We start from the raw sequence: 144,179 nt of genomic DNA, 5'->3' as shown, positions 1-144,179 counted from the left end.
AGTGATTTGACTTAAAAATGGGTATCTTAACATGAAAGAAAAAATTTATAGGCTAAAGTCAACTTGACTTTAATAATTCAGAAAAATTCTTTAAATTTAATGAAATTGTCTTTAAATTTGTTGTCTTTTTGCATCTTGACTACAAAGCAAAAAATCGTTTAAATATAGGACATGTTTTTCAAAACTTTATTTTAAAGAAGTTTTTTACTTCAAACATAGAATAATTTCTACTGGAAGTCGAGTCCTAATTTGGAAAATAAAGTTGCCGTTAACTCGTTTTTAAAGGACTTTGATAGCATATGAAGAAAAAAAGCTGAGAAAGCGAAAAATTAAAATTTGCTTCCTAGAAGCAAGTACACAAAACCTAAATTTAAAAGAGAATTGTGTCTTAAAAGTATCCTTAGGTATCCTTACTTGTATTCTCCGCTTCTTTGGCTCGAAATCAATACCAAATTTTTTAAAGTAATGACAAAATCTTTGGAACCGAGTATGCCTTTTTTTCAGTGTAGATATATATTTTGACATTTGCCGTTTTTGAAAACAATTACTAAAAAACACGTTGTGTTTTCCCCAATGTACGTACGTACAAAAATACATATCGTACATTTTAAACGTTTACTCACACTACGCTAAGTACTAGCTAAATTTGAAATTACCTACACAGTGTAATTTCAAAGTTACACATTTCATTCAAGTAATATTTTATTCGGAGCGGAGCGGTTTTTCATTTGGAAACCGCTCCGCTCCCGCTCCGCTCCGGATTTTAGAAATGCCGCTCCCGCTCCGGCAAAAAAAGGGCTTGCTCCGCTCCGCTCCACGCTCCGCTCCGCTCCGGATCCCTGGTTTTGCCTAACCTCCACCGTTGGTTGAGTAAATGTGAAGAAATCTCCGAAAATATTCCACCTAACACCCAATGTCTTGGCAGACGAGTCTTCTGAAAGATCAAGCCAATTTACTGGAAGTAATTTCTCTTTAGGCAATTCTTCAATTATTTTATGATCGTTTGCAGTCCATTTCATAAGATTAAATCCTGCGGACTCCAAAGCCAATATTAATTCCCTGCGCGATGCAATTGCCTCCTCAATTGTGTGCGCTCCAGCCAAAACGTCGTCAACATACAGATTTTCTTGAATAATTTTGGAAGCAATAGGATGTGTGTCTGCCACATCTTCTGCAAGCTACAGAAGTGTGCGTATTGCCAGAAATGGAGCGCAATTAACTCCAAAGGTGACTGTTAGGAGTTCAAAATCCTCCATAGGCTCCGCTGGGGATGTTCGAAAAAGAATACGTTGATACCGAGTTTGATTTGGATCGAGAAGAATTCATCTGTACATTTTCGTGATATCGGCGTTAAAAACGTATTTGAAAAATCTCCACTTCAAAATTTGTAAAACCAGATTTTGTTGCAAAATGGGTCCTGCATACAAAGTGTCATTGAGACTGCTCTTATTTGAAGTGGGATTTGAAGCATTGAACACGACGCGAAGATGCGGCAAATAGTAATTTGGAGTCTTGGTGATCTCTTGCGCTGATATTTTCCGCATATGACCAAGTTCCAAGTATTCTAAAATGCTTTTATCGTATTGTTCCTTGAGATCAGGAATTTTCATTAATTTCCTTTCCATTCGGTAAAATTGAGCTATTGCTATGTTCCGCGAACTTCCTAACTCATTGTTTTTTTTTTTTAAGGAAGACTCACAACATATCTACCACCCGAATTCCGTCTGTTTAAAATTTGATTTACAAAACATGTCCTCTTCTGACCGCAAAATCTTTTTTGGGGTTTCTTCCACCTCCCAAAAACGTGTAAGAACCTGCTCAATTGCCACTGTGTTGTGTAATGAAATTCGGTTATTATTGTATGGGTAATTTGTCATTGGTCCACCAATTATCCACCCGAACACTGTATTTTGTGCTAAAAGTGAGCCGATTGATCTCATAGGAGAACCGATATCAAAAATCAAGGGTCCTATATCCATTCCAATTAATAAATCAACCGGTTGACTAATGTAAAACTTCGGGTCTGCCAAATCAAGGTTGGCCAAATCACCGAGTTGTCTCAAATCCAAGTTTTGTGGTGGTAAATGAGATGGAAGAGCTTTCAAAACTGGGGCCCAAACCTCTAGTTCGAATCTTATGTCTAAACGTGAACTCAAAGTGAAAATACATGATTTTGTAGAAGTTTCTGATAACATTTGACTAACTCCCGTAACGTGTATCAAGTGTCGTTTCGTTGGTAAAGATAATTTATTTTTCAATTTTTCAGATATAAACGTTGACTGCGATTCCGAGTCAATTATAGCATTGAATAATTGTCCACGCGATTCAATCTGAACCAAAACTGTAAAAAAGCAAAGTTCCTCTAGGATGATTCCCACAAGTACGATCATTCTGGAGGGTCAAGGTCATAACGTTATTTCCTATGCTAGGAGTGGACTGTATCTGTGTCGTAAGCGCTGCAGTGCTAGTACTAAATACGAGATGGCTGAGCAGTGCCTGGCCATAGGAACATACCGGGGAACTGCGAAGCAGATATGTTAGCAAGGCCAGGAACTACCTTACATATTCCAGGGGAACTAGAATCTGTTGGTATGCCTCTGGCCACCTGCAAGCTCTTACTGCGTGAGAAGGCTGTTATGATGGCCAATATTCGATGGGAGAATTGCAAGGGTTGTAACGACTCCAAGCAAATATGTCCCCATTTAAACTTAAACCGCACCCTAGATATGCTAGTGTTCTCAAGGCGTCAGATAGCACTCCTGATATCTGCTATAACGGGTCGCTGCCTGATAGGCGAATTTGCAAAAAATATAGGTGCGAAGTATAATGACTATTGTATAAGCTGTCATGATGTGGAGGAAAAGGAATCAATTAAACACCTCTTGTGTGAGTGTCCTGCTTTTTGTGTAAGGCGTAAGCGAATTTTAGGAGCATATAGCTTTAGATTACTGGCGGACCTGGAAAACGTTAACTTAAGCAGTTTGTTAATGTTTTTGGAGCAATCTGGTTGGTTCCACAAAAGTAAATAATAGAGAAGGTTCAGTGGTTAAGACTAGAAGTGCCCATATGTATTAGGTACTTTTAGTTAAATGTGGTATAACAATGGACTGAATAGTCTAAGTGAGCCTGAAATTTAATCGGGCTGCCACTTTAACCTAACCTAACCTAACGAATATAAGTATCTAGGTTTTCTTGTGACCTTCAATCTATCTGCTAACAAACATCTTGATCAGAAACTTATATCTGCTAAGACGGCAATTAACGCTAATTGGTTGAGCTACATCTACAATCCCAAGATAAGCCTTTCAAACAAGTTGAACATTTTTGACCCCGCTGCTAAATCGATCATGTTTTATGGTGCCCAAATTTGGGGGTTCCAATGTTTTGAACAGGTTGAAAGATTGCAACGATTTTTTCTCAAGAAGATGTTATTTCTTAGGCGTGTTCTAATTATATGCTCCATTTGGAAACTGGCTTGCCCTCGCTATATACCAGAACTCTTCGACTACATTTGAATTACATTAATAGAGTTTTTAAACTAGGTATGGAAAGATTGCCAAGATTGTTGGCGGAGGAGACAGTACGTCAGGGTACGTTTTGGTACGCGAAATGGGCTTCTTTATGTAACCAAGCTGATTTCAGTTTAGATTTTGGACAGTGGAGGACAGATCTTCCAGTTTTACATACGAATCTATAGGGGATTTGGAGTATGATAACTTTGTTCGTGATGCCAGAAACTCAATGAATCACGATTTATATTCGACATTACGGTATGACATAACTCCTTACTTTATAGATAGTAATTCAGCACATCTCGTAGGTTCGATTATGAAAGTCAGAGGTTGTTTGTTGGACCTAAACTCTCGTGCTTTTCGATCTGTAAATACTAATACTGTACAATTTGTAACCTTCGTGAAGTGGAAGATACATATCATTTCTTGGGATTATGCCCAATATTTGAGAGATATCGTCTATATTATTTTGGAAAAAGAGTTTTCACAATCGATGAAATTAGAGAATTATAAAACAGCTATACAAATATTTACAAAATTGCATTTAATACAGATCTCTGTTCATTTCTGAATTCGATCAGATTTAACATTTTATTTTTATACTTATATTTTTAAATTTATTTGAGCCAATCAGACACATAACAAATATTTGTTTTGTCTTACTATGATTTATTTATTTATTTATACTATTTTGCTTTAACCATTGTTATTTATCATTTGTAATTTGAATTTACCCAATAACAGATTGTAAACCAGTGTTTAAGAGATAGACGTGTTTGTGCAAGGCTCCAATAGATACCTGATTTTTGCCAGATCCTGTCACGTTCGAACACTCTTTTAGAGGGTACTAGTTGCTACTGATTGCAGACGGTTACTGTACTGTTCTCCACGGAATAAATACGGTGATTATACATAAATAATTAAAAATAAAAAAATCAAAATTTGTGAATTTCACTGGAAAGTCCGAGTTGTTATTTACACTCAATCTGTAGTACACAATATAACTCAGCTGTTCGCTGCCAACAGAATACTGGTTGGATGATAGGAGTGTTGCCATTCAAAACGTATTGATTATCAGCTGCTTAGTGTCAAGTAGCGTTGCCAACCATACAAAACAAATATACAGCATTGCCAGTGGTAATTAATAGTTTAAAATGAGTAATATACCCGTTACAACAGATGCTTTTCAAAATGAGGGTCCACTTAATGTACAAGAAAACTCACAAATCGCCAATGAAAATTTATCACTGAATGAAGAATCATATAAAACGAACAAGAGGGTGGGTTCGTGAAAGCTATCCACTTCGCCTAGCCATAGGAAATATCACTAAGACCCCTCGACTGTCTGATTCACCACTTCGACTGTTGCAAATTGTCGATGAACGCATTGAGAAGGTAACAAGTCGTTTCGAGGAAAAAGTGCTTAATGCCATGGATGAACGATTTGAAAAATTTGCAGCACTTATTGATCAGAAAATTCAGTTAGCCGTACTAAATGAGACTGAGAGAATTAATAGCCAATTTGAAAAGATCTTTCAGACCCACTTAAGAGAATCTGAAAACAGACTTTTAAATGAACTAGATAAAAGATTATGCGACATACGGGTTGAAATGGCTGATTTAGATGAAAGATTGAATAAACTGGAATCTGTTGGACAACAACTCGAGGTTTTTAGATCAGAAATAAAACAACTAAAACTTTCTAATCTTAAACAAGAAAATAGCATAGTTTCGTGTGATTTGCGTATAAATGGCATACCTTACAACGAAAAGGAGAACCTTCAAGAAACCTTTTCAATTATATGCCAGAAACTCAATATTCCACCTCTATCCCTTAAGTCGATTCACAGACTCAAAAATCGCAATAACACCAAAGATCGAAATTCTCCAGATGCTGTTATTATCGCCACACTGATGTCTCAATATGACAAGCACTTTTTTATGAAATGCTTGTCAAAATATAAAAGGACTCATGACAAAATTCTGACTTTGGATATTCTTGGATTCGATTCTGATAGACAGTTTTATATTAATGAAAACCTTTCCAATTCTAACTATAACATCTTCCAATGTGCTATTGGATTGAAGAAGAAAAAAGTCATTCACTCTGCTTTCACTTTTAAAGGCCTTTCTATATTAAACATAAACTGGATGATGACCCAATTTGTATAGAAGATGTTAACATTCTCGAAGGATTTCGTACACTACCAGAAGCCAATAGTTAATAATACACTATACTTCACACAAATTGTAAATTTAATATTTAGCTTACATAATTTGTATTTATATTTTACACAAATTCTAACTTTTATATTTAGTTTATTTAATTTTTATTTTTTTAATATTAGTAACATCAATAACTTTGTGTCTATTCATAACTTCACTTTCCTTTTATATCTCATTTCTGCGCCGCTGGTAGAATTTATTGCATATTTGAACCATGATGAGAGCTAGTGATATATCCTCCAGAGATGTGACAGCGAACATGGTCAAAATACTAGCACGTCAACGGGAGGGACTCAGAGTTTGTCATATAAATGCTCAAAGTCTGAATAACAAGCTAGATGAGCTAAGGTTTACGTTCGAGAATTCTGATATCGACGTCGTTTGTGTTTCGGAGACATGGTATGATGACTTACTTCCCGATGAATTTGTGAAACTTCAAGGTTTTAATGTTTATAGAGCTGATAGGAAACGTCGTGGTGGTGGGACAGCGATTTATATTAGGGACACTCTTAGGTCGAGTCTATGTTATCAGTCGACTAACAACGATGTTATTGAATCGGTATTTATTAACATCACGTCAATGGAAAGCAAATTGTTAATTGGTTGCGTATACAGACCCAATAATAGTATTGACATGACAAATTTTCTCCACACTCTTGAGGATCTACTCATACCCTATACAGACGTCATTATTTGTGGAGATTTCAACTGCAATAAATTGGTTGATCCCTCATTTACTTCTCAGATGTACTCTCTTGGTCTCTTCTGCGCAAATAGTTCACTACCAACACATTTTTCCAACACGACAAGCACACTTCTTGATCTCTTTTTCGTTACCAATTCTCAGAAGATAAGACTTTACGATCAAATATCTGCCCCGTGTTTTTCTAGACATGATCTTATATTCTTATGTTATGAATTTCACTCTCAAAGAACAGATCGGATTTATATGTATAGGGATTTTCGAAATGTAGACCATGAACTTCTAGAGTATGAGATGCGACATATAGAGTGGGAGGCAATTTATAATTTCGAGTCTATTCAGGAACAAGTTGATTTTTTTCAGGATAACATTCTCAGTCTTCAGAATTTGATTGTCCCAATGAGGACTCGTAAGGTTTCTCCTGTATCTAAGCCATGGATCAATAATGGTATTAAGGAGGCTATTAAAGCTAGAGACACAGCTTATAATAGATGGAAACGATACAGAACTTTTGCTCTCAGGCAAGATTTTCGATCGAGTAGGAAACAAGTAAATGACATGATTAGGAAAGCAAAGATTGAATATTACCGACATCGTTTTGGTAACGCTCTGGATTCCAAGCGGACATGGAAAACTATACGTGATATCGGTATTGGAAAGAGGTCAGATAATCGATTTATTGATGTTGATGTTGAGGAACTAAACTCAAAATTTACTAATGCTCCAGTGGTTCCACTTAACACAAATTTTTATCATTTAATGTGGACAGAGCTGACTTACAGGATAGTGAATTTGAGTTTTCATGCGTTGACCAGAGGGAAGTTCTCGAGTGTGCTAGACTTGTCAGATCTAATGCTGTTGCGACTGATAATATAGACCCCAGATTCATGCGTTTGCTATTCCCTTTTTTGTTACCATTCATCACATCCATATAAAGGGTGATTCTTTTGAGGTTAGGATTTTCATGCATTAGTATTTGACAGATCACGTGGGATTTCAGACATGGTGTCAAAGAGAAAGATGCTCAGTATGCTTTGACATTTCATCATGAATAGACTTACTAACGAGCAACGCTTGCAAATCATTGAATTTTATTACCAAAATCAGTGTTCGGTTCGAAATGTGTTTATCGACAAATTTTGTTCAGCGATGAGGCTCATTTCTGGTTGAATGGCTACGTAAATAAGCAAAATTGCCGCATTTGGAGTGAAGAGCAACCAGAAGCCGTTCAAGAACTGCCCATGCATCCCGAAAAAATGCACTGTTTGGTGTGGTTTGTACGCTGGTGGAATCATTGAACCGTATTTTTTCAAAGATGCTGTTGGACGCAACGTTACGGTGAATGGCGATCGCTATCGTTCGATGCTAACAAACTTTTTGTTGCCAAAAATGGAAGAACTGAACTTGGTTGACATGTGGTTTCAACAAGATGGCGCTACATGCCACACAGCTCGCGATTCTATGGCCATTTTGAGGGAAAACTTCGGAGAACAATTCATCTCAAGAAATGGACCGGTAAGTTGGCCACCAAGATCATGCGATTTGACGCCTTTAGACTATTTTTTGTGGGGCTACGTCAAGTCTAAAGTCTACAGAAATAAGCCAGCAACTATTCCAGCTTTGGAAGACAACATTTCCGAAGAAATTCGGGCTATTCCGGCCGAAATGCTCGAAAAAGTTGCCCAAAATTGGACTTTCCGAATGGACCACCTAAGACGCAGCCGCGGTCAACATTTAAATGAAATTATCTTCAAAAAGTAAATGTCATGGACCAATCTAACGTTTCAAATAAAGAACCGATGAGATTTTGCAAATTTCATGCGTTTTTTTTTAAAAAAAAGTTATCAAGCTCTTAACAAATCACCCTTTATAATAGGATAATTACGGAAAGTTCATATCCTGAATCTTGGAAACATTCTAAGGTTATACCCATTCCTAAGTCTCATGGTGAATAATCGTAATAACAACTGTCGTAGAGTGTAGACGTGTTTCGCTTGAGCTCATGTATAATAGTATCTAAAACCTGCTAAAAGACTCACATTGCTAACTTTCATTGTTTTAAATATAAATATATACACCCTGTGTCTGGAAGCTTCTGGAATTAAGCTCTTTTTTGTAAATATCAGTGCTTAAAAGTCCAAAAACTTTTTCTCATATTAATCGGAATTGTGAAGAAAAATACACAAACATAAAAAAGATAACAAAAAAAACAAAGAAAACATATAAGAGAGTGAGAGGAAAATTTTTCAAAAGACTTTCATAAGTGCCAAAAAGTGATAAAGCTTTCATATCTTTGAGTTGCTGCACAACACTTACCCTCATATGGTTGTGGTTTTAGCTAAAGCTAAAACAACATATTGAAAGCTTTTTGCTAGTTGAAAAGCTCTTTCTTTTTTCACGGATCGCCTAAAAGCAGGCCATAGAAATATTTACTAAGACTTTTTCAACTACGTGTTACCCTGTGAACGAGACAAACTACACTATTCAACTACAGATGTCGCTGCTAATAATAAAGGCGCCTAAAGGCTTTTATAAAACCACATATATAGCAATCATGATTGAACAAAACCAACGAGACGTCACTCAGATGGATTTGGTTGAAGATAATGACAATGTTATACGTAACTCTAATGCACCCAAACGTGATAGAGAAAGTTTTTTATTACGTACTTACGGTAATCTTTCCAAAACACCCAGATCATCAGATTCTCCTTTCCGAGTTATGCAGATTCTTGATGAACGTTTTTCAAAACTAAGTGACCGTTTAATTGATCAATTTAAAAATATGTTAAGAGAAGCCGCATTTTAAATGAACTCGACAGAAGACTGTGTGACGTCATTACAGATCTTAAAGAGTTCGACAAAAGATTGTGTGATGTCAAAACAGACGTTAAAGAGCTTAATGATCGTGTTCTTCATTTTGAAAAAGGCTCAGAAGAAATCACAGTATTAAAAGCCGATATTAAGGACCTTAGAATGCAACTACTCACACAAGAAAATGCACATGTCGCCTCGGAAATACGCATTAATGGAATACCATACCAACAAGAAGAGAACTTGAACGAATTGTTTAATAAAATTTGTGATTCCATGAATATATCAACACCCCGATTCAAAAGAATACATCGCCAGCAAAATAGAAATAACACAAAAAATTATAACTCAACAGATGGTGTTATTCTAGTTAAATTCATGTCGCCGTACGACAAAAACTTTTTCCTGAAGTCGGTGTCAGCCTATAAGAAGCAAAACAATAACTGCCTACTCCTTAAATCTATAGGGTTTAGGACAGACGCACAATTTGACCAAAATTTGTCTAACATCAATTACTACTTCCTGCAAAAGGCACTCCAGTTAAAGAAAAAAGGCCAAATAAAGACTGCTTATACTTTTCGTGGCCTGGTTTATATCAAACGTTTGGATTGCAATGAACCGTTATGCGTCTTTCTCCAAAATGTCATTGAAGAGTTTCGTACAAAAGGAGATGAAACCAGATCGAATATATAGTCATCGACATATTTATGCCTTTTACCTTTGTCTATTTATGGCTCACAGTTTTAAAATCATAATTTGTTCTATTATATTATTTTATTCTAACTATGTTAATATGTATCTTCATTTTCTACTCGATCTTTCTTTGACTCTAATCTCTTGTGTTGCTGGTGCTTTAAGAATATTTAATTTTGTACCTGATAACGACAATGGCTAGTTATGGTACTGATTCCAAGGACGTTACTAAAAACCTGATAACAATTTTAACCAAACAAAATAATGGATTAAAGATATGTCATATTAACTCACAGAGCTTGTTAAATAAGATTGATGAATTCAAATACGTATTTGAGGACTCTGGCATGGGCATTATTTGTATTTCGGAAACTGGGCTCTACTCGTCAATTCCTGATGGTTTAGTGAATCTCAATGGATATACAGTTTTTAGATCCGATAGGGAAAGTCGCGGTGGTGGTGTAGCCATATTTGCTAGAAAGTAAATGGGGGGTTATACGGGATATAAGTGTTGGTAAGTCCAGGTATCTTTCTCAGCACTGCGAAGATCTAGATGAACTTAACAAGGCCTTCGTTAATGTTCCGACCATACCAATTGATGTTTCCTTTTATGGTAATAGTAATAGAACAGCGGACGTTTCTGATATTTATGGCTCTTTTGAATTTCGATGTGTCTCATATGATGAGGTGGTTATTAGCTTCTCCAAAGTGAAGTCTAATGCCGTCGGTCTTGATGGTATTGATCCAAAATTTATTAGGATCATACTTCCAACGATTTTGCCTTTTGTTACCCATTTTTTTAATACGATTTTAACCACAAGTATGTACCCCACTATATGGAAACATGCGAAAATCATTCCGGTTCCCAAATCTAATTTGGATTTCCGTCCCATATCTATACTCAGCTACTTGTCTAAGGTTTTCGAGAAGATATTGCACTCTCAGATGTCAGAATATCTTCACCGGGAGTCACTGTTGACTGGTAGGCAGTCTGGGTTTCGCCCGGACCATAGTTGCATCACTGCCCTGGCGGAGGTTTCAGAATCGTTGAGAGGAGATATTGATGACAACAAAGTTGGATTTCTTGTATTTTTGGACCACTCAAAAGCGTTTGATTCTGTTGATCATCAAAATCTGGCCATGAAATTGAGACGTTTCTTTAAATTCTCATCAACCGCATTGGACCTGATTACGTCGTACCTTAAGGACAGGATTCAAACAGTTTATAGTGGAGGCGATAGATCGGGACCTCTACCTGTATATAGGGGTGTACCACAGGGGTCCATTATAGGTCCGTTATTATTCTCACTATATGCCAACGATCTCCCCCTACAATTAGAGCATTGCAAGACTGTCATGTATGCTGATGACGTCCAGGTTTTCCTGAGCGGCAATGTTAGCAGTATCAGGGACACTGTAGAGAGGCTTAACTATGATCTTAACCGTGTATTTAATTGGGCGAAGGCTAACGGATTATTGCTGAACCCTACTAAATCGAAATGCCTTATAATACACAGGAACAAGCATTTCCACCCACATGCGCCGGATATTATTATAAATGGTCAGAAAGTAGATGTTGTCACCAGAGCGAAGAATGTAGGAGTAATTTTCAATAGTTCACTTAGTTGGACAGATCATGTCAATTCTGCTGCAGGCCAGACTTATGCTAGGTTAAGAGCGCTGTGGTTTAGCCATTCCTATACGCCACTGAACATACGAATTCTCTTGGCGAAAACTTTACTAGTACCAAGACTGATTTATGGCTGTGAACTTTTTGCTAATTGTGACTCGGGGAGTCTACGGAGGTTAAATGTTGCCTTCAATAGCATCATCCGTTATGTGTATGGACTGAATAGGCGACAACGGGTCGCACATCTAGCGAATTCTCTGTATGGTTTTAGTTTTCAGACTCTCCTCAATTCAAAGGCTTTGATATTTTTGCAGAAACTTATAGTAAAACGGACACCGCATAACTTGTATTACAAATTGAGATTCGCAAGATCAACCAGAGGAAGAAAAATAATACCATTTAGGCGTCGATGTCTTGTTTCCGAATGGCATTTCTTTATCAGTACAATACGTCTTTGGAACACATTACCGAGCAACATACAAAGCATCAGCAACCCCTTTATTTTTAAAAAGCGAATACTACAATTGTATCGGAATTAATTTACATCTATCTTGTCCTTCATAAACTTCTATTTACATACTATCACGTCTTTGCATTTAAATGTTAAATTTTTCTTCGATATTATTATAAATACTAATAACATATTACTTTTCAAAAATTATTTATTATATAAATTATTAATATTTAAAAGAAATGTTTTTCCTCAATTTTTTTTTATAAAATTTCCCATAATATGAATTATTGTAATCCTAATTAAGATGGATATTATTTCAACTATTGAAATCTGCACTATAATTATAAGACATTGTCTTGCTGTGTAGAAATATACAAATAAATAAATAAATAAAAATATCGTCCTATTACGATTCTTGGATTTCTTGCCAAAGTTCTTGAGAAGATTTTGCACAGGCAAATTACCACCCACTTGCAGGACAACGCTCAATTGACCGATGTGCAGTCAGAATTTCGTCCAAAACACAGTTGTACGACTGCACTTGTAAATGTAACGGAGGATATCAGAAGTAATTTGGACAATAATTTGGAAACTCTTTTAGTTCTATTCGATCACTCGAAAGCTTTCGATACAGTTCATCATTCTGTCCTCTGTTCGAAGTTACGGCATTACTTTAAGTTTTCGTCCTCTGCTGCACGTCTTATTCACAGCTATGTTTCATTCAGGACACAAAGTGTCTACACTAATAATGAAGTGTCTTCCCCTCGGCCTATTTCACGGGGGGTTCCACAGGGATCAATACTAGGACCGCTGCTGTTCACTATGTATACAAACGATCTCCCACTGAATATTAGACACTGTCAGATACACATGTATGCGGACGATGTCCAGCTCTATATTGGCTACAATGCGGGAAATGTTGAGGAGACTATTGTCATGGTAAATGATGATTTGGCTAACGTTTGGACTTGGGCCATGGCCAATGGTCTCTGCTTAAATCCAAACAAAACAAAGTTCCTTAGAATCAGGAAGAGGGCTAATAGGGATACGTCAAATGTGGTCATTAAAATAAATGATCAGCCCATAGATCTTGTGGCACAAGCTAGAAATCTCGGTATGATTTTCAATGACAAGCTTACATGGTCTAACCATATAAACGCCGTTGTTGGCCAAACTTATCAGAAACTGCGAACGTTATGGGCTACGCAATCCTTTACCCCTTTGGATATTCGGTCTCTTCTTGTCAAATCATATATTATCCCGGGGCTGCTTTATGGATGTGAACTGTTCTCGAATTGCGATGCTAATAGTAAGTCTAAATTGAATAGGCTTTTTAATAACATCACACGATATGTTTATGGTTTGCGACGCTATGACTCGGTTTCTGAATATAGGGATGCATTGTTTGGGGTATCGTTGGAGAAACTAATGTCTATTAGAACTCTGATATTTTTACACAAGATTATACACTCAGGACATCCTTCATATTTGAGTCAAAGGCTAGTGTTTGCAAGATCAAACATAGGAAGGAAGATTATACCTTTTAGACATACGAGCTTAGTCTCAGAATGGCATTTTTTCATAAATAGTGTCCGTCTCTGGAATTCACTACCAAATAGTTTGCAACTCACCAGCAGCGCAGTAAATTTCAAATCTTCGTTCTTCGACATCTTTAGTGTTCCACGTTAATGAATAGCCAAAGTTATTTATTATTTATTATTATTATTTTTATTTATTATTATTATTATTATTTTTCTTTTTTTTTAATGTAAATTACGATCAATTGTTTTCTTTTTAATTTTTATTTTCCAATTGTTCTTATTTTTATAATGTTACAGGGTTTTACTTTTAATTTTCCTATGCAATATTTGTTTAAGTTCTAACTTTGTATTATTGAAATTTAAAATCTTTGTTAAAATGTTTATGTTAGTTATAATGTTAATATTGTTATATTTTTCCGTTTTCTCACTTTGTAATACTTCATTATGGATACGTTTCCTGCACTCTAATTATAAGATATTGTTCTTGTTGTGCAGGACATAACAATAATAAATAAATAAATAAATAAAAAAAAAAAAAAAAAAAAAAAACAGGATGAGCGTTTGTCAAATGCAACAACTTTTCAGTTTGAGGGTAAATATAATTTTCAACATAAATTCAACTTGACTTGAAACAGCTCATCTTCAATACATCATCAATTTGTTTGCGAATTACTTCCAATTTGCCAAAATGTTGACGAAATCTTTGAAAAGGTGTTGAAGATAATATGAGAAAACTTTGACAAAACACTACCCTAAAATGCAACGAAAAAACCATTTAGTTTTCAATACTTATTTGTGCAACGAAGTTCGTGGTCAATTGCAAGAAATAAAAAAATGGAAAATTTTAGACAAATAACCAAATAGTTTATAAAAATAGGTAAGTGCAAATAAAAAATGAAATAAAACTTTAAGGAAGTCACTAAATGTATATCTCTTTGCCGAAAACTAAAATTATGGATTCTACGTTCTTGCACCCAGAAAAAAGTGACCCCTTCTTTAAGTTAATATGAACTCATTGTGAAGAAAGTTGAACTTCGTATAGCGCCAAAGACATTTTTATTTGTTTGAACGATGTGATTTTCGTAGAAATTAGGAATAATGCATTCCATATATTAGTTAACATTTTCCTATATTTATATACCACTATACTACAGAATGAAAAAATTTAACTAATTTGAATTCATATATGGAATGATTTTATTGAAAGTTTTTCATTCATTTCGACAAATCTTACACATTTGTGGTAAAACTTTTACTTCATAATTAGAACTGCTTACCTTCGTTTTTAAATACAATTTTATTTATTTCTATAAGCAATTTTATCTTCAATAAAAGACATGTTTTATTAATATATTGAATATATTTATTAAGAATCAACAGCATCGAATCTCTTTGAAATATTAGTTTATTATTCCACTATTTCCAATTTCCGTGTGATATTATCAACTGTAAAACGCACTTTTTCTTCTTCTTGTACTTTTCACTTTTAATAAGTTGCTGCCTAACGACTTTGTCCTCCTTTTACAATTTCAATACCTACAAATATAAAAAATCATAAAACATATTTGTTGCAAAAGGTTAGCGTCACTGAATATTACCTGATAATTGAAGATTCCAAAATGAAGGCAAATGAAAGGGTTGTTATTCTGCTGGTGTTTTCTTTCTTTATACACTATCACGAACATTGATAGATTTATTTAAAAAAACGAAAATTTTTCTCACTAATTTAAAATAACAAATATTTTATATATTTTATTTGTTATTTATTATATTATTTTACCATATTATTTTTTAACAATCTCTCCGAAACAACGCGATTCCAACTAAAAAAACAACCGACGCGCAAATATATCGATTACACCCACGCGCAAACACATCGATTACGATGACAGGTATCGATTACAGGTAGACAATAGAAATTTAGGAAAATTTCCTATATTCTAACAAGTGTGTTTCCTTAAGTTTTGAAAGGATTGCATACTTCTTAGTACGAATGAACTAAAATATTTTTCTATGCCAAGTGTTGTTCGTATGTATGAAAAACTTTCTATTATAAAGGAAGTCGCAATTATCATTTTATAAGAAATTTTACTAATTTTGAGGAAACTTGGTTTTAGTTCGTTTTTTTTTTATTTTTACGTATGCTTTGTTATCAGTGAATAAAATTTTCTTTTTCAGTAGTAAATTCTTATACCCAGCGAAGAAAATAGTATGAGTAAAATTCCATGCCTTATTCTAGTTAATGAACTATTCCTAACTGCTTACAGTTTAGGATTTTTTTACTGAAACGAGTAAATTTTATTATTTTTCACAAAAATTTACCTTAATGGAAATAAAATGGATAAACTATATTGATGAAAATTTTTTCCTTTAGTTTCGAAGGCACTTTTTTCTGGGTGTGAAAACATTAAAAAGCTGACCGATGAAAAAATGGTGGACAATTAACTGGAACTGCTTCAAATAGTTTATAATAATTGGTACGTCAATATGAAAAATTAAATCAACACGTTAGAGAAGTCACTAAATTTAAATCTCTTTGCAGAAAACTAAAATCTTTGGATGCTACATTCTTGCAAACATTAAGAAGCTGACCAATGAAAAATGAGTGGCTTATCGATAAGAAAAAGTTTCCAGAAACATTACAAGTGCAACCAATTAAAATTGTTAATACAACAAATTGTTGAAATCAACAACTTCTGGATGAAAATGTGCATCACATCATCAGTTTAATTCATATGCTATTATCAGTTTAAAATGGATATTTTGTGAATTCCTTCTGCTGGAAATCAATTCTAACACGCGGTCCAGTACGTTCCTAATTTCAAATTGCCCGCATGTTAATAAATTTTAATGCTGTTTTATGACACCAAAAGGAAGGAAATCGAATTATCAATGCAAAAGTGTTTACTAATAATGTTTAAGATATTTAAAGTTTTGTTGTTTGTTTTTTTATTTTTGTTCTTTTTGTTGATATGTTTAATAAGATTATTATTATCAATTGGTATTGTAGTGTATTATGTAGTGTAGTGTATTATTATATATTTTATTTTGATGAAAATGAATAAATTGTACAAAATTCATAGAATTTTGGCATTGACTTTCAATTTGAAGTGGGGATATCATTCATGCAAATTTAAGGCCGGTACTCTGTTTGTTGGAGCAAAAAAAGTTCCCCTCAATCATTGTTTCGCGTTGAAAAATGATAGTGTTGACAATATAATTTGAAGGAAAAACAAGTATATACGGCCGTAAGTTCGGCCAGGCCGAATCTTATGTACCCTCCACCATGGATTGCGTAGAAACTTCTACGAAAGACTGTCATCCACAAATTTCAACTCACATGGTTGTTAAATATCATATCCTACCACCACGTACCAAATTTCAACCAGATCGGATGAATTTTGCTTCTCCAAAAGGCACAGGAGGTCAAATCTGGGGATCGGTTTATATGGGAGCTATATATTATTATGGACTGATAGGAACCAATTCCTGCATGGTTGTTGGATACCCTATACTAACATCACGTACCAAATTTCAACCGAATCGGATGAATTTTGCTCTTCCAAGGTGCTCCGGAGGTCAAATCTGGGGATCGGTTTATATTGGGCCTATATATAATTATGGACCGATATCGACCAATTTTTGCATGGGTGTTTGAGGCCGTATATTAACATCACGTACCAAATTTCAACTGAATCAGATGAATTTTGGTCTTCCAAGAGGCTCCGGAGGTCAAATCTGATGATCGGTTTATATGGGGGCTATATATAATTATGGACCGATATGGACCAATTTTTGCATGGTTGTTAGAGACCATATACTAACACCATGTACCAAATTTCAGCCGGATCGGATGAAATTTGCTTCTCTTAGAGGCTCCGCAAGCCAAATCGGAGGATCGGTTTATATGGGGGCTATATATAATTATGGACCGATGTGAACCAATTTTTGCATGGTTGTTAGAGACCATATACTAACACCATGTACCAAATTTCAGCCGGATCGGATGAAATTTGCTTCTCTTAGAGGCTCCGCAAGCCAAATCGGGGGATCGGTTTATATGGGGGTTATATATAATTATGGACCGATATGGACCAATTTTTGCATGGTTGTTAGAGACCCTATACTAACCCCATGTACCAAATTTCAGCCGTATCGGATGAAATTTGCTTCTCTTAGAGGCTCCGCAAGCCAAATCGGGGGATCAGTTTATATGGGGGCTATATATAATTATGGACCAATATGGACCAATTTTTGCATGGTTGTTAGAGACCATATACTTACACCATGTATCAAATTTCAGCCGGATCGGATGAAATTTGCTTCTCTTAGAAGCCTCGCAAGCCAAATTTGGGGGTCCGTTTATATGGGGGCTATACGTAAAAGTGGACCACTATGGCCCATTTTCAATACCATCCGACCTACATCAATAACAACTACTTGTGCCAAGATTCAAGTCGATAGCTAGTTTCGTTCGGAAGTTAGCGTGATTTCAACAGACGGACGGACGGACATGCTCAGATCGACTCAGAATTTCACCACGACCCAGAATATATATACTTTATGGGGTCTTAGAGCAATATTTCGATGTGTTACAAACGGAATGACAAAGTTAATATACCCCCCATCCTATGGTGGAGGGTATAAAAACAGCCATTTTGGAACTTTTTCGAGTTTATTTCATCGAAATGTATTAACAACATCGCAAAATGTCACGAAATGATTACATATACATAGGCAACTATTGGCTCGATTTACACACACACACACGCATACATAATAATTAAATTGAAAAAGAAGAAGCAGAAGTTATTTTACAAATAACTTTGGATTTAAAAACTCTAATTTTACAATGCTGCATTTTATTTTTTGGAACATAGCAATTAATTCTTGTGATTCCATTCATTGCTACCCCGGTACTATACATGTTGGTTGAAATGCTAATGCTTGTTTTGCAACATCAATTGCTGTGCTCCTTTTGTTAACATTTTGTTTTGTGTTTATTATCCCGATGCCCAGTACAAATGAAACGATTGTAAAATATAACATAATTCACCAAATAAAGCTTTTATTTTGTTAACATTTGTGTTTAAATTTCATGTTTTATACATTATTTATGTTCTACAATATAGTAGCGAGCGGCTAGATGTTGGTCGCTAGTTTATTATGGAAATACAACTCCATGTTATACTTTGTTTTATCAATCGATCAGATTAAATTTTTAAATAATAATCCGATCCACTTTTGCATTATAAATTCACAAAAATCAATTTAATAAATAAATTATTTCTTAATTCACATTGCAAATGGCGCCATGTTATGAAAATACTGACTTATCGATTTACGTCAGTTTTTCAACTCGAAAAAAAAACAAAGTATCACAAATGGAAAAAATTTCGCTAGTTTTTCGCATTTTTTGGTTTTGTATGGAGCTTCAACGCGAAAACAGAACAGAGTACTGGCCTTTAAGGTCGGTACTATGTTCGGTTTCCGCAGCGAAATCCCATACAAAACCAAAAATGCGAAATACATAACATGAAATTTAAAAAAATTAATTATGCATATATCTTGCATTTTATCTATTCAAAACATTGGTTGAATTTTATAACGTGACTGAAATAGTTATAAAATTGTACATTGGGAGAGTATAACAAGAAACATTCTTCAGTAAACCAGCCACTTTGCATCTCAATGTATTAATTTCAGTCAACGAAGAGTTCCTGGTATAGAACACTAACATCCCTTTGTGACGAATTATCTTGCGAAATATAAGTCGGGAACAGTGACTTTTGCTTAGGAACTACCCTTGAACGTGAGTTATAGGCTTATGTTGATTGAACAAAAAGTTTCACTTTGACTATAGCTATTGTATGATGTACGTGTTTTAACTGGTCACCCCATGATGTTGTTCCCCCCGAGGTAACAACATTGGCAAATGAAATGGCGTTACTATCCTTTGTGGGAACCGTGGTGGTGACCACTGGATTTGAAATTGCTAGTGAGGCGGCAACAGCATGGGCATAAGTACACTCTTGTCCGCTGGTATTGCAATGCGATTGTGTAGATATTGTGGACACCAACGAATTAAGTTTGTTGATGAATGAGTCCATTGCTGCGCATGTTGTAAAAGTTAGCATAACACCGGAATTATATGTTTGTTAGATGGACGTTACAAATTGACGGTATCCATTTGGAAAGCTGAAGAAGACGACAATGTACCACATGTCGTTAAAGCTGTTGCCGAATGTGGTAAGACACTAGGAGTAGAGCGGCTGGCGTTTTATTCTTAACAATTATTAGTGTCCAGTGCTGTGTGAGGTTTGGTTGCAAAACAATTTAAAAACTGGTAGAAAAAACTTTTCAAAACAATTATCATGAATGCGTGTGTGTAAACAATCTAATCAGCTGCTGCGTATACATATGTAATAATTTTATGACGTTTGGCGATGTTGTCAATTAAATTTCGGAGAAATAAACGCGAAATATTTCCAAAATGGCTGTTCTCTTCCTTCGAAATCTATTGTCAACATTCTCATTTTTCAACGCGAAAGAATGATTTGGGGACTTTTTTTCGTGCCAATAAACATGGTACCTACCTTTAGGTTGAAAAGTATTTGCAACGATGTTAATTTTGAATTTGACTCGCATCGAAAATTGTTTGACAAATTATTGGGTAGCGATGCATTTCAATTTGAGGATAACACTTGAGATATTATTGCCAATGTGTTGAATTTCACTGTTGAGGGTAATGTCTGTTTTTTGTTGAGAACGCGATTTTCTCAACAATTTCTCAACTTGAATATTACCCTAATCCTTTGAAAAAATGTTTGAAAAATTGTTGACATTTAGCATTTTTCAAACGTTTGTGTTTATTGGGTATATACAATAAATCATAAATACATACATAATTATATCCCATCCTTAAAAATATCCCCAGGGTATGGAACGGATGCGTAAAATACTACGATTGACAAACTCTCAAATAAACGTGTGGCCTCGACCCATAAATCTACCGATTGCTGGGCTCTGGACTCTTATTTTCTTTCCATCCAATCCTAATATATCGTACAAAGAGTTATTCCCAATCACGCATTTTATATGTCTCGGTACCAACTTGGCATTGTATGCCTCACATAGATTATTACGTCTGTATAATATCTGACCTGGCTTGAATGATATTTCTTTACATCGGGTGTTATAAGTCCCTTCTCCCCTTTCATGGGCCTTTGTCAAATTCTCAACTATCCTTTCTTTTATAATTTGATGTTTTTGGGGTAAACCGTCGACACAGAGATGAAGGTCCTTACAGTGTCAAGCTTTCTTAGTACTTTGTATGTGTTGGCGTGTTGAACCATGTGGGTGCCGAAAAGAGCGTAGTAGGGTTCCATCCTTACGGCACTGTGATAGACACTCCTGAGGGCCCAAGCAACATCAGCTATATGGCCATCCCATCTCCGTTGATCTTCCCCAATGAATCACCTTATCATCTGAAGAACAGATCGATTTACCCTCTCTGAAGCGTTTGCCTAAACGCAGTTCTTAAATGTGCCGTCCCATACTTCGACAGGAATTCCTAGAAAGTTGAAGATGATTGAACTGGGGTACATTGTCTGAGTGGACGAACTCCGGTACACCAAATGTGCGAAACACATACCTTTCCAAAAAGGCTATAATATTTACAGCCGTTGAACTACGCATGGGCTCCAGAAAAACATATTTAGTGAAATGATCAAGACAAACAAATAACACATTTCCATTGCGAGACCTTCTCCTCATCACCGGTTTTAACTACGCTTTCTCTTTTTTATTATTATTTATTAAGTCTGTAGAAAAAAATCCTTACAGACTAAAATATACATATATGCAATTATTAAGACAACATTATGTGTTTACCAACATTATAATTTTTCGTTTTAGTGTATCTTTATTTTCCGAAAGAGCACTGACGTGATAGTGTTTATTATATTGTACACATAATCGACGAAGCGGGTCATTATTTGCATAATTAGATTGAAAGTATTCAAATTTTAATATATCGATTCGGGTTGGTCGAATAGGAACATTAAAATGTATGCGGTGTAAAATAGAATCAGATTTTACTTTTCCTTGCAGCATATTTGAAAGAAAGAGGATGTTTAACATTATTCTTCTACTTTTTAGGGTAGGTAGTTTGATTAAACTTAGACTGTATTCATAAGAGGGCAGTGTCACTGGAGTCCAACCATGACTACGTAGGCAAAATAAAAGAAATTGTTTCTGAACAAATTCAATCATGTTTATATAAATATTATAAGATGGGTCCCAAAAATGTATGCGGTGTAAAATAGAATCAGAATTTACTTTTCCTTGCAGCACACTTGAAAGAAAGAGGATGTTAAACATTATTCTTCTACTTTTTAGGGTAGGTAGTTTGATTAAACTTAATCTGTATTCATAAGAGGGCAATGTCACTGTAATCCAACCATGACTACGTAGGCAAAATAAAAGAAATTGTTTCTGAACAAATTCAATCATGTTTATATAAATATTATAAGATGGGTCCCAAACAATAGATCCATATTCTAAGATACCACGGACTAACGATATGTAAAGTTGTTTAGTAATGGAAGGATCATTGAATTCTTTGCTCCATCGTTTCATGAAACCAAGAACACCATAAGCTTTATTAACAGTCATCGAAATGTGTTGCCTGAAATTCAGCCGGCGATCAAGAAAAATTCCTAGATCTAAGATAGACTCAACAGTATGAAGTTCATTCCCATTAATGGCATATTTAGTAATGAAAGAATTACTTCTTGAAAATGTTTTTAGCACACCATTTAACAAAACTGTAAGGATTAGATTGTAATATGCATTGCTTATCTGGGTTATTGAAAGAACGAAATAATTTAACATCATCCGCGTACATTAAACTATGACAATCGTGAATGACTGATGGTAGATCATTTATGAAAAGATTGTAAATGATCGGTCCCAAATGACTACCTTGCGGAACACCAGAGGTAACCACTATCGGATGAGAGCAAACATCACGCAATCTTACCTTTTGAACTCGACCATCCAAATATGAACGAATCCATCGGAGTAATGCTTTGTTGAAACCTATTCTATCAAGTTTATACAATAGTAAGCTATGGTTGACTTTGTCAAAAGCTTTACTAAAGTCGGTATATATTACATCTGTCAGATTACGTTTTCTAAGACCATCATTGACAAGGGTAGTCAGTTCAAGAATATTTGTAACTGTCGAATAGTGTTTTCGAAATCCATGTTGAAATCTGGAGAGAAATGACGAGATTTGGTGTGAAAGGGAATCTGTAATTATTTTTTCGAGTTTGTGTTATCGTTGACCGATTCGGACGTGTCTTTATTGTGCTCCCACAAAACTTAATTTTTTCATTGGTTTTTGTCGATTGATGTCGTATAGGGCATTTTGGTTCATTTTTGTGCTGGCACGCCATCGTTGAAGCATCGAAGAACACTGTGAAAATAACGCAAAAACTGACATATAAATAACAAATATAAAACATCGAAAAAATACCTCACTTGCAACGTAGAAACCGAAAATACCAAAAATATCAACAAACAACAACAACACTAGTAAAGAAATACAACACTAGTAAATGAACCCTTATGATAAACGTTTAATATTGAAAACTGTTGCCGAATATCGACGCAAAAATAAAGATTTTCTGCGGCTGTGCCGTCTAAATATTAACTCAAATGCCCCCTTCTATATTAATGAGAATCTGACTCAATCTAACTACAAAATTCTTAACAAAGCACTGAAAATGAAGAAAACAAAAATATTGAAATCTGTTATTACCCGAAGTGGACTAGTACATGTAATGCGAAATGAGAAAGATGACCCAATTCAAATTCAAAACGTAGGAGATCTGGATCAGTTTTTTCGTGATAATATGGATGATAGAGGCGAAGAGCAATGAAAACAAAAAATCAATTATCTTAGAACTACGTTTTAGCAGTATCTATGTTATTACTATGCTTATATTTTTAATTATGTTTATTATATGTAATTTTACCCATACGATGTATATCTTTGTGACATTTTTTTCAGCTCTGTTAATGTAATCCAACTAAATTTCTTTATAAACAACTTTAATTATTCTATAGATATTTTTAAACGTAAACTAAAGGAGGCAGACAGTATTGGTGTAATCTTCAATTTCATGTTATTTATTTATAATGATGAATTTTGGTAATTTTATACAATCCAGGGACGTAATGATAGATATGGTAAAGGTGCTGGCGAAACAGAAAAGAGGTATGAGGATATGTCACATTAATGCGCAAAGCATTGTAAATAACATAGATGAGTTTCGGTTAGCGTTTGAGGGTTCCGGCGTAGACGTTATATGTGTGTCAGAGACTTGGCTTAGTTGCTACATACTGGATAGTCTGATTCTGCTAGATGGGTATAAGGTATACAGGTCAGATAGTCCAAGGGGGTGGTGTTGCAGTCTACGTTAAGATGGGAATTAGATCTAAATTGTTACATAGAAATAATGCCACCGATGGCATAGACGATGTGTTTATTGAAATTATTCAAAATGAGGAGAAACTCCTTTTAGGGTGTGACCATATGACTATGTATCCTTGAATAATTTGTTGCACTATGTAGAGACTTCAGCGGTCGCTTACCGGGACATTGTAACAGTTGGCGATTTCAATTCGAACCTGCTAGCTGACAGCTCTCTACGGAATGACATGGCCGCTCTCGGACTGGAACTAGGTTAGGTTAGGTTATGTGGCAGCCCGATGTATCAGGCTCACTTAGACTATTCAGTCCATTGTGATACATAGAAATAATGCCACCGATGGCATAGCCGATGTGTTTATTGAAATTATTCAAAATGAGGAGAAACTCCTTTTAGGGTGTGACCATATGACTATGTATCCTTGAATAATTTGTTGCACTATGTAGAGACTTCAGCGGTCGCTTACCGGGACATTGTAACAGTTGGCGATTTCAATTCGAACCTGCTAGCTGACAGCTCTCTACGGAATGACATGGCCGCTCTCGGACTGGAACTAGGTTAGGTTAGGTTATGTGGCAGCCCGATGTATCAGGCTCACTTAGACTATTCAGTCCATTGTGATACCACAGTGGTGAACTTCCCTCTTATCACTGAGTGCTGCCCGATTCCATGTTAAGCTCAATGACAAGGGACCTCCTTTTTATAGCCGAGTCCGAAAGGCGTTACACATTGCAGTGAAACCACATAGAGAAGCTTTGTAACCCTCAGAAATGTCACCAGCATTACTGAGGTGGGATAATCCACCGCCGAAAAACTTTTTGGTGTTCGGTCGTAGCAGGAATCGAACCCACGACCTTGTGTATGCCAGGCGGGCATGCTAACCATTGCACCACGGTGGCTCCCGGACTGGAACTAACAAACGACTCTATTCCGACACACTTTTCGACAAGCACAAATACGTTGCTGGATGTGTTTTTTGTGAGCGATCTAACAAAAGTTATGCTATATGATCAGCTTTCAGCTTCACTGTTTTCTAAACACGACCTGATATTTTTAACCTATGATTTTGGTCTGCCGGTTGAGAATCTGAGATATACTTTTCGTGATTATCGAAGCATAGATTATAACTCTCTCTATGAGAGGATTACACGTATTGACTGGGCCCATACTTTCAGACTGATATCTGTTGACGAGCAAGTATCCTTTATTAATCAAAATATACAGGCTTTGTATAGTGAATGTGTACCACCCAAGACGCGGGTTAAGCGGGGTAGTACTAATACTTGGTTTACTCCCCGAATACGAGATTTGATCCGTGATAGGGACCTGGCATTCGCTAGATGGAAGCGATTCAAAACCCAGATTTTCCATGACGAATTTATTACAGCGAGAAATAAAACGAACTCAGCGATAAAAAGAGCCAAAACTGACTACTTTTCTGATCGTTTCAATATATGTATTATCACACGGGAAAAGTGGAATGCAATCAAGCAGATAGGATTTGGGGGATCCAAAAACCCCCATGATTTTGACAAAACTGCGGATGAAATTAATGAAACGTTCGTTAATATCCCGACAGTACGAGCCAATTCAAATTTTTATGAAGGAGTATTTATGCGCATGGACGAGGAGGAATATGGTTTTGAATTTAGCAGCGTAACCCAAGGTGATGTTTTCTCCACCTGTATGTCAATAAAATCAAATGCCATTGAAAGTGATTGTATTGATTTTTTTAGATTGGTTCTTCCCCATATACTTCCGGTTGTCACGCACTTGCTGAACTCAATATTTATGTCAGGCAGTTATCCAACCTGTTGGTTACATTCATGGATTATACCCGTACCGAAAACAAAAGATGACTAACGTCCAATTTCGATTTTACCATGTTTGTCTAAGGTTGCGGAGAAACTGATGCATAAACAGATTAGCTCTTTTCTTCAAACCCGTAACCTGATAAGTGTGCACCAATCAGATTTCAAGGCAAGTCATAGTTGCACCACAGCCTTGCTAAATGTATGTGAGGATATGAGACAGCATGCAGATGATGGGATGACAGGGTTGTTAGTATTGTTTTATTCAACCGTCGAACTGAACTTTATTCAACCGTCGAACTGAACGGACGTGTTTTCTAATAGCGGAGTATTTCATCGTAATAAGTACTTATTACGAATTTCACGCGTGGTGGTAATAATAAACCACCATGCAGCGAAATTCAAAGTCATCCACTGGGTTGCTAACTTCAGGGCCCAGTGGACGGGTAACGACTGAAGTTATAAATTTGGGCAGCGACCAAGAGTCAGGCCCAATTAGTCGACCTGTAGACGGGTCGACTGGCGGTGACACTTTGGCAAGTCGAACCTTTTCTAAGGTGACGACATCAAAAGGAGGCAATCCCTCTCGAAAGAGATTCAAGGAACGAAGAAATGCTTTGTTTATCCTAAAGAAATTAGGATCAGTCGACCCAAGCACGTTGTCGGTTAGCAAAGCGATTCCTTAAAATGGGCTCAAGGAATTCTTGAAGCTGGAAAAAGGGAACGATCACCGGATGAGCTGCCATCCTCTAAACGGGATCAAAGATCGTTTGCCTCAATTGCAAAAGACAGCCTTGTGATGGCTATTATTAATAAAGGAGCATTGGACGGTATGATTCCAAGGCAAAAATGGGGGGAAATTGAGAACGCGATGTCTGGTGTCTACTCAGAGGTGCGAAAAAAGTTTCCCGGACCAAGTCCTCGACGGCAAGATGCTGGATGGTATCAAGGACGATATAAGTTAATAGCTTTTGCAGACCAGAGGTCTATATTGCTTTAAAGCTGCATTGATGCTAATTGGTGAAGTTTGGGAAGAAGCCGCTTTGGAGTTAGTCGATAAAAAAGACATACCGGCTAAACCTAGAGCACATGCATGGATACCGGCAAACCCTCCTGAGTCAATACTAGAGAGACTAAAAGAATGTAACCCAGATCTTCCAACCGCCGATTGGAAGGTTGGTCGTTTGGATGAGGTGGATGGACCAAGACGACATGCGGTGTTTATATTAAACATAGAGTCGCTGCCACATCTAGCCCAGACCCAAGGACGCGTAAGTTATGGCTTTCATGATATCCATATGAAGGTATACAAAAGCGATCAGCCAAAGGATTCCAAAACGGACAAGCCTCCGGTAGAGTCAGCAGTGAAAAAATCTCCTAGCGAAGCCGAAGGAGACATAAAACCTGCAGACTATGGCGAAAATCATATGCGGGAAGTTTCTACAGGCTCAAGCCTCACCAAAGCTGAACCGCGGATTGTTGCGAGAGTCACCGAGATCTGTGAAGAGGAAGCCCTTGATGACTCAATTGAAGCGGCTGATGTGACGGTGGTTGAAAATGTGGATGGTTCTACGGTTCCTCCAGATAAATCTTCACCATTGTAAGGCCGCTTGTGCTGCCTTAAAAGTTCCCCTGATGAAAGGAGACATAGATATAGTTCTTATTCAAGAACCATACATATATAAGAACAAGATCTGTGAATTAAGCACTCCGGGTTTCAAACTTTTGCATAATACCGGTAACGATATAAATCGAGCATGTATAATTGCTAAAAACGAACTAAACTTGTTTCTGCTTCCTTCCTTGAGTCGCTAATAGAGTTTATTTTGCGTACTAACCTGGTAGTTTGCAATAAGGGAGATGCACCAACCTTCGTCACCAGGAACAGACAAGAGGTTTTGGACGTAACGTTGACCTCTCCGGAACTGAATGATAAGATATCTGAGTGGCAAGTTTTGAGGGAACATAGCTTCTCAGATCATCGCTACATCAGTTTCAGATTGGCTGTTCGTACTTCAAAGACCATATTTCCGCCAAATGTTAGGAAAGCTGATTGGATTAGGTATAGGGAATCATTCAATTCGATGATACCGGAAATGCCGGAGACAAATATGAGCACTGTGCAAGATATCGAACACGCAGTGGAGCGGATTACTAAGGCCTTCAACATTTCACTGAAAGCTGCTTGCCCTAGAGGAAAGCCAAGGGGAAAAAATCGGCCGCCATGGTGGACTACGGAGTTAAGTAATATGAGGAATTCCTGCAGGAAGCTCTTTAACAAAGCAAAGTCCACAAGAGCTCCGGAGGATTGGGACACTTACAAGATGAATCTGAGAGAATATAAACGAGAACTGAGAAGGTCTCAACAAAACTCTTGGGATGATTACTGTAGCAGTATTGAGAATACGTCAGAGCCTTTCAGACTACGGAAGGTACTAGCATCCACTAACACCGCTCCAGGTTTCATTAAAACATCGGAGGGAAATTGGACAACCTCCAGTGAGGAGACGTTGGAGGTACTTTTGGACACATACTTCCCTGGAAATCAGACGGTTGAACCATGTTCCGGCGGTGTAACAGAGGCTCAGCGATCATTTCCTATCGAGGAAATTGTGTCGGAATCTAGAATAAAATGGGCTTTAAATAGCTTTGGACCATTCAAATCCCCAGGACCTGATGGAATTACTCCGGCGGAGTTACAGGCAGTGGCTGAAAGAATTATCCCCTGGTTGACGGTGATATATAAACGATGTGTAAACTTAGCATATATACCAGAGAAGTGGAGGGAAGCAAAAGTCGTCTTCATACCTAAAGCAGGAAAAGCCACTCACTCGAGTGCGAAGGATTTCCGACCCTAGAGAGGATGATAGACATGTATCTTAGAACTAGCGTGGATTCAAGTTTGCTCTCGAAACGACAGCATGCATACTCGAAGGGCAGGTCTACTGAGACCGCATTGCAAGAACTAGTCAGCTTTATTGAAAGCTCACTATCTGTCAAATAATACACAATCGTGGCGTTTCTAGACATCGAAGGGGAGTTCAATAATGTCCATCCGAGCTCGATATTAAATGGACTGACAACTCTGAATGTTGATCCAGGTATACTTAGGTTGTTAGACGAACTTCTAATAAAGAGACGTATTTCAGCCACACTAGGGCACGCAAACATACAAAGGTATGTGAACAGAGGCAATCCCCAAGGAGGAGTTCTATCACCTCTTCTTTGGAATGTTGCTATAAACAACCTTCTGGTTTCCCTAGAAAAATAAAGGATAAAAGTGGTGGCATACGCAGATGATGTGGCGCTAGCAGTCAGGGGAAAATTCCCATCCACAATCAGAGATATTATACAGAGAGCTCTCCAGATGACTGAGAAATGGGCGAAAGATAATGGTCTTGGTGTAAATCCAGCAAAGACAGAACTAGTCATGTACTGCAAATATGGCCCATTTCCTTAGGGGGTACTGAAATTCCCTTTGGTGAGTGTGCAAAATACCTTGGCGTTATTTTGGACAGGAAGCTGAATTTTAGGCTTAATATTGAAGAGAGGGCGAGAAAAGCCACGGTAGCTTTGTACTCGTGCAAAAAGGCAATAGGGAAAAAGTGGGGACTAAGACCAAAAATTGTGCATTGGCTATACACGGCAGTAGTTAGACCTATAATGCTATATGGTGTTGTAGTCTGGTGGCCGGCACTTCAGAAACCGACTTGTTTAGATAAAGTTCAGCGTATGGCGAGCTTATGTATCTCAGGCGCATTTAGTAAGACAGGAACAGACTCCCTTAATGTCATGCTACATCTATTGCCTTTAGACATTTTGGCCAAACAGTCAGCTGCAACAACGGCTGTGCGGTTACGCGAGCTATCGCTGTGGTCGAAAAAAAATGTACGGTCATAGTTCGGTCCTCAAAATAATGCCAGATGTGCCTAACGTAGTGGATTAAACCCTGGCAAAACCACTTTTCGACAAAAAGTTTGAAACTCTAATTCCCAACAGTGAGGCGTGGTGTACACAGACCCCGGGGAATAAAAGATATATAGATTTCTATACTGATGGCTCCAAATTGAATGGACAAGTGGGGCTCGGAGTATATTCTAAAGATCTGGAAATTCGAATAGCGAAAAGATTACCTAATCATTGTAGTGTTTTTCAGGCTGAAATATTGGCAATAAGAGAGGTGGTGAATTGGCTGAGAAGTAATGTTCCAACAAATATTGGCATTAATATATACTCAGACAGTCAACCTGCAATAAAACCCTTGGACTCTGTGTTCCTTAACTCGAAAACGGCCATAGACTGCCGCAAATCTCTCAACGAGATGGCTGAGCAGTACAATAGTCACCTAATATGGGTGCCTGGCCATAGGAACATACCGGGGAACTGCGAAGCAGATGTGTTAGCAAGGCTAGGAACTACCTTACATATTCCAGGGGAACTAGAATCTGTTGGTATGCCTCTGGCCACCTGCAAGCTCTTACTGCGTGAGAAGGCTGTTATGATGGCCAATATTCGATCGGAAAATTGCAAGGGTTGTAACGACACCAAGCAAATATGACCCCATTTAAACTTAAACCGCACACTAGATATGCTAGTGTTCTCAAGGCGTCAGATAGCACTCCTGATATCTGCTATAACGGGTCGCTGCCTGATAGGCGAATTTGCAAAAACTATAGGTGCGAAGTATAATGACTATTGTATAAGCTGTCATGATGTGGAGGAAAAGGAATCAATTAAACACCTCTTGTGTGAGTGTCCTGCTTTTCGTGTAAGGCGTAAGCGAATTTTAGGAGCATATAGCTTTAGATTACTGGCTGACCTGGAAAACGTTAACTTAAGCAGTTTGTTAATGTTTTTGGAGCAATCTGGTTGGTTCCACAAAAGTAAATAATAGAGAAGGTTCAGTGGTTAAGTCTAGAAGTGCCCATATGTAATAGGTACTTTTAGTTAAATGTGGTATAACAATGGACTGAATAGTCTAAGTGAGCCTGAAATTTAATCGGGCTGCCACCGTAACCTAACCTAACCTAGTATTGCTTGACCATTCGAAAGCATTTGATACCGTGGACCATGATATTCTCTATTCAAAGCTCCAATATTTCTATCACTTCTCCAGTTCTGCCATTCGTTTGGTCTACTCTTATCTTAATAACCGAAGTCAATCTGCCTACTTAAGTAATGAAATTTCTAGACCTCTTCCGCTGCACAAAGGCGTTCCACAAGGCTCAGTATTGGGACCACTTTTATTCACGTGCTACAGTGTCAAGCTTTCTTAGTACTTTGTATGTGTTGGCGTGTTGAACCATGTGGGTGCCGAAAAGAGCGTAGTAGGGTTCCATCCTTACGGCACTGTGATAGACACTCCTGAGGGCCCAAGCAACATCAGCTATATGGTCATCCCATCTCCGTTGATCTTCCCCAATGAAGCACCTTATCATCTGAAGAACAGATCGATTTACCCTCTCTGAAGCGTTTGCCTGAGGAGAATAAACGCAGTTCTTAAATGTGCCGTCCCATACTTCGACAGAAATTCCTAGAAAGTTGAAGATATGAACTGAGTGGACGAACTCCGGTACACCAAATGTGCGAAACACATAACTTTCCAAAAAGGCTATAAAATTAACAGCCATTGAACTACGCATGGGCTCCAGAAAAACATATTTAGTGAAATGATCAAGACAAACAAATAACACTTTTCCATTGCGAGACCTTCACCTCATCACCGGTTTTAACTACGCTTTCTCTTTTTTATTATTATTTATTAAGTCTGTAGAAAAAAATCCATACAGACTAAAATATACATATATGCAATTATTAAGACAACATTATGTGTTTACCAACATAATTTTTCGTTTTAGTGTATCTTTATTTTCTGAAAGAGCACTGACGTGATAGTGTTTATTAAATTGTACACATAATCGACGAAGCGGGTTATTATTTGCATAATTAGATTGAAAGTATTCAACTTTTAATATATCGATTCGGGTTGGTCGAATAGGAACATTAAAATGTATGCGGTGTAAAATAGAATCAGATTTTACTTTTCCTTGCAGCATATTTGAAAGAAGGAGGATGTTTAACATTATTCTTCTACTTTTTAGGGTAGGTAGTTTGATTAAACCTAATCTGTATTCATAAGAGGGCAGTGTCACTGGAGTCCAACCATGACTACGTAGGCAAAATAAAAGAAATTGTTTCTGAACAAATTCAATCATGTTTATATAAATATTATAAGATGGGTCCCAAAAATGTATGCGGTGTAAAATAGAATCAGAATTTACTTTTCTTTGCAGCACATTTGAAAGAAAGAGGATGTTAAACATTATTCTTCTACTTTTTAGGGTAGGTAGTTTGATTAAACTTAATCTGTATTCATAAGAGGGCAATGTCACTGTAGTCCAACCATGACTACGTAGGCAAATAAAAGAAATTGTTTCTGAACAAATTCAATCATGTTTATATAAATATTATAAGATGGGTCCCAAACAATAGATCCATATTCTAAGATACCACGGACTAACGATATGTAAAGTTGTTGAGTAATGGAAGGATCATTGAATTCTTTGCTCCATCGTTTCAACCAAGAACACCATAAGCTTTATTAACAGTCATCGAAATGTGTTGCCTGAAATTCAGCCGGCGATCAAGAAAAATTCCTAGATCTAAGATAGACTCAACAGTATGAAGTTCATTCCCATTAATGGCATATTTAGTAATGAAAGAATTACTTCTTGAAAATGTCATATGTTTTTATCACACCATTTAACAAAACTGTTAAGATTAGATTGTAATATACATTGCTTATCTGGGTTATTGAAAGAACGAAATAATTTAACATCATCCGCGTACATTAAAATATGACAATCGTGAATGACTGATGGTAGATCATTTATGAAAAGATTGAAAATGATCGGTCCCAAATGACTACCTTGCGGAACACCAGAGGTAACCACTATCGGATGAGAGCAAACATCACGCAATCTTACCTTTTGAACTCGACCATCCAAATATGTAATGCTTTGTTGAAACCTATTCTATCAAGTTTATACAATAGTAAGCTATGGTTGACTTTGACAAAAGCTTTACTAAAGTCGGTATATATTACATCTGTCAGATTACGTTTTCTAAGACCATCATTGACAAGGGTAGTCAGTTCAAGAATATTTGTAACTGTCGAATGGTGTTTTCGAAATCCATGTTGAAATCTGGAGAGAAATGACGAGATTTGGTGTGAAAGGGAATCTGTAATTATTTTTTCGAGTTTGTGTTATCGTTGACCGATTCGGACGTGTCTTTATTGTGCTCCCACAAAACATAATTTTTTCATTGGTTTTTGTCGATTGATGTCGTATAAGGCATTTTGGTTCATTTTTGTGCTGGCACGCCATCGTTGAAGCATCGAAGAACACTGTGAAAATAACGCAAAAACTGACATATAAATAACAAATATAAAACATCGAAAAAATACCTCACTTGCAAAGTAGAAACCGAAAATACCAAAAATATCAACAAACAACAACAACACTAGTAAAGAAATACAACACTAGTAAATGAACCCTTATGATAAACGTTTAATATTGAAAACTGTTGCCGAATATCGACGCAAAAATAAAGATTTTCTGCGGCTGTGCCGACTAAATATTAACTCAAATGCCCCCTTCTATATTAATGAGAATCTGACTCAATCTAACTACAAAATTCTTAACAAAGCACTGAAAATGAAGAAAACAAAAATATTGAAATCTGTTTTTACCCGAAGTGGACTAGTATATGTAATGCGAAATGAGAAAGATGACCCAATTCAAATTCAAAACGTAGGAGATCTGGATCAGTTTTTTCGTGATAATATGGATGATAGAGGCGAAGAGCAATGAAAACAAAAAATCAATTATCTTAGAACTACGTTTTAGAAGTATCTATGTTATTACTATACTTATATGTTTAATTATGTTTATTATATGTAATTTTACCCATACGATGTATATCTTTGTGACATTTATTTCAGCTCTGTTAATGTAATCCAACTAAATTTCTTTAAAAACAACTTTAATTATTCTATAGATATTTTTAAACGTAAACTAAAGAAGCAGACAGTATTGGTGTAATCTTCAATTTCATGTTATTTATTTATAATGATGAATTTTGGTAATTTTATAAATCCAGGGACGTAATGATAGATATGGTAAAGGCGCTGGCGAAACAGAAAAGAGGTATGAGGATATGTCACATTAATGCGCAAAGCATTGTAAATAAAATAGATGAGTTTCGGTTAGCGTTTGAGGGTTCCGGCGTAGACGTTATATGTGTGTCAGAGACTTGGCTTAGTTGCTATATACCAGATAGTCTGATCCTGCTAGATGGGTATAAGGTATACAGGTCAGATAGTCCAAGGGGGTGGTGTTGCAGTTTACGTTAAGATGGGAATTAGATCTAAATTGTTACATAGAAATAATGCCACCGATGGCATAGACGATGTGTTTATTGAAATTATTCAAAATGAGGAGAAACTCCTTTTAGGGTGTGACCATATGACTATGTATCCTTGAATAATTTGTTGCACTATGTAGAGACTTCAGCGGTCGCTTATCGGGACATTGTAATAGTTGGCGATTTCAATTCGAACCTGCTAGCTGACAGCTCTCTACGGAATGACATGGCCGCTCTCGGACTGGAACTAACAAACGACTCTATTCCGACACACTTTTCGACAAGCACAAATACGTTGCTGGATGTGTTTTTTGTGAGCGATCTAACAAAAGTTATGCTATATGATCAGCTTTCAGCTTCACTGTTTTCTAAACACGACCTGATATTTTTAACCTATGATTTTGGTCTGCCGGTTGAGAATCTGAGATATACTTTTCGTGATTATCGAAGCATCGATTATAACTCTCTCTATGAGAGGATTACACGTATTGACTGGGCCCATACTTTCAGACTGATATCTGTTGACGAGCAAGTATCCTTTATTAATCAAAATATACAGGCTTTGTATAGTGAATGTGTACCACTCAAGACGCGGGTTAAGCGGGGTAGTACTAATACTTGGTTTACTCCCCGAATACGAGATTTGATCCGTGATAGCGAATGCTAGATGGAAGCGATTCAAAACCCAGATTTTCCATGACGAATTTAGGACAGCGAGAAATAAAACGAACTCAGCGATAAAAAGAGCCAAAACTGACTACTTTTCTGATCGTTTCAATAGATGTATTATCACACGGGAAAAGTGGAATGCAATCAAGCAGATAGGATTTGGGGGATCCAAAAACCCCCATGATTTTGACAAAACTGCGGATGAAATTAATGAAACGTTCGTTAATATCCCGACAGTACGAGCCAATTCAAATTTTTATGAAGGAGTATTTATGCGCATGGACGAGGAGGAATATGGTTTTGAATTTAGCAGCGTAACCCAAGGTGATGTTTTCTCCACCTGTATGTCAATAAAATCAAATGCCATTGAAAGTGATTGTATTGATCCACGTTTTTTTTAGATTGGTTCTTCCCCATATACTTCCGGTTGTCACGCACTTGCTGAACTCAATATTTATGTCAGGCAGTTATCCAACCTGTTGGTTACATTCATGGATTATACCCGTACCGAAAACAAAAGGTGACTACCATCCAATTTCGATTTTACCATATTTGTCTAAGGTTGCGGAGAAACTGATGCATAAACAGATTAGCTCTTTTCTTCAAACCCGTAACCTGATAAGTGTGCACCAATCAGATTTCAAGGCAAGTCATAGTTACACCACAGCCTTGCTAAATGTATGTGAGGATATGGGGCAGCATGCAGATGATGGGATGACAGGGTTGTTAGTATTGCCTTATTCAACCGTCGAACTGAACTTTGAATAAAGTCGAACTGAACGGACGTGTTTTCTAATAGCGGAGTATTTCATCGTAATAAGTACTTATTACGAATTTCACGCGTGGTGGTAATAATAAACCACCATGCAGCGAAATTCAAAGTCATCCACTGGGTTGCTAACTTCAGGGCCCAGTGGACGGGTAACGACTGAAGTTATAAATTTGGGCAGCGACCAAGAGTCAGGCCCAATTAGTCGACCTGTAGACGGGTCGACTGGCGGTGACACTTTGGCAAGTCGAACCTTTTCTAAGGTGACGACATCAAAAGGAGGCAATCCCTCTCGAAAGAGATTCAAGGAACGAAGAAATGCTTTGTTTATCCTAAAGAAATTAGGATCAGTCGACCCAACCACGTTGTCGGCTAAGCAAAGCGATTCCTTAAAATGGGCTCAAGGAATTCTTGAAGCTGGAAAAAGGGAACGATCACCGGATGAGCTGCCATCCTCTAAACGGGATCAAAGATCGTTTGCCTCAGTCGCAAAAGACAGCCTTGTGATGGCTATTATTAATAAAGGAGCATTGGACGGTATGATTCCAAGGCAAAAATGGAGGGAAATTGAGAACGCGATGTCTGGTGTCTACTCAGAGGTGCGAAAAAAGTTTCCCGGACCAAGTCCTCGACGGCAAGATGCTGGATGGTATCAAGGACGATACCATCCAGAGGTCTATGGATTGCTTTAAAGCTGCATTGATGCTAATTGGTGAAGTTTGGGAAGGAGCCGCTTTGGAGTTAGTCGATAAAAAAGACATACCGGCTAAATCTAGAGCACATGCATGGATACCGGCAAACCCTCCTGAGTCAATACTAGAGAGACTAAAAGAATGTAACCCAGATCTTCCAACCGCCGATTGGAAGGTTGGTCGTTTGGATGAGGTGGATGGACCAAGACGACATGCGGTGTTTATATTAAACATAGAGTCGCTGCCACATCTAGCCCAGACCCAAGGACGCGTAAGTTATGGCTTTCATGATTTCCATATGAAGGTATACAAAAGCGATCAGCCAAAGGATTCCAAAACGGACAAGCCTCCGGTAGAGTCAGCAGTGAAAAAATCTCCTAGCGAAGCCGAAGGAGACATAAAACCTGCAGACTATGGCGAAAATCATATGCGGGAAGTTTCTACAGGCTCAAGCCTCACCAAAGCTGAACCGCGGATTGTTGCGAGAGTCACCGAGATCTGTGAAGAGGAAGCCCTTGATGACTCAATTGAAGCGGCTGATGTGACGGTGGTTGAAAATGTGGATGGTTCTACGGTTCCTCCAGATAAATCTTCACCATTGTAAGGCCGCTTGTGCTGCCTTAAAAGTTCTCCTGATGAAAGGAGACATAGATATAGTTCTTATTCAAGAACCATACATATATAAGAACAAGATCTGTGAATTAAGCACTCCGGGTTTCAAACTTTTGCATAATACCGGTAACGATATAAATCGAGCATGTATAATTGCTAAAAACGAACTAAACTTGTTTCTGCTTCCTTCCTTGAGTCGCTAATAGAGTTTATTTTGCGTACTAACCTGGTAGTTTGCAATAAGGGAGATGCACCAACCTTCGTCACCAGGAACAGACAAGAGGTTTTGGACGTAACGTTGACCTCTCCGGAACTGAATGATAAGATATCTGAGTGGCAAGTTTTGAGGGAACATAGCTTCTCAGATCATCGCTACATCAGTTTCAGATTGGCTGTTCGTACTTCAAAGACCATATTTCCGCCAAATGTTAGGAAAGCTGATTGGATTAGGTATAGGGAATCATTCAATTCGATGATACCGGAAATGCCGGAGACAAATATGAGCACTGTGCAAGATATCGAACACGCAGTGGAGCGGATTACTAAGGCCTTCAACATTTCACTGAAAGCTGCTTGCCCTAGAGGAAAGCCAAGGGGAAAAAATCGGCCGCCATGGTGGACTACGGAGTTAAGTAATATGAGGAATTCCTGCAGGAAGCTCTTTAACAAAGCAAAGTCCACAAGAGCTCCGGAGGATTGGGACACTTACAAGATGAATCTGAGAGAATATAAACGAGAACTGAGAAAGTCTCAACAAAACTCTTGGGATGATTACTGTAGCAGTATTGAGAATACGTCAGAGCCTTTCAGACTACGGAAGGTACTAGCATCCACTAACACCGCTCCAGGTTTCATTAAAACATCGGAGGGAAATTGGACAACCTCCAGTGAGGAGACGTTGGAGGTACTTTTGGACACACACTTCCCTGGAAATCAGACGGTTGAACCATGTTCCGGCGGTGTAACAGAGGCTCAGCGATCATTTCCTATCGAGGAAATTGTGTCGGAATCTAGAATAAAATGGGCTTTAAATAGCTTTGGACCATTCAAATCCCCAGGACCTGATGGAATTACTCCGGCGGAGTTACAGGCAGTGGCTGAAAGAATTATCCCCTGGTTGACGGTGATATATAAACGATGTGTAAACTTAGCATATATACCAGAAAAGTGGAGGGAAACAAAAGTCGTCTTCATACCTAATGCAGGAAAAGCCACTCACTCGAGTGCGAAGGATTTCCGACCCTAGAGAGGATGATAGACATGTATCTTAGAACTAGCGTGGATTCAAGTTTGCTCTCGAAACGACAGCATGCATACTCGAAGGGCAGGTCTACTGAGACCGCATTGCAAGAACTAGTCAGCTTTATTGAAAGCTCACTATCTGTCAAATAATACACAATCGTGGCGTTTCTAGACATCGAAGGGGCGTTCAATAATGTCCATCCGAGCTCGATATTAAATGGACTGACAACTCTGAATGTTGATCCAGGTATACTTAGGTTGTTAGACGAACTTCTAATAAAGAGACGTATTTCAGCCACACTAGGGCAAGCAAACATACAAAGGTATGTGAACAGAGGCAATCCCCAAGGAGGAGTTCTATCACCTCTTCTTTGGAATGTTGCTATAAACAACCTTCTGGTTTCCCTAGAAAAATAAAGGATAAAAGTGGTGGCATACGCAGATGATGTGGCGCTAGCAGTCAGGGGAAAATTCCCATCCACAATCAGAGATATTATACAGAGAGCTCTCCTGATGACTGAGAAATGGGCGAAAGATAATGGTCTTGGTGTAAATCCAGCAAAGACAGAACTAGTCATGTACTGCAAATATGGCCCATTTCCTTAGGGGGTACTGAAATTCCCTTTGGTGAGTGTGCAAAATACCTTGGCGTTATTTTGGACAGGAAGCTGAATTTTAGGCTTAATATTGAAGAGAGGGCGAGAAAAGCCACGGTAGCTTTGTACTCGTGCAAAAAGGCAATAGGGAAAAAGTGGGGACTAAGACCAAAAATTGTGCATTGGCTATACACGGCAGTAGTTAGACCTATAATGCTATATGGTGTTGTAGTCTGGTGGCCGGCACTTCAGAAACCGACTTGTTTAGATAAAGTTCAGCGTATGGCGAGCTTATGTATCTCAGGCGCATTTAGTAAGACAGGAACAGACTCCCTTAATGTCATGCTACATCTATTGCCTTTAGACATTTTGGCCAAACAGTCAGCTGCAACAACGGCTGTGCGGTTACGCGAGCTATCGCTGTGGTCGAAAAAAATGTACGGTCATAGTTCGGTCCTCAAAATAATGCCAGATGTGCCTAACGTAGTGGATTAAACCCTGGCAAAACCACTTTTCGACAAAAAGTTTGAAACTCTAATTCCCAACAGTGAGGCGTGGTGTACACAGACCCCGGGGAATAAAAGATATATAGATTTCTATACTGATAGCTCCAAATTGAATGGACAAGTGGGGCTCGGAGTATATTCTAAAGATCTGGAAATTCGAATAGCGAAAAGATTACCTAATCATTGTAGTGTTTTTCAGGCTGAAATATTGGCAATAAGAGAGGTGGTGAATTGGCTGAGAAGTAATGTTCCAACAAATATTGGCATTAATATATACTCAGACAGTCAACCTGCAATAAAACCCTTGGACTCTGTGTTCCTTAACTCGAAAACGGCCATAGAATGCCGCAAATCTCTCAACGAGATGGCTGAGCAGTACAATAGTCACCTAATATGGGTGCCTGGCCATAGGAACATACCGGGGAACTGCGAAGCAGATGTGTTAGCAAGGCTAGGAACTACCTTACATATTCCAGGGGAACTAGAATCTGTTGGTATGCCTCTGGCCACCTGCAAGCTCTTACTGCGTGAGAAGGCTGTTATGATGGCCAATATTCGATCGGAAAATTGCAAGGGTTGTAACGACACCAAGCAAATATGACCCCATTTAAACTTAAACCGCACACTAGATATGCTAGTGTTCTCAAGGCGTCAGATAGCACTCCTGATATCTGCTATAACGGGTCGCTGCCTGATAGGCGAATTTGCAAAAACTATAGGTGCGAAGTATAATGACTATTGTATAAGCTGTCATGATGTGGAGGAAAAGGAATCAATTAAACACCTCTTGTGTGAGTGTCCTGCTTTTTGTGTAAGGCGTAAGCGAATTTTAGGAGCATATAGCTTTAGATTACTGGCTGACCTGGAAAACGTTAACTTAAGCAGTTTGTTAATGTTTTTGGAGCAATCTGGTTGGTTCCACAAAAGTAAATAATAGAGAAGGTTCAGTGGTTAAGTCTAGAAGTGCCCATATGTAATAGGTACTTTTAGTTAAATGTGGTATAACAATGGACTGAATAGTCTAAGTGAGCCTGAAATTTAATCGGGCTGCCACCGTAACCTAACCTAACCTAGTATTGCTTGACCATTCGAAAGCATTTGATACCGTGGACCATGATATTCTCTATTCAAAGCTCCAATATTTCTATCACTTCTCCAGTTCTGCCATTCGTTTGGTCTACTCTTATCTTAATAACCGAAGTCAATCTGCCTACTTAAGTAATGAAATTTCTAGACCTCTTCCGCTGCACAAAGGCGTTCCACAAGGCTCAGTATTGGGACCACTTTTATTCACGTGCTACAGTGTCAAGCTTTCTTAGTACTTTGTATGTGTTGGCGTGTTGAACCATGTGGGTGCCGAAAAGAGCGTAGTAGGGTTCCATCCTTACGGCACTGTGATAGACACTCCTGAGGGCCCAAGCAACATCAGCTATATGGTCATCCCATCTCCGTTGATCTTCCCCAATGAAGCACCTTATCATCTGAAGAACAGATCGATTTACCCTCTCTGAAGCGTTTGCCTGAGGAGAATAAACGCAGTTCTTAAATGTGCCGTCCCATACTTCGACAGAAATTCCTAGAAAGTTGAAGATATGAACTGAGTGGACGAACTCCGGTACAACAAATGTGCGAAACACATAACTTTCCAAAAAGGCTATAAAATTAACAGCCATTGAACTACGCATGGGCTCCAGAAAAACATATTTAGTGAAATGATCAAGACAAACAAATAACACATTTCCATTGCGAGACCTTCTCCTCATCACCGGTTTTAACTACACTTTCTGTCTTTTATTATTATTTATTAAGTCTGTAGAAAAAAATCCTTACAGACTAAAATATACATATATGCAATTATTAAGACAACATTATGTGTTTACCAACATTATAATTTTTCGTTTTAGTGTATCTTTATTTTCTGAAAGGGCACTGACGTGATAGTGTTTATTAAATTGTACACATAATCGACGAAGCGGGTCATTATTTGCTTAATTAGATTGAAAGTATTCAACTTTTAATATATCGATTCGGGTTGGTCGAATAGGAACATTAAAATGTATGCGGTGTAAAATAGAATCAGATTTTACTTTTCCTTGCAGCATATTTGAAAGAAGGAGGATGTTTAACATTATTCTTCCACTTTTTAGGGTAGGTAGTTTGATTAAACTTAATCTGTATTCATAAGAGGGCAGTGTCACTGGAGTCCAACCATAACTACGTAGGCATAATAAAAGAAATTGTTTCTGAACAAATTCAATCATGTTTATATAAATATTATAAGATGGGTCCCAAAAATGTATGCGGTGTAAAATAGAATCAGAATTTACTTTTCTTTGCAGCACATTTGAAAGAAAGAGGATGTTAAACATTATTCTTCTACTTTAAATATTATAAGATGGGTCCCAAACAATAGATCCATATTCTAAGATACCACGGACAATTGATATGTAAAGTTGTTGAGTAATGGAAGGATCATTGAATTCTTTGCTCCATCGTTTCATGAAACCAAGAACACCATAAGCTTTATTAACAGTCATCGAAATGTGTTGCCTGAAATGCAGCCGGCGATCAAGAAAAATTCCTAGATCTAAGATAGACTCAACAGTATGAAGTTCATTCCCATTAATGGCATATTTAGTAATGAAAGAATTACTTCTTGAAAATGTTTTTATCACACCATTTAACAAAACTGTTAAGATTAGATTGTAATATGCATTGCTTATCTGGGTTATTGAAAGAACGAAATAATTTAACATCATCCGCGTACATTAAAATATGACAATCGTGAATGACTGATGGTAGATCATTTATGAAAAGATTGAAAATGATCGGTCCCAAATGACTACCTTGCGGAACACCAGAGGTAACCACTATCGGATGAGAGCAAACATCACGCAATCTTACCTTTTGAACTCGACCATCCAAATATGTAATGCTTTGTTGAAACCTATTCTATCAAGTTTATACAATAGTAAGCTATGGTTGACTTTGACAAAAGCTTTACTAAAGTCGGTATATATTACATCTGTCAGATTACGTTTTCTAAGACCATCATTGACAAGGGTAGTCAGTTCAAGAATATTTGTAACTGTCGAATGGTGTTTTCGAAATCCATGTTGAAATCTGGAGAGAAATGACGAGATTTGGTGTGAAAGGGAATCTGTAATTATTTTTTCGAGTTTGTGTTATCGTTGACCGATTCGGACGTGTCTTTATTGTGCTCCCACAAAACTTAATTTTTTCATTGGTTTTTGTCGATTGATGTCGTATAGGGCATTTTGGTTCATTTTTGTGCTGGCACGCCATCGTTGAAGCATCGAAGAACACTGTGAAAATAACGCAAAAACAGACATATAAATAACAAATATAAAACATCGAAAAAATACCTCACTTGCAAAGTAGAAACCGAAAATACCAAAAATATCAACAAACAACAACAACACTAGTAAAGAAATACAACACTAGTAAATGAACCCTTATGATAAGCGTTTAATATTGAAAACTGTTGCCGAATATCGACGCAAAAATAAAGATTTTCTGCGGCTGTGCCGACTAAATATTAACTCAAATGCCCCCTTCTATATTAATGAGAATCTGACTCAATCTAACTACAAAATTCTTAACAAAGCACTGAAAATGAAGAAAACAAAAATATTGAAATCTGTTTTTACCCGAAGTGGACTAGTATATGTAATGCGAAATGAGAAAGATGACCCAATTCAAATTCAAAACGTAGGAGATCTGGATCAGTTTTTTCGTGATAATATGGATGATAGAGGCGAAGAGCAATGAAAACAAAAAATCAATTATCTTAGAACTACGTTTTAGCAGTATCTATGTTATTACTATACTTATATGTTTAATTATGTTTATTATATGTAATTTTACCCATACGATGTATATCTTTGTGACATTTATTTCAGCTCTGTTAATGTAATCCAACTAAATTTCTTTAAAAACAACTTTAATTATTCTATAGATATTTTTAAACGTAAACTAAAGAAGCAGACAGTATTGGTGTAATCTTCAATTTCATGTTATTTATTTATAATGATGAATTTTGGTAATTTTATAAATCCAGGGACGTAATGATAGATATGGTAAAGGTGCTGGCGAACAGAAAAGAGGTATGAGGATATGTCACATTAATGCGCAAAGCATTGTAAATAACATAGATGAGTTTCGGTTAGCGTTTGAGGGTTCCGGCGTAGACGTTATATGTGTGTCAGAGACTTGGCTTAGTTGCTACATACCAGATAGTCTGATTCTGCTAGATGGGTATAAGGTATACAGGTCAGATAGTCCAAGGGGGTGGTGTTGCAGTTTACGTTAAGATGGGAATTAGATCTAAATTGTTACATAGAAATAATGCCACCGATGGCATAGACGATGTGTTTATTGAAATTATTCAAAATGAGGAGAAACTCCTTTTAGGGTGTGACCATATGACTATGTATCCTTGAATAATTTGTTGCACTATGTAGAGACTTCAGCGGTCGCTTATCGGGACATTGTAATAGTTGGCGATTTCAATTCGAACCTGCTAGCTGACAGCTCTCTACGGAATGACATGGTCGCTCTCGGACTGGAACTAACAAACGACTCTATTCCGACACACTTTTCGACAAGCACAAATACGTTGCTGGATGTGTTTTTTGTGAGCGATCTAACAAAAGTTATGCTATATGATCAGCTTTCAGCTTCACTGTTTTCTAAACACGACCTGATATTTTTAACCTATGATTTTGGTCTGCCGGTTGAGAATCTGAGATATACTTTTCGTGATTATCGAAGCATCGATTATAACTCTCTCTATGAGAGGATTACACGTATTGACTGGGCCCATACTTTCAGACTGATATCTGTTGACGAGCAAGTATCCTTTATTAATCAAAATATACAGGCTTTGTATAGTGAATGTGTACCACTCAAGACGCGGGTTAAGCGGGGTAGTACTAATACTTGGTTTACTCCCCGAATACGAGATTTGATCCGTGATAGGGACCTGGCATTCGCTAGATGGAAGCGATTCAAAACCCAGATTTTCCATGACGAATTTAGGACAGCGAGAAATAAAACGAACTCAGCGATAAAAAGAGCCAAAACTGACTACTTTTCTGATCGTTTCAATAGATGTATTATCACACGGGAAAAGTGGAATGCAATCAAGCAGATAGGATTTGGGGGATCCAAAAACCTCCATGATTTTGACAAAACTGCGGATGAAATTAATGAAACGTTCGTTAATATCCCGACAGTACGAGCCAATTCAAATTTTTATGAAGAAGTATTTATGCGCATGGACGAGGGGGAATATGGTTTTGAATTTAGCAGCGTAACCCAAGGTGATGTTTTCTCCACCTGTATGTCAATAAAATCAAATGCCATTGAAAGTGATTGTATTGATCCACGTTTTTTTAGATTGGTTCTTCCCCATATACTTCCGGTTGTCACGCACTTGCTGAACTCAATATTTATGTCAGGCAGTTATCCAACCTGTAGGTCACATTCATGTATTATACCCGTACCGAAAACAAAAGGTGACTACCATCCAATTTCGATTTTACCATATTTGTCTAAGGTTGCGGAGAAACTGATGCATAAACAGATTAGCTCTTTTCTTCAAACCCGTAACCTGATAAGTGTGCACCAATCAGATTTCAAGGCAAGTCATAGTTACACCACAGCCTTGCTAAATGTATGTGAGGATATGGGGCAGCATGCAGATGATGGGATGACAGGGTTGTTAGTATTGCTTTATTCAACCGTCGAACTGAACTTTATTCAACCGTCGAACTGAACGGACGTGTTTTCTAATAGCGGAGTATTTCATCGTAATAAGTACTTATTACGAATTTCACGTGTGGTGGAAATAATAAACCACCATGCAGCGAAATTCACAGTCATCCACTGGGTTGCTAACTTCAGGGCCCAGAGGACGGGTAACGACTGAAGTTATAAATTTGGGCAGCGACCAAGAGTCAGGCCCAATTAGTCGACCTGTAGACGGGTCGACTGGCGGTGACACTTTGGTAAGTCGAACCTTTTCTAAGGTGACGACATCAAAAGGAGGCAATCCCTCTCGAAAGAGATTCAAGGAACGAAGAAAAGCTTTGTTTATCCTAAAGAAATTAGGATCAGTCGACCCAAGCACGTTGTCGGCTAAGCAAAGCGATTCCTTAAAATGGGCTCAAGGAATTCTTGAAGCTGGAAAAAGGGAACGATCACCGGATGAGCTGCCATCCTCTAAACGGGATCAAAGATCGTTTGCCTCAGTTGCAAAAGACAGCCTTGTGATGGCTATTATTAATAAAGGAGCATTGGACGGTATGATTCCAAGGCAAAAATGGGGGGAAATTGAGAACGCGATGTCTGGTGTCTACTCAGAGGTGCGAAAAAAGTTTCCCGGACCAAGTCCTCGACGGCAAGATGCTGGATGGTATCAAGGACGATACCATCCAGAGGTCTATGGATTGCTTTAAAGCTGCATTGATGCTAATTGGTGAAGTTTGGGAAGGAGCCGCTTTGGAGTTAGTCGATAAAAAAAGACATACCGGCTAAATCTAGAGCACATGCATGGACACCGGCAAACCCTCCTGATCCTGAGTCAATACTAGAGAGACTAAAAGAATGTAACCCAGATCTTCCAACCGCCGATTGGAAGGTTGGTCGTTTGGATGAGGTGGATGGACCAAGACGACATGCGGTGTTTATATTAAACATAGAGTCGCTGCCACATCTAGCCCAGACCCAAGGACGCGTAAGTTATGGCTTTCATGATTTCCATATGAAGGTATACAAAAGCGATCAGCCAAAGGATTCCAAAACGGACAAGCCTCCGGTAGAGTCAGCAGTGAAAAAATCTCCTAGCGAAGCCGAAGGAGACATAAAACCTGCAGACTATGGCGAAAATCATATGCGGGAAGTTTCTACAGGCTCAAGCCTCACCAAAGCTGAACCGCGGATTGTTGCGAGAGTCACCGAGATCTGTGAAGAGGAAGCCCTTGATGACTCAATTGAAGCGGCTGATGTGACGGTGGTTGAAAATGTGGATGGTTCTACGGTTCCTCCAGATAAATCTTCACCATTGTAAGGCCGCTTGTGCTGCCTTAAAAGTTCTCCTGATGAAAGGAGACATAGATATAGTTCTTATTCAAGAACCATACATATATAAGAACAAGATCTGTGAATTAAGCACACCGGGTTTCAAACTTTTGCATAATACCGGTAACGATATAAATCGAGCATGTATAATTGCTAAAAACGAACTAAACTTGTTTCTGCTTCCTTCCTTGAGTCGCTAATAGAGTTTATTTTGCGTACTAACCTGGTAGTTTGCAATAAGGGAGATGCACCAACCTTCGTCACCAGGAACAGACAAGAGGTTTTGGACGTAACGTTGACCTCTCCGGAACTGAATGATAAGATATCTGAGTGGCAAGTTTTGAGGGAACATAGCTTCTCAGATCATCGCTACATCAGTTTCAGATTGGCTGTTCGTACTTCAATGACCATATTTCCGCCAAATGTTAGGAAAGCTGATTGGATTAGGTATAGGGAATCGTTCAATTCGATGATACCGGAAATGCCGGAGACAAATATGAGCACTGTGCAAGATATCGAACACGCAGTGGAGCGGATTACTAAGGCCTTCAACATTTCACTGAAAGCTGCTTGCCCTAGAGGAAAGCCAAGGGGAAAAAATCGGCCGCCATGGTGGACTACGGAGTTAAGTAATATGAGGAAATCCTGCAGGAAGCTCTTTAACAAAGCAAAGTCCACAAGAGCTCCGGAGGATTGGGACACTTACAAGATGAATCTGAGAGAATATAAACGAGAACTGAGAAGGTCTCAACAAAACTCTTGGGATGATTACTGTAGCAGTATTGAGAATACGTCAGAGCCTTTCAGACTACGGAAGGTACTAGCATCCACTAACACCGCTCCAGGTTTCATTAAAACATCGGAGGGAAATTGGACAACCTCCAGTGAGGAGACGTTGGAGGTACTTTTGGACACACACTTCCCTGGAAATCAGACGGTTGAACCATGTTCCGGCGGTGTAACAGAGGCTCAGCGATCATTTCCTATCGAGGAAATTGTGTCGGAATCTAGAATAAAATGGGCTTTAAATAGCTTTGGACCATTCAAATCCCCAGGACCTGATGGAATTACTCCGGCGGAGTTACAGGCAGTGGCTGAAAGAATTATCCCCTGGTTGACGGCGATATATAAACGATGTGTAAACTTAGCATATATTGGAGGGAAAGTGGAGGGAAACAAAAGTCGTCTTCATACCTAAAGCAGGAAAAGCCACTCACTCGAGTGCGAAGGATTTCCGACCCTAGAGAGGATGATAGACATGTATCTTAGAACTAGCGTGGATTCAAGTTTGCTCTCGAAACGACAGCATGCATACTCGAAGGGCAGGTCTACTGAGACCGCATTGCAAGAACTAGTCAGCTTTATTGAAAGCTCACTATCTGTCAAATAATACACAATCGTGGCGTTTCTAGACATCGAAGGGGCGTTCAATAATGTCCATCCGAGCTCGATATTAAATGGACTGACAACTCTGAATGTTGATCCAGGTATACTTAGGTTGTTAGACGAACTTCTAATAAAGAGACGTATTTCAGCCACACTAGGGCAAGCAAACATACAAAGGTATGTGAACAGAGGCAATCCCCAAGGAGGAGTTCTATCACCTCTTCTTTGGAATGTTGCTATAAACAACCTTCTGGTTTCCCTAGAAAAATAAAGGATAAAAGTGGTGGCATACGCAGATGATGTGGCGCTAGCAGTCAGGGGAAAATTCCCATCCACAATCAGAGATATTATACAGAGAGCTCTCCAGATGACTGAGAAATGGGCGAAAGATAATGGTCTTGGTGTAAATCCAGCAAAGACAGAACTAGTCATGTACTGCAAATATGGCCCATTTCCTTAGGGGGTACTGAAATTCCCTTTGGTGAGTGTGCAAAATACCTTGGCGTTATTTTGGACAGGAAGCTGAATTTTAGGCTTAATATTGAAGAGAGGGCGAGAAAAGCCACGGTAGCTTTGTACTCGTGCAAAAAGGCAATAGGGAAAAAGTGGGGACTAAGACCAAAAATTGTGCATTGGCTATACACGGCAGTAGTTAGACCTATAATGCTATATGGTGTTGTAGTCTGGTGGCCGGCACTTCAGAAACCGACTTGTTTAGATAAAGTTCAGCGTATGGCGAGCTTATGTATCTCAGGCGCATTTAGTAAGACAGGAACAGACTCCCTTAATGTCATGCTACATCTATTGCCTTTAGACATTTTGGCCAAACAGTCAGCTGCAACAACGGCTGTGCGGTTACGCGAGCTATCGCTGTGGTCGAAAAAAAATGTACGGTCATAGTTCGGTCCTCAAAATAATGCCAGATGTGCCTAACGTAGTGGATTAAACCCTGGCAAAACCACTTTTCGACAAAAAGTTTGAAACTCTAATTCCCAACAGTGAGGCGTGGTGTACACAGACCCCGGGGAATAAAAGATATATAGATTTCTATACTGATGGCTCCAAATTGAATGGACAAGTGGGGCTCGGAGTATATTCTAAAGATCTGGAAATTCGAATAGCGAAAAGATTACCTAATCATTGTAGTGTTTTTCAGGCTGAAATATTGGCAATAAGAGAGGTGGTGAATTGGCTGAGAAGTAATGTTCCAACAAATATTGGCATTAATATATACTCAGACAGTCAACCTGCAATAAAACCCTTGGACTCTGTGTTCCTTAACTCGAAAACGGCCATAGAATGCCGCAAATCTCTCAACGAGATGGCTGAGCAGTACAATAGTCACCTAATATGGGTGCCTGGCCATAGGAACATACCGGGGAACTGCGAAGCAGATGTGTTAGCAAGGCTAGGAACTACCTTACATATTCCAGGGGAACTAGAATCTGTTGGTATGCCTCTGGCCACCTGCAAGCTCTTACTGCGTGAGAAGGCTGTTATGATGGCCAATATTCGATCGGAAAATTGCAAGGGTTGTAACGACACCAAGCAAATATGACCCCATTTAAACTTAAACCGCACACTAGATATGCTAGTGTTCTCAAGGCGTCAGATAGCACTCCTGATATCTGCTATAACGGGTCGCTGCCTGATAGGCGAATTTGCAAAAACTATAGGTGCGAAGTATAATGACTATTGTATAAGCTGTCATGATGTGGAGGAAAAGGAATCAATTAAACACCTCTTGTGTGAGTGTCCTGCTTTTTGTGTAAGGCGTAAGCGAATTTTAGGAGCATATAGCTTTAGATTACTGGCTGACCTGGAAAACGTTAACTTAAGCAGTTTGTTAATGTTTTTGGAGCAATCTGGTTGGTTCCACAAAAGTAAATAATAGAGAAGGTTCAGTGGTTAAGTCTAGAAGTGCCCATATGTAATAGGTACTTTTAGTTAAATGTGGTATAACAATGGACTGAATAGTCTAAGTGAGCCTGAAATTTAATCGGGCTGCCACCGTAACCTAACCTAACCTAGTATTGCTTGACCATTCGAAAGCATTTGATACCGTGGACCATGATATTCTCTATTCAAAGCTCCAATATTTCTATCACTTCTCCAGTTCTGCCATTCGTTTGGTCTACTCTTATCTTAATAACCGAAGTCAATCTGCCTACTTAAGTAATGAAATTTCTAGACCTCTTCCGCTGCACAAAGGCGTTCCACAAGGCTCAGTATTGGGACCACTTTTATTCACGTGCTACAGTGTCAAGCTTTCTTAGTACTTTGTATGTGTTGGCGTGTTGAACCATGTGGGTGCCGAAAAGAGCGTAGTAGGGTTCCATCCTTACGGCACTGTGATAGACACTCCTGAGGGCCCAAGCAACATCAGCTATATGGTCATCCCATCTCCGTTGATCTTCCCCAATGAAGCACCTTATCATCTGAAGAACAGATCGATTTACCCTCTCTGAAGCGTTTGCCTGAGGAGAATAAACGCAGTTCTTAAATGTGCCGTCCCATACTTCGACAGAAATTCCTAGAAAGTTGAAGATATGAAGTGAGTGGACGAACTCCGGTACACCAAATGTGCGAAACACATAACTTTCCAAAAAGGCTATAAAATTAACAGCCATTGAACTACGCATGGGCTCCAGAAAAACATATTTAGTGAAATGATCAAGACAAACAAATAACACATTTCCATTGCGAGACCTTCTCTCACCGGTTTTAACTACACTTTCTGTCTTTTATTATTATTTATTAAGCCTGTAGAAAAAAATCCTTACAGACTAAAATATACATATATGCAATTATTAAGACAACATTATGTGTTTACCAACATTATAATTTTTCGTTTTAGTGTATCTTTATTTTCTGAAAGGGCACTGACGTGATAGTGTTTATTAAATTGTACACATAATGGACGAAGCGGGTCATTATTTGCTTAATTAGATTGAAAGTATTCAACTTTTAATATATCGATTCGGGTTGGTCGAATAGGAACATTAAAATGTATGCGGTGTAAAATAGAATCAGATTTTACTTTTCCTTGCAGCATATTTGAAAGAAGGAGGATGTTTAACATTATTCTTCTACTTTTTAGGGTAGGTAGTTTGATTAAACTTAATCTGTATTCATAAGAGGGCAGTGTCACTGGAGTCCAACCATAACTACGTAGGCATAATAAAAGAAATTGTTTCTGAACAAATTCAATCATGTTTATATAAATATTATAAGATGGGTCCCAAAAATGTATGCGGTGTAAAATAGAATCAGAATTTACTTTTCTTTGCAGCACATTTGAAAGAAAGAGGATGTTAAACATTATTCTTCTACTTTAAATATTATAAGATGGGTCCCAAACAATAGATCCATATTCTAAGATACCACGGACAAACGATATGTAAAGTTGTTGAGTAATGGAAGGATCATTGAATTCTTTGCTCCATCGTTTCATGAAACCAAGAACACCATAAGCTTTATTAACAGTCATCGAAATGTGTTGCCTGAAATGCAGCCGGCGATCAAGAAAAATTCCTAGATCTAAGATAGACTCAACAGTATGAAGTTCATTCCCATTAATGGCATATTTAGTAATGAAAGAATTACTTCTTGAAAATGTTTTTATCACACCATTTAACAAAACTGTTAAGATTAGATTGTAATATGCATTGCTTATCTGGGTTATTGAAAGAACGAAATAATTTAACATCATCCGCGTACATTAAAATATGACAATCGTGAATGACTGATGGTAGATCATTTATGAAAAGATTGAAAATGATCGGTCCCAATTGACTACCTTGCGGAACACCAGAGGTAACCACTATCGGATGAGAGCAAACATCACGCAATCTTACCTTTTGAACTCGACCATCCAAATATGTAATGCTTTGTTGAAACCTATTCTATCAAGTTTATACAATAGTAAGCTATGGTTGACTTTGACAAAAGCTTTACTAAAGTCGGTATATATTACATCTGTCAGATTACGTTTTCTAAGACCATCATTGACAAGGGTAGTCAGTTCAAGAATATTTGTAACTGTCGAATGGTGTTTTCGAAATCCATGTTGAAATCTGGAGAGAAATGACGAGATTTGGTGTGAAAGGGAATCTGTAATTATTTTTTCGAGTTTGTGTTATCGTTGACCGATTCGGACGTGTCTTTATTGTGCTCCCACAAAACTTAATTTTTTCATTGGTTTTTGTCGATTGATGTCGTATAGGGCATTTTGGTTCATTTTTGTGCTGGCACGCCATCGTTGAAGCATCGAAGAACACTGTGAAAATAACGCAAAAACAGACATATAAATAACAAATATAAAACATCGAAAAAATACCTCACTTGCAAAGTAGAAACCGAAAATACCAAAAATATCAACAAACAACAACAACACTAGTAAAGAAATACAACACTAGTAAATGAACCCTTATGATAAACGTTTAATATTGAAAACTGTTGCCGAATATCGACGCAAAAATAAAGATTTTCTGCGGCTGTGCCGACTAAATATTAACTCAAATGCCCCCTTCTATATTAATGAGAATCTGACTCAATCTAACTACAAAATTCTTAACAAAGCACTGAAAATGAAGAAAACAAAAATATTGAAATCTGTTTTTACCCGAAGTGGACTAGTATATGTAATGCGAAATGAGAAAGATGACCCAATTCAAATTCAAAACGTAGGAGATCTGGATCAGTTTTTTCGTGATAATATGGATGATAGAGGCGAAGAGCAATGAAAACAAAAAATCAATTATCTTAGAACTACGTTTTAGCAGTATCTATGTTATTACTATACTTATATGTTTAATTATGTTTATTATATGTAATTTTACCCATACGATGTATATCTTTGTGACATTTATTTCAGCTCTGTTAATGTAATCCAACTAAATTTCTTTAAAAACAACTTTAATTATTCTATAGATATTTTTAAACGTAAACTAAAGAAGCAGACAGTATTGGTGTAATCTTCAATTTCATGTTATTTATTTATAATGATGAATTTTGGTAATTTTATAAATCCAGGGACGTAATGATAGATATGGTAAAGGTGCTGGCGAACAGAAAAGAGGTATGAGGATATGTCACATTAATGCGCAAAGCATTGTAAATAACATAGATGAGTTTCGGTTAGCGTTTGAGGGTTCCGGCGTAGACGTTATATGTGTGTCAGAGACTTGGCTTAGTTGCTACATACCAGATAGTCTGATTCTGCTAGATGGGTATAAGGTATACAGGTCAGATAGTCCAAGGGGGTGGTGTTGCAGTTTACGTTAAGATGGGAATTAGATCTAAATTGTTACATAGAAATAATGCCACCGATGGCATAGACGATGTGTTTATCGAAATTATTCAAAATGAGGAGAAACTCCTTTTAGGGTGTGACCATATGACTATGTATCCTTGAATAATTTGTTGCACTATGTAGAGACTTCAGCGGTCGCTTATCGGGACATTGTAATAGTTGGCGATTTCAATTCGAACCTGCTAGCTGACAGCTCTCTACGGAATGGCATGGTCGCTCTCGGACTGGAACTAACAAACGACTCTATTCCGACACACTTTTCGACAAGCACAAATACGTTGCTGGATGTGTTTTTTGTGAGCGATCTAACAAAAGTTATGCTATATGATCAGCTTACAGCTTCACTGTTTTCTAAACACGACCTGATATTTTTAACCTATGATTTTGGTCTGCCGGTTGAGAATCTGAGATATACTTTTCGTGATTATCGAAGCATCGATTATAACTCTCTCTATGAGAGGATTACACGTATTGACTGGGCCCATACTTTCAGACTGATATCTGTTGACGAGCAAGTATCCTTTATTAATCAAAATATACAGGCTTTGTATAGTGAATGTGTACCACTCAAGACGCGGGTTAAGCGGGGTAGTACTAATACTTGGTTTACTCCCCGAATACGATATTTGATCCGTGATAGGGACCTGGCATTCGCTAGATGGAAGCGATTCAAAACCCAGATTTTCCATGACGAATTTAGGACAGCGAGAAATAAAACGAACTCAGCGATAAAAAGAGCCAAAACTGACTACTTTTCTGATCGTTTCAATAGATGTATTATCACACGGGAAAAGTGGAATGCAATCAAGCAGATAGGATTTGGGGGATCCAAAAACCTCCATGATTTTGACAAAACTGCGGATGAAATTAATGAAACGTTCGTTAATATCCCGACAGTACGAGCCAATTCAAATTTTTATGAAGAAGTATTTATGCGCATGGACGAGGAGGAATATGGTTTTGAATTTAGCAGCGTAACCCAAGGTGATGTTTTCTCCACCTGTATGTCAATAAAATCAAATGCCATTGAAAGTGATTGTATTGATCCACGTTTTTTTAGATTGGTTCTTCCCCATATACTTCCGGTTGTCACGCACTTGCTGAACTCAATATTTATGTCAGGCAGTTATCCAACCTGTTGGTCACATTCATGTATTATACCCGTACCGAAAACAAAAGGTGACTACCATCCAATTTCGATTTTACCATATTTGTCTAAGGTTGCGGAGAAACTGATGCATAAACAGATTAGCTCTTTTCTTCAAACCCGTAACCTGATAAGTGTGCACCAATCAGATTTCAAGGCAAGTCATAGTTACACCACAGCCTTGCTAAATGTATGTGAGGATATGGGGCTGCATGCAGATGATGGGATGACAGGGTTGTTAGTATTGCTTTATTCAACCGTCGAACTGAACTTTATTCAACCGTCGAACTGAACGGACGTGTTTTCTAATAGCGGAGTATTTCATCGTAATAAGTACTTATTACGAATTTCACGTGTGGTGGAAATAATAAACCACCATGCAGCGAAATTCACAGTCATCCACTGGGTTGCTAACTTCAGGGCCCAGAGGACGGGTAACGACTGAAGTTATAAATTTGGGCAGCGACCAAGAGTCAGGCCCAATTAGTCGACCTGTAGACGGGTCGACTGGCGGTGACACTTTGGTAAGTCGAACCTTTTCTAAGGTGACGACATCAAAAGGAGGCAATCCCTCTCGAAAGAGATTCAAGGAACGAAGAAAAGCTTTGTTTATCCTAAAGAAATTAGGATCAGTCGACCCAAGCACGTTGTCGGCTAAGCAAAGCGATTCCTTAAAATGGGCTCAAGGAATTCTTGAAGCTGGAAAAAGGGAACGATCACCGGATGAGCTGCCATCCTCTAAACGGGATCAAAGATCGTTTGCCTCAGTTGCAAAAGACAGCCTTGTGATGGCTATTATTAATAAAGGAGCATTGGACGGTATGATTCCAAGGCAAAAATGGGGGGAAATTGAGAACGCGATGTCTGGTGTCTACTCAGAGGTGCGAAAAAAGTTTCCCGGACCAAGTCCTCGACGGCAAGATGCTGGATGGTATCAAGGACGATACCATCCAGAGGTCTATGGATTGCTTTAAAGCTGCATTGATGCTAATTGGTGAAGTTTGGGAAGGAGCCGCTTTGGAGTTAGTCGATAAAAAAAGACATACCGGCTAAATCTAGAGCACATGCATGGACACCGGCAAACCCTCCTGATCCTGAGTCAATACTAGAGAGACTAAAAGAATGTAACCCAGATCTTCCAACCGCCGATTGGAAGGTTGGTCGTTTGGATGAGGTGGATGGACCAAGACGACATGCGGTGTTTATATTAAACATAGAGTCGCTGCCACATCTAGCCCAGACCCAAGGACGCGTAAGTTATGGCTTTCATGATTTCCATATGAAGGTATACAAAAGCGATCAGCCAAAGGATTCCAAAACGGACAAGCCTCCGGTAGAGTCAGCAGTGAAAAAATCTCCTAGCGAAGCCGAAGGAGACATAAAACCTGCAGACTATGGCGAAAATCATATGCGGGAAGTTTCTACAGGCTCAAGCCTCACCAAAGCTGAACCGCGGATTGTTGCGAGAGTCACCGAGATCTGTGAAGAGGAAGCCCTTGATGACTCAATTGAAGCGGCTGATGTGACGGTGGTTGAAAATGTGGATGGTTCTACGGTTCCTCCAGATAAATCTTCACCATTGTAAGGCCGCTTGTGCTGCCTTAAAAGTTCTCCTGATGAAAGGAGACATAGATATAGTTCTTATTCAAGAACCATACATATATAAGAACAAGATCTGTGAATTAAGCACACCGGGTTTCAAACTTTTGCATAATACCGGTAACGATATAAATCGAGCATGTATAATTGCTAAAAACGAACTAAACTTGTTTCTGCTTCCTTCCTTGAGTCGCTAATAGAGTTTATTTTGCGTACTAACCTGGTAGTTTGCAATAAGGGAGATGCACCAACCTTCGTCACCAGGAACAGACAAGAGGTTTTGGACGTAACGTTGACCTCTCCGGAACTGAATGATAAGATATCTGAGTGGCAGGTTTTGAGGGAACATAGCTTCTCAGATCATCGCTACATCAGTTTCAGATTGGCTGTTCGTACTTCAATGACCATATTTCCGCCAAATGTTAGGAAAGCTGATTGGATTAGGTATAGGGAATCGTTCAATTCGATGATACCGGAAACGCCGGAGACAAATATGAGCACTGTGCAAGATATCGAACACGCAGTGGAGCGGATTACTAAGGCCTTCAACATTTCACTGAAAGCTGCTTGCCCTAGAGGAAAGCCAAGGGGAAAAAATCGGCCGCCATGGTGGACTACGGAGTTAAGTAATATGAGGAAATCCTGCAGGAAGCTCTTTAACAAAGCAAAGTCCACAAGAGCTCCGGAGGATTGGGACACTTACAAGATGAATCTGAGAGAATATAAACGAGAACTGAGAAGGTCTCAACAAAACTCTTGGGATGATTACTGTAGCAGTATTGAGAATACGTCAGAGCCTTTCAGACTACGGAAGGTACTAGCATCCACTAACACCGCTCCAGGTTTCATTAAAACATCGGAGGGAAATTGGACAACCTCCAGTGAGGAGACGTTGGAGGTACTTTTGGACACACACTTCCCTGGAAATCAGACGGTTGAACCATGTTCCGGCGGTGTAACAGAGGCTCAGCGATCATTTCCTATCGAGGAAATTGTGTCGGAATCTAGAATAAAATGGGCTTTAAATAGCTTTGGACCATTCAAATCCCCAGGACCTGATGGAATTACTCCGGCGGAGTTACAGGCAGTGGCTGAAAGAATTATCCCCTGGTTGACGGCGATATATAAACGATGTGTAAACTTAGCATATATTCCAGAAAAGTGGAGGGAAACAAAAGTCGTCTTCATACCTAAAGCAGGAAAAGCCACTCACTCGAGTGCGAAGGATTTCCGACCAATCAGCTTATCCTCATTCCTACTTAAGACCCTGGAGAGGATGATAGACATGTATCTTAGAACTAGCGTGGATTCAAGTTTGCTCTCGAAACGACAGCATGCATACTCGAAGGGCAGGTCTACTGAGACCGCATTGCAAGAACTAGTCAGCTTTATTGAAAGCTCACTATCTGTCAAAGAATACACAATCGTGGCGTTTCTAGACATCGAAGGGGCGTTCAATAATGTCCATCCGAGCTCGATATTAAATGGACTGACAACTCTGAATGTTGATCCAGATATACTTAGGCTGTTAGACGAACTTCTAATAAAGAGACGTATTTCAGCCACACTAGGGCAAGGAAACATACAAAGGTATGTGAATAGAGACACTCCCCAAGGAGGACTTCTATCACCTCTTCTTTGGAATGTTGCTATAAACAACCTTCTGGTTTCCCTAGAAAAATAAAGGATAAAAGTGGTGGCATACGCAGATGATGTGGCGCTAGCAGTCAGGGGAAAATTCCCATCCACAATCAGAGATATTATACAGAGAGCTCTCCAGATGACTGAGAAATGGGCGAAAGATAATGGTCTTGGTGTAAATCCAGCAAAGACAGAACTAGTCATGTACTGCAAATATGGCCCATTTCCTTAGGGGGTACTGAAATTCCCTTTGGTGAGTGTGCAAAATACCTTGGCGTTATTTTGGACAGGAAGCTGAATTTTAGGTGCAAAAAGGCAATAGGGAAAAAGTGGGGACTAAGACCAAAAATTATGCATTGGCTATACACGGCAGTAGTTAGACCTATAATGCTATATGGTGTTGTAGTCTGGTGGCCGGCACTTCAGAAACCGACTTGTTTAGATAAAGTTCAGCGTATGGCGAGCTTATGTATCTCAGGTGCATTTAGTAAGACAGGAACAGACTCCCTTAATGTCATGCTACATCTATTGCCTTTAGACATTTTGGCCAAACAGTCAGCTGCAACAACGGCTGTGCGGTTGCGCGAGCTATCGCTGTGGTCGGAAAAAATGTACGGTCATAGTTCGGTCCTCAAAATAATGCCAGATGTGCCTAACGTAGTGGATTATACCCTGACAAAACCACTTTTCGACAAAAAGTTTGAAACTCTAATTCCCAACAGTGAGGCGTGGTGTACACAGACCTCGGGGAATAAAAGATATATAGATTTCTATACTGATGGCTCCAAATTGAATGGACAAGTGGGGTTCGGAGTATATTCTAAAGATCTGGAAATTCGAATAGCGAAAAGATTACCTAATCATTGTAGTGTTTTTCAGGCTGAAATATTGGCAATAAGAGAGGTGGTGAATTGGCTGACAAGTAATGTTCCAACAAATATTGGCATTAATATATACTCAGACAGTCAACCTGCAATAAAATCCTTGGACTCTGTGTTCCTTAACTCGAAAACGGCCATAGACTGCCGCAAATCTCTCAACGAGATGGCTGAGCAGTACAATATTCACCTAATATGGGTGCCTGGCCATAGGAACATACCGGGGAACTGCGAAGCAGATGTGTTAGCAAGACTAGAAACTACCTTACATATTCCAGGGGAACTAGAATCTGTTGGTATGCCTCTGGCCACCTGCAAGCTCTTACTGCGTGAGAAGGCTGTTATGATGGCTAATATTCGATGGGAAAATTGCAAGGGTTGTAACGACACCAAGCAAATATGGCCCCATTTAAACTTAAACCGCACACTAGATATGCTAGTGTTCTCAAGGCGTCAGATAGCACTCCTGATATCTGCTATAACGGGTCGCTGCCTGATAGGCGAATTTGCAAAAACTATAGGTGCGAAGTATAATGACTATTGTATAAGCTGTCATGATGTGGAGGAAAAGGAATCAATTAAACACCTATTGTTTGAGTGTCCTGCTTTTTGTGTAAGGCGTAAGCGAATTTTAGGAGCATATAGCTTTAGATTACTGGCTGACCTTGAAAACGTTAACTTAAGCAGTTTGTTAATGTTTTTGGAGCAATCTGGTTGGTTCCACAAAAGTAAATGATAGAGAAGGTTCAGTGGTTAAGACTAGAAGTGCCCATATGTAATAGGTACTTTTAGTTAAATGTGGTATAACAATGGACTGAATAGTCTAAGTGAGCCTGAAATTTAATCGGGCTGCCACCGTAACCTAACCTAACCTAGTATTGCTTGACCATTCGAAAGCATTTGATACCGTGGACCATGATATTCTCTATTCAAAGCTCCAATATTTCTATCACTTCTCCAGTTCTGTCATTCGTTTGGTCTACTCTTATCTTAATAACCGAAGTCAATCTGCCTGCTTAAGTAATGACATTTCTAGACCTCTTCCGCTGCACAAAGGCGTTCCACAAGGCTCAGTATTGGGACCACTTTTATTCACGTGCTACAGTGTCAAACTTTCTTAGTACTTTGTATGTGTTGGCGTGTTGAACCATGTGGGTGCCGAAAAGAGCGTAGTAGGGTTCCATCCTTACGGCACTGTGATAGACACTCCTGAGGGCCCAAGCAACATCAGCTATATGGTCATCCCATCTCCGTTGATCTTCCCCAATGAAGCACCTTATCATCTGAAGAACAGATCGATTTACCCTCTCTGAAGCGTTTGCCTGAGGAGAATAAACGCAGTTCTTAAATGTGCCGTCCCATACTTCGACAGCAATTCCTAGAAAGTTGAAGATATGAACTGGCGTACATTGTCTGAGTGGACGAACTCCGGTACACCAAATGTGCGAAACACATACCTTTCCAAAAAGGCTATAAAATTAACAGCCGTTGAACTACGCATGGGCTCCAGAAAAACATATTTAGTGAAATGATCAAGACAAACAAATAACACTTTTCCATTGCGAGACCTTCACCTCATCACCGGTTTTAACTACGCTTTCTCTTTTTTATTATTATTTATTAAGTCTGTAGAAAAAAATCCATACAGACTAAAATATACATATATGCAATTATTAAGACAACATTATGTGTTTACCAACATTATAATTTTTCGTTTTAGTGTATCTTTATTTTCTGAAAGAGCACTGACGTGATAGTGTTTATTAAATTGTACACATAATCGACGAAGCGGGTTATTATTTGCATAATTAGATTGAAAGTATTCAACTTTTAATATATCGATTCGGGTTGGTCGAATAGGAACATTAAAATGTATGCGGTGTAAAATAGAATCAGATTTTACTTTTCCTTGCAGCATATTTGAAAGAAGGAGGATGTTTAACATTATTCTTCTACTTTTTAGGGTAGGTAGTTTGATTAAACCTAATCTGTATTCATAAGAGGGCAGTGTCACTGGAGTCCAACCATGACTACGTAGGCAAAATAAAAGAAATTGTTTCTGAACAAATTCAATCATGTTTATATAAATATTATAAGATGGGTCCCAAAAATGTATGCGGTGTAAAATAGAATCAGAATTTACTTTTCTTTGCAGCACATTTGAAAGAAAGAGGATGTTAAACATTATTCTTCTACTTTTTAGGGTAGGTAGTTTGATTAAACTTAATCTGTATTCATAAGAGGGCAATGTCACTGTAGTCCAACCATGACTACGTAGGCAAATAAAATAAATTGTTTCTGAACAAATTCAATCATGTTTATATAAATATTATAAGATGGGTCCCAAACAATAGATCCATATTCTAAGATACCACGGACTAACGATATGTAAAGTTGTTGAGTAATGGAAGGATCATTGAATTCTTTGCTCCATCGTTTCATGAAACCAAGAACACCATAAGCTTTATTAACAGTCATCGAAATGTGTTGCCTGAAATTCAGCCGGCGATCAAGAAAAATTCCTAGATCTAAGATAGACTCAACAGTATGAAGTTCATTCCCATTAATGGCATATTTAGTAATGAAAGAATTACTTCTTGAAAATGTCATATGTTTTTATCACACCATTTAACAAAACTGTTAAGATTAGATTGTAATATACATTGCTTATCTGGGTTATTGAAAGAACGAAATAATTTAACATCATCCGCGTACATTAAAATATGACAATCGTGAATGACTGATGGTAGATCATTTATGAAAAGATTGAAAATGATCGGTCCCAAATGACTACCTTGCGGAACACCAGAGGTAACCACTATCGGATGAGAGCAAACATCACGCAATCTTACCTTTTGAACTCGACCATCCAAATATGTAATGCTTTGTTGAAACCTATTCTATCAAGTTTATACAATAGTAAGCTATGGTTGACTTTGACAAAAGCTTTACTAAAGTCGGTATATATTACATCTGTCAGATTACGTTTTCTAAGACCATCATTGACAAGGGTAGTCAGTTCAAGAATATTTGTAACTGTCGAATGGTGTTTTCGAAATCCATGTTGAAATCTGGAGAGAAATGACGAGATTTGGTGTGAAAGGGAATCTGTAATTATTTTTTCGAGTTTGTGTTATCGTTGACCGATTCGGACGTGTCTTTATTGTGCTCCCACAAAACATATTTTTTTCATTGGTTTTTGTCGATTGATGTCGTATAGGGCATTTTGGTTCATTTTTGTGCTGGCACGCCATCGTTGAAGCATCGAAGAACACTGTGAAAATAACGCAAAAACAGACATATAAATAACAAATATAAAACATCGAAAAAATACCTCACTTGCAGAGTAGAACCCGAAAATACCAAAAATATCAACAAACAACAACAACACTAGTAAAGAAATACAACACTAGTAAATGAACCCTTATGATAAACGTTTAATATTGAAAACTGTTGCCGAATATCGACGCAAAAATAAAGATTTTCTGCGGCTGTGCCGACTAAATATTAACTCAAATGCCCCCTTCTATATTAATGAGAATCTGACTCAATCTAACTACAAAATTCTTAACAAAGCACTGAAAATGAAGAAAACAAAAATATTGAAATCTGTTTTTACCCGAAGTGGACTAGTATATGTAATGCGAAATGAGAAAGATGACCCAATTCAAATTCAAAACGTAGGAGATCTGGATCAGTTTTTTCGTGATAATATGGATGATAGAGGCGAAGAGCAATGAAAACAAAAAATCAATTATCTTAGAACTACGTTTTAGAAGTATCTATGTTATTACTATACTTATATGTTTAATTATGTTTATTATATGTAATTTTACCCATACGATGTATATCTTTGTGACATTTATTTCAGCTCTGTTAATGTAATCCAACTAAATTTCTTTAAAAACAACTTTAATTATTCTATAGATATTTTTAAACGTAAACTAAAGAAGCAGACAGTATTGGTGTAATCTTCAATTTCATGTTATTTATTTATAATGATGAATTTTGGTAATTTTATAAATCCAGGGACGTAATGATAGATATGGTAAAGGCGCTGGCGAAACAGAAAAGAGGTATGAGGATATGTCACATTAATGCGCAAAGCATTGTAAATAAAATAGATGAGTTTCGGTTAGCGTTTGAGGGTTCCGGCGTAGACGTTATATGTGTGTCAGAGACTTGGCTTAGTTGCTACATACCAGATAGTCTGATTCTGCTAGATGGGTATAAGGTATACAGGTCAGATAGTCCAAGGGGGTGGTGTTGCAGTTTACGTTAAGATGGGAATTAGATCTAAATTGTTACATAGAAATAATGCCACCGATGGCATAGACGATGTGTTTATTGAAATTATTCAAAATGAGGAGAAACTCCTTTTAGGGTGTGACCATATGACTATGTATCCTTGAATAATTTGTTGCACTATGTAGAGACTTCAGCGGTCGCTTATCGGGACATTGTAATAGTTGGCGATTTCAATTCGAACCTGCTAGCTGACAGCTCTCTACGGAATGACATGGCCGCTCTCGGACTGGAACTAACAAACGACTCTATTCCGACACACTTTTCGACAAGCACAAATACGTTGCTGGATGTGTTTTTTGTGAGCGATCTAACAAAAGTTATGCTATATGATCAGCTTTCAGCTTCACTGTTTTCTAAACACGACCTGATATTTTTAACCTATGATTTTGGTCTGCCGGTTGAGAATCTGAGATATACTTTTCGTGATTATCGAAGCATCGATTATAACTCTCTCTATGAGAGGATTACACGTATTGACTGGGCCCATACTTTCAGACTGATATCTGTTGACGAGCAAGTATCCTTTATTAATCAAAATATACAGGCTTTGTATAGTGAATGTGTACCACTCAAGACGCGGGTTAAGCGGGGTAGTACTAATACTTGGTTTACTCCCCGAATACGAGATTTGATCCGTGATAGCGAATGCTAGATGGAAGCGATTCAAAACCCAGATTTTCCATGACGAATTTAGGACAGCGAGAAATAAAACGAACTCAGCGATAAAAAGAGCCAAAACTGACTACTTTTCTGATCGTTTCAATAGATGTATTATCACACGGGAAAAGTGGAATGCAATCAAGCAGATAGGATTTGGGGGATCCAAAAACCCCCATGATTTTGACAAAACTGCGGATGAAATTAATGAAAAGTTCGTTAATATCCCGACAGTACGAGCCAATTCAAATTTTTATGAAGGAGTATTTATGCGCATGGACGAGGAGGAATATGGTTTTGAATTTAGCAGCGTAACCCAAGGTGATGTTTTCTCCACCTGTATGTCAATAAAATCAAATGCCATTGAAAGTGATTGTATTGATCCACGTTTTTTAGATTGGTTCTTCCCCATATACTTCCGGTTGTCACGCACTTGCTGAACTCAATATTTATGTCAGGCAGTTATCCAACCTGTTGGTCACATTCATGTATTATACCCGTACCGAAAACAAAAGGTGACTACCATCCAATTTCGATTTTACCATATTTGTCTAAGGTTGCGGAGAAACTGATGCATAAACAGATTAGCTCTTTTCTTCAAACCCGTAACCTGATAAGTGTGCACCAATCAGATTTCAAGGCAAGTCATAGTTACACCACAGCCTTGCTAAATGTATGTGAGGATATGGGGCAGCATGCAGATGATGGGATGACAGGGTTGTTAGTATTGCTTTATTCAACCGTCGAACTGAACTTTATTCAACCGTCGAACTGAACGGACGTGTTTTCTAATAGCGGAGTATTTCATCGTAATAAGTACTTATTACGAATTTCACGTGTGGTGGAAATAATAAACCACCATGCAGCGAAATTCACAGTCATCCACTGGGTTGCTAACTTCAGGGCCCAGAGGACGGGTAACGATTGAAGTTATAAATTTGGGCAGCGACCAAGAGTCAGGCCCAATTAGTCGACCTGTAGACGGGTCGACTGGCGGTGACACTTTGGTAAGTCGAACCTTTTCTAAGGTGACGACATCAAAAGGAGGCAATCCCTCTCGAAAGAGATTCAAGGAACGAAGAAAAGCTTTGTTTATCCTAAAGAAATTAGGATCAGTCGACCCAAGCACGTTGTCGGCTAAGCAAAGCGATTCCTTAAAATGGGCTCAAGGAATTCTTGAAGCTGGAAAAAGGGAACGATCACCGGATGAGCTGCCATCCTCTAAACGGGATCAAAGATCGTTTGCCTCAGTTGCAAAAGACAGCCTTGTGATGGCTATTATTAATAAAGGAGCATTGGACGGTATGATTCCAAGGCAAAAATGGGGGGAAATTGAGAACGCGATGTCTGGTGTCTACTCAGAGGTGCGAAAAAAGTTTCCCGGACCAAGTCCTCGACGGCAAGATGCTGGATGGTATCAAGGACGATACCATCCAGAGGTCTAGGTTAGGTTAGGTTAGGTTATGTGGCAGCCCGATGTATCAGGCTCACTTAGACTATTCAGTCCATTGTGATACCACAGTGGTGAACTTCTCTCTTATCACTGAGTGCTGCCCGATTCCATGTTAAGCTCAATGACAAGGGACCTCCTTTTTATAGCCGAGTCCGAACGGCGTTCCACATTCCAGTGAAACCACTTAGAGAAGCTTTGAAACCCTCAGAAATGTCACCAGCATTACTGAGGTGGGATAATCCACCGCTGAAAAACTTTTTGGTGTTCGGTCGTAGCAGGAATCGAACCCACGACCTTGTGTATGCAAGGCGGGCATGCTAACCATTGCACCACGGTGTCTATGGATTGCTTTAAAGCTGCATTGATGCTAATTGGTGAAGTTTGGGAAGGAGCCGCTTTGGAGTTAGTCGATAAAAAAAGACATACCGGCTAAATCTAGAGCACATGCATGGACACCGGCAAACCCTCCTGATCCTGAGTCAATACTAGAGAGACTAAAAGAATGTAACCCAGATCTTCCAACCGCCGATTGGAAGGTTGGTCGTTTGGATGAGGTGGATGGACCAAGACGACATGCGGTGTTTATATTAAACATAGAGTCGCTGCCACATCTAGCCCAGACCCAAGGACGCGTAAGTTATGGCTTTCATGATTTCCATATGAAGGTATACAAAAGCGATCAGCCAAAGGATTCCAAAACGGACAAGCCTCCGGTAGAGTCAGCAGTGAAAAAATCTCCTAGCGAAGCCGAAGGAGACATAAAACCTGCAGACTATGGCGAAAATCATATGCGGGAAGTTTCTACAGGCTCAAGCCTCACCAAAGCTGAACCGCGGATTGTTGCGAGAGTCACCGAGATCTGTGAAGAGGAAGCCCTTGATGACTCAATTGAAGCGGCTGATGTGACGGTGGTTGGAAATGTGGATGGTTCTACGGTTCCTCCAGATAAATCTTCACCATTGTAAGGCCGCTTGTGCTGCCTTAAAAGTTCTCCTGATGAAAGGAGACATAGATATAGTTCTTATTCAAGAACCATACATATATAAGAACAAGATCTGTGAATTAAGCACACCGGGTTTCAAACTTTTGCATAATACCGGTAACGATATAAATCGAGCATGTATAATTGCTAAAAACGAACTAAACTTGTTTCTGCTTCCTTCCTTGAGTCGCTAATAGAGTTTATTTTGCGTACTAACCTGGTAGTTTGCAATAAGGGAGATGCACCAACCTTCGTCACCAGGAACAGACAAGAGGTTTTGGACGTAACGTTGACCTCTCCGGAACTGAATGATAAGATATCTGAGTGGCAAGTTTTGAGGGAACATAGCTTCTCAGATCATCGCTACATCAGTTTCAGATTGGCTGTTCGTACTTCAATGACCATATTTCCGCCAAATGTTAGGAAAGCTGATTGGATTAGGTATAGGGAATCGTTCAATTCGATGATACCGGAAATGCCGGAGACAAATATGAGCACTGTGCAAGATATCGAACACGCAGTGGAGCGGATTACTAAGGCCTTCAACATTTCACTGAAAGCTGCTTGCCCTAGAGGAAAGCCAAGGGGAAAAAATCGGCCGCCATGGTGGACTACGGAGTTAAGTAATATGAGGAAATCCTGCAGGAAGCTCTTTAACAAAGCAAAGTCCACAAGAGCTCCGGAGGATTGGGACACTTACAAGATGAATCTGAGAGAATATAAACGAGAACTGAGAAGGTCTCAACAAAACTCTTGGGATGATTACTGTAGCAGTATTGAGAATACGTCAGAGCCTTTCAGACTACGGAAGGTACTAGCATCCACTAACACCGCTCCAGGTTTCATTAAAACATCGGAGGGAAATTGGACAACCTCCAGTGAGGAGACGTTGGAGGTACTTTTGGACACACACTTCCCTGGAAATCAGACGGTTGAACCATGTTCCGGCGGTGTAACAGAGGCTCAGCGATCATTTCCTATCGAGGAAATTGTGTCGGAATCTAGAATAAAATGGGCTTTAAATAGCTTTGGACCATTCAAATCCCCAGGACCTGATGGAATTACTCCGGCGGAGTTACAGGCAGTGGCTGAAAGAATTATCCCCTGGTTGACGGCGATATATAAACGATGTGTAAACTTAGCATATATTCCAGAAAAGTGGAGGGAAACAAAAGTCGTCTTCATACCTAAAGCAGGAAAAGCCACTCACTCGAGTGCGAAGGATTTCCGACCAATCAGCTTATCCTCATTCCTACTTAAGACCCTGGAGAGGATGATAGACATGTATCTTAGAACTAGCGTGGATTCAAGTTTGCTCTCGAAACGACAGCATGCATACTCGAAGGGCAGGTCTACTGAGACCGCATTGCAAGAACTAGTCAGCTTTATTGAAAGCTCACTATCTGTCAAAGAATACACAATCGTGGCGTTTCTAGACATCGAAGGGGCGTTCAATAATGTCCATCCGAGCTCGATATTAAATGGACTGACAACTCTGAATGTTGATCCAGGTATACTTAGGCTGTTAGACGAACTTCTAATAAAGAGACGTATTTCAGCCACACTAGGGCAAGGAAACATACAAAGGTATGTGAATAGAGACACTCCCCAAGGAGGACTTCTATCACCTCTTCTTTGGAATGTTGCTATAAACAACCTTCTGGTTTCCCTAGAAAAATAAAGGATAAAAGTGGTGGCATACGCAGATGATGTGGCGCTAGCAGTCAGGGGAAAATTCCCATCCACAATCAGAGATATTATACAGAGAGCTCTCCAGATGACTGAGAAATGGGCGAAAGATAATGGTCTTGGTGTAAATCCAGCAAAGACAGAACTAGTCATGTACTGCAAATATGGCCCATTTCCTTAGGGGGTACTGAAATTCCCTTTGGTGAGTGTGCAAAATACCTTGGCGTTATTTTGGACAGGAAGCTGAATTTTAGGCTTAATATTGAAGAGAGGGCGAGAAAAGCCACGGTAGCTTTGTACTCGTGCAAAAAGGCAATACGGAAAAAGTGGGGACTAAGACCAAAAATTGTGCATTGGCTATACACGGCAGTAGTTAGACCTATAATGCTATATGGTGTTGTAGTCTGGTGGCCGGCACTTCAGAAACCGACTTGTTTAGATAAAGTTCAGCGTATGGCGAGCTTATGTATCTCAGGCGCATTTAGTAAGACAGGAACAGACTCCCTTAATGTCATGCTACATCTATTGCCTTTAGACATTTTGGCCAAACAGTCAGCTGCAACAACGGCTGTGCGGTTGCGCGAGCTATCGCTGTGGTCGGAAAAAATGTACGGTCATAGTTCGGTCCTCAAAATAATGCCAGATGTGCCTAACGTAGTGGATTATACCCTGACAAAACCACTTTTCGACAAAAAGTTTGAAACTCTAATTCCCAACAGTGAGGCGTGGTGTACACAGACCTCGGGGAATAAAAGATATATAGATTTCTATACTGATGGCTCCAAATTGAATGGACAAGTGGGGTTCGGAGTATATTCTAAAGATCTGGAAATTCGAATAGCGAAAAGATTACCTAATCATTGTAGTGTTTTTCAGGCTGAAATATTGGCAATAAGAGAGGTGGTGAATTGGCTGACAAGTAATGTTCCAACAAATATTGGCATTAATATATACTCAGACAGTCAACCTGCAATAAAATCCTTGGACTCTGTGTTCCTTAACTCGAAAACGGCCATAGACTGCCGCAAATCTCTCAACGAGATGGCTGAGCAGTACAATATTCACCTAATATGGGTGCCTGGCCATAGGAACATACCGGGGAACTGCGAAGCAGATGTGTTAGCAAGACTGGGAACTACCTTACATATTCCAGGGGAACTAGAATCTGTTGGTATGCCTCTGGCCACCTGCAAGCTCTTACTGCGTGAGAAGGCTGTTATGATGGCCAATATTCGATGGGGAAATTGCAAGGGTTGTAACGACACCAAGCAAATATGGCCCCATTTAAACTTAAACCGCACACTAGATATGCTAGTGTTCTCAAGGCGTCAGATAGCACTCCTGATATCTGCTATAACGGGTCGCTGCCTGATAGGCGAATTTGCAAAAACTATAGGTGCGAAGTATAATGACTATTGTATAAGCTGTCATGATGTGGAGGAAAAGGAATCAATTAAACACCTATTGTTTGAGTGTCCTGCTTTTTGTGTAAGGCGTAAGCGAATTTTAGGAGCATATAGCTTTAGATTACTGGCTGACCTTGAAAACGTTAACTTAAGCAGTTTGTTAATGTTTTTGGAGCAATCTGGTTGGTTCCACAAAAGTAAATAATAGAGAAGGTTCAGTGGTTAAGACTAGAAGTGCCCATATGTAATAGGTACTTTTAGTTAAATGTGGTATAACAATGGACTGAATAGTCTAAGTGAGCCTGAAATTTAATCGGGCTGCCACCGTAACCTAACCTAACCTAGTATTGCTTGACCATTCGAAAGCATTTGATACCGTGGACCACGATATTCTCTATTCAAAGCTCCAATATTTCTATCACTTCTCCAGTTCTGTCATTCGTTTGGTCTACTCTTATCTTAATAACCGAAGTCAATCTGCCTGCTTAAGTAATGACATTTCTAGACCTCTTCCGCTGCACAAAGGCGTTCCACAAGGCTCAGTATTGGGACCACTTTTATTCACGTGCTACAGTGTCAAGCTTTCTTAGTACTTTGTATGTGTTGGCGTGTTGAACCATGTGGGTGCCGAAAAGAGCGTAGTAGGGTTCCATCCTTACGGCACTGTGATAGACACTCCTGAGGGCCCAAGCAACATCAGCTATATGGTCATCCCATCTCCGTTGATCTTCCCCAATGAAGCACCTTATCATCTGAAGAACAGATCGATTTACCCTCTCTGAAGCGTTTGCCTGAGGAGAATAAACGCAGTTCTTAAATGTGCCGTCCCATACTTCGACAGCAATTCCTAGAAAGTTGAAGATATGAACTGGCGTACATTGTCTGAGTGGACGAACTCCGGTACACCAAATGTGCGAAACACATACCTTTCCAAAAAGGATATAAAATTAACAGCCGTTGAACTACGCATGGGCTCCAGAAAAACATATTTAGTGAAATGATCAAGACAAACAAATAACACTTTTCCATTGCGAGACCTTCACCTAATCACCGGTTTTAACTACGCTTTCTCTTTTTTATTATTATTTATTAAGTCTGTAGAAAAAAATCCATACAGACTAAAATATACATATATGCAATTATTAAGACAACATTATGTGTTTACCAACATAATTTTTCGTTTTAGTGTATCTTTATTTTCTGAAAGAGCACTGACGTGATAGTGTTTATTAAATTGTACACATAATCGACGAAGAGGGTTATTATTTGCATAATTAGATTGAAAGTATTCAACTTTTAATATATCGATTCGGGTTGGTCGAATAGGAACATTAAAATGTATGCGGTGTAAAATAGAATCAGATTTTACTTTTCCTTGCAGCATATTTGAAAGAAGGGGGATGTTTAACATTATTCTTCTACTTTTTAGGGTAGGTAGTTTGATTAAACCTAATCTGTATTCATAAGAGGGCAGTGTCACTGTCACTCTAAGTTAAGATGGGAATTAGATCTAAATTGTTACATAGAAATAATGCCACCGATGGCACCAGACGATGTGTTTATTGAAATTATTCAAAATGAGGAGAAACTCCTTTTAGGGTGTGACCATATGACTATGTATCCTTGAATAATTTGTTGCACTATGTAGAGACTTCAGCGGTCGCTTACCGAGACATTGTAATAGTTGGCGATTTCAATTCGAACCTGCTAGCTGACAGCTCTCTACGGAATGACATGGCCGCTCTCGGACTGGAACTAACAAACGACTCTATTCCGACACACTTTTCGACAAGCACAAATACGTTGCTGGATGTGTTTTTTGTGAGCGATCTAACAAAAGTTATGCTATATGATCAGCTTTCAGCTTCACTGTTTTCTAAACACGACCAGATATTTGTAACCTATGATTTTGGTCTGCCGGTTGAGAATCTGAGATATACTTTTCGTGATTATCGAAGCATCGATTATAACTCTCTCTATGAGAGGATTACACGTATTGATTGGGCCCATACTTTCAGACTGATATCTGTTGACGAGCAAGTATCCTTTATTAATCACAATATACAGGCTTTGTATAGTGAATGTGTACCACTCAAGACGCGGGTTAAGCGGGGTAGTACTAATACTTGGTTTACTCCCCGAATACGAGATTTGATCCGTGATAGGGACCTGGCATTCGCTAGATGGAAGCGATTCAAAACCCAGATTTTCCATGACGAATTTAGGACAGCGAGAAATAAAACGAACTCAGCGATAAAAAGAGACAAAACTGACTACTTTTCTGATCGTTTCAATAGATGTATTATCACACGGGAAAAGTGGAATGCAATCAAGCAGATAGGATTTGGGGGATCCAAAAACTCCCATGATTTTGACAAAACTGCGGATGAAATTAAAGAAACGTTCGTTAATATCCCGACAGTACGAGCCAATTCAAATTTTTATGAAGGAGTATTTATGCGCATGGATGAGGAGGAATATGGTTTTGAATTTAGCAGTGTAACCCAAGGTGATGTTTTCTCCACCTGTATGTCAATAAAATCAAATGGCATTGAAAGTGATTGTATTGATCCACGTTTTTTTAGATTGGTTCTTCCCCATATACTTCCGGTTGTCACGCACTTGCTGAACTCAATATTTATGTCAGGCCGTTAACCAACCTGTTGGTTACATTCATGGATTATACCCGTACCGAAAACAAAAGGTGACTACCGTCCAATTTCGATTTTACCATGTTTGTCTAAGGTTGCGGAGAAACTGATGCATAAACAGATTAGCTCTTTTCTTCAAACCCGTAACCTGATAAGTGTGCACCAATCAGATTTCAAGGCAAGTCATAGTTGCACCACAGCCTTGCTAAATGTATGTGAGGATATGAGACAGCATGCAGATGATGGGATGACAGGGTTGTTAGTGTTTGCTTGACCATTCGAAAGCATTTGACACCGTGGACCATGATATTCTCTATTCAAAGCTCCAATATTTCTATCACTTCTCCAGTTCTGCCATTCGTTTGGTCTACTGTTATCTTAATAACCGAAGTCAATCTGCCTACTTAAGTAATGAAATTTCTAGACCTCTTCCGCTGCACAAAGGCGTTCCACAAGGCTCAGTATTGGGACCACTTTTATTCACGTGCTACATAAATGATCGTCCAAAGTACCTGAGTTATTGCAAAATTCATCTATATGCACATGACGTGCAGATTTATTTGGGTGCGGATAGAAACGTATTGGATGATGTGGTCAAGATGGTGAATGATGACCTTGTCGCTGTTCATGAATGGGCATCATCCAATGGGTTGTGTCTGAACCCAGATAAATCTAAGTGTCTGGTTATTAAGGGGCAAACAAGACAACGAATTACAGAACCCAACATTATCCTCAATGGCCAAAGGATTGAAATTGTTAAGTTTTGCAAAAACCTGGGAGTAATATTTAATGAAAATCTAACTTGGTCGAATCATGTTAATAGTATAACTGGAATAACATATAACAAATTAAGTATACTCTGGGCGTCCCACTCATTTACTCCACAGAATAAAAGATCTTTATTAGCAAAGACCTACCTCATGTCATCTTTATTATATGGCTGTGAATTGTTCTCCCATTGTGATAGTGTCAGTATGCGGAAACTTAATGTACTGTTTAATAATATCACTAGATATGTCTACGTTATCCGAAGATTTGACCATATTTCCGGGTACAGTACTCGGCTATACGGGTTGACACTAGAAAACTTATATAACATGAGGGCGCTTATTTTATTACACAAGACGATAAACTTAAAGTTACCTATATACCTATTTGAGATGTTACATTTTGCCAGGTCCAATAGGGGGAAAAAGATTATTCATATAAGATGTCGAACGTTGGTATCAGAATGGCACTATCACATATGGGTCATACGTCTCTGGAATAGACTGCCAAATAAACTGCAAATCACCACCAATGCTTTCAGTTTCAAAAGACTAATTACAGAATATTTTCGGAATAATTAAAGTTAACAAAATGTATTTTTGATATACTACCATATTCTTATCATTTTTTTATTTATTTATTTCTTATCTTTTTTTTTATATTTTATTTTTTGTTTTCTTTTATTTTTCTCATAATGTTATTTTAACGAAAACATATTTTTCTTATTTTCCACTCCTGTTCTCTCCCTTTGTTAAATTGCTTTTATTTTACTTTAATTGTATTTATTTATTTATTTTAAATCTATTTTATAATTACTACGATAATCAAATGTATTATTCAAATTAATAATCCTATACTATAATTATAAGATTTTAATCTTGTTGTGTAGGAATGCATTTAATAAAGAAATGAAATGAAATGTTGCCTTCTGAGTATTCAAATAGTTGAGAACGGTAGTGGAACTTATAAAAGGCATTTCAATCGTAGAAGATGGTATGATTGTAAAGGGATAATTTTCCATTGATTCCCAAGATTTCTCTGAATGAGTTGACTGAAAGAATTTAGCAAAAATGTTACATATATCCAAGTCTTCAACAGCCACTTTCGTTCCACTCCTTAAAGCTTTAGAAAATCCACGTGAGGTACGTTTTGAATTTACAAAATTATAAAACTTCTTAGGGTTAGTTCTCAATTGGTTCTTAATATTATTTAAGTGATTACGATAAGCAATTCTATTTTCTAAGTTAAATTCGGATCTTACTAACGAATATGAGGCAAAATCAGGAGAAAGACCTGTACGTTTACATATTTTGTATTCTTTCTGTTCTTTAATATTTTTAAATTAATTGTATTCCATGGTGGTCTACCAGAATCATCAAGCAATTTGAAAGGAACAGATTGCGAAATGCAATTAGATAAAATTGAGTAAAATTTTGCAACTATTGAGTCAAGATTATTGGAGGAAGTAATTTCCAATCAATGACGGACAGCATAGAATTCAACTTTGTAAACTCAGTTCTGGAAAAACAATATTCTTTTTTATTGCTCCTTTTATAGGTAGATGTTATTGGTGTGGAATCGCAGTGAATGTCCAAACATATAGCAGGATGGTGAAGGTCTTCAGGATAAGTTATGGGATTGTATCCTTGCGGAGTAACTTCGTCTGGAAAGTTAGAAAAACCAAATCTAAAATTTTATTGCTAAAATTTGAAATAGGGTTCACTTGGAAAAGGCCAAGTCCAAATAATGATTCTAGGAATTCATTGGGGCAACCATTATTAGTTGCCATAAAATTTATGGAAGTTTAAAGTCGCCTATTGATATTAATCTGTCCACAGATTATGCTTTGTATACGTGTGCACAGAAGATGATGGAGGAATATAAGAACATGAGATATACAGAGAAAAACGGTTGAATTTTATTTTAACTGCTACAAATTCAATGTCACTGTCAGTAGGTGTAATTAGTTCAGAACATAAATCAGATGAAACAGCAATTAAAACGCCTTCCCCTGTCTTCTTCTATGAATTAACACGATCACATCTATAGATCTGGTATTTTGAACTTAAAATTTCAGAATTAGAAATAGTATCATTAAGTCAAGTTTCCGTAAAAACAATAACATAATAATATAAATCAAAACTAGAAGTATAAAGATCACACAATTTAGACTTCAAACCCCTATCATTTTGATCAGCATCAAAAGACGGAGATTCCAAATCCACCTCCATCTTCCGACACGACATTCTCGGAACTTTTTCGATGTCTAATGTCGAAATTGAAGGCTTGTAGCTTTAGGCTCCAACGGGCCAAACGTCCAGATTCATTATTCATTAATCAGCGTAAGCTGGCATGATCAGTTATGATCGTAAAAGGGAGGCCTTCGACATAAGGTCGGAACTTTTTCACACTTAGGTCCGCGGCGTAACACTCTAAATCCGTTATGCTGTAGTTCCTTTGGGTCTTGTTTAGTTTCGCCGACATATAGGCAAGACACCTCCCACAACTTGTGTTGAAGCATCACATTGTATGTAGTACTTTCAACAAAAATCAGGATTCATTACAATCGGTGCTGAAATTAAACAACCCTTTAAGGTCTCAAAAGATAGTCTTGCCTCTGATGTCAACATAAATTTCTTTATTCGCACCTTTGTGAGACAGTCGTGTAGAGGAACAGCCACAGTAGCATAGTCTCTCGCAAAGCTACGGTGCGTAGCTTTGTAGTAGTTGTGGGTGGACGTGTTTTCATTGGGCTCCAGTAGGGCAGTTTAGTTTGGTGTATAAAGACTTCTTTTAAAGCTAAAATAAAAAAACAATCGTTGCCATATGCACCCTGTGTTGAGAAAAAGATGAAAGAAGGTCAGTGCGGAGCTCAGCATTTTCAATAATTGTAAAAAACTTTTATGTTTATACAAAATCTAAAGAAAAAGTACATACAACAACAAATAACAATTTAGTGTAAACAAAGCAAGAGAGTTTGAGAGTGTGAGAATAAACTATTGTCAAGTGTTACAGTAATCGAAAGACATCGATATTAAAACTCAACTAAATGACAATAGTTAATAAGAGAAAGCATGATAAAACAAACAGGTAGTGTCTGCGAAACATATGATTCTAATTTTTTTAAGTGTGCTTTTCGCCAAACTTCATACAAAAAAAAAAAAAAAAACAAAACAATGTTGTCATTGCGAAATGAATTACAATTTTAATGTAGAGGAAGAGTAACTATTTTTTCTTATCAGCTACCGGAAAAACTTAAATATCGGACAATTTAAATATTATTTGATTATATTTAAATTGAGATTTCGGAATTTTGATATTCTATGAAATAAAAAATATGGGAAAGTGTTGTATGTGCAAGAAGAAAGTTGGTGGACTGCACGGCCCAGGATTTTATGTTCCAAATGATGATAAGAGAAGAGCAGAATGGGCAGCAATATGTAGAATTGAACTGAAATATTACTACCAAATATGTGCGGACCATTTTCTGCCTAGTGATATCATAAATAGTTTCTACAGAAAACACCTCTTACCAAAAGCAAAGCCTTTCATTGTAGGAGGGTAAGCTACGTTCAATTTGTAAAGATATTAGTCGAAAATAAAGTGCTTTCATTTAAGGTACAATCTGCAAAAGCAAACCTGTCTGGCCACCGGATAATGGACACAGCAACCAGGTTAGTTCCAAAAGCTACACATCTACCTACGTATATACAATAAAATTTTAACATTCACTAGTTATACAGAGGAAGAGTTATACACAGAGACTCTACTAAATGGTTTTCCTCAACAGAAGTCACTCCTGCTTCCCCTAAAAATATAGAACAAGACATTTGCGATGAAGACGACGACGAACCATATACTTCACAAATAATTTCTTTTGGACCTGCCGAAGATGGTTTGTTGGCCGAAAACGAATCTATGATGTTATCTGAAATACATGACAGCGGCGACTTGAAAGACGACGCCTTACAATATATCGCTGCACAGAAAAAAAGTGTCTTGTAAAATTAAGGACCATTTTGACTTCCACATAGTTCAACAAATTTACTGTAATATAGTTCATTTTTCGTAACCACAACGAAAATTAACTTAGCTAAAGCAAAACTTATAAAAATTCAGTAAATGTTTTTTAGTTCACTAACTACGAAATGGGAAGTATTTTTCCTTAAATAAATTTCCAACACAGTAGTTAATGCATCGTTGATTTTATTATAAAAATACATGGGCAATATAAAAATCTTACTACGAAATGTGGACAATTTACTAAGAAAAAATTTTTTATGATAAAAAAAATTGTAGTAAAAATTAACTTAACGACATTACCGATTCGTACGATGACTACCTACAGATTATTTCCCTTTTTATTATATGTTGGAGTGTTTTTACTCACATTGAAAATTTTAGTTAAAATATAATAAAAATTAGTTAATATAATCCTTGACAGGTGTATATAATTTTTATAGATTCCTCATAGATTTGGTATATATTTTACCTTAACTTATAGATAGAATTCCAACTAATCAATAAACGTGCTACTGGAAAATGTGAGTACATCATGCGAGGGAGTTTTTAGAGACATTTTGTGTATATCTCGTATGATTGTTTGTGTTTGTTATTGCGTCATTTATGCTGTTGTTGGTTGTTTTGATTCTAGAGACAATGGAATGTTCCTTGTTGGTATTTTTTGTGGTGAGAGTTGTTTTTTTGCAATAGCAAGATCAGAAAGGGATCGTGTGTGTGTGTGTGTAGAGTTTATTCTTTACGGCAGGTATGTATCCCTAATGACTATTTGTGTCTTTGTGTTTTATTGTTGCATTCAGTTATGTTGATGCATTTATGAAGTGCACACGTGGATTTAATTTTGCAAAATTGTACGTGCGGTATTGGTGTTTATTAATGAAAATACATTTATTTCGAAAGATTTTAGAAACTGAGAAGTGAATGATGTGATGTTAGAGGAATCAAAAACGCTTTTTATTGATAAAAAACAAATAACAGATTGATTGATATATTTCTGTTAATATGTTAGTTTAAAATTAGTGCGGATTTTAAATTGATTTACATAAAAAATATACAACATGAGTGGTAATAGGATGATTTATATTTATTCTACATCTGGATCACAGGTTGAGAAGCAACCATTTTTTTGAATCTATATTTTTTATGTTATAGAAATTCCTACAGGTGAGTACTAAGTTCGAGTTTAGCAGCTAAAATTAAAAATAAATCACTAAGCAAAGTATAAAATTATACGTCTTCGATACAAATTTAAATATAACTTGATGGAGAATAGCCCAAATCAAGTTTTTTATAAAGATTATTTTTTATAATGGATTATTAAAGAAAACTTATCATGGAAATTGCAATTTTAGCCGCTAAACTCGAACTTAATATCCACCTTAAATACTAAATGCTATACTGACAAGTGGAAATTATGTCTAATTTTATAATATTTTTTATTTCAAATATATTCTGAGAATAATTTCAATAACGTCCCATTTGTCCATGGATATGATTCCAATAATGTACCTACTGGATGGATTTTTCAATGTGGTAAGTTTTTCTATAAACGGTATTTTGTCCGTTTTTAATAAAACCAAAATTTCAATTTATTAAAAATTATTTTTTTCACTTGCAGGTAGATAGGTCTCGTAATGGTAATTTTTTAAATATTCTTACTGTTTAATACTAATTAAGCTGATATCCTTCTTGGCTCTTGAAAACCGTAAGTTAAAGATCAATATGAACGATAGAATTAATTAATTAATAATATTTTTCTTATATTTTGTATAACTTTGCAATTTCAGATGCTTATAAGCCAAATCCGCCCAACAAAAGTTAGCCAAAATCGATGAAATTGGACAATTCAATTGAATATAGCAACTTATGCCACATATATCTTTCATATGGATAGAAAACATGAAAATTTAAATTAATTAGTTTAGTCCTAATAACATAGAATATTACTCTTTTGAAGAAGCAATTACTAACTACCGACAAGTAAATGCGTCCAACGTACTAAAAAAATATTTTCTTTATTGTATATCATAAGCCATAGTTTTGTGTAATATAATAATAATTCTTTGAAATAAAATACTGGTGGTTATAGCAAATTGACTTGTTTTGTACGAAAAATTTCTTAGTTATATACAGGCTTGTTGTACCTTTTGTAGTGGCGCTTCCACCATTATTTGGGGGGAGGGAATTATATTTCTTTTCGAGTCGGGTTTTTATGTTTTTACATGGAATATAGCCCCATCTATTTGTCACATTGTATCGAGATACTATTTTACCTATCAGCCTTTTGACGTTTTCATTTGGTTTCGTACCAATTTTTTTTTTTAACTGGAAAACAGCCGTTTGTACAAAGCGTTACCGAGCCTTCGTGGGCCAAATTGTGAGATTACTCTGCCATTTTGTCCCTATCATTGCTATCGAACAAGAGTCAAAAGCGTCAAAATTTTATAATTGAAAAGTTTTTCTTTGGGGAATCCGTATTTTCATTTAACCTTGTATTTTTTTTTTTTCGATTTTTGACCAAGTGAGTATTATGCAACATTTTTACAATCATTTGGTTATTAAATTAATAATTTCACAATTTGGACAGATTTGATGGCTAATTGCATACCCATCTCATTGTATTGGATCAGTTTGGAGAAATTTATTGGATATTATTACCACTATTGATAATTGTCGACTGCTATATTACAGGCCTGAATGGTAATAATCATAACTCTCCATAATGATTGTCTCTCCCTAATTGCTATTATGTTTCATTTAGGCTCTCTATATATTCTCATCAATGTTTTTGTTGCACGCCTTACTTTGATTCTGCACCTATATCAATTACTTGAATTTCCCAAACTGCTTAGTTATTCGTGACCGTCGCAGCTTGCACATCACCGGGGGTGTCGACAATTGTTCGAAAAGCGAGACTTTTGATACGTGTGTGGTATTGATATTGCTGTTTTGGTGGTCTATGGATTTGACCAAAGTGTCCCGAAACACCTCCTGTGCTTCGAAAGTGTCATCTTAGTGCATGGTAATGACCACCTCGACGGTCCAAATGTGCGCTGGAATACGGTTTATTAAGAATCAATGAGAGTGTTGTGACCTCTTGTTATCCCCGGGAAAAAAAAAGAAATCAACGCATAGTGAAAAGAAAAAAATCAGCGTAAAATTAGCATAAGTTAGAGGGGAAAAAATAAAAAAAAAAAAGAACAAAATATTCCTATAAATGTAGGAAGTAAGTTATAGAAGTTTTTTTTCCTGTTCATTTTCGTTTAGATATATTTTGTTGATTTTTTTATAAAGTATTTAAAACAACAAAGAGAAGAGGATTAAATAATTGAAGTGAAAAAGAAAATAATACCGCTATTTTGGCAAAATCATCATTCAACATTCTTAAACTGCCATCAAATCAATTGCCCTCAAATTGCATCATTCATCATCACCCATTTTATGCCCGCAGCGAAAAGCAATGTTGAATGATGATCTTGCAGAGGTATTTCTGTTGTTAACATTTGAGTGTAATTCACCTGTTCTCATAGCCACATCTCATTCAACTCAAAATTGGATTACACAGCAACATAACATAATTTAACACATCAAAAAGAACTTGAAGAAAATTTCAGCAGCGCAGCCGACGTAACTCAAGAAAGTACTTTCAGCGAGGGACGGTGAACTGGCGATAATGTAAGTGATTTTATTTCTTTTGTATTTTGTTTTGATGATTATCTGGTTTAAAGTTAAGGTGACCATATCAATAAAACTTTAAAGACTTAAACCCGTTAAGTTACTCGTATATTAATTTAAATGAAAGCCAAATTCGCCTGAGATACGAAATCCAATTTTCAAATTTTCTTGATATGATCACCCTGATTTTCGCCCCACAAATGTTGCTGAAAATATTCAAGTGTATTAGAATGATTTTTACTGGTCCGGAGAAAAAGTTATTTGCCAAACTTCTAAAATTTCTGGTGAATTATTGCAAATCACATATATAAATTCTTTCTTTCTTTATAAGTAAACTCAACAATTACGACTATTTTTTTTTCTCTCGGTTAGATTCAGTTTGTTTTCAGTTTTTCTCTTTAATATTTTTGTTCACCTATTTTTTTTATATATTTATTTAAATATTAAAGTTTTGCTAAAAATTGATTTTACCTACTAAATTATTTAAATGTCCAATTTAAAAATTCAAAATTTTATAGATTAAGCCAGGATTTTCCAATAATGTTCTTATTTTTAAGCTTATCAAGTTTAAATAATGAATTCTTGCCCTTTTGAATTAGAAATAAATTATAATGAATTCTGAATAAGATCGAAAATTCATCTGTTTGATTCCCCGTAGAATCGGGTAAGGTTCGTTGTTGGCATATTAGGGGTCGACACATTGACGATGGTAAGGAATTTCTCCAGTTTCGACCGCGGTAGGGTGGGCGATGTTGGCAACACTACATCTTGTTGCTTAAGGCTTTTGTTGTGGTGCATTCTACGAGATCCCTTGGTTCTTGCCTTTTAGCTTCTTCTCTTCTTTGTGACATATAATCTTTTCTTTCCTACTCTAGTACATAAGCTTTTGTTTTGTTCCCTAAATTTCATTTCACACTACATCTGTCCGTCTTGATATTCTCAGCACGCGTTTACAAAGATAAGAATTTATATGTGGCACAGTGGTATCCAAGACATTGTAGCACATAGAACCCTACCCACCGACGAGCATTAAGGCCGGAGATATTGCGTGCTGGTGCTCTTTTCAATGTCTCAATAACATCGACCACCTTTCTTTACCCGTAATATGCTACAGTATAAAATAAATGGCGCCCAACGTGGGGCCCGAACATGATTATTTAAATAAAATTCTAATATTTTTGTACCATCTAGCATACCGCTAACATTTACTTGTTCGGCTCAAAAACATTGTTTTTTTTATTTCTCTCTTAATTTTTTATTTTTCCTTTTCAAAACAAAGTATAATTATTTGGATATTGGTTTTGGTCGTTTTGTAAATCCTTTACCTACCAGTAGTTAGACTTGTTTTCGTTCTCAATTTTCATATGTATGACTTTGGTATAATCTTTGTTTGCATTGGAGTTCAGTTTCTGGAAAGTGAATGGGCTAGATCTGACCACGGACAAGGGGTATATCATTATCACACCCTGTCACATTCTCTTGGAATTGTAGCAATTTCATGTCTATACCGAGGAATGATTTTGCTCTTTGTCTCTTTTCCTTTATCGTTTCATTCTTTTTTTTTTTTTTTTTGCACCACAAAATCAACAACAAACTTTGCCGATTTTGAAGGGGGTCAAACAGATATAATGAAAAATAGGGTTTTGGTAATCCGCTGTCTATTTTGATTCTGTTCTAAACAGATTTTTTTATCATTTACATTTATAATTACTTCTATCTTATATTACATCCGTAACATTTTTTTTTGTTTTTGTCTTTTGTTTCGCTTTTGATTTTCCTTAGTTCAAATTCTAAAGAAAAAGAGTAATCAAAATTGGAACAAGAATTTTTATTCAGAAGATTATAGTTTGGAATTATAGTTATATTTACATTTCATTTCTCTATATTTTTATATTTGCGATTTTTCTTTACATATTTATATATATATATATTTTCCATCTAGGTCAGGTTGTGGTTGGACTTGTTTTTACCACTTTCTTAAAACGCAATCCGTTTTCATTTTGCGGTTTTTGTGATAGTTAGTCATTGTTAAACGGCATTCATACATTTTGTTTGCCCTGCCGTTATGTACATTTCGATTTCAAACAATTTTATTTCTTTGCACTTGTTTTATGGGATAAATATTTTATCCTGCTGTTAAATGATTTCCTTTATTTTTTTTGGGTTTCCTAGCGGATATATTTGCGCATTTGGAGGTTTTGAAATTTGAGTGCTGAAATATTTACTTTTATTTCGTGTTTTTTTTTTTAGATTGGTGTTTGTTATTAACTTTGGTTAGAATGTCAAAAGAGGCTGGTACTGAAAATGCACCACCTGAGGGGGTGACAGACACGCAGTTGACGTGTGGGGCTTGTGACAATCCAATCACTTCCAAATCTCAATTTCATAGGACTAATTGTGGACATAATTTTCACAAGTCATGCTTGGCTCAATGTATAAAGACTCGGCCTTTTTGTCCGGTTTGTAATGCTCGTGTTTTGAGTGAATCAGGAGCGCCAGGTATGACTACAAGATCTCAGGCAAAAGTACCAACATCTCAGCCGACCACATCTTCTAATATAGAAGGACACACAGCTTCTGTTCCGAATCCTACGGGTAATCCAACGGATATATCTACACGTTGATGATAGCGACTATTGTTTCTGCTCAGCAGGCTCAACTATTGACAACTTTGACAGACCAGATCGCTAGGTTGGTTCAGACCAATATCGAATCGAGGTTTTCACGAATGAGTATCAATGGTGGATCAGAGTCACCTGTTACTAGACCTACTCAGGCTCAGAATACTTCTCCGAGTGGAATGCAAACTTTGCCAGCGGTGGAAGAAAGGACCTTTCGAGAAATGTTTGGAATTTCGTTGAATACGTCGGGTGGCCAGGCAGCCCGTAATTCTAGCCGTTCAGGTCCTTCTGGTTCTGGTGTTGCTGGCTCACATAATACCGCCTCATCTGCAGGGCTGTGGAGTCGGAGTCGGAGTCGGAGTCTTGGAGTCGGAGTCTGAAGATTTTGCTGGAGTCGGAGTCGGAGTCGGAGTCGTAAAAATTTTGCTCGACTCCGACTCCGGCTAAACCAAATTTTTTAAAACACTTCACATTTTTGTAACTAAGCAAGTTTTTACGCAAATTAGTTTCCATTGCGTTATTCATTCGATCAATGTACAGCATGATTGTAAATGAAAATCAACTTCCAATAAGGCTATCTTTTTATGTTTCCTAGAATGTTAGACTAGCAGATGGGCTGGATCGATCAATTTTAATGCCCATATCAATTTATTTTAAATATTTCGAACAATCGAAATTATTTTTTTTAATTTTATTTTAAGGCCATATACATATGTGGAATATTGACAGAAAATTTTTTCAAAGTTGTTTTTTATAGAAAATTTTGTCAAAATGTTATTTCTATAAAAAGTTTTGTCAAAATTTTATTTCTATAGCAAATTTTGTCAAACTTTTATTTCTATAAAAAATTTATTCAAAATTTTATTACTATAGAAATATTTTTTTTTATAGAAAATTTAGTGAAAATTTTATTTCTATAGAATTGAGTCAAAATGTTGTTTCTATAGAATATTTTGCAAAATTTTATTTCTATTGATAATTTTATTTCTATAAAGTCAAAATTTTATTTCTATAGAAAAGTTTGCCAAAATTTTTGATAATTTTATTTCTATAAAAATTTAAGTCAAAATTTTATTTCTATAGAAAAGTTTGCCAAAATTTTGTAGTAATAGATTTTTTTATTAGAAAATTTGGTCAACATTTTGTAGTAATAGATTTTTTTAATAGAAAATTTGGTCACAATTATATTTCTAAAAAAAATTTTGTCAAATTTTATTTCCATAGAAAATTTAGTAATTTTTTTTTCTGTTGAATATTTTGCAGAATTTTATTTACTACACAAAAAAATGTTTAAAATTGTAGTTTTATTGATAATTTTTTCAAAATTTTATTTCTATAAGAAAAAATTGTCAAATTTTAATTCTATAGCAAATTTTCTCAAAATGTTTTTCTTACTGATGTTCACTGATACTCAGTGCTATAAAAAATGTATTCAAAATGTTATTACTATAGAAATATTTTTTTCTATATAAAATTTAGTCAAAATTTTATTTCTATAGAAAATTTAGTCAAAATTTTGTTTCTATAGAATATTTTGCAAAATTTTATTTCTATAGAAAATTTTGCAAAATTTTGTTTGCTACACAATTTTTTTAAATTGTATTTCAAATTTTTTCAAACTTTTATTTCTATAAAAAAAATTTGCCAAATTTTATTTCTATAAACATTTTATACAAACTTTTATTTCTACATATTTGCTCAAAATTTGATTTCTTTAGAAAATTTTGCCAAAATTTTATTTCTATAGAAAATGTAGTAAAAATTTTGTTTCTGTAGAAAATTTTGCAAAATTTTATTTCTATATAAAATTTTGCAATATTTTTCCAAAATTTTATGCTCACTGATACTCACTGCTAAAGGTAAGTACTATGTTCGCTTTTCGCATTGAAATTTTCGTGGTTACTTTATTAAAACAGTCCAATATAAAGCAGATAAATTAACTCAATTGATGCAATGTTTCTTGTTTCTCTAGATTTCGCCAAGACTTTACAGGAATAAGTTTGTTTTCATTTATAGTTTCGATTATTTAAGGAAAAGTAATCGCGAAAATAAAGTGGTTTTCAACTCGAAAACCGAACATAGTACCCACCTTAAGTCGAAAACTTGTAGAAATGACTAAAATTTTCAAATTTTTCAATGAATGAATCATAAATGCATTTTTGCGAAATTGTCTAAACAATTACAAATATTTCCCAAATATTGCCCGAGATTTTGTAAAAGTCTGATTTGAGATTTTATCAAAATGTCGATCTAAATACAAAGTTGTGCAGAGTATATTATAATCGGCCCGCCCGACTTTAGACCTTCCTTGCATTTTTATTTTTTGTTAAAGTTGTGTTACGTCCCATAACGTTAGATTTAAATTTTAGGTACATAGATTTTATAGAAGTATATTCAATTTTGTCTAAATCGATTCAGATTCAAATTCATGAATATGGGAATATAAATCTTTATATAGCTCGCAACAAATTTATCAATAATTTTGGTCCACAAATACATATACTGTTGGTATCTTCTCATATTATGATGTGTATTTATATCATTATTTTTATACCCACCACCATAGAATGGTAACGGGGGTATAATAAGTTTGTCATTCCGTTTGTAACACATCGAAATATCTATTTCCGACTATATAAAGTATATATATTCTTGATCAGGGAGAAATTCTAAGACGATATAACGATGTCCGTCTGTCTGTCTGTCTGTCTGTCTGTTGTAATAACGCTACAGTCTTCAATAATGAAGCAATCGTGCTGAAATTTTGCACAAACTCGTCTTTTGTCTTCAGGCAGGTCAAGTTCGAAGATGGGCTATATCGGTCCAGGTTTTGATATAGTCCCCATATAAACCGACCTCCCGATTTGGGGTCTTGGGCTTATAGAAATCGTAGTTTTTATCCAGTTTGCCTGAAATCTGAAATCTAGAGGTATTTTATGACCATAAAGAGGTGTGCCAAAAATGGTGAGTATCGGTCCATGTTTTGGCATAGCCCCCATATAGACCAATCTCCCGATTTTACTTCTTGGGCTTATAGAAACCGCAGTTTTTATTCAATTTACCTGAAATTGGAAATTTAGAGGTATTGTAGGACCACAAATACGTGTGCCAAAAATTGTGAGTATCGGTCCATATTTTGGTATAGCCCCCATATAGACCGATCTCCCGATTTTACTTCTTGGACTTATAGAAACCGCAGTTTTTATTCAATTTACCTGAAATTGGAAATTTAGAGGTATTGTAGGACCACAAATACGTGTGCCAAAAATTGTGAGTATCGGTCCATATTTTGGTATAGCCCCCATATAGACCGATCTCCCGATTTTACTTCTTGGACTTATAGAAACCGCAGTTTTTATTCAATTTACCTAAAATTGGAAATCGAGAGGTATTGTAGGACCACAAATACGTGTGCCAAAAATTGTGAGTGTCGGTCCATATTTTGGTATAGCCCCCATATAGACCGATCTCCCGATTTTGCTTCCTAAAATTGGAAATCGAGAGGTATTGTAGGACCACAAATACGTGTGCCAAAAATGGTGAGTATCGGTCCATGTTTTGGTATAGCCCCCATATAGACCGATCTCCCGATTTGGGGTCTTGGGCTTATAGAAACCGTAGTTTTTTCCAATTTGTCTGAAATTGGAAATCTAGAGGTATTTTAGGACCATAAAGAGGTGTGCCGAAAATGGTGAGTATCGGTCCATATTTTGGTATAGCCCCCATATAGACCGATTTCCCGATTTTACTTCGTGGGCTTCTAGAATCCGAAGTTTTTATCCTATTTGCCTGAAATTGGAAATCTAGAGGTATTTTCGGGTCATAAAGAGGTGTGCCGAAAACGGTGAGTATCGGTCCATATTTTAGTATAGCCCCCATAAGAACGATCTCCCGATTTAACTCCTTGGGTTTCTAGAAACCGTAGTTTTTATCTGATTTGCCTGAAATTGTAAATATTCTGGTATTTTAGGCTCACAAAAACGTGTATCGGATTAAGTTTTTATCGGTCCATTTGGTAATGCCTCCATATAGACCGACTTCACTTCTTGAGGGTGTAGAAGGCGCACTGATCATGAAAATTGCTTGAAACTCAATGTAAAATTTCCAGATTTTACTTCTACAGATTTAAGATTTCAAATCAAGGCGTTATTTTATAATTTTCTTGCACACTTACAAGAGATGTTAATGATTCCTCTAAAACTCAAACAAAAATGGTTCTTATAAATCCAGAATCTGATATAGTCCTCATAGGTGAAATCTTTAAATTTATCTTCGGGAAGTGTCCTGAAGTCCTCAAGCCCTCCTGAAATTTCAAAGGAAACCCTAATATTTGGTTCATGGTGGTGGGTATTTAAGATTCGGCCCGGCCGAACTTACTGCTGTATATACTTGTTTTTATTAAACATTGCCCTAAAATTGAAATATAGAGTTCAATTGGCATCTAATGTGAAATTAAGACCTTTTTTTTGCACACATAAATAAATACGATACTTTATATCGATCCACTTACGGTACCCCCACAATAGAACTACAAATTAATGTCATTAAAATGAGATTTAGTTATATTACCCGGAGTCGACTCCGGAGTCGGAGTCGGAGTCGAGCTGATGAAAAATGCTGGAGTCGGAGTCGGAGTCGGAGTCGAGCAAAATTGGCTCGACTCCACAGCCCTGCTCATCTGATCTTAATACAAGACCAGATAAGGTTTTACATATAATGACCAATTGGAAATTGAAATTTACTGGTAGTTCGAGTAGTCTGTCCGTTGAAAATTTTATTTATAGAGTCAAAGCTCTGACTCTTCAGACTCTCCAGGGAGATTTTGAACCATTATGTCGGAATGCAAGCTCTTTATTTGAGGGAAAGGCGGCTGATTGGTTTTGGCGTTACCACCGTTCAGTTTCGACAGTTTCATGGTACGAGTTGTGCCGGGCCTTGAGGCAGCAATACGGTGACTCTAGAACGGATATTGACATTAGGGAATTAGTTAGGGATAGGAAGCAAAACCGGGGTGAAAGTTTCGACAGCTTTTATGAATCAATTGTGGAACTTACAGATCGATTGAATGAACCATTGTCTGAAAATATGCTGGTCGAGATTTTACGCCGGAATTTGTTGCCTGAGATCCAGCACGAAATTCTGAATCTCAGAATAGACTCGCTACAGGAGCTTAGGAATATTTGTAGGAAAAGGGAAATTTTCTTGCAGGACATTCGTCGTAGGCATAGCGTGCCACACGCCAAACCGATTATGGGGTCTAAAAGGATTTCGGAACTGGATGATTTAGACGATAGTGATTCGGTTGATATGTTAGATTCTACCGCTGGTGATGTTTCTGCACTTGGTTTAATCTGCTGGAATTGCAACCAAACAGGACACAGGTATCAAGATTGTCTTTCTGACAGGACTGTGTTTTGTTATGGTTGTGGGGCTCCGAATGTCTACAAGCCTAAGTGCTAAGTGCAATCCAAAAAACGGCCGAATGGGTGCACAGTGGAGTGCACCAATACAAACGAGAACACAGGAATCGGACGGGAAGTGAGAATATTGAAAGGAACAACAGACATAGCTAACGGAAATATTAGAGACGACAATAGATTTGATAATGACATACAGGTGGGGAATTTTGGTTCAGGAATATCAGGTTCGAAATTAACAACGGTAAAACCTTTTCATATCCGATTGAAGGAATACAATGAGACCAGAAATAGAATTTTTAATGGGGGAAGAAAAGCCACTAGATCAGCCAGTCGAATGCGTAACTTTTGGGGTAAAGTTCGAAGTTTTCGAAAGAAATTTTCCTGTTCGATTTTAGACAGACCTTCTGACGTAAGACCATACGCTGAAGTTATCCTCTTTGGTAAGAAGTTTTTAGGATTGCTTGATACCGGGGCCTCGTTAAGTTGCATAGGATCAAACGCCGCGAAAATTTATTTGGAATCGGGTCAATCATATAAGAAATTGAAGTCGTCTGTTCAGACTGCGGATGGTTCAAGTCAGAAAGTTGAGGGTTTTGTAGAGACTACCATCATTTTTAAAAGGATTGAAAAGGAAATTACCATATTTATCATACCAGGCCTCGATAGGGATTTGTTTTTGGGGATTGATTTTTGGAACCTGTATGATTTGCTTCCAAAGGACTTGGCCATTTCGGACTTTGCGTCCGATAGCATATCTTTTATTTCGGAAATTGGTTCTAAAATCCGGCTCTCAGATGTTCAGCAAAAACTTCTCGATAATGTGGTCGATTTTTTTCCTTCTTTTTCCAAACAAGGTTTGGGAAAAACCAATGTTATTCAGCATGTCATTGATACTGGGTCGGCAAGACCTATAAAACAACGCCACTTTCCGGTTTCTCCAGCAGTGGAGAAATTGATTTACGCTGAACTGGACCGGATGTTGGAATTAGGGGTGATTGAGGAGTCAAATAGTGCTTGGTCCTCACCAGTAGTATTGCATAGGAAGCCAGGGAAGAACAGGCTTTGTCTTGATAGCCGTAAATTAAATTCTGTGACGGTAGGTGACGCATATCCTTTGCCACATATCGATGGGATATTGAGTCGTCTGCCAAAAGCACAGTACATAACAGCTTTAGACCTTAAAGACGCCTTTTGGCAAATCCCATTAGACCATGAATCTCGGGGGAAAACGGCATTCACCGTTCCTGGGAGGCCTTTGTATCACTACACCGTAATGCCATTTGGTTTATGTAATGCTCCACAAACCATGTCACGGCTAATGGACAAAGTGATACCACCGACTCTTAGGACGGAAGTGTTTGTGTATCTCGATGATTTGTTGGTCATATCGGATACGTTCGAAAGGCATCTTGAGGTTCTAAAGCTTGTGGCTCAAAGGATTAAGGGATCAGGACTAACCATTAACGTAGAAAAGAGTAATTTCTGCGTTTCTGAGGTTAGATATTTGGGTCATTTAGTTGGTAATGGGGTAATCCGGACAGATCCGGATAAAGTGTCCGCGATAACCGATTTTCCAGTCCCACAATCCGTCAAACAGATCCGTAGGTTTTTAGGCGTGACGGGTTGGTATCGTAAGTTCATTAGGAACTATGCTTCGATTGCCGCGCCTTTGACAGATTTAACTAAAGTTAAACGAAAATTTGTGTGGACTGATGGTGCTCAAAGAGCATTTGAGGCTTTAAAATCTCACCTGAGTACCGCTCCAGTTCTACATAGTCCAGACTTCTCGCAGCCTTTTTATATACACTGCGATGCAAGTAGAACGGGTATAGGAGGAGTATTGGTGCAGAAGGATGCGGAGGGTGAAGAGTTTCCAATCGCCTTTATGTCGAAAAAACTCAATCAAGCCCAACGCAACTACTCAGTCACCGAACAAGAATGTTTGGCAGCGATGTTGAGCATTAAGAAATTTAGGGCATACGTGGAGGGACATGAGTTCACTGTCATCACTGACCATGCGTCATTGAAGTGGCTTATGTCCCAAAGCGATCTCAGTACTCGGTTAGCTCGGTGGGCATTAAAGCTTCAAGGCTACAGGTTTAAGATCGAACACAGGCGTGGTTCTCAAAACATAGTCCCTGATGCACTTTCGAGAGTGAATTCTGGTGATATTGACTCAGTGGTTTTACAGTGTCCGTCCGTATTAGAGGTGCAAAATCAGTCTGTTTTAGAAGATTATAGGGGATTTTTCGTAGATTTGGATTCTGATTCCTTTAAATCTGATGAGTATAGGCAATTGGTGGCAAAGGTGGAGAAGAACTGCGATAAAGTGCCTGATGTGAAAGTTATTGGTGGTTACGTGTATAGAAGGATGGAGCATGCTACTGGTGAGCAAGTACACGATGATCTCTCTTGGAAGCTGTGGATTCCAAGAGATATGGTATTGGATGTATTAAAACGCGCACACGACGATCCCTTAGCCTCACATGGAGGAATTAATAAAACCTTGTTTAAAATTCGCAAATTTTATTTTTGGCCAAATATGGTTGTGGATGTAAAGGATTTTATTAACAAATGTGATATATGTAAGGCAAGTAAACATCCGAGCCAGCCTCTTCGCCCACCCATGGGCAAAACTTCGGAAACACAACGGTTCTTTCAGAAAGTCTATATTGATTTTCTTGGCCCCTATCCCAGGTCCAAATCTGGCCACGTAGGGATTTTTGTAGTACTGGACCATTTTAGTAAATTTCCTTTTCTGAAAGCTGTGAAGAAGTTTACGTCTGAGGTTGTAATTGATTATTTGGAAAGGGAACTATTTCATACGTTTGGAGTCCCCGAAACTATAGTTTCGGATAATGGATCTCAGTTTAAATCCAATATTTTTGCCCAACTCGTGAAACGATATAGAATTAATCATATTTTTACGGCGATACATGCACCTCAGGCTAACGCTTCGGAGCGTGTAAATAGGTCGGTGTTGGCAGCCATTAAGTCATACGTTTCACCGAATCAGAAGGATTGGGATTGCTTTTTGAGCAGTATAGGTTGTGCATTGAGGTCTACGAGTCATTCGGCCATAGGTACTTCACCGTATTATTTAGCTTTCGGCCAGCATATGGTGACTAATGCATCGACATATTCTGTTTTGCGCCAGTTGGAAGTGCTTGAGGATAGAGCCGTTCGTTTTGACCGCAATGACTCGCTTGCAATTATGGGCAATAGGGCAAGAGAATTGATGAACAGGCAATTTGAAAGAAATGAGAGGTCTTACAATCTTCGGTCCAAAGAGGTAGCTTACAGCGTAGGCCAGGAAGTATTTCGTAGAATTTTAAGCAGAGCAGCTTCGAACATGGCTATAATGCGAAATTAGCGCCGACATTTCTTAAGGCTCGAATACGACGAAAGCTTGGAAACAGTTACTACGAACTGGAAGACTTGAAAGGAAATTTAGTAGGTGTCCATCATGCCAAGGATATCCGTCAATGACCGATCTATGGTGGCAAGCGGAATCAGCTTTGGGTTTCTTCCTTCGACCCCCAAAGTCTGATTTTGGCAGGGGGGATTTGTAGTGGCGCTTCCACCATTATTTGGGGGGAGGGAATTATATTTCTTTTCGAGTCGGGTTTTTATGTTTTTACATGGAATATAGCCCCATCTATTTGTCACATTGTATCGAGATACTATTTTACCTATCAGCCTTTTGACGTTTTCATTTGGTTTCGTACCAATTTTTTTTTTTTAACTGGAAAACAGCCGTTTGTACAAAGCGTTACCGAGCCTTCGTGGGCCAAATTGTGAGATTACTCTGCCATTTTGTCCCTATCATTGCTATCGAACAAGAGTCAAAAGCGTCAAAATTTTATAATTGAAAAGTTTTTCTTTGGGGAATCCGTATTTTCATTTAACCTTGTATTTTTTTTTCCGATTTTTGACCAAGTGAGTATTATGCAACATTTTCACAATCATTTGGTTATTAAATTAATAATTTCACAATTTGGACAGATTTGATGGCTAATTGCATACCCATCTCATTGTATTGGATCAGTTTGGAGAAATTTATTGGATATTATTACCACTATTGATAATTGTCGACTGCTATATTACAGGCCTGAATGGTAATAATCATAACTCTCCATAATGATTATCTCTCCCTAATTGCTATTATGTTTCATTTAGGCTCTCTATATATTCTCATCAATGTTTTTGTTGCACGCCTTACTTTGATTCTGCACCTATATCAATTACTTGAATTTCCCAAACTGCTTAGTTATTCGTGACCGTCGCAGCTTGCACATCACCGGGGGTGTCGACAATTGTTCGAAAAGCGAGACTTTTGATACGTGTGTGGTATTGATATTGCTGTTTTGGTGGTCTATGGATTTGACCAAAGTGTCCCGAAACACCTCCTGTGCTTCGAAAGTGTCATCTTAGTGCATGGTAATGACCACCTCGACGGTCCAAATGTGCGCTGGAATACGGTTTATTAAGAATCAATGAGAGTGTTGTGACCTCTTGTTATCCCCGGGAAAAAAAAGAAATCAACGCATAGTGAAAAGAAAAAAAATCAGCGTAAAATTAGCATAAGTTAGAGGGGAAAAATTAAAAAAAAAAGAACAAAATATTCCTATAAATGTAGGAAGTAAGTTATAGAAGTTTTTTTTTTCCTGTTCATTTTCGTTTAAATATATTTTGTTGATTTTTTTTATAAAGTATTTAAAACAACAAAGAGAAGAGGATTAAATAATTGAAGTGAAAAAGAAAATAATACCGCTATTTTGGCAAAATCATCATTCAACATTCTTAAACTGCCATCAAATCAATTGCCCTCAAATTGCATCATTCATCATCACCCATTTTATGCCCGCAGCGAAAAGCAATGTTGAATGATGATCTTGCAGAGGTATTTCTGTTGTTAACATTTGAGTGTAATTCACCTGTTCTCATAGCCACATCTCATTCAACTCAAAATTGGATTACACAGCAACATAACATAATTTAACACATCAAAAAGAACTTGAAGAAAATTTCAGCAGCGCAGCCGACGTAACTCAAGAAAGTACTTTCAGCGAGGGACGGTGAACTGGCGATAATGTAAGTGATTTTATTTCTTTTGTATTTTGTTTTGATGATTATCTGGTTTAAAGTTAAGGTGACCATATCAATAAAACTTTAAAGACTTAAACCCGTTAAGTTACTCGTATATTAATTTAAATGAAAGCCAAATTCGCCTGAGATACGAAATCCAATTTTCAAATTTTCTTGATATGATCACCCTGATTTTCGCCCCACAAATGTTGCTGAAAATATTCAAGTGTATTAGAATGATTTTTACTGGTCCGGAGAAAAAGTTATTTGCCAAACTTCTAAAATTTCTGGTGAATTATTGCAAATCACATATATAAATTCTTTCTTTCTTTATAAGTAAACTCAACAATTACGACTATTTTTTTTTTCTCTCGGTTAGATTCAGTTTGTTTTCAGTTTTTCTCTTTAATATTTTTGTTCACCTATTTTTTTTATATATTTATTTAAATATTAAAGTTTTGCTAAAAATTGATTTTACCTACTAAATTATTTAAATGTCCAATTTAAAAATTCAAAATTTTATAGATTAAGCCAGGATTTTCCAATAATGTTCTTATTTTTAAGCTTATCAAGTTTAAATAATGAATTCTTGCCCTTTTGAATTAGAAATAAATTATAATGAATTCTGAATAAGATCGAAAATTCATCTGTTTGATTCCCCGTAGAATCGGGTAAGGTTCGTTGTTGGCATATTAGGGGTCGACACATTGACGATGGTAAGGAATTTCTCCAGTTTCGACCGCGGTAGGGTGGGCGATGTTGGCAACACTACATCTTGTTGCTTAAGGCTTTTGTTGTGGTGCATTCTACGAGATCCCTTGGTTCTTGCCTTTTAGCTTCTTCTCTTCTTTGTGACATATAATCTTTTCTTTCCTACTCTAGTACATAAGCTTTTGTTTTGTTCCCTAAATTTCATTTCACACTACATCTGTCCGTCTTGATATTCTCAGCACGCGTTTACAAAGATAAGAATTTATATGTGGCACAGTGGTATCCAAGACATTGTAGCACATAGAACCCTACCCACCGACGAGCAGTAAGGCCGGAGATATTGCGTGCTGGTGCTCTTTTCAATGTCTCAATAACATCGACCACCTTTCTTTACCCGTAATATGCTACACTTTGATGCCTCAATTTCTCTACTTTTTTGACAATTATACCGACAAACAGTTTATTTCAAACCAATTTCTTAATACAGGTTTCCCAAAAAATTGTTAATTTTTCCGGATAGCAGGAATATTTTGAATGAGTTTAACTATATTCTTCCCACAGCATAGTAATAATGAACTAAAATACGATGTAATACATGAACTAATTTATAAGAAAATCATGAACTTATCTAGATGAAAAAAATCTTTGGCGCCAAATCATGGTCATTCTTACTATGGATTAGTTCATTTTTTCATAAAAAATAGTAAACTTTTTTTTCGGTGTGGCTATATTATCCGTAAACTTGGTCTTGACGAATACGAAAGTAAGGAGAATTCTTTCACTTAGATAGACCAAGTCTCAAAAGGTTGTCTGAAAAAACCATCTTCACAATTTCTTGACGATATAAGGAAACTTGATGCGATATTTTATAATATGAACGGAAACTACGTTGACCATGAAAAAAATATACTAAAACGGCTTTTTAAAATGAGTTATGGAATAGATCTTCCAGAAAATGTAAAAATGTTATTTTTAAGTGTCGCATTCAAAAGAATTCAAAAGGCTAAACAACAATTGTTGAATCAAAAGAAAACTATCCAATATGGTATTTGATCCTTTAAATCAGATTAACTAACCCAAACTCATAGTCTTACTCAGTGCAACTGTTATTTTTCCAATCAGAACCATACTTAGAAAGGACATAGAATACTATGTTTAACAATGTCATTGAATCGTATTTATTATTTCCATATTATTTAAATTTACGGATTTTTTTAAGTCTGTTACATTTTGTTCCTTTCAAAAAGTATAATAAAAATAAAACTCTATTGTCATCAATAAAATGTTTCTTTCATCTTCCATAATATTGCAGAATGTATGAGACCACTTGGTTTCGAAAACGTTATGTCACTAGGCCGAAGATGTTAACGATGTTGAATGGTAATCCATGGTGTAGGTAACAAAATTAGAATACTAGCTGTCTGGCTGCTGTTGTCTTTTATAATCCTTCTTTTTATTCCTTGCACAACAAACTTGATCTCAACAGTACAGAATGGATTGCCTATATGGCACTTCAATAGGCGTTGTTTGTCTATTTTCTTTGCGTTTCTTAATGACTCATATACTGAAGATATAAATCTATTATAAAGATATAAATCTGAGTTATTATGTATACTGCAATAATTTTCTGGTAAAAATATTATATTAAAATGTACTTACAGTTCTAGTTACTGAATAACATAAACAAACAAACTCTTCTTCATTGTTGTTAGAGTAACCACTTGTGATTGATAACAGGCAATTTGCTTATGACATTTAGAACATAGAAAATGTTGTTTTTGTCGAACAGAGACTACCTCTCTTATTCTATCAAGAGAGAAAGCTCTATATAATTTCAGTGTGCTCCTAAACGTATGCTACAACATTTAAAGCATTTAACAGTTAAAGCATTAACATTTAAAGCATTAAATCACCCTGTAATTGAATTAACAGATTTGCCACACTGCAAAAGACCCTGTTATTCAATTATAAAACTTGCGGCTAAAGGTGGGTACTATGTTCGGTTTTCGAGTTGAAAATCACTTTATTTTCGCGATTACTTTTCCTGAAATAATCAAAATTATAAATTAAAACCAAAATATTCCTGTAAAGTCTTGCCGAAATCTAGAGGAACAAGAAACTGCGCATCAATTGAATTAATTTATCTGCTTCATATTGAACTGTTTTATTAAAGTAACCGCGAAAATTTCAACTCGAAAAGCGAACATAGTACTTACCTTAAAGGTGAGTATTAAGTTCGAGTTTAGCCGCTAAAATCGCTAAAGTGAAAACTAAATCAGTAAGAAAAATGCATGAAATTATACGTATTTGTTGCAAATTTTATTAGAACTTGATGGGGAATAGCCCAGAGCAAATTTTCACAAAGTTTGTATTCCTTAAAATGGATTATTAAAGAAATGTAATCGTGAAAAAATGACGTTTTTAGCGGCTAAACTCGAACTTAATACCCACCTTAACAGTGTGCTCCAATTTATATTCTGAAATTTTCACTCACACTACAAATCCCCCAATCCCCCTGCAATTTTTCGTTGAAATTCAAATCCAAACCACCCTTTTTCATAATGACGTACAGAAAAAAGACGGATTAGAAAAAACTGACGGCGTGGAAAAAATGGCGTGCAGAAAAAAAAGCCGGATTAAGGTGGGTATTAAGTTCGAGTTTAGCCGCTAAAATCGTCATTTTTTCACGATTACTTTTCTTTAATAATCCATTTTAAGTAATACAAACATTGTAAAAATTTGCTTTGGACAATTCCCCATCAAGTTATAATAAAATGTGCAACAAATATGTATAATTTTATGCCTTTTTTTACTGATTTAGTTTAGCCGCTAATTTTCAGTAAAGTAAAAACTAAATCAGTAAAAAAAGTTATAAAATTATACATATTTGTTGCATATTTCATTATAACTTGATGGGGAATATCCCAAAGCAAATTTTCACAAAGTTTGTATTCCTTAAAATGGATTATTAAAGAAGGTTAGGTTAGGTTAAAGTGGCAGCCCGATTAAATTTCAGGCTCACTTAGACTATTCAGTCCATTGTGATACCACTTTAAAAATACCTATTACATATGGGCACTTCTAGTCTTAACCACTGAACCTTCTCTATTATTTACTTTTGTGGAACCAACCAGATTGCTCCAAAAACATTAACAAACTGCTTAAGTTAACGTTTTTCAGGTCCGCCAGTAATCTAAAGCTAGCTAAAGCAAAGTTTGTATTCCTTAAAATGGATTATTAAAGAAAAGTAATCGTGAAAAAATTACGATTTAGCGGCTAAACTCGAACTTAATACCCACCTTTAGAAAAATCCGACAGCGTTCAAAAGAAGCAACAAAGCAAAAAAGCAAACGGGGAAAATAAAAAAAAATAATAAAAAACAATTCTAGAAAGTATAAATTCTATACTAAGTATAAATTCCATTTATGATTGTGGTTTAAAGTAGTAAAAAAATGCATGAAATTATACGTATTTGTTGCAAATTTTATTAGAACTTGATGGGGAATAGCCCAGAGCAAATTTTCACAAAGTTTGTATTCCTTAAAATGGATTATTAAAGAAATGTAATCGTGAAAAAATGACGTTTTTAGCGGCTAAACTCGAACTTAATACCCACCTTAACAGTGTGCTCCAATTTATATTCTGAAATTTTCACTCACACTACAAATCCCCCAATCCCCCTGCAATTTTTCGTTGAAATTCAAATCCAAACCACCCTTTTTCATAATGACGTACAGAAAAAAGACGGATTAGAAAAAACTGACGGCGTGGAAAAAATGGCGTGCAGAAAAAAAAGCCGGATTAAGGTGGGTATTAAGTTCGAGTTTAGCCGCTAAAATCGTCATTTTTTCACGATTACTTTTCTTTAATAATCCATTTTAAGTAATACAAACATTGTAAAAATTTGCTTTGGACAATTCCCCATCAAGTTATAATAAAATGTGCAACAAATATGTATAATTTTATGCCTTTTTTTACTGATTTAGTTTAGCCGCTAATTTTCAGTAAAGTAAAAACTAAATCAGTAAAAAAAGTTATAAAATTATACATATTTGTTGCATATTTCATTATAACTTGATGGGGAATATCCCAAAGCAAATTTTCACATAGTTTGTATTCCTTAAAATGGATTATTAAAGAAGGTTAGGTTAGGTTAAAGTGGCAGCCCGATTAAATTTCAGGCTCACTTAGACTATTCAGTCCATTGTGATACCACTTTAAAAATACCTATTACATATGGGCACTTCTAGTCTTAACCACTGAACCTTCTCTATTATTTACTTTTGTGGATCCAACCAGATTGCTCCAAAAACATTAACAAACTGCTTAAGTTAACGTTTTTCAGGTCCGCCAGTAATCTAAAGCTAGCTAAAGCAAAGTTTGTATTCCTTAAAATGGATTATTAAAGAAAAGTAATCGTGAAAAAATTACGATTTAGCGGCTAAACTCGAACTTAATACCCACCTTTAGAAAAATCCGACAGCGTTCAAAAGAAGCAACAAAGCAAAAAAGCAAACGGGGAAAATAAAAAAATAATAAATAACAATTCTAGAAAGTATAAATTCTATACTAAGTATAAATTCCATTTATGATTGTGGTTTAAGGTGGGTATTAAGTTCGAGTTTAGCCGCTAAAAACGTGTTTTTTTTTCACGATTACTTTTCTTTAATAATCCATTTTAAGGAATACAAACTTTGTGAAAATTTGCTTTGGGTTTTTCTCCATCAAGTTATAATAAAATTTGGTATTAAGTTCGAGTTTAGCCGCTAAAAACGTGATTTTTTCACGATTACTTTTCTTTAATAATCCATTTTAAGGAATACAAACTTTGTGAAAATTTGCTTTGGGATTTTCCCCATCAAGTTATAATAAAATTTGCAACAAATACGTATAATTTCATGCATTTTTCTTACTGATATAGTTTTCACTTTAGCGATTTTAACGGCTAAACTCGAATTTAATACTCACCTTTATGTATTATGTTGTGGTTTATGTATAATGGTTGTGATTACATTGATTGTGGTTTTAATTTTAAAAAGGACTGTTTCATAGGATTTTGGTTTTCTTTTTTTCAGTGGCAAGAGATCAAAAATTTGCTAAATGGTCCTTTTTTATCAAAATTAGAGAATACAAATACTAAATTACTAAATTTGCTAAACCAACATCAGAAAAAAAAACAGAACAAATAATATAATAATAAAAAAATACTATATATAAATGAGAATATTTCCAACACAAACTACCAGCTTCTGCAAGACGCCATACGACTGAAAAAAAGGACTTGTGAAAGCTGCATATACATTTCGAGGACTCGTGTATATCAAACCAACTGACAGCAATGAACCTATATGCATATTTCATTCCAAAGTCTTGGACGATTTTAATTATTCCGTTAATTTGTCTGATTTGGGGAAAAATATCTAAATATTACTTCTCTCAGTTGTTTCTATTAGTTTTTGCCAATAACTTTATATGTTTCGTCATAATTTATTTTTGTTATAATTTAATTGCTTATATGAATTTGCATTGTGATTCAATGTTATTATCGGTAAACAACGATTTTGAAAAGGTGGTCTTCTGGATTAAATTTAATTTTTATGAATGTTTGGCAACCGTACAGCTATGGCTCGTACGGATAGAACTAATGGAGGTTCTTACTAAGAACTTAGTAAGGATTCTATCTAAACAAAGGAACGGTATATCAATCTGTCACATTAACGCGCAGAGTTTAGCGAATAAGATAGACGAATTCAAATACATATTTGAGGATACGGGTACAGACATTATATGCGTCTCAGGGACCTGGTTAAGCTCATCAATTCCCAATGGATTGATAAATTTAAGGGGATATTCCATGTTCAGATATGATAGGGAAAGCCGTGGAGGGGGGGTCGCAATATTTGTGAGGAATACCTTGAAGGCAAAGTTTCGTACGAAATCTACCCGCGATGAGAGAATAGATTATGTGTTTATTGAAATTGTGTCTACTTATAGGACAATTTTAGTTGGATGTTATTATCGACCCAATAATACAATAAGTTTGGATCTGTTTCGGATTAAATTAGGATCCATTACATTGGGGTATGAAGACGTAATTGTTACCGGTGATTTTAATTCGAATATTCAATTCCACATTAACAGATAATATGTTGGCTATTGGGTTATATACAACTTGTTATCGCTGGAAGCTTTTTTCCTAGCGGAGCTATTTCCACCAAAAAATTGTACCCAAAAAAAACCAAGTTCTTCTATGTAAAAAGACAAAGTCACACTCTTTTTATTAAGAAGACAAGTGTTGCTAGGCTTGAGCGATGATGTATAACTGAAGTTTATTCGAATTCAATTTCTTCTTACAGCTAAGTGTATGTATGTACAAAAAGATATATATACTTGATTCAAACAATGATATTTCAATATAGTTATGCTGACTAAGGCAAAAACAAATAATAAAGGGACAGTTACAGCAAAACCAGTATTTTACATTAACAACTCTTAAATGCGAGAGAATGCGAAATAAACGCAAACGCAATTTTGTAATTCATATGTGATATGCAAATGAGAACAGTGCTGGTTAGAAGTATGCCTCTTTTTTCACTATATTTATTCAAAGTGGCTGTAACATTCTCCCCACCTTGGAAGCTCCTTCCAACAGATATCGTGCTACTCCATAGGTAGTGGACAGAGACGGTGAATGCTCCTTTTAAAAAATCCATTTTTGGTTCTTAGCGTAACAACCCGCACAAGGTTATCCCTTCCTTTATGAATATCAGTAACTCTTCCAAGGAGCCAGGTGTTGGGAGGGACATTATCTTCAGCAATCAGTACTAATGTTCCTATTTGAATATTTGCGCACTCGGTTTTCCATTTTATTCTTTGTTGCATTAATGTGAGGTACTCTCTTGACCATCGATTCCAAAACATCATTTGTATGGCCTGTTTCCTTTTCCAACGGTTAACGTGGGAAATATTTAAGTCTTTCTCCAAAACAGCATCTGGTAGCGAATTAAGTGACCGGCCAACCAAAAAATGGCCAGGGGTCAATGCTTCCATGTCATTAGGGTCACTAGATAAAGGGCAGAGTGGCCGAGAATTCATTATTGACTCAATTTGGGCTGCAACTGTGGATAGTTCTTCGTACGTCAGTGACGTTGAGTTTACGTAACGTGTTAACAATTTTTTAGCAACCTTAACGGCGCTCTCCCACAAACCACCGAAATGAGGAGTACGGGGAGGGATAAAGTGAAATTTTACTCCTTGGTTTGAGAATTCGGTTATCATCTGAGCTTTGCCGGTTTCGGAGAATATGTGCTTTAATATCTGATTCATCTCATTAGCAGCTCCCACAAAGTTCGTAGCATTGTCACAAAATAAGTCTGAGCTTAGACCTCTTCTAGAAAAGAAACGCTTGAGAGAAGCAAGAAATGAAGGAGTGCTAAGATCAGATACTACTTCAATGTGACAGGCCTTTGTTAAAAAACAAACAAAGATGACCAAATAAGCCTTTTGAGGGCGTTTTCCCCTAAGTTTGAAATGAATATGTATTGGACCTGCGAAATCCATTCCAGCGCATTCAAAAGGTTTAAAATTCGGATTGACTCTATAGGATGGTAAATTTGACATCTGTTGGACTACTGGCGTGGGCTTATTTCTGAAACAATTTAGACACTGTCTAACTACCTTCCGGGTAACTTTTCTCAGGGAAATAACCCAATATCGCTCTCGTACGAAAGCCGCCAACGTCTGTGGTCCAACATGGTAATTTATTATATGTAAGTAATTTACTAACGCAATTACAACCGCATGATTACCTGGTAGAAGTAGAGGATGTTTCATGGCGTAAGGAAGATTAGAATATTTTAATCGTCCGCCAACTCTCAAGAGAGGTATATCGCTATTATCTATGAATGGACTTAATTTTTGCAATGACGATGATTTGATATCTCAATTGTTTTTCAAACTATAAATCTCTTTTGCGAAATGTACATTCTGGATATTAAAGGCCAGGTAATGAAGGCCTCCTTTCAATTCCGATACCGATAAATATGAGTCCCTACTGCCTTTAACTCCTGATATGATAGACCTTCGCCATCGAAAAATATAAGCGAATACCCGTTGTAGCTTAAGAAAACTATTGCTAAATTTACAAGCCACTGTCAAATCAACGTACCCAACTGCCTTGTATTCACCTATTAGACTGATGGCGTAACGTCTCTCTTCCATCTCAGCTGTGACTTCCAACTTTGTCACACCAGGTTCTGGCCAGCTGTCCCTATGTCTCCACAAAAAAGACGGACCCTTGAACCACAACTGGGATTCCATCAACTCTGATGGATACATTCCCCTTGAAACAATGTCAGCCGGGTTGTCTTTACCATTAACCTTAAACCAATCACTCACTGAAGTCATACTTTGGATTTTCGCTACTCGATTGGATATAAATGTAGCCCATCTATTCGGATGCGAAGATATCCAATGGAGTACGATGGACGAATCAGTCCAATGGAAGATGCTATTTATCCGTATCGAACTACATTTATTCACCCTGTCTAGTAATTCTACTAACAAACAAGCACCTAATAGCTCTAGGCGGGGAATGGACAATGACTTCAGTGGAGCTACACGAGACTTTGCTGTCATCAATTGTACGTTTATATTGCCGCACTCATCCGTCATTCGTGCATATACCACCGCTCCATATGCAAGATTTGAGGCATCGGAGAACCCGTGTAACTCCAACGAAGTCATGTCACTATTCCCCCAAAATGTCCTTGGAAAATGAAATTGGTTCAACGTCGTTAAATCCCTCTGAAACTTCCGCCAACGTGATGACTCTAATTGTGGCAATGATTCGTCCCAATCAAGTTTAAGCAACCACAATTGTTGCATAAAAATCTTTCCCAAAACGATCACTGGATTAATCAGGCCCAAGGGATCGAATAATCGAGATAAGGCGGACAAAACAGTCCGCTTAGTCACCTTACTGGTATCCAACTCACTGTACGAAAAAGAGAATTCATCTCTCTGTGAGTTCCACAAAACTCCTAACGTTTTTGTAAATTCGCCAGTTTTAATGTTTAATGAATCATCCATTGCATTCAATTCAATACAATTAGATCTCCATTTGTGCAACTCAAACTTCCCAGATTTTAACAAGTTGGATATCTCTGATCTCAAACTATGTAGTTCTGTGATCGAGTAGGCACCGGCTAGCATGTCATCCATGTAAAAATTTTCTAATATGGCCCGACTTCCTAACGGGTAATTATCTTTATTATGCTCTGCTAAATAGTTTAAGCAGCGAACTGCCAAAAATGGTGCTGAGCTAGTGCCATAAGTGACAGTTTTCAAACGAAGAATTCGTATATCGCCATCCCTATTCTCTCTCCAAAGTATACACTGATAGTCACAATCGGCCTCGCTTACTAGTACCTGCCTATACATTTTGCAGATATCACCCGTAAGGGCATATTTGTAAAACCTAAAACGGAGTAGTATATCAAAAAGTTCAGGCTGTAGGCGACAACCTACTAAAAGGTTGTCATTCAATGACTTGCCATTTGTTGATTTACAAGACGCATCAAATACGACACGCAATTTCGTCGTCTGACTCTCTAATCTTACTACTGGGTGATGAGGCATGAAATATTTCGGCGAACTCGCATTAGGTTGGAGAACTTCTAAATGACCTAATGCACTATATTCATTAATAAATGAGGTATATTGTTCCTTCAATTCAGGAGAAGCTTCCAGTCTCCTTTCCAAGTGTAGAAATCTTCTAAGAGCTATTTCGTAAGATTTGCCTAGACTACAACCCTCGTCACGAAATGGAAGTTGAACAATGAATCTACCGCTTATCGTACGTTTCAAAGTGGCTAAAAAATATTCCTCACATTTCTTCTCTTCAGTAGAAAGTAATGAATATCTTTGGTGAGACAAGTTCTCACACTCCCAAAATCTCTCTACTATTTCACCTAAATTATTCGTTGAACCGTTATCCTCTGTACCATTTACTACTAGATTGACTGGGTTGCAAACCTTACTCGCACATTCACCCACGACCAACCAGCCTAACAATGATTTCTGTAGCATCGGCAGGTCATCAGCTAGCTTTATCTGTCCGACGGATAATAATCTGAAAAATAAAGATACGCCTAACAATACATCTACCCTCCCAGCCTTATTGAATAAGGGATCAGCTAGTTTTATGTTGTTGGGTAAATTCCAATGATCGGTTTCAACTGAACAATTTGGAGAGTATGACGTAATATCTTGCATTACATGTAATTCCAAATTACAGCTGAAATTCGTCACGCGAGACCTAATAATAGTGGACACTTTTTCTATGATATTTGTCTCATTTTGACCTATGCCGCCCACTACCATTGAAGTCGGAATGAAAGGTAATCCTAACTGAATGGCAATATCACGAGTAATAATATTCAACTGACTACCTGAATCCAGTACACAACGAGTCTCGTGAAAACCACCATTTACATCTCGAACGAGAATTCTAGCAGTAGCTAAGAAATTCATGGTCGATACAGCTAGCATTGAACTGTACAAGACTGAACCCTCCATCCGTTTGCCCATTTCAATGTCTCCAGTTTTAGATTTGTCACTCTTCAGATTATCCCTGTGTAATAAGTTATGGTGAGGTCTATTACAACTCTCACACATAGGTGCTTTACAATCTCTTACAGGGTGCTTCTTTTCTAAACAGAGAATGCAGATAGAATTCTTTTTCGCTTCGAAGTATCTTTGCTTCGGACTTAATGTCAAAAACTTCTGACAATGGCTCAGCTGGTGTGACTCTTCACAAGCTGGACACTGTTGCCTGGTATGGGCAATGGCCACAGATAAAACCTTCCCATGCGGATTTCGTTTCACATTCTTAATATGGCTATTCTTGTTTCCGCGAACAGAGTTATCATTTGAGTTATATTCGCAATTCTCTAACGAATGACAACGACCGATTAAAAAGGTCTCCAAATTTTTCCATGAAGGCAATTCCATCACATTTGAATCCTCATGCCATTTTGACAAAGTGTCCTCGTCCAATTTTAGTCTGACCAAGTAAAATATCAAAACATCCTTAAGCTCTTCGATGGACCCCAGACTCTCTAATGAATGTAAATGGGAATTTACCGCATCAATAAGACGTCGCAAAGATATTGATGACGGTTGCGAAATACGCTCTAAATCAAAAATTTCCTTCACGTGAGACTGGAAAATGACCGATTTATTTTCAAAACGCTTTCTCAACAAACCGAGAGCTTTTGGATAATTCTCCCCGGTTAACTCTAAATATTCAATGGTGCCTAAAGGTATGGTCCCTAAACATGATCGCAAATGGACGAATTTAGAAAGATCATCAAGATCGCCGTCGGAATCTACCATCGATCGGAAAGTGTTATGCCAATTAGTCCACTCAGTATATTTGCCAGAGAATATAGGCAACTTCAATTTCGGTAGATTGGACGAACGGCTTCCTAGGGCTACAGAAGAGTTTATAGTTTGATCAAATGTATTTTGGTCATTTCCATTGGCCGACCTTCTTCTTATCTGAGATATAGCATATAAAATCTTAGACTTTACTTGACAATATACCTCCTCAAACCGTTGCCGCTTATCATCTTCCTCTTCTTCTACCGAACTTTGCTCCAAAGACGTTTGCACATTACAAATTTGAGAGAACAGTGACTCAATCAATAGTTATGCTGACTAAGGCAAAAACAAATAATAAAGGGACAGTTACAGCAAAACCAGTATTTTACATTAACAACTCTTAAATGCGAGAGAATGCGAAATAAACGCAAACGCAATTTTGTAATTCATATGTGATATGCAAATGAGAACAGTGCTGGTTAGAAGTATGCCTCTTTTTTTACTATATTTATTCAAAGTGGCTGTAACATTCTCCCCACCTTGGAAGCTCCTTCCAACAGATATCGTGCTACTCCATAGGTAGTGGACAGAGACGGTGAATGCTCCTTTTAAAAAATCCATTTTTGGTTCTTAGCGTAACAACCCGCACAAGGTTATCCCTTCCTTTATGAATATCAGTAACTCTTCCAAGGAGCCAGGTGTTGGGAGGGACATTATCTTCAGCAATCAGTACTAATGTTCCTATTTGAATATTTGCGCACTCGGTTTTCCATTTTATTCTTTGTTGCATTAATGTGAGGTACTCTCTTGACCATCGATTCCAAAACATCATTTGTATGGCCTGTTTCCTTTTCCAACGGTTAACGTGGGAAATATTTAAGTCTTTCTCCAAAACAGCATCTGGTAGCGAATTAAGTGACCGGCCAACCAAAAAATGGCCAGGGGTCAATGCTTCCATGTCATTAGGGTCACTAGATAAAGGGCAGAGTGGCCGAGAATTCATTATTGACTCAATTTGGGCTGCAACTGTGGATAGTTCTTCGTACGTCAGTGACGTTGAGTTTACGTGACGTGTTAACAATTTTTTAGCAACCTTAACGGCGCTCTCCCACAAACCACCGAAATGAGGAGTACGGGGAGGGATAAAGTGAAATTTTACTCCTTGGTTTGAGAATTCGGTTATCATCTGAGCTTTGCCGGTTTCGGAGAATATGTGCTTTAATATCTGATTCATCTCATTAGCAGCTCCCACAAAGTTCGTAGCATTGTCACAAAATAAGTCTGAGCTTAGACCTCTTCTAGAAAAGAAACGCTTGAGAGAAGCAAGAAATGAAGGAGTGCTAAGATCAGATACTACTTCAATGTGACAGGCCTTTGTTAAAAAACAAACAAAGATGACCAAATAAGCCTTTTGAGGGCGTTTTCCCCTAAGTTTGAAATGAATATGTATTGGGCCTGCGAAATCCATTCCAGCGCATTCAAAAGGTTTAAAATTCGGATTGACTCTATAGGATGGTAAATTTGACATCTGTTGGACTACTGGCGTGGGCTTATTTCTGAAACAATTTAGACACTGTCTAACTACCTTCCGGGTAACTTTTCTCAGGGAAATAACCCAATATCGCTCTCGTACGAAAGCCGCCAACGTCTGTGGTCCAACATGGAAATTTATTATATGTAAGTAATTTACTAACGCAATTACAACCGCATGATTACCTGGTAGAAGTAGAGGATGTTTCATGGCGTAAGGAAGATTAGAATATTTTAATCGTCCGCCAACTCTCAAGAGAGGTATATCGCTATTATCTATGAATGGACTTAATTTTTGCAATGACGATGATTTGATATCTCAATTGTTTTTCAAACTATAAATCTCTTTTGCGAAATGTACATTCTGGATATTAAAGGCCAGGTAATGAAGGCCTCCTTTCAATTCCGATACCGATAAATATGAGTCCCTACTGCCTTTAACTCCTGATATGATAGACCTTCGCCATCGAAAAATATAAGCGAATACCCGTTGTAGCTTAAGAAAACTATTGCTAAATTTACAAGCCACTGTCAAATCAACGTACCCAACTGCCTTGTATTCACCTATTAGACTGATGGCGTAACGTCTCTCTTCCATCTCAGCTGTGACTTCCAACTTTGTCACACCAGGTTCTGGCCAGCTGTCCCTATGTCTCCACAAAAAAGACGGACCCTTGAACCACAACTGGGATTCCATCAACTCTGATGGATACATTCCCCTTGAAACAATGTCAGCCGGGTTGTCTTTACCATTAACCTTAAACCAATCACTCACTGAAGTCATACTTTGGATTTTCGCTACTCGATTGGATATAAATGTAGCCCATCTATTCGGATGCGAAGATATCCAATGGAGTACGATGGACGAATCAGTCCAATGGAAGATGCTATTTATCCGTATCGAACTACATTTATTCACCCTGTCTAGTAATTCTACTAACAAACAAGCACCTAATAGCTCTAGGCGGGGAATGGACAATGACTTCAGTGGAGCTACACGAGACTTTGCTGTCATCAATTGTACGTTTATATTGCCGCACTCATCCGTCATTCGTGCATATACCACCGCTCCATATGCAAGATTTGAGGCATCGGAGAACCCGTGTAACTCCAACGAAGTCATGTCACTATTCCCCCAAAATGTCCTTGGAAAATGAAATTGGTTCAACGTCGTTAAATCCCTCTGAAACTTCCGCCAACGTGATGACTCTAATTGTGGCAATGATTCGTCCCAATCAAGTTTAAGCAACCACAATTGTTGCATAAAAATCTTTCCCAAAACGATCACTGGATTAATCAGGCCCAAGGGATCGAATAATCGAGATAAGGCGGACAAAACAGTCCGCTTAGTCACCTTACTGGTATCCAACTCACTGTACGAAAAAGAGAATTCATCTCTCTGTGAGTTCCACAAAACTCCTAACGTTTTTGTAAATTCGCCAGTTTTAATGTTTAATGAATCATCCATTGCATTCAATTCAATACAATTAGATCTCCATTTGTGCAACTCAAACTTCCCAGATTTTAACAAGTTGGATATCTCTGATCTCAAACTATGTAGTTCTGTGATCGAGTAGGCACCGGCTAGCATGTCATCCATGTAAAAAGTTTCTAATATGGCCCGACTTCCTAACGGGTAATTATCTTTATTATGCTCTGCTAAATAGTTTAAGCAGCGAACTGCCAAAAATGGTGCTGAGCTAGTGCCATAAGTGACAGTTTTCAAACGAAGAATTCGTATATCGCCATCCCTATTCTCTCTCCAAAGTATACACTGATAGTCACAATCGGCCTCGCTTACTAGTACCTGCCTATACATTTTGCAGATATCACCCGTAAGGGCATATTTGTAAAACCTAAAACGGAGTAGTATATCAAAAAGTTCAGGCTGTAGGCGACAACCTACTAAAAGGTTGTCATTCAATGACTTGCCATTTGTTGATTTACAAGACGCATCAAATACGACACGCAATTTCGTCGTCTGACTCTCTAATCTTACTACTGGGTGATGAGGCATGAAATATTTCGGCGAACTCGCATTAGGTTGGAGAACTTCTAAATGACCTAATGCACTATATTCATTAATAAATGAGGTATATTGTTCCTTCAATTCAGGAGAAGCTTCCAGTCTCCTTTCCAAGTGTAGAAATCTTCTAAGAGCTATTTCGTAAGATTTGCCTAGACTACAACCCTCGTCACGAAATGGAAGTTGAACAATGAATCTACCGCTTATCGTACGTTTCAAAGTGGCTAAAAAATATTCCTCACATTTCTTCTCTTCAGTAGCTAGCTTTATCTGTCCGACGGATAATAATCTGAAAAATAAAGATACGCCTAACAATACATCTACCCTCCCAGCCTTATTGAATAAGGGATCAGCTAGTTTTATGTTGTTGGGTAAATTCCAATGATCGGTTTCAACTGAACAATTTGGAGAGTATGACGTAATATCTTGCATTACATGTAATTCCAAATTACAGCTGAAATTCGTCACGCGAGACCTAATAATAGTGGACACTTTTTCTATGATATTTGTCTCATTTTGACCTATGCCGCCCACTACCATTGAAGTCGGAATGAAAGGTAATCCTAACTGAATGGCAATATCACGAGTAATAATATTCAACTGACTACCTGAATCCAGTACACAACGAGTCTCGTGAAAACCACCATTTACATCTCGAACGAGAATTCTAGCAGTAGCTAAGAAATTCATGGTCGATACAGCTAGCATTGAACTGTACAAGACTGAACCCTCCATGCGTTTGCCCATTTCAATGTCTCCAGTTTTAGATTTGTCACTCTTCAGATTATCCCTGTGTAATAAGTTATGGTGAGGTCTATTACAACTCTCACACATAGGTGCTTTACAATCTCTTACAGGGTGCTTCTTTTCTAAACAGAGAATGCAGATAGAATTCTTTTTCGCTTCGAAGTATCTTTGCTTCGGACTTAATGTCAAAAACTTCTGACAATGGCTCAGCTGGTGTGACTCTTCACAAGCTGGACACTGTTGCCTGGTATGGGCAATGGCCACAGATAAAACCTTCCCATGCGGATTTCGTTTCACATTCTTAATATGGCTATTCTTGTTTCCGCGAACAGAGTTATCATTTGAGTTATATTCGCAATTCTCTAACGAATGACAACGACCGATTAAAAAGGTCTCCAAATTTTTCCATGAAGGCAATTCCATCACATTTGAATCCTCATGCCATTTTGACAAAGTGTCCTCGTCCAATTTTAGTCTGACCAAGTAAAATATCAAAACATCCTTAAGCTCTTCGATGGACCCCAGACTCTCTAATGAATGTAAATGGGAATTTACCGCATCAATAAGACGTCGCAAAGATATTGATGACGGTTGCGAAATACGCTCTAAATCAAAAATTTCCTTCACGTGAGACTGGAAAATGACCGATTTATTTTCAAAACGCTTTCTCAACGAACCGAGAGCTTTTGGATAATTCTCCCCGGTTAACTCTAAATATTCAATGGTGCCTAAAGGTATGGTCCCTAAACATGATCGCAAATGGACGAATTTAGAAAGATCATCAAGATCGCCGTCGGAATCTACCATCGATCGGAAAGTGTTATGCCAATTAGTCCACTCAGTATATTTGCCAGAGAATATAGGCAACTTCAATTTCGGTAGATTGGACGAACGGCTTCCTAGGGCTACAGAAGAGTTTATAGTTTGATCAAATGTATTTTGGTCATTTCCATTGGCCGACCTTCTTCTTATCTGAGATATAGCATATAAAATCTTAGACTTTACTTGACAATATACCTCCTCAAACCGTTGCCGCTTATCATCTTCCTCTTCTTCTACCGAACTTTGCTCCAAAGACGTTTGCACATTACAAATTTGAGAGAACAGTGACTCAATCAAGCTCATGCGGGCTTCTAACTCAGGATTAGTTAAACTAGCGTGATTCTCAAAAATGTAATTTTTATTGCGAATTAATGAGTTAATTAAATTTTCGCGAGATTTAAATAAGTCCGAATATCGTTGGCTACTTTTTTGTCCCTTTGACATTTTTAACATTAATCAATCAAAAAATCCAAAATAAAAACCTTTTGAAATATTTCTATCGTATTGATTTTTTATTGTTTTCTTAACACCACAATTTCTAGCTGATTTCAAACGCACTTTTCAAGAATAATGTAATTACTCAGATTTACCTGGACACACGTGTACAGTTACACAAGAGGTGATTGCATGGAATAATTCGATGATTCGGTTCTCAAAGCCAGTCTTTCCAATCATTCAGCAAAATTCGACTCCCCTAGAAGCGACCTTGTCGAAGTTAAGATTGGAGTCCTCCAATATTCGAAATTCCCAGAAAAAGTTAGTGGAATTTTTTTTCTTTTTAACTTTTATTTTTCACGTTGGAACTAATCAAGTCCCTGCTCGGGCGCCAATGTTATCGCTGGAAGCTTTTTTCCTAGCGGAGCTATTTCCACCAAAAAATTGTACCCAAAAAAAACCAAGTTCTTCTATGTAAAAAGACAAAGTCACACTCTTTTTATTAAGAAGACAAGCGTTGCTAGGCTTGAGCGATGATGTATAACTGAAGTTTATTCGAATTCAATTTCTTCTTACAGCTAAGTGTATGTATGTACAAAAAGATATATATACTTGATTCAAACAATGATATTTCAATATAGTTATGCTGACTAAGGCAAAAACAAATAATAAAGGGACAGTTACAGCAAAACCAGTATTTTACATTAACAACTCTTAAATGCGAGAGAATGCGAAATAAACGCAAACGCAATTTTGTAATTCATATGTGATATGCAAATGAGAACAGTGCTGGTTAGAAGTATGCCTCTTTTTTTACTATATTTATTCAAAGTGGCTGTAACACAACTAATAATACGAATCCAACACATTTTTCATCCTCTTTTAACACTCTTTTGAATGATTTGCCTGACGTCCTTTTATACGACCAGATTTCGGCTCCTTGTTTCTCGAAACACGACCTTGCATCGATCTTCGAGGAGAATAGCGAACAGATATATCAATGCGGCGAAAACCGAATATTACGCTATGCGTTTAATTCAAGTGGAATGGACAAGTGGAAGATTATACATGATATCGGTGTTGGGAAGTCAAGGTCATCCAGCAGTTATCAAGGTGTTCCAAATGACTTGAACGAGATGTTTTCTAATATCCCGCTGGTAAGGTTATGGCAACGGTTTTTTGGGACTTCAAAGGTATTTTATTGATTGACTATCTGCAAGAGTGTAAAACAATAAATTCAGAGTACTATTGCAACCTTTTGGATCAATTAAATGTTCAAATTCGACTTACAAAAAAAAAGAAATCATCAAGACAACGCACCACCAGCGCACAAGAGTGTTTTAACAATGGCTAAATGGGAAGTCTAGGTCCTCCAGCAGTTATCAAGGTGTTCCAAATGACTTGAACGAGATGTTTTCTAATAAATCTAATAATGGATTTTAAGCGTCGTTTCATAACTGTTGATGAGACATGGACCCACCACTATACTCCAGAGACAAAAGAACAATCCAAACAATGGACTGAAGCTGGAGGAAGTGCCCAAAGAAGGCAAAAACAATTCAATCGGCTGGTAAGGTTATGGCAATGGTTTTTTGGGACTTTATTGATTGACTATCTGCAAAAGTGTAAAACAATAAATTCAGAGTACTATTGCAATCTTTTGGATCAATTAAATGTACAAATTCGAGAAAAACGTCCTGGCTTACAACAAAAAAATCATCAAGACAACGCACCACCAGCGCACAAGAGTGTTTTAACAATGGCTAAAATCAACGAATTAAAGTACGAGTTGCTTGACCACCCACCTCATTCTCCTGATTTAGCTCCCAGTGACTGTTAGTTGTTACCAAATCTAAAAAAAATCCTTGCTGGCAAGCGTTTTACCTCAAATGAAGATGCAATTACAGTTGTAAACCACTATTTGGAAGACCTTGAGGAAAACTATTTTAATCAAGGGAAAGAATTGCTAGAAAAGCGTTGGACTAAGTGTATTGAAGTTTCAGGAGATTATATTGAAAAATAAAAATATTTGTGAAAAACTAACTATTCTCTTTCATAGATAGGCTAAGAAGTTTCCGAACCGCCCTCGTACATGATTATCTTCTTCGTTGTAACTTGTTATCTGAAAGGCAGTCCAGTTTCAGCAGAGATCACAGTTGTGTGAGTGCACTGATCGAAGTTTCAGAATCAATTAGGAGAAATATTGATGAGAACCATGTTCGTTTTCTTGCCATCTTAGATCGCTCAAAGGCTTTCGATACTGTTGATCACACAATGTTATGTCCGAAACTTTAAAGATTTTTCAATTTCTCACCTACTGCTACCTCTCTTATTACTTCCTATCTTAACAATCGGTTACAGACGGTTTACACCGGAGATTCTTTTTCATTGCCATTACCAGTTACGAAAGGGGTTCTATAATTGGACCTCTATTATTTTGCATGTACGCTAATGACCTCCGTCTTGAAATAGTCCATAGTCAGATGCTTATGTATGCAGATGACATACAAATCTTTTTAAGTAGTCCAGTAGTTGATGCTAGTGAGTGTTTGGGGAAACTTAACCACGACCTTGATCGTGTGTTTCGATAGGCAAGGGCCAATGGTCTGCTACTAAATCCACTAAAGTCTAATACCGATATTCATAATAATTTACTGATAGTTTATCGAATGAATTTATATGGTAATAGTATGTTTAAAGTGTACGTTAACTTTTATGAATATGGGGGTAAATGTTTGATTATACACAAGAATAGATGGTTATCTTTGTCGATTATGATTGATGGTCAGAAAATCGATGTAGTCACTAGTGCTAAGAATTTAGGAGTGATATTCAATAGAACTTTGAGTTGGTCCAGTCATGTAAACACGGTCGTTGGACAGACATATGCTAAACTACGTTCTTTATGGGTTACTCATTACTACACACCAGTCAATATTCGACTTCTCCTGGCGAAAAGTCTTTTGATACCGTGAGCAAAAATAGACTTAACGTGGCTTTCAATAGTATAGTTCGTTATCTGTATGGGTTACGCAGGACCGATCATGTTTCGCATGTTACAGACTCCCTCTTTGGCTTTAGTTTTAATAAAGGGTGATTTGTTAAGAGCTTGATAACTTTTTTAAAAAAAAAAACGCATAAAATTTGCAAAATCTCATCGGTTCTTTATTTGAAACGTTAGATTGGTCCATGACATTTACTTTTTGAAGATAATTTCATTTAAATGTTGACCGCGGCTGCGTCTTAGGTGGTCCATTCGGAAAGTCCAATTTTGGGAAACTTTTTCGAGCATTTCGGCCGGAATAGCCCGAATTTCTTCGGAAATGTTGTCTTCCAAAGCTGGAATAGTTGCTGGCTTATTTCTGTAGACTTTAGACTTGACGTAGCCCCACAAAAAATAGTCTAAAGGCGTCAAATCGCATGATCTTGGTGGCCAACTTACCGGTCCATTTCTTGAGATGAATTGTTCTCCGAAGTTTTCCCTCAAAATGGCCATAGAATCGCGAGCTGTGTGGCATGTAGCGCCATCTTGTTGAAACCACATGTCAACCAAGTTCAGTTCTTCCATTTTTGGCAACAAAAAGTTTGTTAGCATCGAACGATAGCGATCGCCATTCACCGTAACGTTGCGTCCAACAGCATCTTTGAAAAAATACGGTCCAATGATTCCACCAGCGTACAAACCACACCAAACAGTGCATTTTTCGGGATGCATGGGCAGTTCTTGAACGGCTTCTGGTTGCTCTTCACTCCAAATGCGGCAATTTTGCTTATTTACGTAGCCATTCAACCAGAAATGAGCCTCATCGCTGAACAAAATTTGTCGATAAACACATTTCGAACCGAACACTGATTTTGGTAATAAAATTCAATGATTTGCAAGCGTTGCTCGTTAGTAAGTCTATTCATGATGAAATGTCAAAGCATACTGAGCATCTTTCTCTTTGACACCATGTCTGAAATCCCACGTGATCTGTCAAATACTAATGCATGAAAATCCTAACCTCAAAAGAATCACCCTTTACCTGCTTAATGTCAAATCGTTAGTATTTCTACATAAATTGATTTACAGACAAAAACCAAGCTATCTCTATGATACAATTCGGTTTACCAGATCTGATAGGTATAGGAATATAATACCCTTTAGAAGGACAAGTCTTGTATCCGAATGGCAGTTCTTTATTGACACGATACGTCTCTGGAACTCTCTACCACCCGATGTACAATGCATCAGCAACGCATCATCTTTTAAGAAGAGTATTCAAAATTTATTTCACAATGAGAATATTTAATATTAAAAGTTTGCTTGTAGATATTGACTCACAATTTCAATCATCAAGAATGCAATGGATTTGAATATTAAAAGTAATTTTCTTCATTTTTTCGTTAATATTAATATTAATTTTTATTTTATTTATTGAAATTTTTATTTTTTCTTTTATCTTTAAAATTTAATTATTGTATATACTTAAGTCGGAGATGTTTTAACATTTAGAATCCTGTACTGTAATTATAAGATTTTAATCTTGTTGTATAGGTACGCAATAAAATGAAATGAGATTTCGGCTCAGGTAAATCGGCTACGGCTTGGACCTTTTGACTATCCGTCCGAATAGAATCATTACCAACAACAGACCCCAGGTACTTCATCTCCCGATAGAAGAATTTACTCTTCTCCACATTATTTGTTAATTTCGCTCTATTAAGACACCTCGCAACGTCAGCCAATAATATCATATGCTATTCAAAGGTGGCAGAACACACTAGAAGATCATCGGGGTAGACGAATACATTGGGCCGCATTATTCATTAACCTACACATCCTCTGGGCTGCATTACATACCCCAAAGGGTATTACCGTGTATTGCTATAACGGCCGCCCAGGGACGGTAAATGCGGTCATTTCCTTCGATTTCTCTTCTAGTGGGATCTGCCAGAAAGCATCTTTTGGATCGATTGCGGAGATAAAATTAGTGTCTTGCAATCGGCTTAATATACCCTCAATATGGAGTAGGGGGTAGGCATCCGTTTTCTTTCGAGCATTCACTTTATGAGCGTCTAAACATAGCCTATTTTTGTCACCCTTCCGTAGCAGTGTAACAGGAGAACTCCAGCTACTGTTGCTCTCCTCTATGACTTCCAACTAGCATAGAAGCATATAGGAGCTTCTGTATGACGGGGTAGACAGGATAGTGTCTCTGTTTTATGGGAAGATTTTCGTCAACAACTTCAATAATTTGCCTTTCCAAGTCTGTACGGCGAGACCACGTATTGCGAACGATGGAAACAAAGCTTTCACACGCTGCAAATGTTCCTGCTGCGATTCAGTTAGAGGATGATGACTTGAGTCTGAAAAAGGGGTATTGTCTGATCTCAGATATAGGGTATTTTACTATTTCTGGACTTAGTTTAGAGCCACCCACCACTGAAAGATTGAATACCCTCCTGAAGTCGACCCCGAAGTAAAATTCTTGTTGTAAATCTGGAACTATAAGAAAGTCGAGCTCCTTCGTCTTATCCTCCCATTGCACTGCCAACGTAATGATACCATAAACATTTGCACTTCCTCCATTTGCAGTCTCTATTTTCCCATTCTTCATCTTCAATATATTTTTCTCCATTCCGAATCCAACAATGCCATTATCTCTTTTCCCGCAACTTGAGTCTTCGCGAAAATCGATTATCACCCTCCGATGTTATAATTGTATCCACCATTTTTTCCTCATACTTCTTATTTTAAAATCTTTATATCGTTGCCTTGCTAATTTCTTATATTTACGTGTTTTTTCCTTTTCTAATGTTCCAAAAAAACGAGCCCTCGCTGCTTCATATTCCATCTTCCTTTGGTGTAGTGTTTTTGGTACATCATGTTTAATACTAACCCCATCACGCTTTAAGAACATAATTGGTTCTGTAATTCCGGTGATTTCTTGCCTACATTGGAGTCTCCGGTCGACTCCAAAGCTCGCCGGTTTTCCATTGCTGGATCTAACTTGCAATAAGAAACCCCCTTGTTACATTTAAAACACACCATCACGTGAAAGGTAGACTTACATATATTGGCTTGTTTTATTTTTCCAGCGGGCAATTTTTTATACAAATCGGGAGGCAAACCGCAAAGAAAACATCAATTTAACATAATTTAGTAACGTAATAACATAAAGCCACCGTGGTGCAATGGTTAGCATGCCCGCCTTGCATACACAAGGTCGTGGGTTCGATTCCTGCTTCGACCGAACACCAAAAACTTTTTCAGCGGTGGATTACCCACCTCAGTAACGCTGGTGACATTTCTGAGTGTTTCAAAGCTTCTCTAAGTGGTTCACTGGTAGAAAAAAGGCGGTATGTGGCCATTACCGTTTGGTACTAATAAATTGATTCACGTTACCTTTTAATTTTGGTACCACTTTGTATCAAATCATTTGCATCCGGTATTATTGTGGTATTAGCTATCACAACGCCGTAACACATGATATGTAGACGTTTCGACCAATTGTAATTGGTCGCCTTGGTAGTTTAGTTTTTTTTTTCATGCGGCTTCTAAATAGCAATAGTTAGGGATAAAATGACGAATATTAAATGAATTCAGTGAATATAGCGAAGTATAGGTAAGTATAATATTTTTTAGCATTATTTATGTTTTCTAACTCGATCATCCTTTAATTAGATGCGCAACTGACATAAAAAATCCTTCCAAATACAACAACAGACGACTTAAGGGATGCAGTGCCTGAATTGCGACATGGAGCTGAATTGGGAGAAAAACTTTGCATGAAGAAATGACTTGAGTGATGCAGTGCCTGAATTGCGACATGGAGCTGAATTGGGAGAAACACATTGCATGAAGAAATGACTAGGTTTTTGTATGTATGTTATGTATTAAATGAAGTACGTAACAAAGACATTTTACGTGTGTTTTATTAAACTAAATATTATTAAACCAATACCATTTAGGTATTATTTGGTAATACCGCACTGTTTATACATCAATAACTTTATGGTATAAATAATAGTACCGCTTAGGTATTATTTTCAATACCATATTGGTACTTTCATAATGCCGAATGGTACTTTCATGCTTTGCGTACCGCCTGTACCATTCGGTATTGATATTGTACCATACGGGGTAACTAACTAACGGGGCTAACTATGAATAACGTAGGGTACCGATTTGAGCCGGTACGCTGCGCAATCAAACAAAACGCCGTGTCAGTTACAAGGTTCCCCTGTAACTGATACGATAAGCGCACCAATCAACAGATAAGTTGCGAACCAGCGGCTCACAGCGGTTGCCAACCAGCGGCTCAGCGGTTTTCTTGCTGAAACAGAAGACTGTTTCTCAAACCAAAAATGACTTGAATTCTAGTGTGGACCCAACAAATCTGAAAATTTTAAATGTTGAAAATAGAAGAAATGGTACAGTGGTTATACAAACAGAGAATGAAACAGAAAGGGAAAAATAAGAGTAGCAGTACAAAATGGATTAAATGAAAACTACTGTATATATATATATATATATATATATATATATATATATATATATATATATATATATATATATATATATATATATATATATATATATATATATATATATATATATATATATATATATATATATATATATATGTGTGTGTGCTATGCTGTCTGTGTCCGTTTTTAATATGTACCTTTTGTTGTTATTGCTTTCTTGTTGCAATATGCGTACATTATTGAAGTTTGGTTGATGACTGGTTGTTGCACAGTGGGTTGCTAATGCTGTTTTTGGAATTTTTGATTGTTACGATTTTTTATATCTGATTTGTGGCCTGCTATTCTTGTTTTTAATTTATTTTTTGTGGTTCCGATGTAGACCATTTCACATTTTTCTGAAGAATTTCCTTCACATGGAATTTCATAAATAACGTTCGGTGTTTCTTCCTTTTGGATTTTGTCTTTGGTGTTGGTAAACAATTTCAACGTGTTGTTTGACTTATGCGCTAAGTTGTATTTGTTCCTGTCAAAAATGTTGGATTTTGATATCCTTTCCGGTACATACAGTAATGATCTGTAAGGTTTTTGCTGCTTGTCATTGTACAGTTTCTCTGTACGTGGTTTAAAATCAGCTATTAACTCCCTACTAAGTTTCTTCGGGAAATTGTTCTCTTCCAGCATACTTTGTAGTTTCTTCTTGTTCTTCTGATGGAATCTTTGGTCACTTATGGACAGTACTCTATGAATTAGGTTTTGGGCAGTATTCAAGATTATTCTTTTTGGATGCTTGGAAAAGAAATTCATAATACTGCCCGACGCCGTGTTTTTTTGATACCAATCCATCAATAGATTTTCTCCATTTTTTATTTTCATTATATCCAGATACGGTAATTTTTGGGTTTCTTCTAGTTCCATAGTGAATTTGATACTGTTGTGGAAGTTGTTGAGTACTGCCAACGTTCGTTCGATTTCTGTTTCCTTAATGATTGCAAATAAGTCGTCGACGTATTTTGTTATTACCTTAGGTTTATGTACAAGGTTTTCAAGCTTTCGTCCAGTAGTTTTTCCATAAGAATGTCTGCTCCAATTGGGGAGGCTGGTGATCCCATCGGTAATCCTTTTTTCTGTTTATATATTTTGTTGTCATATTGGAAGTATCTATTATCTATTATACAAAATTTTAATACTTTAATAAATAAATTCTTTGTCATGTCTGTGTGCATCTTAATTTCGTCCCATCTTTCTTCTATTATTTTAATGGCGAGGTCTACTGGTACGCTGGGGAAGAGCGATACCACGTCGAAGGAGATTAGTTTTTCGTCATTTTTGATTGTCAAGTTTTTTATCTTATCTCTAAATTGTCTCGAGTCTCTCACGTTATATTTGGAGTTTTTGGTCAAGTTTTTTAAAACATTCACCAGATATTTATTCAATCCCGCTGCAGGTGCGTTTATTGAGGAGCATATGGGCCTTAACGGGTAGTCTTCCTTATGGATTTTAGGTAAACCATACAACCTAGGCGCTGATGCAATTTGTAACAACCCCTTTATCAAAGCGGACCTGGTACGTAGTGGTGTTATGCTGCGGCCTAGCTCGCCGGTTGGAGTGGTTCCTTTCGCTTTTTAGGGTAGTACATTTAAATTTTTTTAATGTACCAGTTTGTTTCCCTGAAGCAGAGATGGGAGTTGCAAAAAGCTGTAATTAGCATTTACACATATACAACCCTGATGTTATTTCGTATGTTCTCATTGGAAGCACATATCTATATGAGTGTTTGTATTAGTCTCTCTCACCAAGTTGGTTCAGGGATGGGAATTTATATTTCATTTATGTGGGCTATTTCGTTTTCTAGTGTATTATTCCGATTTGTCACATTATCCATAGTCGAGTTATTTAAATCTAGATTTACCTACATCGTTATCGGAGAGATTAGGTGATGTTTTTCTCCCTGGCAGCCCACCCCATATGACAACAAAGGTCAAATATATATATATATATATATATATATATATATATATATATATATATATATATATATATATATATATATATATATATATATATATATATATATATATATATATATATATATATATATATATATATATATATATATATATATATATATATATATATCAGGTAAGATAAATATTTTTTTGCAATTATTTTGAAGTTTGCACGTTTTTTTTTTCAGGAAACTTAGAAAATATTTTTGCGATGGAAAATGAGATTGGTTTTCCCCAATTTGCCACGAGCGGAAGGCAAATGTGGTTCGAAGCTCCAACAAAATTGTTGCTGGCGAAGCTAGAGGAGCTTCTTCCCAATGTCGGTAAAACTTTTTATTTAAAAAGTAAAAGGAGGTTATGGCAAGTAATTGCGGAACATTTGGAGCAACATGGGTAAATTAATAAAATATTTTTAAAAAATATTTGCGTCACATTGCCAAATTCTTGCAGTTACCAATTTACTCCAGACCAAGTGGAAATAAAGTTCAGGGCTTTGGAACGGCAATTTAAGAAAGTGAAGTTGAACAATTCATTGACGGGCCGCAATAAACAACAATGTCCGTATCAACTTGAACTCGAAAGTATTTTGGGTAACAAAAAATGTATTAAACCAGATTTTGTTTTGGATAGCGAATCAATTATCGAAAGCCCTGAAAGAGATCTTTTTGCTGCTGACAACTCTAGCGATTTAGGTTAGTTCGTTTTCATTGGTTTAAACCGTCTTTACCGTCAAAGTTTAATCCAAACCAACGATTAATCCAAACCAATTTTTTAAAATACTTTTGTTTCCATTTTATACAGATGAAGATGTGACAACCCATTCAAAAAACGAAAAATCTCTTCAAGATGGTAATAACCGAATTTATATCCGAGTTTTAAGTAGTTATTTTTAAGAAATTCTATCTCTCAATAGAGTCAAAGCCAAAAAAAGGTAAAAAAGGAAGAAGTTCCGCCATTAAGATATTGGAGGAAATGGCCGAAGAAAGGAAAACATATCATTCATCAGTACTTAAAATACTAGAAGCAAAGGAAAAACGATCCCAACGAAAAATGGAGTTGCTTGAAAAAATAGCCTGCAGTATTAACAATTAGCATTTGAAATATTTGGTAGATATGAATCGATTGTCAATATGCATAACTTTTCATATAAAATAAATGCAAAAATATATACACTTATTTGTTTATTTTGCCAAGGCGCATAAATAGAAAGGATTTATTATTGTGCTACATAAAATAATGAATAAAAAAGTTTTTATTTATCAAATTTATTGACTATGCTCAAGTTGGTTACATAACATATCTCTCAGTGCACTGCTGGATGCTACATATTCATTACATAAGAATTCGTCTTCTAGACTGTTATTTTCCTCATCAAACTCGAAATCGTCTTCATTTGCTATATTATGAAGAACGCAGCACGCCCGTATGAAGTGGCAGAGTTTTTTCATTCCGCGCAATTTGCAATAATAAAGCTGCCGAAATCTCTGTTTTAAAATTCCAAATGTATGCTCAATTATTACGCGGCCGGAGCTCAACTTTATGTTAACGTTCTTTTTAGCTCTGCTTAAATGTCCATTATCTTTATATGGAGTTACAATGACGTTGCTACATGGATACGCCGAGTCACCAAGTAGATAGAAGTCTGAAATTTTTTATGAACTATACAAAAATGCAACGTTATTTTCATTATTTCTTTACCTCCACAATAACTTTGCATTTTATGGTAAACGGGCGAATTTTGTAAAACCCAACTGTCGTGGCAAGAACCTGGATAACCCACAAAAATGTTGGTAAACTTTCTAGTTTCATTACAAATTCCTTGCATTACAATGGTGACATTCCCATTTCTATCAATATACTCATCTTTGCAATTTTTTGGTGGGTCTATAGTTATATGCATTCCATCTATGCAACCTAAAGAAGAAAGAATTAATATCTATTGAGATTATCCTGGACGATATTCATACACTGAAAAAAAGAATGTCCGGTTCCAAAGATTCTGTCTTTAAAATAAAGTGTTGGAAAACATCACTTATTTTTAAACAATTTTTTAATATACAGTCAAGATGCAAAAAGTCAACAGATTTAAGGACAATTTTATTTATTTTGAAGAATTTTTCAAAATTATTAAAACCAAGTTGACCTTTGTCCAATAAAATTTTCTCTCTTTTAAGACACCCATTTTTAAGTTGAATCACCTAATTGTAAAGACAAAACTACTTAATTGAAAGGATTATCGACTAAAAAAATTCCGTCTTCTATGCTATGTAAAATTTACATACGTATTTTAAGACCATGAAATCTTTGGACTCGCGACAATATTTTTTCAATGTACGTACCAATTACTCCCGAAAATCCACACTTGTTTTTGAAAAAATCACTTGTTTGCTGTTTTTCTTGGTCTGTTGGCCAATTGATTACTAAAGGACTTACATTGCTCAGAAACGTGGTCACCCGTGAAATCACTCTGTTGACTGATGATATAGTCACATTAAATCTATCAGAAATGTCCCGGAAACTGCAGGCTTCATGTCCAGCAAACCAAAGAAATATGGCCAAATGATCCTCCGGTGGAAGCCTTTTATCTGCACGGAGTGCTTGATATGTAATGCTTTCTTTGAACTTTTGACACAACGAATTAAACAGACACCGGGAAATACGAAAATGTGTTTTGAACTCTTCTTCTGAGTAAGATGAAATAATTTCTGTTGTATAGTTCCTTATTGAATTCCGTTTATCTGGAAATTATTGCGTGAATTTTTGTGAACTTGGAACTATATTTGATACTTACTTCTTATGGCATTTACAAGAGATTCTGAGATGTCTTCATCGTCGGATTCTTCCAGTAACATAGCTTCGTCGCTGCTAGATTCCACAAGAAGTGGTATAACGTTTTTTTTATTCATTTCGTGCTTTTACAACTTATAAAGTAAACAATTATTTTTGTCATGCCGTACATGACATATATACTACTTTTACTAGGAAGAATTTGTCGAGTAACTTGTAGTAAAAAAATTTTAAAAGAGACATGCATTTTGACATTGTTCTCTTAAAATTGATTACTAATTTTACTATTTTTTGGGGTTGAGGAACGGTTTCTAGTAAAAACTAGTAAAAGTAGTAACTAGTAGTACGTAAAGGAACACAACTTATATTCATTTCAATTTTTTTAAGTAGTCAGAGTAATACTTTTTTTCTTATTATTATTATATATGTTAATCATCAGATTGCTGTATGTGTTTTTATTTGACGTATATATATAGATCAACATATAAAGGAGATTCTGGACTATTTATTTATTTAAATTAGAATATTTTTTTGCAGTTTATTTAGTTAATGTATTTACATTTATTTAATATCCATATATTTATATGTTAAGTATACATATACGTATAAAAACAATATTTATTAATATTCTATTGTTTTTATTTTTAATATCAGTTTATTTATTTAAGTACATTTTTATCTATTTATTTTATTTTGAATTTTATATTTATTTATCATTGTATTTTTATATGAAGTGGAATTATCAATTGAATATTTTATCAGTGTTATTGTTTTATTATTTGTTTAATATATAAATATTTATATACTACATTTTTATAGTTTTTATAAATATTTTCTGAAAAATAAATTAAAAAATTAGATTATTATAAGCAGTTTTGCTCATAATAATGAAATTTTCATTTTTACGATCAATATATTTGGAACTTTAATTTTTTTTGTATTGTAATCTATTCATACATAACAATATAATAACATTTATTATTTTAACATTTAATACAACATCTTTTTACATAGAATATATTCTGTGTTATAAATATATATTTCGGTATTTATATTGTTTTATTTTTAATGTAATTTTGAAAATTCTTCATAAATACTGATTATTATTAACAATTTTGATTGTAATGGATATTTTCTATCCAGCTTTCATCTAATGCATAGTTTTAATTATTTAATAACATTTTTTGATAATACATACAGACCCAACCACAATTTTGATGAGTTTTTGATTTGGCCAATATTCTTGTTTTACCTTTTTTTTAGATTTCGTTACTATATTAGGTATAATTAATATTTAATTGATATATCTTCTAATAAAGATTTTTTTATTATTTGTTTCTGTCTCGTTTTCCAATTCTTTCTTTATTTCATATAAAAACATTTAGCAAATAGTTAAGACTTTAGCTAAGTTTGACTTTGGCCCTTTTTCTGTCTTCGTTTTGTGAGTTTATTATTCGGACAAATGCTTGTGAGATACTTTTTCATATTTTCTTATTTGAGACATCATTTGACACATTATTTTTGAAGTTTTGCTACAGTTGTTAGTGTTAATTTAGTTGATGGACATAGACATGTAAAGGTTAGCTTTACGACTCACGTGGTACCTTTGGACGGGATGCTTGGAGGCCTGGGCTTCTAATTTACAGCCTTCCGAATATTTTCAGTTTTTTTAATTTTGTTGTATTCGTTATCTTTGTTATTCGAGTGGCAACGTATCTACCACGACGGTTGGCATCTCCCGTTCCCCACACCAAAAGCTCACCATGTGGAACCTAACACGTGTTTTGTAAGTAACCATAGGTGGCTCTAGCACGCGGTTGGCCCTAATGGAATTCCGACAAAAAAAATGTTACGTATTTCGTCGAAATGTATAAATGAAATTTTTTTTTATGAAATAGTACATGTATTAAAACATTTACCAAAAAAAAAAAAATATTAACACATTTACTATATTTTATTCAGACTTATTGAAAATAACAATTGGTTTCACTATGTGTTCATTTTCATATGTATTAGTAATGACACATTAAATAGTAGCTTGATTTGGTGTTTTAATACATATCATACTTCGAAAAATTCAATTTTATGTCCACGAAATGCTAAAAATTTATTTCTTTTTTTGTCTTAAGTCAATATGTTTTAATTTGATAACATTCACATACTTTACTGGGTCAAATTACAAATTCGGGCAATAAATTAAAATTGTAGTCTTACCTGTCTATATGTTATAAAAATATATTTTCAATAGATTTTCCTAATGTATTGAACGTTCCCCACGGCTCAAAGAAAAATCACAACTTTAATACATTAACATGATAACACGATGTGAGTTTATAAATGTTGATGTTCTCTGCTCTGTGTCTAAACTCAAAAAGGCCACCTCAAACCATCTTCCGACAACTGGCCTAATTCTGACTCCTAACTCGATAACAATAATGCGTCGACAAGATTGCACCACTTCGTACTCTTTACAGATTTGAAGATACCTACTTTCGTATTGATTTAAGTTGCAACGCAAAACTATGGCATCAAGTCATTGTGAATGATCATCTTCAAATGTAAACATCGTCATACCCATTCAGCTTAAATTTTGCAAAGAAGACAACAAAATATATTATTAAATGTTCAACATGGTGTCTGTCACAAATTTCAGTCTTCAATCTTCTTCTTTCCAATTCTGTAATTAACTTGTTCCTGAATAATTCTTCTACCAGTTCGTTATTCCTTTTTTGCAGGCCTTGTGTCGGATCCTTATTTACTCGTTGGTAGGTCATCATGTCGCCTACGATTTGTTGCATTCGTTTTCGATAATCTTCTTTTTCAATAGCCACTGTCGTATTGCCTTTGTCCGCGTTCATAATTAAAATGTTTCTATTCTTTTTCAAAAAATTTTTTGCTCGTCCCACTGTGTTTGTAATAAATCTATCCCTTCCGCTTTGGTTCATTTTGTTTCTAAAGTTGTCTACTGAAGTTGCGAATTTTGTTCTAGCCTTTTCCTGTTCTTCCTTACTGCTGTGCGTTTGTATTAGGGTTTCCCCATCTGCAATATTCTTGAAAATCGGAAAATCGGCTTTACGCGTTGGTACACCAAATTTTTGTCCGAGTGATAGGAGCCATTTTATGTCATCCGGAAATTCAGTTTTCGTTTTATTCACGAATCCAAAAGGAAGAAACACCGAACGTTATTTATGAAATTCCATATGAAGGAAATTCTTCAGAAAAATGTGAAATGGTCTACATCGGAACCACAAAAAATAAATTAAAAACAAGAATAGCAGGCCACAAATCAGATATAAAAATCGTAACAATCAAAAATTCCAAAAAACAGCATTAGCAACCCACTGTGCAACAACCAGTCATCAACCAAACTTCAATAATATACGCATATTGCAACAAGAAAGCAATAACAACAAAAGGTACATATTAGAAATGCTGCACATCAATAATGTACCAACAAATCGACGAATAAATTACAAAACGGACACAGACAGCATAGCACACATATACAGACACATGATATGCAAAAACGATGACCAATTGACGAGGAATAATCCGAACAACAATAGGTCTGTTCGCGTACTTTTCCAGTAAAAAATATCCAGTAAAAACTAGCAAGAGAGTAAGAGTATATTTTACACTCTTTGCTTAAAATTGCTGAAAAGTACACGAACGGTATCCAGTAACTATTTGCACATTGAAAATTTCAGCTGCTAAAACATTGAAAACAAAAAACGAATCATGTATATTTAACTTCCAATCGTAGTTGCCGAACATGTACATTGTATTGGTACTTTGTTTGTTATCAATAACCAGCTGGCAACGTATGCTATGGTTTGCAAGATTTTACTGGGGAAAAAATCTCTAGCAAAAACTTGCAATTTCTCTATCTCATAACTGTCAAATGTAGTCTCTCTCCGGCTCTCTTTTGGTGGCGTTTTGGTGTAAACGAACGACTTCCAGTAAAAATTTGTAACAATTATCAAAAATTATCGTGTTCTCGAACGGAGCTAATATTAGACAAACCAGTGCAATAGATAAAGTAGACGAGAGCAGTGATGATCCATTAGAATAATAATTGTTTTGTGATCATTGTCTCATATGTAAGTTAAAGATAGTTGTTGTTAATATTAGGCGAACATAATACCCAATAAACACAAACGTTTGAAAAATACTAAAATTCAATAATTTTTCAAACATTTTTTCAAAGGATTAGGGTAATATTCAAGTTGAGAAATTTTTGAGAAAATCGCGTTCTCAACAAAAAACAGACATTACCCTCAACAGTAAAATTCAACACAATAACAATAATTTCTCAATTGTAATCCTCAAATTGAAATGCATCGCTACTCAATAATTTCTCAAACAGTTTTCAATGTGAGAAAAATAAAAAACTAGCATTGTTGCGAATACTTTCAAACCACAATTTGTATGAAAGTCAATCCTAGTTCTAACTGAAAGTCAATACTAAATTTCTAGGGATTTTGTAAATTTTATTATTTTTTCGTTAACAAATATAATAATCTTAAAAATAACATTAATAATATATGAAAATAATAATATTATACCAATCAAAATGTAATTATCTTATTAAACGTATTAATAAATAAAACTATGAATACAACTTTAAATATCTTAAACATTTTTACATGTATAATTCCATTTCCTCCATAATGTTGGTGTCATTAATATGCTGGCAATTTGAAATAATTACTATCGAGGAACTTGCTGGCTTGTGTGTTAGAATAGATTCCAGCAAGAGGAAATCACAAAATATCAAACTGATGACGGGATGTAAATTGATGTAATGCACATTTTCATCCAGAAGTTCTTGATATAGGAATTGTTGCACTTTGTTTTAATTGGTTGCACTTTGTAAGTTTTCTGAAAACTTTTCTTTGTTGTTTCCTTCATCGGTTTTTCATCGGCCAACATCTTCCAAGAATATACCATTCAATGATTTTAGTTTTCTGGAAAACAATCGAGTTTTGTGATTTCCATTATGTTTTCGTTTCACTTTTTATTTTGACTTACCAATTTGTATTTCTTCCAACTGACCAGGTACTTCGTGATTTCCTCAAGAACGTTGGTATTACAAAATTGTTGTTATTAAAATACTGGCATTTTTCAGGAACTTGATGGCCAGATAATTGGAATAAATTTCCAGCAATTTCAATTCACAAAATAACAAATTAAACCGATGATGCAATATAAATTAAACTATCGATGTGATGCGAATTATCATCCAGTAGTTGTTGATATGGAAAATCATAAATACCAAGTTTTTTTGGTTGCACTTTGATTTATGGAAACTTTCTCTTCTCGATAAGCCACTACCATTTTTCATCGGCCAGCCTCTTAATGTGTCCAAGAATCAGCATCCAAATATTTTAGTTGTCTGCAAAGAGATTTGAGTTTAGTGACTTCCTTCAAGTTTTCATTTCGTGTTTTAGTTTTACTTACCAATTATTATAAGCAATTTCAATTGATTATTAAAAAATTTCCACATTTTTGTATTTCTTCCACGAACTTTGTTGTCCAAAGTAGTATTGAAAACCATGTGGTTTTTTCGTTGCATTTTAGGGTAGTGTTTTGTCAAAGTTTTCTCCAATTATCTTCAACACATTTTCAAAGTTTTCGTCAACATTTTGCCAAATTGGTTGTAATTCGCAAACAATTTGAAGATGAATTGAAGATGAGCTTTTTCAAGTCAAGTTGAATTTATGTTGAAAATGATATTTACCCTCAAACTGAAGAGGTGTTGCATTTGAAAAACGCTCATCCTGTGTTTATTGGGTATTAACAATTATGTTCGTCTGGTAGATTGTAGTTTTAAATTAAGAAGTTTATTATATTGTATATATTTATAAAATGCTAATTGTTTAACAAAACTAATTAATTATAATAATATTATAGATCAAATAACCCTCTGAAGAAGCAATTCATTGAAAAATATTAATATTTTTGAAAAACTAACTATTCTCTTTCATTGATAGGCTAAGAAGTTTCCGAACCGCCCTCGTACAGTGATACAGTTCCGGCGGAATAGTACCAACCGTTAAAAAACGTCCGATTTCTCTTAATGCTCATAAAGATGATACTCTAAAGTATGAACAAAGATCAACTAAAAGAAAATGGACGGAAAAATGATAAGATTATAAGCACATATTTTGAAAATGTGTCCCATTTTCATCGATATATTTTGAACCACTTAACATTTATCTGATCCAATTGTACACATTTGTTCGTCACCTCAATACCTTGCATATGAGTACCAATATCTATCTAGCTCAAGATAGTGAAAAAAGGACGAATTCAGGAGATGAAAATACATAAAAAGCCACCTCTCATCAAATGTACATTTTAGTGTAAACTAGTGCAGTACTAATTGCTTTATTTACTTCATTACAGATTGTCTTAACATTGTTATGTTTTATCCGCGTGTATAAAGCCAAAGAAGAAACACTCCAGCTGAACTTCCAATACTTTGATGGAATTCAATTTATTTCACACATTTAATAAATGTAGAAGTTATAATATTAAATGATTTACATTTTTTTAATATCGTTAAAAAAGCGACAAATTTTGTTACTGGGACAAAAAACCAGCAGCATTTGTTTGCTATTTTAACTGTAAAAATGTTTGCTGTTTTAACTAACGAATGTTTGCTGAAACAACTACATGCTACTGCTTTCCCTTTTTCAGCAAACAAAAACCGCTGGTGGTCGTGGCCTCCTCCGTGTCAATGGCCATCCTTAGGAACAAATTGAACCCAAAGTTTTGCAATACAAATTGCAAGAACATTTGTTGTTGCTCAGTAGAGAAAAGTTCGATACGACAGAACCTTGTTGGTTGGTGATCCACGTCGTTGCGAACCCAAGAAATTCGGTAGTCCAGGTGCTCGTGCCCGCTACCAAAAATCTTACCGTTAAGATTATGGCTTACTACTACACTGGTAGAAAAAAGGCGGTACGTGGCCATTACCGTTTGTTATTAATTGATTGGTTCACGTTACCTTCTAATTTTGATACCACTTTCTATCAAATCATTTACATCCGGTATTATTATGGTATTAATTATCACATTCCCGTAGCATATGATATGTCGCCGTTGCTAAAAACTAAGTTGTCGCCTTAGTAGTTTAGTTTGTTCACATAGAGTAAATAGACGCGTTAATGGCAATATTTCAGGATGACTGAAAAAACTAAATTTGTGGATATACCGAAGTATTCGTAAGTATAAAATGTTTATACTAGGGATCTATAGTAGAAACCAATAATCGATTTTTCGACTTTTCGATTATTGACTTTTAATCGAAAATCGATTTTCGATTATTTTTACCAATCAAAATTCGAATATTCGATTTTTCATAATCGAATTTCATAGAAATAATGACTATACAAAATAATCAATTTTATGAAATCTATTTGTCTTTTTTCGAGTGTTGTCAACAATAGTTGGTATGAAATGACAAAAATTAGTGTTCTGGTCAAACGTGTTAATTTTTTAAATTTGTTTGTTATATTTGTAGGAGGTTCAATATAAAATTTTTAACATGTACAAATCATTTATCATTATTTCCCAAAATTATTAAGTGTCGCCCCAAATTTGTGGCCTTGTTTCATTCCTGGGGCCCTATTGCAAACGGTATAAATTGAAGGAAATTGAAATCACAAAGGATTCATTTCCACCACTTTGATATTTTATTTAATCAAATCAGAATTTTTATTCTTATTGGTAATAGAATTCCTTACATCTACGCACATTTCAATTTAATTTAAACCAATGAATAAAACATTAAAATCGATTTGTGAAAATCAAAATTAAAAAAATAGTTGAAAATCTAAAATCTATATTGGATCGTCAAAATTAAAAATTAGTCGAAAATCTAAAATCGATTTTGCGATTATTTTTAGGTTGATAATCGATTTCGATTTTTTTAGATTTTCATGCCAATATTCGAATAATCGATTAATCGATTTTCGATTTATAGATCCCTAGTTTATACCCTTCACCACTACTGTGGTACAGGGTATAATAAGTTTGTGCATTTGTATGTAACGCCAAGAAATAGTGGTCATAGACCCATCTTTTAGTATACCGATCGGCTTAGAATTAAATTCTGAGTCGATTTAGCGATGTCCGTCTGTCTGTATATGTAATTTTGTGCACAAAGTACAGCTCGCAATTTAAGTCCGATCGTCCTCAAATTTGGCATAGGGCCGTTTCTTGGGACAGAGACAATCGCTATTGGAAAAAATCGGTCCAGATTTAGATATAGCTGCCATATATATTTATCCCCGATGTGGTCATAGTTAGCGTGTTTATCAACCGATTTTCTTGAAATACCGTACATCCAAATATTTTATGAATCTCGAAAATCTTGCAAAATATCAGCCAAATCGGTTCAGATCTAGATATAGCTCCCATATATATCTTTCGTCCGATTTAGACTCATATGACCACAGAGGCCAAAGTTTACTACCGATCTTCGTGAAATTTTGCATAGAGGGTAGAATTGACATTCTTATCCCCGATGTGGTCATAGTTAGCGTGTTTATCAACCGATTTTCTTGAAATACCGTACATCCAAATATTTTATGAATCTCGAAAATCTTGCAAAATATCAGCCAAATCGGTTCAGATTTAGATATAGCTCCCATATATATCTTTCGTCCGATTTAGACTCATACGACCACAGAGGCCAAAGTTTACTACCGATCTTCGTGAAATTTTGCACAGAGGGTAGAATTGACATTCTACCAATGCTTGGTAAATTTGATTGAAATCGGTAAAAATTTAGATATAGCTCCCATATATATCTTTCGTCCGATTTGAACTTATATGGCGACAAAAGATAGAGTTTTGCCCTTACTTACTTCAAATTTTGCACAAGCGGTACTTTTAACGATATTATTGTATGTGTCAAATATGGTCAAAATCGATTCAGATTTTGATATTGCTCCCATATATATATTTCGTCCCATTTGATCTTATATGGCCTCAAAATCCAGGGGTTTGCAGTGATTTGCTTCATATTTCGCACAAGGAGTACGTTTAGTAGTATAGGTAATTGTGGCAAATTTGGTTGAAATCGGTTCAGATTTAGATATGGCTTCCATATATATCTCCCGTCCGATTTGCACTCATATGACCAGGGGGGCCAAAGTTATACCCCCATTTACGTGAAATTTCCCATAGATAGCAGAATTATTATTCTAACTATGCATGTATAGCTCCCATATATACGTACACAAGAGTTGGGGAAATATGGTAGACTGTTTCATATTTTAGACCCATTTTTAATGGGATTTTCCTCTAATTGACTGGATAGTTTCCTCAGAGAATACAAATATGACCAAAATTCTCACACTTTACACAAAATTCTGTGATGATTTCCCCATATCTTTGCCATATCCTACACACTGCAATGCCAAAATTTCCACAGAACGGATGAGTTTTAAATAAGGCTCCAAGTCGCCCGACTAGACCAAATAATATATCACAACCCATATATCCTTGTAAAATCGCCACTGCTGAGTAGCAAAAATTGTAAATATTACTCTAATTGTCCTATATCTCGAATACATATGTATCGCCTAAAAAATCATAAATCTCTTTTGTACAATTTCTCTCGCTTCATATTTCCCATATTTTTTACTAATATTGTGTTTCAGCCCAGGACGTTAGCCGATTTAAATTTTAATTCTAAAGTTTTTGTAGAAGTACAAAAAAATTGTTTCCATTAAAAGTATTTGTATCTGGAAATGCAAACTTTTATATAGCTCCCAGCAAATTTTAAGTAGTTGAGATGGTAGGGTATAATATAGTCGCCTTCGCCCGACTTTAGACTTTACTTACTTGTTTAGTATTATTAATGTTTACTAATTCGGAACCATTCGCTCATTAGATACGTAAGAGACATACAAAAACTTTCCAAATCTCACAACAGGCAGCTTGAGGCATACAGAACATGTGATGGGACGTTAAATTCAAAGAATAATTTTTCATGAAAAAAGTGGTGAAGTGTATGTACTATGTATTTTATAAATGTATTAAAGGAAAAGTCATTGTTACGTGTGTTTTATTGAACTAATATGTATTATAACAATAAATACCGGGTTTGTATTAAACCCAATACCGTTTTGGTATTATTTGGTAATACCACACTGTTTATACATCAATAATAAAATGTTATAAATATCAATACCGCTTAGGTATTATTTTTAATACCATTTTGGTATTTTCATAATACCGAATGGTACTATCATGCCTTGCGTACCGCCTGTACCATTCGGTATTGATATTGTACCATACGGGGTTGGCTAACTATCAATAACGTACGGTATCGATTTAAGCCCGTATGGTAATAATTTTTCTATGGGTGTACAATTCCCATATTATTATTGCTTATTGCAAAATTTTTGTTTAAGAAAATGACACTGAAAAAAATGTTTTTTGGGTGTAAACTTATGATGGGATATAAAATTGAGGATACATATTTTCACTCAGGGGTTGATTTGGAAAAGTATCAATTTCGATTGGTTGCATTTGAACATTTTCTGGAAACCTCTTGTCGATAGTCAACATAATATTTCCATCAATCGGCATCCAAACATTTTAGTATTCTGCAGGAGATGAGTTTAGTGATTTTCTTAAAGTTTGCATTATTTTTTTTTTCATTTTGACTCACCAATTTTTATAAACTATTTGAGGTAATTTCAGTGAATTATCCAACATTTTTCATATTTCTACGAAATAGCAAAATAGTATTTTTCATTGGATTTAAGGGTAGTATTTTATAAAAGTTTTCTCCAATTGTTCTCATCACTTTTTCATTTCCTCGAAATTTTGGTCATTTGATCCGCAAATTATTTGTTGTAGAAAATACTTAAGCTATTTTCTGTTTGTCTTAAGCGCTAGGATTTTCAATTTTTGTCGTTACTTTGAAATGTATGTCTTTGTAAAAATATAATTTTTTCTGTTCAATCATCAAAATAAAATTTCTATCTGAATACACACAACAAAGGTTATGGGCCCATGGAGCCTTCTAAAGAATTGAGCAAATATAAGTAAAATGGCAACGATGTATCAAATAGACAAACTAGAAGATGATAATTACGATGGTTGGAAGATACACAGAGTGTTCTAATTCATGCGGAATTATGGGGATACGTTTCTGGACAAATTTTGAGGCCTGCGGAAGAGACACTCATTGTCGAGTGGACCAACAAAGATCAAAAGGCTTTGCTGAGCATAAAAAGATCCCAGTTAAATTATGTGAAAAATGCATCAACATCCAGAGAAGCTTGGTTACCATTAGAAAAGAAATTCCAACCCAGTGGTCCGGCCAGAAAGGTATTTCTGTTCCGTAAATTGTTGTCATTAAAAATGATGGAAGAATCTACAATGGTGGATCATCAGTTGGAATTTACAAATATTGTGGAAAAACTAATGGAACTGCAAATAAATATGCCTGAGTAAATTCTGATAATTATGCTTTTGAACAGTTTGTCTGACAGTTATGAAAATTTTGTTGTGGCAATTGAATCCCGCGATGAGTTCCCTAGTCTAGAAGCATTGAGGAACAAATTACTTGAAGATGTTATGTCAAAATCAAATAGTAAAAAAATCTGAACCAAAGAAGAAACGTGAGTATAAACCCAAATGCAACAACTTTTCAATTTGAGGGTAAATATAATTTTCAACATAAATTCAACTTGACTTGAAACAGCTCATCGTCAATACATCTTCAAATTGTTTGCAAATTACTTCCAATTTGCCAAAATGTTCAATAATAATTTGTAAGTGTAAATAAAAAATGAAATAAAACTTTAAGGAAGTCACTAAATGTATATCTCTTTGCAGAAAACTAAAATTATGGATTCTACGTTCTTGAAAACATTAAGAAGCTGACCGATGAAAAAATGTTGGACAATTAACTGCAACTGCTTCAAATAGTTTATAATAATTGGTACGTCAATATTAAAAATTAATACCCTGTTTCTGTATTTCGAACGAAAACCCAGTCGACTGAAAAACAGTCACTCGAATTCGAATCAATTTGGGTTTCTCTATTTTTGAAAGTTCATATCGTTTGTATGAGGGTATATTGATTATCAAAAATGAGTATTTTCAAATTTTTGGCCTGAGAATTGATTCAAATTCCAAAACTGTTTTTCTGTTTTTCTTGAAAATCTTTGGATGCACCATTCTTGCAAACATTAAGAAGCTGACCAATGAAAAATGAATGGACTATCGACAAGAAAAAGTTTCTAGAAACGTTTCAAAGTGCAACCAATTAAAATTGTTAAAAACAACATATTGGTAAAATCAAAAACTTCTGTATGAAAAGGTGCATCACATCGTCGGTTTAATTTATCAATTTAAAATGGATATTTTGTGAATTCCTTCTCCTGGAAATCTATTCTAACACGCGGTCCATTACGTTCCTAATTTCAAATTGCCAGCATATTAATAAATTTTAATGCTGTTTTATGACACCAACAGACCAACAGGAAGGAAATCGAATTATCAATGCAAAAGTGTTTACCAATAATGTTTAAGATATTTTAAGTTTTGTTGTTTGGTTCTTATTTGTTGATATGTTTAATAAGATTATTATTTTTCAATTGGTTTTGTAGTGTATTATGCAGTGTAGTGCATTATATAATTTATTTTAACGAAAATGAATAAATTATACAAAATTCATAGAATTTTGGCTTTGACTTTCAATTTGAAGTGGGGATATCATTCATACAAATTTTGGTTGAAAAGTATTTAGGTTAGGTTAGGTTAAAGTGGCAGCCCGATTAAGATTCAGGCTCACTTAGACTATTCAGTCCATTGTGATACCACATTAACTAAAAGTACCTATTACATATGGGCACTTCTAGTTTTAACCGTTGAACCTTCTCGATTATTTTCTTCTGTTGAACCAACCAGATTGTTCCAAAAACATTAGCAGACTGCTTAAGTTAACGTTTTCCAGGTCCGCTAGTAATCTGAAGCTATATGCCCCTAAAATTTGCTTACGCCTTACACAAAATGCAGGACACTCACACAAGAGGTGTTTTATTGATTCCTTTTCCTCCGCATCATGACAACTCCTACAATAGTCATTATACTTCGCACCAGTAGTTTTTGCAAAATCGCCTATCAGGCAGCGACCCGTTATAGCAGATATCAGGAGTGATATCTGACGTCTCGAGAACACTAGCATATCTAGTGTGCGGTTTAAGTTTAAATGGGGTCATATTTGCTTGGTGTCGTTACAACCCTTACTATTCTCCCATCGAAATTTGCCATCATGACAGCCTTCTCACGCAGTAAGAACTTGCAGGTAGCCAGAGGCACACCAACAGATTCTAGTTCCCCTGGAATATGTAAGGTAGTTCCTAGCCTTGCTAGCTCATCTGCTTCGCAGTTCCCCGGTATGTTCCTGTGGCCAGGCACCCATATTAGGTGAATATTGTGCTGCTCAGCCATCTCATTGAGAGATTTGCGGCAGTCGATGGCCGTTTTCGAGTTTAGGAACACAGAGTCCAAGGATTTTATTGCAGGTTGACTGTCTGAGTATATATTAATGCCAATATTGCTTGGAGCATTACTTCTCAGCCAATTCACCACTTCTCTTATTGCTAATATTTCAGCCTGAAAAATACTACAGTGATCAGGAAATCTTTTCGCAAATCGAAGTTCCAGATCTTTAGAATATACTCCGAAACCCACTTGGCCATCCAATTTGGAGCCATCCGCGTAGAAATCTATATATCTTTTATTCCCCGGGGTCCGTGTACACCACGCCTCACTGTTGGGAATTAGAGTCTCAAACTTTTTGTCGAAAAGTGGACTCGCCAAAGTGTAATCCACTACGTTAGGCACATCTGGCATTATTTTGAGGACCGAACTGTGACCGTAACTTTTTTCCGACCACAGCGATAGCTCGCGCAACCGCACAGCCGTTGTTGCAGCTGACTGTTTGGCCAAAATGTCTAAAGGCAATAGATGCATTATGACATTAAGGGAGTTTGTTCCTGTCTTGCTGAATGCACCTGAGATACACAAGCACGCCATACGCTGAACTTTGTCTAAACTTGTCGGCTGGTGAAGTGCCGGCCACCAGACTACAACACCATACAGCATTATAGGTCTAACCACTGCCGTGTATAGCCAATGTACAATTTTTGGTTTTAGTCCCCACTTTTTCCCTATTGCCTTTTTGCACGAGTATAAAGCTACCGTTGCTTTCCTCGCCCTTTCTTCAATATTAAGCTTAAAGTTCAGCTTCCTGTCCAAAATAACGCCAAGGTATTTTGCACACTCCCTAACGGGAATTTCAATACCCCCTAAGGAAATGGGCCCAACCGTGGGAGTTTTGCGATCTATGCAGTACATGACTATTTCTGTCTGTGCATGATTTACCCCAAGACCATTATCTTTCGCCCATTTCTCAGTCATCCGGAGGGCTCTCTGTATAATATCTCGAACTGTTGATGGGAATTTTCCCCTGACTGCTAGCGCCACATCATCTGCGTATGCCACCACTTGTATCCTTTCTTTTTCTAGGGAAACCAGAAGGTCGTTTATAGCAACATTCCAAAGAAAAGGTGATAGAACTCCTCCTTGAGGAGTGCTTCTGTTCACATACCTTTGTATGTTTGCTTGTCCTAGTGTGGCTGAAATGCGTCTCTACCTTAGAAGTTCGTCTAACAGCCTAAGTATACCTGGGTCAACATTCAGAGTTGTCAGTCCATTTAATATCGAGCTCGGATGGACGTTATTGAACGCCCCTTCGATGTCTAGAAATGCCACGATTGTGTATTCTTTGACAGATAGTGAGCTTTCAATAAAGCTGACTAGTTCATGTAATGCGGTCTCAGTAGACCTGCCTTTCGAGTATGCATGTTGTCGTTTCGAGAGCAAACTTGAATCGACGCTAGTTCTAAGATAAATATCTATCATCCTCTCCAGAGTCTTAAGTAGGAATGATGATAAGCTGATTGGTCGGAAATCCTTCGCATTCGAGTAAGAGGCTTTTCCCGCATTAGGTATGAAAACGACTTTTGATTCTCTCCACTTTCGTGGAATATATGCTAAGTTGATACATCCTATATAAAGGGTGATTTGTTAAGAGCTTGATAACTTAAAAAAAAAAAAAAACGCATAAAATTTGCAAAATCTCATCGGTTCTTTATTTGAAACGTTAGATTGGTCCATGACATTTACTTTTTGAAGATAATTTCATTTAAATGTTGACCGCGGCTGCGTCTTAGGTGGTCCATTCGGAAAGTCCAATTTTGGGCAACTTTTTCGAGCATTTCGGCCGGAATAGCCCGAATTTCTTCGGAAATGTTGTCTTCCAAAGCTGGAATAGTTGCTGGCTTATTTCTGTAGACTTTAGACTTGACGTAGCCCCACAAAAAATAGTCTAAAGGCGTCAAATCGCATGATCTTGGTGGCCAACTTACCGGTCCATTTCTTGAGATGAATTGTTCTCCGAAGTTTTCCCTCAAAATGGCCATAGAATCGCGAGCTGTGTGGCATGTAGCGCCATCTTGTTGAAACCACATGTCAACCAAGTTCAGTTCTTCCATTTTTGGCAACAAAAAGTTTGTTAGCATCGAACGATAGCGATCGCCATTCACCGTAACGTTGCGTCCAACAGCATCTTTGAAAAAATACGGTCCAATGATTCCACCAGCGTACAAACCACACCAAACAGTGCATTTTTCGGGATGCATGGGCAGTTCTTGAACGGCTTCTCGTTGCTCTTCACTCCAAATGCGGCAATTTTGCTTATTTACGTAGCCATTCAACCAGAAATGAGCCTCATCGCTGAACAAAATTTGTCGATAAAAAAGCGGATTTTCTGCCACTGATTTTGGTAATAAAATTCAATGATTTGCAGGCGTTGCTCGTTAGTAAGTCTATTCATGATGAAATGTCAAAGCATACTGAGCATCTTTCTCTTTGACACCATGTCTGAAATCCCACGTGATCTGTCAAATACTAATGCATGAAAATCCTAACCTCAAAAGAATCACCCTTTATATCGCCGACAACCAGGGGATAATTCTGTCAGCCACCGCTTTTAATTCGCCGGAGTAACTCCATCAGGTCCGGGAGATTTGAATGATCCAAAGCTATTTAACGCCCATTTTATTCTAGATTCTGATACAATTTCCTCGATTGGAAACGACCGCTGAGCCACTGTGGCACCGCCAGTGCATGGTTCAACCGTCTGATTTCCGGGAAAATGTGTGTCCAATAGTACCTCCAGCGTCTCCTCACTGGACGTTGCCCAATTGCCCTCCGATGTTTTAATGAAACCTGGAGCGGAGCTCGTGGATGCTAGCACCTTCCGTAGTCTGGAAGCCTCGGACGCATTCTCAATGCTGCTGCAGTAATCATTCCAAGAGTTATGCTGAGCCTTTCTCAGTTCTCGCTTGTATCCTCTCAGATTCTTCTTGTAAGCGTCCCAATCCACAGGAGCTCTGGTGGACTTTGCTTTGTTAAAGAGCTTCCTGCACGATTTCCTCATATTACCTAACTCCGTAGACCACCATGGTGGTCGATTTTTCCCCTTGGCTTCCATTTAGGGCATGCAGCTTTCAGTGAAATGTTGAAGGCCTTAGTAATCCTCTCCACTGCGTGTTCGATAACTTGCACAGTGCCCATATTTGTCTCTGGTATTTCCGGTATCATCATATTGAACGATTCCCTATACCTATTCCAGTCAGCTTTCCTAACATTTGGCGGAAATATGGTCTTGGTGGTATGAACATCAAATTTGAAACTGATGTAGCGATGATCTGAGAAGCTTTGTTCACTTAAAACATGCCACTCAGATATCATTTCATTCAGTTCTTGCGAGGCCAAGGTGATGTCCAAAACCTCTTGCCTGTTTTTAGTGACAAAGGTTGGGGCATCTCCCTTGTTGCAAACTACCAGATTAGTACGCAAAATAAACTCTATTAGCGACTCTCCCCTTGCATTAGTATCACTACTTCCCCATATACTATGATGCGCATTCGCATCACATCCCATAATGAGTTTCGTCTTTGTTTTCAGTGACTCCTCAACTAAGGTCTTAACGGCACATGGAGGCATCTCCCTGTCATGTCCCATATAGACCGAAGATACCCAATATTTGCATTTGGCTATTTCTAAATTGGCAACGACAGTGTCTGCATTGCACATTGAAGGAAGCAGAAACAAGTTAAGCTCGTTTTTAGCAATTATACAGGCTCGAATTACATCATTACCAGTATACTGCAATAGTTTGAACCCCGGAGTACTTAATTCACATATTTTGTTTCTATAAACATATGGTTCTTGAATAAGAACTATGTCTATGTCCCCTTTCATCAGGAGAACTTTTAAGGCAGCACATGCAGCCTTACAATGATGAATTGTTATTTCAACCGTCGAACGGAACGGACGTGTTTTTTAATAGCGGATAAAATCATCGTAATAAGTACCTACTACGAATTTCAAGTGTGGTGGGATATTAGGCCACCATGCAGAGAAATTCAAAGACATCCACTGGGTTGCTAACTTCAGGGCCCAGTGGACGGGTATCGACTGAAGTTATAAATTTGGGCAATGACCAAGAGTTAGGCCCAATTAGTCGACCTGTAGACGGGTCGACAGGTGGCGACACTTTAACAAGTCGGACCTTTTCCAAGGTAACGGCATCAAAAGGAGGTAATCCCTCACGAAAGAGATTCAAAGAACGCAGAAATGCTTTGTTTATCCTAAAGAAATTAGGATCAGTCGACCCAAGCACGTTGTCGGCTAAACAAAGCGATTCCTTAAAATGGGCTCAAGGAATTCTTGAGGCTGGAAAAAGGGAACGATCACCGGATGAGCTGCCATCCTCCAAAAGGGATCAACGATCGTTTGCCTCAGTTGCTAAAGACAGCCTTGTGATGGCTATCATAAATAAAGGAGCATTGGACGGTATGGTTCCAAAGCAAAAATGGGGGGAAATTGAGAATGCTTTGTCTGGCGTCTACTCACAGGTGCTGGAAAAGTTTCCCGACCCAGATCCTCGACACCAAGAGGCTGGTTGGTATCAAGGACGATTTAAGCTAGTCGCATTTGAGGACCAGAGGTCTATAGAATGTTTTAAAGCTGCTCTGATACTAATTGGTGAAGTTTGGGAAGGAGCTGCTCTAGAGTTAGTCGAGAAGAAAGACATACCGGCTAGACCAAGAGCACATGCGTGGATACCTGCAAACCCTCCTGACCCTGAATCTATTTTAAATAGACTGAAACAATGCAATCCAGATCTTCCAACAGCTGATTGGAAGGTTGGCCGTTTGGATGAAGTGGATGGGCCAAGACGGCATGCAGTGTTTATATTGAACACTCAGTCTTTGCCACATCTAGCAAAGTCCCAGGGCCGTGTATGTTATGGCTTTCATTATATCCAAATGAAGATGTATAAAAACGATCAGCTAAAGGTTTCAGAAATGGACAAGCCTCTGTCTGAATCAGAAGTAAGCGGATCCTCTTGCGAAGTCGAGGGGGATACCAAGACATTTGAAGACATGGATAGATACCGTATGCGTGAGGAGGCTTCTACTGCCTCAGAACTCACCAAAGTTGAACCTATGGTTATTGCGAGAGTCACCGATATCTCTGAAGAGGACATTCTTGATGACTCGATTGAAGCGGCTGATGTGACGGTTGTTGAAAATCTCGATGGTCCTACGGATCCTCCAGATAAATCTTCATCATTGTAAGGCTGCATGTGCTGCCTTAAAAGTTCTCCTGATGAAAGGGGACATAGATATAGTTCTTATTCAAGAACCATATGTTTATAAAAACAAAATATGTGAATTAAGTACTCCGGGGTTCAAACTATTGCAGTATACTGGTAATGATGTAAATCGAGCCTGTATAATTGCTAAAAACAAGCTCAATTTGTTTCTGCTTCCTTCAATGTGCAATACAGACACTGTCGTTGCAAGTTTAGAAATAGCCAAATGCAAATATTGGGTATCTTCGGTCTACATGGGACATGACAGGGAGATGCCTCCATATGCCGTTAAGGCCTTAGTGGAGGAGTCACTGAAAACAAAGACGAAACTCATTATGGGATGCGATGCGAATGCACATCATAGTATATGGGGAAGTAGTGATACTAATGCAAGGGGAGAGTCGCTAATAGAGTTTATTTTGCGTACTAATCTGGTAGTTTGCAACAAGGGAGATGTCCCAACCTTTGTCACTAAAAACAGGCAAGAGGTTTTGGACATCACCTTGGCCTCGCAAGAACTGAATGAAATGATATCTGAGTGGCATGTTTTAAGTGAACACAGCTTCTCAGATCATCGCTACATCAGTTTCAAATTTGATGTTCATATCACCAAGATCATATTTCCGCCAAATGTTAGGAAAGCTGACTGGAATAGGTATAGGGAATCGTTCAATATGATGATACCGGAAATAACAGAGACAAATATGAGAAATGTGCAAGATATCGAACACGCAGTGGAGCGGATTACTAAGGCCTTCAACATCTCACTGAAAGCTGTATGCCCTAGAGGAAAGCCAAGGGGGAAACATCGACCACCATGGTGGTCTACGGAATTAAGTAATATGAGGAAATCCTGCAGGAAGCTCTTTAACAAGGCAAAGTCCACCAGAGCCCCTGAGGACTGGGACGCTTACAAGAAGAATCTGAGAGGATACAAGCGAGAACTGAGAAAGGCTCAGCATAACTCTTGGAATGCTTACTGCTGCAGTATTGAGAATACGTCCGAGGCTTCCAGACTACGGAAGGTTCTAGCATCCACCAACTCCGCTCCAGGTTTCATTAAAACATCGGAGGGCAATTGGACAACGTGCAGTGAGGAGACGCTGGAGGTACTATTGGACACACATTTTCCTGGAAATCAGACGGTTGAACCATGTACTGGCGGTGCAACAGTTGCTCTGCGGTCGTTTCCTGTCGAGGAAATTGTATCGGAAACTAGAATAAGATGGGCGCTAAATAGCTTTGGACCATTCAAATCCCCTGGACCTGATGGAATTACTCCGGCGGAGTTACAAGCTGTAACTGACAAAATTATCCCCTGGTTGTCGGTGATATATAAAGGATGTATCAACTTATCATATATCCCAGGAAAGTGGAGGGAAACAAAAGTCGTTTTCATACCTAAAGCGGGAAAAGCCTCTCACTCGAGGGCGAAGGATTTCCGACCAATCAGCTTATCCTCATTCCTACTTAAGACTCTGGAGAGGATGATAGATATTTATCTTAGAACTAGCATCGATTCAAGTTTGTTCTCAAAACGACAGCATGCATACTCGAAGGGCAGGTCTACTGAGACCGCACTACATGAACTAGTCAGCTTTATTGAAAGCTCACTATCTGTCAAAGAATACACAATCGTGGCGTTTCTAGACATCGAAGGGGCGTTCAATAATGTCCATCCGAGCTCGATATTAAATGGACTGACAACTCTGAATGTTGATCCATGTATACTCAGGCTGTTAGACGAACTGCTAATGAAGAGACGTATTTCAGCCACACTAGGACAAGCAAACATACAAAAGTATGTGAACAGAGGCACTCCTCAAGGAGGAGTTCTATCACCTCTTCTTTGGAATGTTGCTATAAACGACCTTCTGGTTTCCCTAGAAAAAGAAAGGATACAAGTGGTGGCATACGCAGATGATGTGGCGCTAGCAGTCAGGGGAAAATTCCCATCAACAATTAGAGATATTATACAGAGAGCCCTCCGGATGACTGAGAAATGGGCGAAAGATAATGGTCTTGGGGTAAATCCTGCAAAGACAGAAATAGTCATGTACTGCAAAGATCGCAAAACTCCCACGGTTAGGCCCATTTCCTTAGGGGGTATTGAAATTCCCTTTAGGGAGTGTGCAAAATACCTTGGCGTTATTTTGGACAGGAAGCTGAACTTTAAGCTTAATATTGAAGAAAGGGCGAGGAAAGCAACGGTAGCTTTATACTCGTGCAAAAAGGCAATAGGGAAAAAGTGGGGACTAAAACCAAAAATTGTACATTGGCTATACACG

At 36.9% G+C, this 144,179-nt stretch overlaps 6 protein-coding genes and 4 long non-coding RNA genes across 10 annotated transcripts in view; 4 read left to right on the top strand and 6 right to left on the bottom strand.

Moving 5' to 3' along the window:
* Positions 1 to 4,521, bottom strand: part of LOC142234243 (uncharacterized) — a gene marked incomplete in the record, with an annotated part of 67,269 nt that extends 62,748 nt beyond the window's left edge. Inside the window, 1 exon segment of the mRNA XM_075305330.1 lies at positions 4,312 to 4,521.
* An 11,486-nt stretch (positions 4,522 to 16,007) lies between these two features.
* LOC142232834 (uncharacterized) lies at positions 16,008 to 16,587 on the top strand. Its single transcript, XR_012721225.1, has 2 exons — positions 16,008 to 16,050; positions 16,116 to 16,587. It is a non-coding gene; the product is annotated as an uncharacterized LOC142232834 (long non-coding RNA).
* A 47,118-nt stretch (positions 16,588 to 63,705) lies between these two features.
* Positions 63,706 to 82,698, top strand: LOC142235493 (uncharacterized). The gene is made up of 6 exons (XM_075306745.1): positions 63,706 to 63,799; positions 70,609 to 71,523; positions 71,665 to 71,869; positions 71,961 to 72,583; positions 76,170 to 76,373; positions 82,325 to 82,698. The coding sequence occupies exons 1-6, from the start codon at positions 63,706 to 63,708 to the stop codon at positions 82,696 to 82,698; spliced, it is 2,415 nt and encodes an 804-aa protein (XP_075162860.1).
* Positions 82,699 to 95,068: 12,370 nt separating this feature from the next.
* On the bottom strand, positions 95,069 to 95,638 carry LOC142235252 (uncharacterized). Its single transcript, XR_012721849.1, has 2 exons — positions 95,574 to 95,638; positions 95,069 to 95,492 (listed from the first exon to the last, which is right to left on the bottom strand). It is a non-coding gene; the product is annotated as an uncharacterized LOC142235252 (long non-coding RNA).
* A 4,936-nt stretch (positions 95,639 to 100,574) lies between these two features.
* Positions 100,575 to 101,747, bottom strand: LOC142235492 (uncharacterized). The gene has a single exon (XM_075306743.1). It carries the CDS (start codon positions 101,745 to 101,747, stop codon positions 100,575 to 100,577), a length of 1,173 nt encoding a protein of 390 aa, XP_075162858.1.
* Positions 101,748 to 101,855: 108 nt separating this feature from the next.
* On the bottom strand, positions 101,856 to 107,040 carry LOC142235491 (uncharacterized). The gene is made up of 3 exons (XM_075306742.1): positions 106,990 to 107,040; positions 105,943 to 106,947; positions 101,856 to 105,572 (listed from the first exon to the last, which is right to left on the bottom strand). The coding sequence occupies exons 1-3, from the start codon at positions 107,038 to 107,040 to the stop codon at positions 101,856 to 101,858; spliced, it is 4,773 nt and encodes a 1,590-aa protein (XP_075162857.1).
* Positions 107,041 to 107,148: 108 nt separating this feature from the next.
* LOC142235490 (uncharacterized) lies at positions 107,149 to 110,868 on the bottom strand. Its single transcript, XM_075306741.1, has one exon. The coding sequence runs from the start codon at positions 110,866 to 110,868 to the stop codon at positions 107,149 to 107,151; it is 3,720 nt and encodes a 1,239-aa protein (XP_075162856.1).
* A 9,660-nt stretch (positions 110,869 to 120,528) lies between these two features.
* On the top strand, positions 120,529 to 121,506 carry LOC142235421 (uncharacterized). Its single transcript, XM_075306673.1, has 4 exons — positions 120,529 to 120,731; positions 120,789 to 121,030; positions 121,140 to 121,187; positions 121,252 to 121,506. Exons 1-4 carry the CDS (start codon positions 120,550 to 120,552, stop codon positions 121,428 to 121,430), a joined length of 651 nt encoding a protein of 216 aa, XP_075162788.1. The 5' UTR covers positions 120,529 to 120,549; the 3' UTR covers positions 121,431 to 121,506.
* Positions 121,507 to 127,438: 5,932 nt separating this feature from the next.
* Positions 127,439 to 130,369, bottom strand: LOC142236332 (uncharacterized). The gene is made up of 4 exons (XR_012721988.1): positions 130,138 to 130,369; positions 128,586 to 128,938; positions 128,157 to 128,520; positions 127,439 to 128,092 (listed from the first exon to the last, which is right to left on the bottom strand). It is a non-coding gene; the product is annotated as an uncharacterized LOC142236332 (long non-coding RNA).
* On the top strand, positions 130,292 to 135,119 carry LOC142236333 (uncharacterized). The gene is made up of 4 exons (XR_012721989.1): positions 130,292 to 130,354; positions 134,152 to 134,773; positions 134,857 to 134,926; positions 134,991 to 135,119. It is a non-coding gene; the product is annotated as an uncharacterized LOC142236333 (long non-coding RNA).
* The last annotated feature ends 9,060 nt before the right edge of the window (positions 135,120 to 144,179 follow it).

The sequence above is a fragment of the Haematobia irritans genome, chromosome 4 (assembly GCF_050003625.1).
Source record: "Haematobia irritans isolate KBUSLIRL chromosome 4, ASM5000362v1, whole genome shotgun sequence".
Classification (NCBI taxonomy): Eukaryota; Metazoa; Arthropoda; class Insecta; order Diptera; family Muscidae; genus Haematobia; species Haematobia irritans.
This window is presented reverse-complemented; position numbering and strand designations above follow the sequence as displayed.

Coding starts and splice junctions, on each gene's coding strand:
- LOC142235490 (XM_075306741.1), bottom strand. CDS start 110,868: ATGTCAAAGGGACAAAAAAGTAGCCAACGATATTCGGACTTATTTAAA.
- LOC142235491 (XM_075306742.1), bottom strand. CDS start 107,040: ATGAAACATCCTCTACTTCTACCAGGTAATCATGCGGTTGTAATTGCG. Junction 106,948..106,989: donor ATGCGGTTGTAATTGCGTTA/GTAAATTACTTA, acceptor GTTGGACCACAG/ACGTTGGCGGCTTTCGTACG. Junction 105,573..105,942: donor GAAGGGATAACCTTGTGCGG/GTTGTTACGCTA, acceptor ACGTCTTTGGAG/CAAAGTTCGGTAGAAGAAGA.
- LOC142235421 (XM_075306673.1), top strand. CDS start 120,550: ATGGAAAATGAGATTGGTTTTCCCCAATTTGCCACGAGCGGAAGGCAA. Junction 121,031..121,139: donor TGACAACTCTAGCGATTTAG/GTTAGTTCGTTT, acceptor CATTTTATACAG/ATGAAGATGTGACAACCCAT. Junction 121,188..121,251: donor CGAAAAATCTCTTCAAGATG/GTAATAACCGAA, acceptor ATCTCTCAATAG/AGTCAAAGCCAAAAAAAGGT.
- LOC142235492 (XM_075306743.1), bottom strand. CDS start 101,747: ATGAAACATCCTCTACTTCTACCAGGTAATCATGCGGTTGTAATTGCG.
- LOC142235493 (XM_075306745.1), top strand. CDS start 63,706: ATGGACGAGGAGGAATATGGTTTTGAATTTAGCAGCGTAACCCAAGGT. Junction 63,800..70,608: donor AAAATCAAATGCCATTGAAA/GTGATTGTATTG, acceptor TGCACTATGTAG/AGACTTCAGCGGTCGCTTAC. Junction 71,870..71,960: donor GATGATGGGATGACAGGGTT/GTTAGTGTTTGC, acceptor TCACTTCTCCAG/TTCTGCCATTCGTTTGGTCT.